This window comes from Rhinolophus sinicus, chromosome 14 (assembly GCF_057876585.1).
Source record: "Rhinolophus sinicus isolate RSI-liver-muscle chromosome 14, RSI-T2T, whole genome shotgun sequence".
NCBI classification, from domain to species: domain Eukaryota; kingdom Metazoa; phylum Chordata; class Mammalia; order Chiroptera; family Rhinolophidae; genus Rhinolophus; species Rhinolophus sinicus.
Window position 1 is genome coordinate 16,864,849 of NC_142514.1, and position 144,179 is coordinate 17,009,027.

The 144,179-nt window shown below is 44.4% G+C and overlaps 2 protein-coding genes across 2 annotated transcripts in view; one reads left to right on the plus strand and one right to left on the minus strand.

Annotated features, from left to right (window-relative positions):
* The first annotated feature begins 559 nt into the window (after window positions 1–559).
* Window positions 560–62,097, plus strand: CLIC4 (CLIC family member 4). Its single transcript, XM_088790555.1, has 6 exons — window positions 560–822; window positions 33,491–33,600; window positions 43,522–43,647; window positions 49,963–50,069; window positions 60,953–61,134; window positions 61,917–62,097. The coding sequence occupies exons 1-6, from the start codon at window positions 751–753 to the stop codon at window positions 62,079–62,081; spliced, it is 762 nt and encodes a 253-aa protein (XP_088646681.1). The 5' UTR covers window positions 560–750; the 3' UTR covers window positions 62,082–62,097.
* Window positions 62,098–97,443: 35,346 nt separating this feature from the next.
* The window catches only part of RUNX3 (RUNX family transcription factor 3), a 60,821-nt gene continuing 14,085 nt past the window's right edge, over window positions 97,444–144,179 (minus strand). The window contains exons 2-6 of the mRNA XM_088790556.1: window positions 124,370–124,647; window positions 122,360–122,516; window positions 114,831–114,935; window positions 105,446–105,604; window positions 97,444–100,399 (exon numbers count right to left, since the gene is read on the minus strand). Coding sequence (XP_088646682.1) covers window positions 99,855–100,399; window positions 105,446–105,604; window positions 114,831–114,935; window positions 122,360–122,516; window positions 124,370–124,647 — 1,244 coding nt within the window. The 3' untranslated portion in view covers window positions 97,444–99,854. The remainder of the gene's footprint in view (window positions 100,400–105,445; window positions 105,605–114,830; window positions 114,936–122,359; window positions 122,517–124,369; window positions 124,648–144,179) is intronic.

Consider the following 144,179-nt stretch of genomic DNA (forward strand, 5'->3'; position numbering starts at 1 on the left):
GAGATAGAAGTGACAGGAGAGTTAAGGGAAAAACGAAGATGTCAGAGGAGGGAAAAAAATGCTTTTTTAAGGGGATGAAAACTTTCCAAAAAGTTGTCCTGGAAAAGGAAGCTTAGTCTACCAGAGGGAGTAGGGAAAGTGGCCACTTCGGAAAGGGCGATAAATCCTGGGAGCTGACGCTGGGACGAGGGCCGAAAGCACCTTCCCGCCTCCCCAGGACGGCTGACCGTGTGAGGTCACCTGGCACAACGCCAGTAGCAGCTGCGTGGCCTAGCCAGCGCTGTGGCGGGAGGCGGTGTCAGGCTCGGGTTCCGGGGGGATTTTCCCTTCCGCCCCTCGGGAGGCGAGGCTCAGAGTCCCGCAGGGTGCCCGAGCCAAGGCCACGCCCCCGAACCTGGGCCACGCCCTATTAGCTGCTTCCAGACGGTCTGTCTTCCTCCCCCGCCCTAGGCCACGCCCCCGAGGTTCGGTCGTCCTATTTCATCCCGAGAGTTCGGAGACGCCGGGGCTTGGCCCCGCCCGCAATGAGGCCCCGCCCCGGGCCCCGCCCCGTGGTTTGAAGCGGCTCGGGCTGCGGCCGCCTCAGAATCGCGCGCGAGGCGTGGGGTGGTGCTGAAGAGTCTAGGCAGAGGTGAGGTCGATTCCCGGACTGTCCAGGGAAGCGCAGCGCGGCGGGAGCCCACACCAGAGCAGCTCCGGAGCAGACGCTGCCTCCGCTACTACCGTCTGTGTAGCCCAGCCGCGCTGGCCATGGCGTTGTCGATGCCGCTGAACGGGCTGAAGGAGGAGGACAAAGAGCCCATCATCGAGCTCTTCGTTAAGGTGAGCGCTCGCCTGCCGTCCCGCCCCGCTGAGCACCCGGCGCTCGCGGGCCGCTGGGAGCGGCGTCCCTGGGCGCGGGGCGCTCCTTAGCCCCGGCGCCCCCGCGCGGCGCCCGGCACCTGGGACTGAGGGAAGAGCTGCTCCCGCGCCCCCGGCCCATTGTCTCGGGCCCGCCTGCGCCCTCCCGTCGCCGAGGCCTGTCGAGGGAGCCGGGGTGGGACCGGGACCCCCGAAAGCCAGCACTCGGGGCGGCGGTCACCGCCTCTAGCCTCGCAGGCTCCGGCGGACGCCAGACTGTGGTCCCGCGTCGGGTTGGGAAGAGCTGCCCCCGCCTCGGGCCCCGGAGTTTCCCAAGACCAGGGTGGGGGTGGGCCTGTCACCCACCCCCGCCCTGGCGCCCAACCCCCGGCCCCCCATCCTACCCTTTAGCCCTTCAAGTCCACCCTCAGCCAGGGAGCTGCAGTCTCGAGCCAGTGGTGAAATGATGAGCTGAACTTCTTTGAACGCTTTTTGAAAGAACATTTCTGTCCCTGCTGCTATGAAAGTGTAACTTTAATTTTCGATGCAATCTTAAATTTTTTTTTTTTTTTTTTGAAAAGAGCAGACATTCCTCGGCTTCCGGAAAAGCCCGAGATTCCCAACTTGGGTTTTCCTGTCTTAGGTATTTTACCACCATCTGGTTTTCTTGTTTCTCAAGCGCGGAGTGTTTTGTATGATGCAACATTTTGGCTGCTCCCCTCGGTGTTGCTGCCTTGGGAAAGATTGTGTGTGCCCTTTTGTTTAAAAAGAAAGAACGAAGGAAAGAATTCATAACTTGCTTGTGCCTTAAAGGGTTGATTTCCCCCTCTGGCCTCCCCAGTTTTTATATCCTGGAACTACCTTATTTACCAATACTACCCCTGTTCCTTTCCTTTTTTCTTTAATATTTTTCATTTTAGCAAAGGACAGAGAGTAGAAGCTACGAACATCTGGATACAACTGCCTCCTTCAAAACTTTTTAAAAATCCTCGAGATTCTCTTAGTCACTGACTTAAGCAGGCTCATTCAAAACTAGGCTCTGAATTGGAAAGTTAACAGAAATCCAGAACAATTTTGTTCTGTTTTCCCTGGGTTTTTATTTTAAAGAAGGGAAAACATTGAAGAGTGTGTTTGAGACATGGATAGCTGATCTGCAAGTGATATAACCAGTGCCTGTTTTAGGATTTTCTTTCCGTTATCAGTTTTAGAGACATTGTGGTCTACGGAACTGAAATAAGAGACTGGTAGAACCCCCAGAATATCTTCAAAGAGTCTCAGTTACTTTTGGCGGCAGATATAGTAACTCTGAGGTACAGGGAATAGAGGAAGGAAGCTGGAATAAGAGAAAGGAAGAGGAGAGGAAGGCAGCATTGAGACGGGCAAAGGGTGGATCAGAGATTAGTAGTCAAAATATTTTACTGAGGTAGGAATAGGAAGGAATTTCCATAAACTCAAAAACAGTACATCTACTAAAACTCTAAAAAACCAACAACATGATACTTAATGGTGAAACTTTAGAAGTAGCATTAAATTTAGAATCTGATAAGGATACTATCAGTAATGGTTTCTTTTCAGTATTGTACTGGAGGTCCTAGCCAATACAATAAGAGAAGAAAAAATGAAGTATGTGAATTAGGGAGGAAGAGATCTATGCTTAATGCTCTGATTACTATTAATTTAACCCTCAAATTAGGAGAGGGGCGTGGTGCCTTGTTTCCCAAATTTGAATCACTTGCATACCCCCTCCTAGTTTTACATATTTGTGTTAGATCGATATTTTTATTTACTAAATACAGCTCGCTTTTTTTTAAACATAGTTTAACTTAAGCAATAATATCTGTGAAACTATGGATTAGATGTAGTGATTATACTTCTTATAATTATAACAATAAGCAAATGTTTGTGAGCTAGCTAAAAACATCCTGCTTACCACTAGTTGTAAGGTTTTCTAATGGGCTTTGGTGACAGAGAACCAGGGTTCAAGTCACAGTTGTTTACTCACTGGCTGGCTTACCCTGGGCAAGTTGTTTTTCCTCTCTGAGACTTTATTTCCTAGTTTGTGAAGTAAGAGGTGAAATGTTTTCTGCTGCCCTGTGATTCAGCATAGGCAAAACTTTGTTCTGATACAAACCAGGATAGTTGTTTCAAAGGGAGAAAAAAAGGGCCAGGTACATTGTGGTAAAGAGTATTTTTCATTTCTTCTCAAAGCCTATGTGTGGGAAATGCAAATGGGGGAAAATACCCTTGTAAATATAGTTGTTTTGAAAGCAGTGAGGGGGCAGAGACAGGTTGTCCAGTGTGGTGTTCATTATTCTGTCAAAAGCTTTCTGTAGCAGAAAACTATTATCTGCACTTAAAGCACATGAGTGTAAAAAGATACTGCGTTTAGGTATCTTTAAATTTAAGAGAAACCGGCTAGGACCTTTCCAACTTGTGTAACTGGACTCAAAGCTACATTTCCTTCCTTGTGAGTATTGTTTTTGGAATTATTTGCCCGGGAGTCCAGTGACTCCCCATCACCTGTATAACAGTGGTTGTCCATTTTTGTATGTTTGTTTACCCCAACACTGAGAGGTTAGGACACCCTCCCGATAGTAAAAGAGGCTTACAAAGGCAGTTGTCCTCAACAGTGGGGATGCCCACTTCCCCCACACTGAGAGACCTGGTAGGTGTATATATTTTGATAATACCAGCCCCGCTTGAGAACCACCAAGCAATAGGGTGAAGTTCAAATCCTTTAGCAAGGGCATGAGGTTTTGCCCTTGACCACTGCCTGGGCTTCTAATCCAATTTGTCCACTTATTAATTGTGTGTTCCAAGACACATTATTTAAACCTTTCTGTGTCTCATCTGCATAGTTGGGATATTAATAGACCATCCTCATGGGATTAAGTTAGTTAATATATGTGGACTATAATAAGCTTAGAACAGTGTCTAGTACACAGTAGACAAATAAATGCTAATTGTGTGTCATTTTGTATGTACATATTTATATGCAGCTCCCCCTACTAGATAGTAAGTTCCTTGAGGGTGAGGGCTGTATTCTGAGTGCCTGGAGTATAAAAGAGTATCAGATGATTGAAATGAGATTGTTTCCTCCTCCTTTCTGAGCATTTTGCTGCCAACATACGTGTCTGCCATGTTTTGGAATTGGGAACTACTGTACTTAGATCCTGATGGTCTGAGTCTCAAACCTTGGTCCTTTGTTTAACTTTGCCTAGCTTCCAAAATTCCATGTGGTTTTGTCTACCCACCCTTTCCCCACTCTCCATTATTTAGTACTTCTAGACTTTTCATATGTCTTTCATAATTTCCACCAACATTTCTTCTTGGTTATGTTCAGAATTTGGAAACCAAGATTTCTGTATTGGGTAAAAGTAAATATTAACTGCTGAACCACAAAATGGGAGAAGTTAAGAAGAGACTGAATTTTTGGATTTTTTCTTTTGCTTGTATAAGCCCAACTCCTAGGGACACTACTGTGTCCCCCACCCCCCACTAGTAGCTTTGGTATGATGTGATGCTATTTCTGATCTTTTTTAGGAAGAGTCTTTTTACTTTTATTGGCTGGAATGTAATCTTGTTGGTGTGCCATTTTGAGTTGAGACAATCCCTGTTGGTAACAGTCACTAAACTGCTGGGATTGGGTTGTTGGTTGTAAAAAAAAAAAATCTTGTCCAGAGTGGCTTAACACATAAGAATGGCAGTTTTATTTTACTGTAATATAAGATGGGGTATAATATAATGTAATATAATATAATATCGGGTCTTACATTAATTTTTGCTCCAAAAGACGCATTAGAGCTGATTGTCGGCTAGGTCTTATTTTCAGGGAAACAGGATAGGAGGAGGCACATCTCTCTAAAGGGCCCCAGCTTTGAAGTTTACCTGTCACTTCCTTTCATACTCCACTGGGGAGAACTTAAATCACATGGTTTCATCAAACTGCAAGGAATACTGGGAAATGTGATCTAGCCATATACCACCCTATGTAAATCATTGGAAATGGTGCTTGGTAATGGCTGTGTGTGATGTCAGAGGGACAGTGGATGGGGGAGGGGGGTTGACACAGTGTGAGGGATATAAATGATAAACGTCTAACTATTACTTTGTTTTGTGCACCTAAAATTAATTTAAAAAAAAAGAAATAGTTCTTGGCACACAGTATTTGTTGTTGATAATAGTATATTATTCTTAAATGTGGGCATCAGTAAGCGGATTCAGGGGATTCTGTAAATCCTTGAAATTACATAAAATATTCTATGTGAGTCTTTTTTTCTGCACAATCCTAATCCAAGGGTTAAGAACCGCTGTTCTAACAAAGTAAATGGTGGCATTCTGATTGTCAAGCATAGTTCGTATAAGCAAGGTGTAGCAGAAATATTTGGGCTAGATGATCGTTAGAGTCACTTCCATCTGTTATTTGTGACTTAAAGCGTTTACTGGCATGAACTAAGTGCCTAGTACTCAGTTAAGTACTATGGACAGTATAGAAATTACTAAACATTTCCTATCTTTAAATTTGTAAATTTTATGGGAAAGAAAACAATACAAGATGATGCTTAAAGAGCATCAACAGTACGACACATGCTTAAGGAGTCAACGTGTGGGTCACATTAAGTTGGGCTGTGAGTTATGGGGAAAGATGGAAGTAGGCTTGAACTTGATTTTGAAAAAGTGGGTGAAATAAGTGGATTGGGAATAGCCGAGAATGAGAATGTTAGTTGTGACATCATTTATAAGCTCCTTATACAAGAAACAATAGGTGGATTGAACTTTTGAATGAAGAGGAAACCAGGAATGATTCAAATCCATAGTGCCAGGGAGACAAGTTATTTAAAAGTAAAGCCTGAGACTTTTAAAACCTAACTTAGGTTTTTGCTAATACATACTTTTCCCAGCTTTGTTTGTTCTCCCAACACTTCCCTGTTTTTGGGATTGCTGTCTATTCAACAACTTCCCAGTGGCATTTGGGAGGGTGCAAATGGATCATACAGATGAGCAAACTCTTAGCTGTTTTGTCAGTATAAAGTGTTTCCTTTCAAGGGCAGGTTCAACCTTCTCTTTTTAAAAAAACACATGCTAATGACATGAATTTTCTATAGGAAATGATGCTGAGAACTTTGTTCTAAATTGAACAAAAACTAACTCAATATCCAAACCGTGTTACGTTGGATATAATTGGTTTGCCGTTCATTTGAGGTTTCCAGAGGGGAAAATGCAGGAGATAGAAATGAATGTAAATGTGGAGTTAATGGGAACTCTGTTCTTGCTGTTTTGAGCTGTTCCTCGAGATCTAACAGTGCTATTCTTGGCAAAGGCCTAGGTGATAATTTTGGTGAAATGTAAAAATCTGAGAGAAAGGGACCCAAAATGGCGAAGAAACAGACTTCTGAGCCGAGAGGACTGAACACAGGAGAAGCCTAACACAGTATGAATAAGAGTAGAAGAGAGGCAATGCGGGGACGTACGTGCCTGTCACTAAAAGTCAAGTTTGGTTTGGAAGGATGTTTACAGCGATGCCTAGAATCCAGTTAAAGGATGATGAGCAGGGCTTTCCCATTTCCTGTTTCATTAGCGCTGTGGGGCCTCAGTGTTCTGGTGTCTCCTGAATAGGAAATTAGTGAGTCCATAAAAGGGAAATGTGTTAGGCAGGATGGGAAGTGTGATTAAGACAAGAATTAAGATTTCAATCAAGTAAGGGAGTAAGTTAGGATGGGTTTGCCCACTTTAGAGGCTGTTACAGAGAATGGAAAGGGTGTTTCTGAAGGAAAATAACATTTAGGTCATGATTACAAACCATCCCAAATATAATTTAACAGAAATCTAAATTTAATTCTGGGCATCAGTTTGTGAATTCTCTTGGAACTTTTAATCCTGTTGTCTTTGAGACTTGGCTTTTATCCTTCAGTGGTCAATACCAAGTATTGGTACAAGGAATATTAATCAGCCTTGTTTGGTTTCTGTTATTTTCCTTTATTTAAAATATAAAACCAGGAGACTGTATTAATCTAAATTTATGAAAATAACAATTTAATGTAGATAAGTGAGACTATATTTGACAGTTTTGCCAAAGATGGGTTAGGAGTATCTTAAATTTTAATGTTAATATTTTGAAGATGTAACAATATTAGAACCAGGGTCAGGTTCATCATGTATATATTTTCCTTGAAATTACATAAAATATGGCTGTGTGTGATGTCAGAGGGACATAGTTTTTTTGTTTTTGTTTTTTTTTGCTTTTCTTGAAGCTGAATACAGTGTGATTGTAAGCAAGGAGTAGAAGAGGTTTTCTTCCTTTTTTCTGTAATAAAATGATTACTTCCAACTTTACATGTGAAATAATTCATTCCTATTTGAAAAGGATTTAGTTTTCATTGTAATAGAGTTGTGAAAATGTCAATCATCTGTAATAATTTAAGTATTGAAAATTTCTACCATGCCGCATAACTACATATTGGTATGTGTAAGAGAATAAAACGGGAGTCTGAGCAAACATTCGAGAATACAATATCAAACAATTAGGTGAAAGCTAAGCTAATTAAGAACTTCTAAGGATAGGTAAGTTCTATGAATGTTTTCCTCTTTTATCAGCCAGTTATTTTGGATGTGGAAACCAGGAGGTAGATTACTAGGGTGAAAGTTCATTAAAAACTAAAGACAACCAAATTAGTCTGTTGTGCTACGTAGGTAAATGGATAGACTAATCAAGAGAAAAAGAAGGTGGTTAGACTTAACTGAAGTTTTGGCCTTGAATGTACATATGTCCAAGACTCAATTGAAAATTTTTCAAAGACATAGACTTATGAAGAGGTGAAATTTTATATTACTTGATGTTCTAGGTTATAGCATATTTTAGTTAACCCAGGAATCTAAAATTTGGTTTAAAAAATGTTTAGGGCTTGTTCATTCTTCATTAAATCATGTCACAACTGTTGTTAGCCATCAATAACAGACTTCATTTATATTTTGCAATTGTCAGCAGGACCCTTGATTGCAAATATACTTTAAAAAAAAATGACTTAGCATAAGAAGTAGCTAACCTTAGTCTGTTTTAGTTTAAATATTGGTCCTGAATTTGAAAAGTAATTTCAGTTCCTTTCTGCTTCCTAGTATATTCATTTGTATATGTTATGCTCTTTTAAAAATGTTTTTTCAATTATAAAAGCTGTACATGTTTACTATAGACAACTTAAAAAACAGAAAAGCACAAATAAAATAAAAATCACATATAACCCTTCCTTCTAAATAGCTGCTGTTACTATTTTGTTATATGTCCTTTTATAAACTTGCATGAATTATTAATGGGAATTTATGTGTAATAGTTAATATTCTTTATGACAGCAGAATACGTGGATGAATGAAAAATGAAGCCCAATCTAATATGTAACATGTATTAAGTGAATTGGTTTAAAGAAAATTTATTTAGTTTTTATCAAAGAAACTCATATGGTACCTGGATATATCTTCTTAAACGGCACTAAAAGAGCATTTACCGTGTTTGATCTTTGCTGGAAGAAAGCAAACTTTTATGTTGTGAAATATACCAACACCTGGAATTGCTCAGAGCATAGATATTGATTAAATGGTTTGAAGGTAAACCCTCCCTTTGTGCTCAGAAAAATCTGTTCTGAAAATCCAAATTATTTTTTGGTGTTAATTTTACCCTGGAATATCTATGTAGTAGGTAAACTATGCCCATTTTATAGTTGGAGGATAGAAGATACAATCTTTGCCTGGAACACTTGAGTGCAGTATAGGGATCATAATAGAAGCAAACATTAATTGAATACTTCCTGTGCCCTGAGTGCTGGAGAGAGAAAGAAATAAGAACAGGTCCCTTGTCTTCAAGGAGCTCAAAATAGCCTAATGGACAGTCAGAGGTTGAGTAGATGAGCCATGGTGTATGATGGCTTTTATACAGTGACTTTTTGTCTCGTGTACTTTTTAAAATCCAGTTGAATTAAGACCTTAAGAAATGATTTATGGGACAATCTAAATGAAATAATTGACTTAGAAATCAGTGAAATGTTTACATTGTATGCTAACAGATGAGGGGTAGTTTGTATTACTGAATTTACTACTAAGTGTTTAAAGAAACTTTTATCTTTTCCCTCAATAATTAGTTTTGCTTTATTCTATAATTTTAATTTATCTAAAGTAAAACTGATACTTCTTGCCTCAAATTTTAAGTGGATCCTCCTTTCTCTACTTGTTTATTGAATTTTCAAGGTACGAACTCCTTGATCTGGCATTCAGATCATGATCCCAGTTTGTGTTTCCAGTCATTTTTGCTTTTTTAAATTAAAGTTTTTTTGGGTGACAATTGTTAGTAAAGTTACATAGATTTCAGGTGTACAATTCTGTAATACATCATCTATATATCACATTGTGTGCTCACCACCCAGAGTCAGTTCTCCTTCCATCACCATATATTGGATCCCCCTTACCCTCTGGTAACCACTAAACTATTGTCTGTGTCTATGAGTTTTTGTTTCTTCATTTGTTTGTTCTTTTGTTGTTTTCAGTTTTGTATACCACATATCAGTAAAATCATGCGGTTCTTGACTTTTTCTATCAGAACTTATTTTGCTCAGCATAATAATCTCAAGATCCATCCATGTTGTTGCAAATAGTGTTTCCAGTCTTATCCCCTACTGCAGCTGCAAATTTACCTCAGGTTCTAGCTAGATTGGTCCTGAACATGCCCTGTACTTCTCTGAATTCATGGAAGATTTTTGCCGGTATTTCCTTCATTTGACATATTTTTGGCTTCTTTAACCTCTCCCCCTACCTCCAATTTCTGCCTGCCAGAATAATATTTGTTCTTCTTTCATGCAATCATTTAACAGACCTTGAGGCACTGGTCTAGTGGCTGGGATACGTCAGTGAACATTATGGCGTTCATCTTCAGGTGGGGGAGGCAAACAGTAAGTGTATGCCTACTCCTCATAAGTGCTATGGAGAAAAATGAAGTAAGGTAAGAAGCGGAGAGAATGATAGGGGTGGTAGTTTCTATTTAACGGCATTCCGGTAGCTTTATAGAGAACAGCATGTAGGAAGTCAGTGGCAGAAGCAGGGAGACTAAGGTTATTTAGTAATTCAGGCAAGAGATAGATGGTGGCTTGGACTAAGGTGAGAAGTAGTCTGATTCTGGATATATTTCTGAGGTGGAGATAACATGATTTCCTGATGGGTTGACGTGGAATGTGAGAGAAAGGAATCAAAGGTGATTCCAAGATTTTTGTGCTAAACAACTAGAATGGTGGAATTGTCATTAACTGAGATGGGAAGGTGGGGAAGAACCAGTTTTGATGGGGAGGAGATCAGAAGTTTTATTTTTACCATGTTAAATTTGAATGTGTAGGTAATACCTCCTGGAACCTATTGTTTAGCGGGAGAGGCTTATGTTAAAGAAATACACAAAGACAATATATAATTATATTAAGGACAAGAACAGGGCGTCTTGAGAAAGAATGACAGGAAACTCAATTTAGATGGAAGCTCTGGGGGCTTCCCTGAGAAATGGCATGTAGGATGACGTGTAATTACTAGCATGAGGAGGTGGAGCATTCCAGGCTGGAGTCATCAGCACATATAAAGGCTGGGCATAAATTCAAATTGAGAGTGTGACTGGAATAGAGAGAACAAAAATGAGGTGTAGAGTGAGGAACAGATGGGCTACAAGGAGGACCTACAAAGAGGTCCTTGTATGTCATGTGAATTTTACCCTTAGTACGAAGAGTAGTTCTCAACAGGGTTTAAGCAAGTTAGTGTCTGGTTCGGTTTGCATTTTAAGGTGAGTAGTCTGGCCACTCTGGAAAATGAGTTGAAGAGAGGTTAAGAGTGGAAGCAAGGAAAACTAATTGGAGGCCATTGCAATTAAGAAAGATGATGGTGGCTTGGATTAGGGTGATGATGGAGAGAAGAGAATGGATTTGAGATAAATTTTGGAGGTGGAGACCTTAGGAAGATATTGAAGAAGCAGTTGTGTAAGAGAGAGGTGTGAGAAATGACTTGGGTTTCTAATTAGAATCGTTCGTTGATAAAGGTGCCTTTTATTGATGTGGAGGGGGAGCAGACAATGTTCAGTTTTTGACGATTGTCCTGTCAAGTGGAGATGCTTATTAGAAAATTAGATATACAGATCCGATGCTCCGAAAGAAGTCTAGATGGGGTAGAGAAATTTGGGACTCGATCGACCGATCTTGATATTTAAAGTGTGTGAGATTATAAGGTGGAGGAGCGCAGAGTAGGGAAAATGCCCAGGACCAAATTCTGAGGAACTTTCAACAGTTAGGGGTTGGGTAATGGCAGAGAAGCTGGAAAAGGAGAACAGGGAGTAATTATAATAGAGCAGTAGTGGGAAGAGGAAAACTACAAGAATGAGGTACCAACGAAGCTAGGAGAGGGTTTTAAGAAGAGTGATCATTTGTGTAAAGTAAGATGAGTATCTATTTGATTTATCAGCCTGGAAGATAGTGGTAACCTTACTAGTAACAGCTTTGGTGGAGTGGTGTTGGGGAAGCAATAAAAGAGTGGGTGGAGGAGTGAATAGGAAGTCAGAGTAGAGTCAACGTTTAAAGCCAACTCTTAACACGTTGCGTACGGCGGGGTTTAAATCCCTCGTGAAGATTCTCGTGATCCGTACGCAACGTGTTAACAGGAAACGTGGCTAGTTAGAAGAGACAGGTTGGTAGCTGGATGGGGATACATGTCAAGGGAAGGCATTTTAAAAAAACGTCTGAGGCATAAGAGCTATAATGTTGGGAGGAACACTACACCATCATGTTAGAGGGGAAAATACTTCCCACAAGTCACCATAATTCACTGACTGGAGGCCTTTTTCACTGCTAAGAAGGTCTGGTTTGTGTGTATTTAGAATTGACGCTTATTCCTGCTGACTTATTTTTTTGTTGTATTTCCCAAATGCAGGAGATAAAGAAATACATAGAAGAGTATTTCATACTTCATTGAAATAATATAAACGTTTATGGGCGCTTGGTATGTGCCAGGCACTGTGTTATAAAACTAAACTGCATTACTTGTATTAACTCATTTGATTGTTTAATAAAATGTTTGCTGAAGGAGTATACAGAAGCTTTTTTTTTTCTTGTACAGGGTTGATTCCAGAGGAGGCTGGTGGGAAAGAAGAAATAAAATACATACTTGGGAAAAACAAATGCTTATTAAATTCACAGAAATGTTTATACAAGAAGCTAGAGAAATAGGCTGAGAGTGTGATGCAAATCACTGGGCTCAGTTCACATTTACTGTGTTGACTTAGTGCCTCAAAATGACTCTTATTTGAGGTTAAAATGAATCGATTTACTTTTTGTTCCCTTGCAAAATAAAAAAGATTGAAGGGAGAGTCCACGACTGTGTTCTGGTGCTGAGTATGTGTCTTGACAGCCAGTGGGATGAAGAGTTGCAGCCCTTGTCCTGATGACTCAGCAAGGACCCCTGTACTAGATTGTAGTGTTGCCTGAGTATTGCTTGTAAAGGTTCCTTCTGTCCTTTGTAATATCTGAGATCCAAGATTCCACAGTCAGAGCAGGGGAGGATTGTTGACTTGAAGTATCATTTGTATTTCCTATGTAAGGCACTGAATAGTCTATTTCAGAGTTGAAGCTAGTTAGAATTAATATTCCAAATAGGCAGTTGAGCTGTCCTTTGGAAGAGTGGATCTTAGTGTTATGTTGTTGCCATAGTGTAGTGGTTCCGAAGAGCGCGCATGGTCTCTGGAGCCATGTAGACAGTGTTTCAATCCTGGTTCTGCCTTTCACTAGCTATCTTAGTGTCTCCACTGGGGTAATACTATCTCCCTCTTGGGCTTTTGTAAAGATTAAAGGAGTTAATAAATGAAAAGCACTTAGTGTTTGACACATAGTAAGCATTTTCTTATTGTTCCATGGGCCTTTTGGGATGTTGTTAAGACTGTATTGGCCCATGGTTGGTTTATATTCAATATACCATGTTTCCCTGAAAATAAGACCTAGCCAGACAATCAGCTCTAATGCGTTCTTTGGAGCAAAAATTTATATAAAACCCGGTTTTATATTATATAAGACCCGGTATATATTATTATTATATTATATTATATTATATTATATTATATTATATTATATTATATTATATTATACCGGGTCTTATAGTAAAAGAAGACTGGGTCTTATATTAATTTTTGCTCCAAAAGATGCATTAGAGCTGATTGCCCAGCTAGGTCTTATTTTCGGGGAAACATGGTATGTGGTTTCAATCTCCAGGATGTTACGGAGAGAAATGTCAGCCGGGCTGCCACTGCAGATAGATGGGGAACTTTCCATTCTTTATCAGAAGAGCAGGTTTAGTGCAAAAAAGTCCAAGATTAGACTTGAATTTATTCCTGAATTAACTTCAATGAACCATGGTCCAGTTAAGACACCAGGTAACTAAAGGACAGTCAGATTGGACTCTGCCATCTTAGCCCATCTGCCTTAGCAGCTCTTTCTGGACTTGTAGTTAAAGCTGAGAGTCCATTATTAAGAATGTTTTTCTTTCCCCTCCTCCTCCTCTTTTGTGACAGCACAAAAGAAGTAAAGAATAAATCTATGACATATCTAGTGGTTCTGCAGAAGCTCTTTTGAATTATGGATTTTGGCATATATATATTGCACTTAGCTCCCTCTGCTATTGCATTTCACTATTCCTTGATTTTTGTGGTCTTCCCTATAAAGTTGAACTGGTCATATATTAACTGGCATTTATCTGATGTTCTCTTTAGGGGAAATGCAGAGGAAGTGCAGCAGAGAGTAGGTTACTTCTATTTAATTTGTAACAAGAAATCGAATTAGCGTAATTATACAGGTTTTATGCTTAGTAATTAAGGGGTAAGGGCAGAAAGAGTTGAAGTCTCCTAATTCGTAATTTATTTGTAGACCCTAAGATTTTTTTTTAATTTTAATTTTATCCCACAATGAGATGATGATAAAACTAGAAATTTAGCATGGCTGTAATTGATAGGTGATACAAGAATCATAAAGTATTTTAAAATCCTTCGTTTTATAATGTTATAAATTTCTTGAAACTGCTTAATTCTCCTGTAAGATAGAGTACACTGATACATAAAAATGAACAGCAAGTTTTTGTTTTTCTGTTTAATGTCAGAATGAATAGTCATAAGATAATAGGGAGCATTGAGTGCTCACTATGTTTGGGCACAGTGTGCCAAGCCCTTTACATATGTTAGCCAAGTTAATCCTCACATAAACTCTGAAATAGGTGCTGTCAATGCTATTTTCCACATGAGGCTTAGTTAGAGAGGTCATGGCTTGTGTGTGGTGGCAGGCGTGCTAAGCAGCAGTACTGGGATTTGTACCACGGTCTTTTGATCCATAGCCTAACTCTTAACTACTCAGAGCTTATTTTATATATTTAGATTCTCTATTTGAAACTTGAATTTTTATCTATCAGAGTTTTATTTTCACTATTTGCTGTGTTCAGTCACCCTGAAAAATAAAAAAATTATGAGAATGTTTAAGGATATTTCTAAAACATACTAACAACCAGTGATTCTACTAGATGATTTGTTAAATGTGTTTGGTTGCTTTCAGTTCTCTTGGTTAAATTTGAAAGGAAACTGAAATTTCCATTACCTCACCTCTGTGCATTTTGGAGCCTGGTTAATTAATATTTTGTAAAGTACTTTAAAGAGGTTATTTATAAACTTGTTAAGGTACTTGAACATCACGTGTTTGATTTTAGGATTATTTTCCAATTTAGAAGCATCAAAGCAGCCCAAGCTTAACACAAATAACATGCTAAATTGTTGATACCATGTTTCCTCGAAAATAAGACCTAGCCAGACGATCAACTCTAATGCGTTTTGGAACAAAACTTAATATTAATTTATATTAATTTTTGCTCCAAAAGACGCATTAGAGCTGATTTGTCCGGCTAGGTCTTATTTTTGGGGAAACACACGGTATTTTTCTGTGGTTTTTCTTTTCTTTTTTTTTTAAATCTCTCTCTTCAGAGGAGCCTACACTAATCTTTGCATTGTTGATAGAAAAAAAGCAAGGAAGTTTCTTTTTGTGGAGAGAGGAAGTGGCTGTTAGTTCGGGACTTTATCCATATTAGGTATAAACTAAATATAGCCGGGTAATCCAGGACTGAAGTCACATCTATAAAGTTTCTTAAGCAGCGCTAATGAGATCAGCCAGTGCTTTGGGATCTGGGTTTTTTTGTTTCTTTTCCTTTTTTTTTTTTTCTTTCGGCTCACTTAAACAGTTACCAAACTGTTTAGTCTTATGGTCTGCTTTCCTTTGTCCCTCAAAAAAAAACCAAACCATTTACAAGGAATCTTTCTTTAAAACAAACACTTAAGTAAAAAAATTCTGCTTTGTGTATAAAGAATAGTTGCTTATGCCTCTTTTTGCAGGAGGTTGTGAATATGTTTATTTCTTCCTTTTTTTTTTTTTTAATTTTTTATTAGGGAACAGTGTTTCTCCAGGGCCCATCAGTTCCAAGTCATTGTCCTTCAATCTAGTTGTGGAGGGCGCAGCTCAGCTCCAAGTCCAGTCGCCATTTTCAGTCTTTAGTTGCAGGGGGCACAGCCCACCATCCCATGTGGGAATTGAACTAGCAACCTTGTTGAGAGCTCACGCTCTAACCAACTGAGCCATCTGGCCCCCCCAGGGTTATTTCTTTAGTTTCTTGACCCAATTGTCATTTTCCTACTACCAATTTTTAGTTTTATGCCTGTCTTTTTCATACATATTTTTACTGTGAGGTTAGACTTACTGTCTTTTGTAAGACACATACGTTTTAGTATTTTCTTGGTTTATTCAGTTTTTAACCATTAAGTTAGATCTCAGCGTGGCCAAGTAAGTGGTTATAGGATTCTTGGGATTGGTTGGTTATAGATATTGTAGAACAAAATGAAGGAATGAATCTCCTGTTAATGACCAAAGCACAACTTATTCTCAAATAAGGACTTTTATTTTTTTAATTTTTCATAAAATTTTTTAACATTTTATTTATTTTAAGTGTTTTTTTCCAGGAACCTGTTTTTTTCCAGGACCCATCAGTTCCAAGTCAAGTAGTTGTTTCAATCTAGTTGTGGAGGGCACAGCTCTCAGTAGCCCATATGGGGATCAAACCGGCAACCTTGTTTAGGAGCACCGCGCTCTAACCAACTGAGCTAACCAACCACCTCTCAAATAAGGACTTTTAAAAGCTAACATATCATTTCAGGGTTTTAATTCATGAAATCAAATGCCCTCCTGAGTTTAGGTAACTTTAGAATCCTTCCCTGACCTTGTTGCACCCTCAGCAGAGCTAATCTTTTCTACTGTCTGGAGCACTTTATGCATTTGCGTGTTCTGCCACTCATCTGAATCCTTATTTTTCATCATATCTTTGTTCCAGGCTAGGATGTGAATTCCAGGAAATCAGGAATCGGACTATTTTCTTCATCTTTTATATCTCAATCTTGTTATATGGGAGATAACTCAGTAATTCTGTAAATATCTCTTAATGTTTGTTTTTGGGCAAATTGGTATGCGTAATCTGGTGATGGAAGCATGTAAAGAGCGTATTGTCTGTTTCTGGTGTTGTGGTCTATATTACCTCATTGTAAAATACCAGCGATAAAAATAGTATTCAGTTATTGATCTTGAGATGTGTAATTTGGGTTTTTTGAGTAGCTGCTCACTAGATAGCCACTGATCTAAATTTAACAGATTGGTGTAGAGGTCTAGAATCTTCAGATGGAAAACCAGGTTCTAGTTCTCATCTGTAAAGTGGGTGTGTTTCTTAGAAGTGATGTCCAGTCTCGTCCAGATTTATTTTATATACCAAAGTGGCCTTAGTCTTGGGTGTTTAGGCCCAGACAGAAAGTTGAGAACAGGTTTCACAGTCAGATCCAGATAATTAAATTTAATAATTAGAAACAGTTTATTAGAAAATAAAAACAAATGGAGCTAATAAAAATTCTCTGATAATGGGGGCAATTTGCCAGAGAAATGAAAAATATTTCAAGAGTGAATTCATTGACTAGAAAGAATAATAGTGCAGTTTCCAAATGAACTACCTGAAAGATAAAGGGAAGATTTTGTTTGTAGTGTCTAAAATCAAACCAATACAGAACTATTCTAAGTTACAATTTGCCTTTATCATATTTAAGGCACCTGTGCATTGAAATTGTAAGTAAAAATTTCAATAAAAAACAAGCTGTCTTGTACTGTTCAGATATTTGAAATTTATTTTAGGCCAGCCAAGACGCTAGACAAGAATTCTGAATGTTAACTTTTTACAGCTCTGCAATATGTTGTTGAGTACATAATTTTAAAAGAAACTTCTTTTGCAATATATTTTAATGAAAATTTTAAACATGGATAATTCAAAATGAAGTACCAGAGAAAGATTCTTTCATGTGTTTATTGAGTGCAAATATTTTATATTAAAATATTCTATAGCATTTTTACGACTGCAGTTTTTCATTGTTTATTGTTATCATTATTAATCCACTGTTCGTAGTCATTTAGAGGTCCAAAATTTAGCAGCTACCTAACTTGTGGGTAAGAGCTATTTCTCTTTAGCAATTCCACCAAGAATTCAATAGTAGTCAAAAATCCAATTTCTCCCTTAGTAAAAAATGTAAATTCTCCAGAAAGTTTTATTTTAAGAGATTACACTTTAGGTAAACAAAAGGAAAATAAAGAATTCAGAGGATAAATGAGATATGTGAGGAACTTTGAGAACAGTTACATGATATGGTTATGCACAGAAAATTGGCTGTGAAGAGACACATCACAGTATTGTTTAGTAGCTGCCATAACAGAGGGGGAAGAGGAGTAAATTTTGAACTTGTTTTCTTTCACTACCAGGATTCTTTGAGCCTAGTTTATACTACTGCATGTATATTTTAAAACTACCCTTAGGGAAAGTGGGCTGCTGGATTTTGACTTGCATAAGAATTTCAACCCCTCCCCGAATGTATTTGGCTTCAGCTGATAAACAAGGGAAGACTCTGGCAGTTAGTGAATTTATCTTTGGTTAGAAGATGTTGAAAGAATGAGGCTTAGACAGTGAAAACATTTGAGGTAACATTTTTTGTATGTAACCAAAGTGAGAATAACTAATTGGAAAGGACACATGTTTATTTTTTTTAGTAATATAATCATGCCTTAATATGTAAACACATCCTAGTTTTCTATATTCCTGAAATTAACTCTTTTAAATGTCAAACATTTAAGTTCTACAGAATTTTATATAAAAATGTCTTGATTTCGATTCCATTCTTTAAAGATATTTTTGCTGGATATAAGATTTTGGGGTGATTTTTGTTGTTTTATTTCAGTACTTTAAAAATGTTCCATTTTTCTGGCCTCCTTTATTTATGAGAATTCAACTGTCATTCAATGCATTATTCCTTTATGTAGTATGTTGTTTTTTCTAAGCTACTTTAAAATTTTTCTTTTTCTTTGCTTTTTATTATAGCATTTTAATTATGATATACCTAGGTGTGACTTTTATAGTACTCCATGGAACTTCTTGAATCTGTAAATTCTTTTTTATTTGGGAAAAGTTTGGCCATTATTTCTTTAAAAAAATTTTTTTTTTTTGCCTCATTGTCTCCTCTCCTGAGATTGTAGTTAAAAATAGAGACCTTTTGATATTTTCCAATTATCTCTGGGGCTCTATTGAATTTTTTTTATTCTTCAGATTGAGTAATTTCTTGAATCTGTCTTCACATTCATGGATCTCTTTATCTCTCTTTTCTTAAGACCATCTAGTGAATTTCAGAAGTTTCAGGTTGTCTCTTTTAGTTCTAGAATTCACATTTTGTTCTTTTGTGGTCTCTTTCTCTCTACTGAGATTTCATATATTCCTTTATCATGAGCATATTTTCCTTTATGTCATTGAGTATAGTTATAACTACCTTAAAAATTCTTGTCTGCAAGTTGTAGCGTCTGGGTCAGTTTAGGGTGTGTCTCTGATTATTTTTTCTCTTGAGAATGGGTCATATTTTCCTGTTTCTTCCTATGGGGAATAATTTTGGATTGTATTTTGCATATTGCGAATGACAAATTGTAAAAACTTTGGATTTTGTTGTGTTCCTCTGAAGAGTGTTGATTTTGTTTCTTTTTTAAAGTAGGTAGTTAACTTAGCTGAACTCAAACTGCAAAACTGTCTCCCTTGATGTGGGTGGCAGCTTAAATTTCAGTTCAGTTCTTTTAGCTGGCCTACTTGGAGTCCACCCTGTGCATGTGTGTATCAGGGGTCAGCCAGAGAGTTGGACAGTTTTATGCAGATCTTAGGGCTTCCCCACCCTGGCTCTCTTTCTTATAGTGTTGTGCCTTATTTTCCAGCGGTGATGATGGTTCTGCACTCTGTCTTTTGGTTCTTTAAGCCAGCAGGACTGTGAATTTTCCCTGGAGTTTTAGCTACCCTGCACGGCACAAGGTTAAAAGATAAAAATTGAGGAAACTTGTTCATTGTATTTCCCTTCTTCCAAGTGTCCACTCCCCTTTAACATCTGTCTCATTTGTTCACTCTCCAGTGCCATCAAATGATTGTTTTTGTCTTGAAATTATCGTTGTTATGTGGGCAGAGGGGATCTACTTGGTCATACTAGAAACCTCAAATTGATTTTTAAAACTTAGCTGTATAATTTCAGAATAGTTTTAGATTTATAGAAAAATTGCAAAAATAGTACAGAGCGCTCTCAAATTAATTTTAAAAGAAAATATTTCCAAACCATTAATGCTTCTCTGACTTCTTACAATGCTGAATTTAACTGCTGATTAATGTCCGTTTTCTGAGTACAGATTCAGTAATGCAGCAATGGCCTTGGGAACTATTGAGCTGTATAAGATTATTTTTGCCTTTCTGCTAAATGGCCTCAGCTATTATGTTTTTTGAACCTAGATCTCCTTTGTGTGTATGCATGCATGGATGCGTGTGTGTTTATGTGTGTGTGTTTTCTATTTCTCCCCTTGCCAACTTAGCTCTATTGATGCAGTCCATTTTCTTTACTTTTCTATTGTAATCTGTTGTGGTTTGCTAAGCCAGATAAACAGACTTGTAAAAATTTGTTTGAAATAAGTGTGAATAATTTCTGAGAGCTTAAAAGCTGACTTGATGCGTCAGGTATGTGACCTTTATTTAGTACATGGTCTTGGTGATATTGATGTTGGTTATTCACATGCTTTTTCTCTAGACATATGCTATTCAGTATGATAGCCACTAGCCATATGTGGCTATTGAGTGATTGAAATGTGTCCAGTTTGAATTGAGATGTATTGTAAGTATAGAATATACACCAGATTGCAAAGATTTATACAAAGAAAAGAATGTAACAACTTTTTTGTTGATTACATGTTGAAATGATAATATTGTAGATATATTGAATTAAATAAAATATTATTTAAATTAATTTCACCTGTTTCTCTTTATGTTTTTAAAAATAAGTTCACTAGAAATTTAAAATAACATTTTTTGGATCACATTATAATGGTTGTAGTTCAGATAATTTCTCTTACTTGATAGGTAATGTCCATATGAGTGAGGTGGTGGTTGTACCATACGAATCATTAGACCAAGTAGGTGATATTCCAGCATTTCTTTCTGACCTTGGCAAAAGTGGTTAATACCACGGACCTCAGAGTTCAGACTTCACTTCTGCTGCTCCTCAGTTGGATGACCTATGGCAAGTTAGTTTCTCTAAATCTCACTTTCCTCATCTGAAATGTGAGGAAAACAATAACCTAACTTCATATAGTTATTGTGAGGCTTAATATATAAAAATCACTTTCATATAGCATATATCGAGTGAGAAATAAACTGCTAAATTAAACAGTAGCTATTAACTTGTTTCTGGGCAATTTTGGTGACATTTCCATTTATTGTAGTTGATTCTTCTTATAGGGCATAGACTCAAGGTTGATCCAGACAGGAAAAGAGTTATACCTTTGGCCATCTTTTTTTTTTTTTAATTTCTTGTCATTCAGTATTTTTAATTAAATGGCTTATAATTAGTTCTGAAGATATAATAAACTACCTCCTATTTTAGGCTTCTGATGAGTTGAATGTAAACATTCCAGCAGAATTTGTTTTCGTTATGGTTCTTTTGTGCTTAGATGGAAAGTCTGGTCATTGTATATATGACACTTTGTTTTAACAAACGATTCTGGCTGAGACATTTCAGATTTGATTTTAGTACAGATGAGAGCCTTTGTTTTCATTTTCAGCAAATGCTTTGAATATGTAGCAGAACAAAAGTACTCAGAATTTTTCTCAACTGTCATTATTTGGTTAGTAGTTTTTGAGTGACTAGTTTGCATTTAGCATTTTTTCAAGCAATATGAAGGATTCAAAAGCAGTTCTGTCATATTTAAGCAGTTTAATATTTCGGCAGTGATTGGGGACGGGAATAAGATTATCATGTGTAAATATTTGGAACACTTTCTTTAAAAATTTTCTTAAATCTGCAAAGAAGAAAAACAAAATAGTACAGAGGTGGATGCAGTTAATAACCCTGTCCCTTCCTCTCCCTAAGTCTGTCCTGAGGTGTAAACAGCATTAATTTTGGTTTGTAGCCTTCCACACCTGAGAAATATTTTCAAGCCAAGTCTACAGCTCTATGGTTGTTATCTCTTGAAAGGATTTCCCTTTCTATTCTCCAACCAAGTATAGGCACACTTACCCTCGTCCTAAGGCTTTCCTCTACCCAGTTGCTCAAACCAGAAATCTAAGAGTTAGTTGATTTCTTCCTTTCCCTCACTTTCCACATCCAAACCATCCACAAGTCTTTAGGACTGTACCTTCCCAATTCAGTGTAATTCGTGCATTTATTTCCGTCTCCATTGCCTCTACCTGATGTCCAAGCCATACCCATCGGAACCACTGCAGTAGGTCTCCAACATCCGTTCTTCATAAGCCCCCACCCACCAGAACCCTTCAGTGGTATCCCATTACCCATTACCCTATTCTCTGCACCTCGGCCCCCCCCCCCCCCCCCCGCAAGATCTGTGAAGTCAGGAATATGTTCTCTACTTGGCACGTACTTTCTTGCTGAGCACTTACCACATGCTGGGCAATATTTTAAGAGATTTTCATATATTAACTCAATCTCGTAATAACTATGATGTAGATTATTCCCCATTTTACATGTAAGGAAACGGAGTCCCCCGATTGGTTAAGTAACATGCTCAATATATCACACAGGTGGTTAAGTAGAAGAACCCATATATCAAACCAGGCGCTCAGCTTCCAGAGTCCTTGCCATTAACCATCGTATTAAATGATTTCTTTCTACTCAGGTAGGTACTTGATAAACATTTATTAAATGAATGAATAAATCGTTCCCTCTGTAAGCACAAAATTCAAACTCCTTAATTTGATCTAGAAAGTCTTTTGTGATCTGGCCCCTGCCAATCCCACTTTTCTCTCATATAGCAGTCTAGTCACACTGGCTGTTGGCATGGCTGCCTCCTCCTCCTTCTTTAGGTCTAAGAAATTTTTTATGACCATCTTATCTAAAGCAGGTGCTCTATCTTTCTTAGTACTTTGTTTCCCTTTAGGTACTTATTGCAGTTAACAGTTTTTAACTAGATATATTTATTATCTATTTCTCACCCAAAAATCTTTTCATGAGGTCAGGTCTGTCTGTCTCATTCACAGTTGTTTCCCCAGTGCCAGCACCTAGTGCTTGGGAGACAGTAGGTCGTCAGTAAATATGTGCTGCATGTTGAATAGGTATCTGTGGGTCCCACGCAAGGAAGTGAATGAGGAGAGAGCCCATAGCTTAAACTTCAGTGGCTAATGCTGCTCAGATCACTGAAATCCTAGAGCAAAGTCTTAATGGCAGCCTATGGTAAATGGCTGTTATATCTCCTTTAACTTATCTTTCTTTTTTTTTTTAACTTTTATTTATTTAAAGTGTGCTTTTCCAGCTGCAAGTCAAGTAGTTGTTTCAATCTAGTTGTGGAGGGTGCAGCTCACAGTGGCCCGCGTGGGGATCGAACCGGCAACCTTGTTGTTAAGAGCATCGTGCTCTAACCAAAGGAGCTAACCAGCCATTCCCACCTTTAACTTATCTTGAGGTTTTCTTTTTTCATTTCTTACCACACTTAAGTGTTTCATTCTTTCTGCTGGTCTTAATTGAAGATAAATGGTGATGTTGGTTTGGATGCTTATGATTGTGATTAATAGAAAACTCCACCTCAAATTGTCTTTAACCACTAAGGAAATATATCTAATGAAGGAAGTCTAGTAGAAGGATTATTCCATGTATAGGATGTCGGGGTCTGGCTCCCTTTTTTGTGATTCTCTCGGCTCTGTCATCTTTTGGTGTTGGTTGCAGCTGTAGGCTACTATCAAGTTGGCCACAGCAGCCATAGCTTTCACATCTGAGGTTTCCTTTTCTGGTGTCTTTGTCTTAAGAACAAGAAACTTTTCTCAGGAGACTGTCTTGTCAATGAACTGGATCCCCTGATTAAAGCCAAGTCACTGGCGAGAGAAATGGAACTATCATGACTGGCTTAGAATTAATCAGGATTTACCCCTAAAATTGGGGATTGGGTAATCATCTCCTGTGTCTCTTGGGGGAGGGAGGAATGGATGCCTGACCAAAAATAGGAGTTATGTCAGAAAAAAAAAAGAAAAAAAAAAAAGTGGGAGAATGGATGTTGGGCAGGCAATTATTAGAATTTGCTGTAGTGGCTTCTGTGGTTTGTTAGTTCTGTCCCAAGCTGATTTGGAGACCTCATTTAAATTTTTGAGAAAAATTATTAGGAAGATTTGACTTAAATAAGTTCCTTTCTATACTGATAACTTGGAGCACATTCTTTGTAATTCAAAGGCTTTCATTGTTAGCAATTAATAGAAAGCTAATAGTAAAGCAACTGCAGCAGAAATCGTCCTATGGAAAGATTTCAAAAAAAGTGTGACATCTCATTGAGTTTAAAGTCTAGCACAGGAGATAGTATGAATAGTCAAGTAATAATACACACTAACAAAAAAATCACAAGGCAAGTCGTGATTAGTTAAATAAGTGGCATAAGCTTACTATATTTCCTGGGAGTTTGTAAGGAATGCAGAATCTTGGGCCTCACCCCAAACTACTGGATCAATCAGCATTCTAACAAGATCCTCTGATAATTTTTGTTGATATCAGAATTTGAGAAGCTGGAATAGAAGTTGAGAGGACAGGTAATTGCTTTGGGCTAGAGTGATCTAGAAAGATTTCTCTGAGGTAAGGCTTTCTTGAACTTGACCTGAATGATAGGTATGACAATGGGCATTTCAGGTGGAGGATAATGTGATTTTAGTCACATAAGTGTCCGGATTTATGTGGCCTTACTGTACAGAATGAATGGAGAGGGGATAACGGGTCCTCAGGAACATTGGTGAAGGAGTCATCCTAGGAAAGGAGGAGACAGAACTTTTGCAAGACCTCATTTGTAAAGACTATTGTACATGTTTACAGGCTTTTAAAAAATATTAAACTGTGCTCGCTTCGGCAGCACATACACTAAAAAAATATTAAACTATTGGCTACATTAGGTAATTTCATCATAATTTAGTCATTTATTAAAGGAAACAGAAACAACTTTTGAAACTACTGGCAGATGAGTTCTCCTATGGATAGGTGGGTAGAAGAACATGCTTTAGAAAGGGTTATTTTACTAAGCCGTGACATTTAGCTAAAACAATTGGCTACACTGTGTATTTTAGCGATTACCTTCAACATTGTCCAAGTAACTTTGAATCTTGATGACTTTAGTAATAAGTATAGATTTTAGTAGGTTATTTCAGGTAGGTAAGCGTGGTAAATGTTGGCTGTTTTAGTCGCTCCCTCCTTTTTAAAAAATTTATAAACAAAATAAAGCAAAACCCATTTTTGTATAGTTTTGAGTGATTTCTCAATTTACGGTGAATTAGACTAATGCCAGAGAACGTCAAGTCTCCTGTGATAAGCTACATCACCAACTCAGGAGGAGTGGTGGCAAGACCATAAAACTGAAACTCATAAAATCATGAAACTCATGAAAGTGTGACACTTTTGAGGAAATGTTTAACAGGTATTATTTCAATTGTGATAAGGTTCACGGTGTATATTTTGAATTTCATTGTATCCTATATTGAAATTGTCACTTTTACTGTGTTCTCAAAGTATTCAGATTAAACTTTGTAGACCATAGGAAACACAAAGGCAGAAGCCATGTCTTTTCTTGTTCATCGCTGGATCTCCAGTATTTAATGTAGGTTCTCACATGGCTGATGAATGATTAAAAAAGAATTTTTTTAAAAAATTTTAAAAGATTGATTTTTATCTGCCCTGAGAGGTAATACATGAATGGTATAATAAAGTGAGTTATAATATAATTAGAAATTATTAGGGTGGAAGTGGAAACTAGATTAATAATTTTAAAGATTTATTTGGAAATAATTTCAAATTAACAGACAAGTTGCAAGAGGAAGAACAGAACAAAGAACACCCTTTATACAGGTTTACCTGTTGTTAACATTTTACCCCATGTGCTTTATTAGTTCTCTTTTTCTAGTATGTTGCATGCAAAGTAGCCCTTTATCTCTAAACACTTAAGTGTGTATTCCCAAACAGTAGTGATGTGTCTTGCATAATAACATTACAGTTATCAACTTCTGTAAATCAGTCTCCATGCTTCCCCCAAACCTCCCCTTTCCAGAATAGGAAATGAAGACCCAAAGAGGTTAAGAGACTTACCCATGGTCCTATAGCTTCTAAGTAGAAAATCCAGCTTATTTTGCAAGTCAAGTATTGGTTCTTGGTCCCTAATATCACAGCAGAATCTTTTTTTCTTTTTTTCTCCTGACAAGTCAGTTCATTTAGTAGTATAATATAGCAATTAAAATTTGTAATTGTTCTAAACCACATATAACCACCCTAACGTAAAGGACTTGATCTTTAAAGGATTGTAGGTCACCATAACTGTCCTTGGCATTATATTTGGTCTTAAGACAAGCTCTTGGAAACATTAATGTTGTACTGTTTTGCGCTAAAAGGTACTTGCCTCTGCCTCTTAGTTTGTGTGAAATAATAATGTTCTTGAATTTGCGAATCCGGATTTGAAGGGGCTTTAGGCTGGCTTGGTTTAAGTCTAGATAGGCCTGACTTTGAAGCAGAATAGTATGGCATTCCTTTAAAGTGGGGGAGGAGGCTGTTATTTACCAAATCTGACCCTAACAAATGGTGAGCAGGTTGCTGGCCTACAAAGAGCAGACTCCAAAAGGCATCATGAGGAATTCAAAGTTTAACTGTGGAGTCAACTTGTTTCCAGTCCTTACTTTCATTTTTTGGCATGTTTTCCTCTATGTCAGTGTTTACCAAAATAGGGTCTGCTCACCAAATAAATGCATCAGAGTTAGAATTGCTTTGAAGTGCTTGTTAAAAAGTGCAGATTCCTGGACCCCACCACAGACATACTGAATCAGAGTGTTTGGAGGTGAGACCTGGTAATCTGTGTTTTAAATGCTCTTCTGTGTGGATTTTTACATGTCCTGAGATTTGAGAATCCTGTTCCCGTATATGTCTTTCATCTTCAGAACTTTTTTTACATTCATTCTATAACTTGTGTTTTACTTCATTTTCACCTTTTTAGGGTGGGAAGGTTTTTGATTGCTTGCCTTTTTTTAAAATGAAAGATTTATGTGCATAATACAAATATGAAAAAGTATGAAAAGGCATACAATGAACAATCCCTCTTCATGCCCTGGTTTTTAGAGCATTGTGGTGGTCTAAGCCCTTCAATGTATTAACTCATTGATTTCCCCCCAACATTCCAATGAAGCAGGTCATATTATTGTCCCCATTTTGTAGAAGAGAAAAAACAGTCACGGAGAGGTAAAATCACTTTTTCAAAGACTCATAGCTAGGAAGTGGTGGAGGCCGTCTGGGAGGCTGGCTCTTAACCACCATCCTCTGCTGAGTGAGAAGATGTAAAAATTAACTAGATTAATACATGTGAAGAGCTTGTTTGGGGAGAGTTCACCTTCAATAAGGTAAATATTTCATGTGAACTTTAACAGCCTGGCGTGGAGTTTCATCTATCGCTGGTATTTGGTATCTTCATGAAATTTCAGACTAATCAGTTCCTCTCTAAATTGTACAGGCCCATATCTGGAGAGTAGACTTCATGAGTCAGTGATACTGAACAAGAAAATGTTAGCACCTGAGGTCTTTCCAGTGTCCTGCCGTTGGCTACGTTTTATTTATATAGGGAGAGAGCTTGGGATATAGTAGTTCTTCCCTTACATATAGCCTTTGACTTTATGGAATTAGTGCTATGATGTTATGGCCAGGAAACAACGATGTATTCTTTGGATGGCCAGAGATTTTTGACATCTTGAATAAATGACATCTTTGCTTTACTCCATTTAGCGGACTATTAAAGTTTATATAGAATATATTTCTTAAATATAGGGCTATAATATATGTCATTTGGAAGAACTTAATGTGGAAGATAGAGTCTTTCCCTTCTCGTTTTCTGAAAAAAAGTCACCTAGGGATTCTAATGACTTACGTGCTTCAACTGAAGACCAGATTGTTAGGCCTGAGTTCTGTGCAGAGTATCTTTCAAGGTCGGTAACGTTTATTAAACTCTTACATGTGCCAGGAACCGTGTGTGTACCCTAACTGATTCGATCCCCCTAATAAAAAGGTGTAGGAAGTCAAGTTTCACAGCTGTTAAATAACTGACTGAAGATCACACAGCTAATAAATAGTAAAGTCACGATTCAAATCCAGGTATGTCTGATTCTAAGCCTTGTTATTTCCCGCAGACTTTGCAGACCCTACAGAAAGATAACAGTTTGTTAAACCTTTAGACTCTAGACCTTGGTTCCAGCATGTGTGTAGCAAAAACAAGAAATAGATAGATAGCTAGGTGACTGCCCATTTATCATGTTTTGTGACTTTCAAGTTAATCTAAATTAAAGCAAGCCATTTTATGTATTCAGACAGCTAATTTAGGTAGAATCCACACTAAAAGTAAATGAGGTCTTAACGTTTTTGAGTTCATTCTTTTGGCAACACATTGTTCTATGCATTGCCTAGAAAATGTGTCAAAGGAAATGATTTCATGGTCAGGAGCCCATTCTTACTTACAGGGGAAGCTTCTCTTTCCCCTAGTCATCATCACCCCCCAATCCTCCCCACCCCCCAGTCCCATAAACACAAAGAAATAGAGAGGAAAGAAGCTCTTCTTTGGTGTTTTAAGATCTGACTTTCTATAAACTGATTAAACTAGGTTTTCTAAGTGAGCAGTTCCTTAACCTCCGACTAGTAAAACATTAAAATATTCATGGCATCTACCACTGACCCCTGTTCTGCAATGCAGGAGTTAATCCAGCAGTTGCTGATTAAATATACTGGTATTAGGCAATTCAAGAATTACAACAGAGATCCGGAGGGAGGAGGGTGAGGAATAGTTGAGTGTATGAGAGGAACCCCAGATAGCAAGTTAAACAGAAATACACCTTTTATAAGAACAAAACAAATACTAACTCATCCTTTATCTGGAAATTGGTGGTTATGTCTGTGTCAGTGGAACTATCCAAGTTTTTGCTTTGATTACTTGGGGTTCTGATTTTTAAGAAAATGTTATAGACATGTTTTTATATGAAATCATAATTTTAAAACTATATATTTCAAATTAAAATCATATATCGTATGTGTATATTTATACTTGTAATCTGTGTCTATATATTTTTGAATCAGCTTTATTGAGATATAATTTATATACTATACAATGAATCCATTTAAAGCGTACAGTTTGGTGGTTTTTAGTCTATTCATGAAGTTGCACAACCATCATCACCACAGTCTAATTTTAGAACATTTTTACCATTCCAGAAAGAAACTGTACTCATAAGCTGTGAGTCCCTAACCCTGTTTCCCTCTCCCCCCACCCCACAAGCCCTAGGTAACCATTAATCTCCTTTCTGTCTCTATGAATTTGTCTGTTTTAGACATTTCATATATGGAATCATATACTGTATTTTTTTTTTTATAATTGGCTTCTTTCATTTACTGTAATTTTTCACAGTTCATCCAAGTGATAGCATTCATCAATACTTCATTGCTTTTTGTTGTAAACTAATATTCCATTGTATGTATATGCCACATTTTATACTTTTTTTTATTGCTTTTTAAATTTAATGCTTCTGAGAGACTTCTGTTTCTGGGAAGGGTGAGTTTCCTTTTTTTTTTTTTTTTTTTTTCCCCCTGAGGTTTTTTGCCTCATACATCACAGACTTGGAGCTATCAAAGCCGACAACCTGGAAACATGAACAAGCACAGACAAAAAAAAAGTTACAACCAAAGTCTGCTCTCTTTAGCCAAAGAACCAGGAAAGGGGAAGCTTAAGTAAGACAAGACTTTTAGACAATAGCTGCTCTACTCCAAACACCACAGAAAACAACCGTGACCCTATCCCCACCCATGCCAGCAAAGGCCAAATGGCTAGCTCCAACTTCCACTCTCTGGAGGTGGTCTCTAACTTAGGTTCTTTACTGACAGGCATTGGGTGGTCTCCAATGTTCTGCTGTTAACAAACAAGGCTTCAGTGTCCCTCCCTCTTATCTTTGGGCATCTGTATAAGTGTTTTTCTACAGAATAAATTTCTAGATGTGAAGTTAGTGGATTACTAGCATACGAAGCCTTCAAAAATCACTGTTGGATGACATCAAAATATGGAAATATATAGGAAATCTTACATTTTCAGTATACTTTTTCTCTATTGTTCAGATTGGGTAATTACTATTGTTCTATCTTCCAGTTCAGTGATTCTTTCCTCTGTCACCTCCATTTGGCTTGTTGAGCCTGTCTTCTGAACTTTTAATTTTAATTATTGTGTTTTACTAAAATTTCCATCTGGTTCTTGTTTACATCTTCTATTTCTTTGCTGAGTCTTTCCATTTTTTCATTTGTTTGAAGCTGTTTGTAATTGCTCATTGAAGCATTTTTATCATGGCTGCTTTAAAATTTTGTCAGATAATTCTAACACCTCTGTCATCGTGATGTTGACATCTGTTGAATGCCTTTTTGCATTCAGTTTGGTATGGTTTTTGGTATGACAAGTGATTTTCAATAGAAACCTGGACATTTTCATATGATGTTATGAGACTTGATCTTGTTTAAATCTTCTGTTCAAACTTCTCGACACTGAAATAAGACTTCTCTGACACTGCTTTGGAGGAGCTTGAGAGGGAAGGGCAGTGGTACTGCCTTGTTACAGCCAAGGGGAGATAGAAGTCTAGACGCCCCACATGGCGGGCATTGATACCCAAGGTGGGGAGGCTCCTCATTACTGCTGGGATGTCAGTTCCAGCTTCCTGTGTGGTCCCCATTGACACCCAGGTTGAGGTGGTCTCATTACCTCTGGTTATGGTGACAGGCCTGACTCCTCTCTATTAGATCTCTTCTGACCCCCACCCTAGCCGTGAGGCGGAGGGGTTCCTTGTTACTGGCTGGCAGGCTGGGAAGCCCTGGCTTCCTCTTGGCCTTCCCTGACACCGTGCTGATGGGGAGCATTACAGCCTCCAGAGGGCTGATTACATCACATTGGGAATCAAATATAAATTGTATAGATGTGTGGTGTGATCATATGTTCAAAAGAAAAAAGTAGTGTGTACATAGAAAAGCACGAGACAAATAAGTAACAAACCAGTTGAATGGTTCAAGGGTAGGGGGACTGACTTTTTGTAGTGTTGGAGTTTTTATTTATTTTGGAAATAATGTGTTTATATTGCTGTTAGAAGCAGTAAAAATCAAAGGGATACTTTTTTAAAGGAATACTTTTCTTAGATGCTATTGTTAGATATACCTATGAGTTAATTTTTATTAGTTATTAATAAAAAACTGGGTATAGAATAAAGGTATCCTGATTTCCAGTGGGCAGTGTTTTATATCGTAATAGCCTCCTCAGTCAATGGTGCCAATAGGTTGTGTTCAATGTAGTTCATACTGAAGGGAGTGATTTTGATCCTTTAACTTGAAAGGAATTTTACTGAAATGTTCAAATGGAATTTATTAGTTAACAAACATGGGTTAAAGGAGGAAGTTTTTGACTTGTGACTTCTGGAAATCCAAAATTTTCCCCAGTTCCGTTGTACTTTACAAAAACATCGTCTGGCTAGGAGATCCCAATTTTCTAATGCCATTAAAACTTTGGAAAGAGTTGTACGTCCAAAATTTATTTGAATTGTTTTGAGTTTGGGGAGTGGTTAACAAAAAGGCAGTTTTTCAGTTTTGTCTTGAAGAGTATGCATGCTTTTATTTTTGTTTGCATAAGGGAAAGTAATTTTATAAGGAATGTGGGATTTGTAACAGCTTGTGATACACCCGAAAGAGAAGTAAATTGGTAAAATTTGCTAGAAATTTATAGACAAAGGAGGTGAATGCAAAGGAGCAGTCGTATCCTGACCCGGTACATGAATCAGTCCGTGTACCAAGATTCCTCTGTCGTTCTCTAGGACTTGCTCTGTAGACCATTGTAGGCAATTACCGCGTTTTTCATCTGTGGCCAGTCCCTTTTATCTCCAGCTTGCCTTTAGTTTAATGTGTTTCCAAAAGTGCCTACATGTAACATCTTTATTACATCTTTTTACCAATTTAATTATTTTAACACTAGCATAACAGGCAGCATGGGAAGTTATAGTTAATTTTACAGATTAAATACATGGAGTAGAATGAAGACCTTGAGTCAGACTTACTCTTTGTCAACCAAACTTTATTGCTTTTTCAATAAGTCTCAAATTTGGTATACTTTTTTTTGTATTTATACTTGTGCTGCTAAGCATGTTAAAACCAAGAAGGGGCGGGGGGGAAGGAAAACAACAGTGATGATAAAATTTGGGTATCTAAAGCAACAAGCGTGTGTGAAAATATTAATTATCAAGCTATATAGAAAGGTAATAAGTTAACTTATCTGTAACAAATTGTATGTTCCCAGTGTTTCCTACTTGTTTGGATGATGAGCATCTTCAAAAAAACAACTTTGTGCACCGGTTTGTTAGTAGTAAGATGATTAGTCCTAAACACTGACTTGTGCTCTGAAAGAAGGACTATTGTCCTAACCTCACACCAGTGTTTCTCAGTGTCCAGCAAATGCCTGACTTTGTGATCTCCTTGGGTGCCTATAACGAATGAAATCAGGATTCCTGGGCCCCACCCCAGGAATTCTTCTGAATCAGAATCTGCATGTAAGACACACAAATCTTCACTTTAAATGTTTTCTTTAGGTTATTCTCAATCACTCTAAAGTTTAAGAACTAGACCTTCTTTAGGAAGGAAGTGTTTGAGCAAGTTTTACAGTATTAGAAATTAATGTGATTCATTCTTGCTACAATTCTGGGTATGTTTTCTCACTGATAAAGAATGATCAAATCCCCCCGCCCCCTCAGTTATAACTGTCCCATGCCATCTGATTAGGGTAGGGTTCTGGGATGCTCCTTATATGTCCATTTGTTTTGTTGGTTACGTTATGTCTAATCCGGTAACTGCTTTTATTTTTTTTACCACTCCGCTGCTCCCGTCCCCTTCACCATTACTTGGAAATTAATGACTTAACTAATACAGCATTTTACAGAAATGGCTCCTGAGTTTTTTGAGTTACTTTAAGATAATAAACATTACTTTTACCAGCATTTTTGAATGACTTGTTGAAAGTTATTTCTGGCTTTCTCCGTAGACTTCATGGTGAAGAGAGCTGGGTTGGTCCCTAACAAGTGTTGGAATGTTCTCGTCTAGCATGTTGGCTCTGCCTCTCCCAGCCTCCCATTTCCTGCTCCCCCCCCCCTTTTTAAACTTGGGGCATACATGATGGAATTAAAGATTTGTTCCACTCTGATTTTTAGGAAAATCCTACCTCATTGTTGAACTCAGGGAAGTCAATTGCTACATTCATTAAGTGGATTACAAGTAGCTTATTATAAAGATATATTTTGTTATATTTTTAGAATATATTTTCTATTCTTCCTGAAGGAATGTGTAAAACAGGATATGTAATTTTTATAATGAATATTTTTTGGAATGGGAGGGGCTTGGCAATTATTTAACTCTTCGGAGACAGGCACACCTACAAGTTTCCCTTTTTATGCTGCCCTATAAAGAATGTTGTCTCGTAGAACAAGAAATGACTTATATTTCATAAACTGCACCAGAGACTTTGTCTTTGCCCTGAGCCAAGGATGTCTGTATCCCCTAGGGATTGATTAGATTTTTGCTGTCCTATATGGTAGCCATTAGCCATGTATGACTATTGAAATTTAGGTTAATTAAAAGTAAATAAAATAAAAATTCAGTTCAGTTGAACTAGCTACATTTTAAGTACTCATTAGGCATATGTTACAAATGATTACCATATTGAACAGTGGTAATACAGATAATTTCTGTCATTGCAGAAAGTTCTCATGGACAGTGCTATGCTAGCCTGACCATTTTTAAGAAGAGAAAGAAGCAAACGAATGAGCAAAATAATAAAGACCTGAATTTCCACCCTTCCTTCCACAATGCAACTTTTCCTGTGTTCTTGTATCCTCCATTAAAATATAGAAAAAGGTCTATCGTTTTGAGTGTCATCACTTTGACCTTGTTTTTTTAATGTTTCTTTCTGTTTCCCAGGCTGGCAGTGATGGTGAAAGCATAGGAAACTGCCCCTTTTCCCAGAGGCTCTTCATGATTCTTTGGCTCAAAGGAGTTGTATTTAGTGTCACAACTGTTGACCTGAAAAGGTAAGACTTGATTGCAGTTTGGGATCAACCTAAGTTGAATATACACCTGACTGTTCAATTTGATCCACTCCCTAACCCTCGTTTTGCTTGTATATGTTTTCTAAAGAAAATATATCGTATTAGAAAGTTCAGCTGATTTATAGACAAATTTAACTTGTATAATAAATATTAGGGTAACTCACAATGTCAGCAAATTGCATGTGGCAACACAGTCTTTTCAGGAACTTATCGTATGTTTGCCTTAAATTTCCAGAACAGCACCAGGATCTAAGTTTTAGTGTGGATGCAGTGACGTTTTTGACTTTTTCCTGCGTAAACATGCAGCTATGAAGAACTTTCTAAGCAGACAATTTATTGATCTCAAGTGTGCCAAACACGTGGCCTAGGTAATCTGGATCCTTAAAGACAAGAATGGGATTTTAGGAGGATAAGTACTGCTGTGGTCTATTTCGCTTAATCAATTTTTCAGGGAATAATAGGGATTTTTAATAATACGATTTTAACCATTTTTAGCTAAATATAATTGTAAAATAAGAACAGTTATCCATGACCCTCTGATTGTTTTTGCTGGTTGAAGAATTGTTTCTAACTTTCTCTCCACAGTGGAGAGGGCTGGGAAGAGCCCTGATAAGTAGTAAGCTTTTCTCACTCAGGAAGTTCTAGTCTTCCTTAGCAAACAGGTCCAGAAGTGAAGAACATTCATGCTTTTTTTTTTTAATTTATTGGGGTGACAATTGTTAGTAAAATTACATAGATTTCAGGTGTACAATTCTGTATTACATCATCTATAAATTCCATTGTGTGTTCACCTCCCAGAGTCAGTTTCTCCTTCCATCACCATATATCTGAAGAACATTCATACTTTTAAAAAAAACCACACACACAAAAACACCATTAAATGAAGGGTTAAGAACAGTTATACCAACAGAAAATCTAGGATTCTGCAGTGGAAATACATTCCTCTTGACGCAAATGCCAAAATATGGCTTGCTGCTTATTTTTTAAGCATATTAGTCGTGAACAGTGTTCAAGAAAAAAAACCTCGACAGGCTGTCACTTGATGGGTGGTAGAATTCATTTATGTTATCCCTCTGGGCATCACAAAGTAAGAGTTGCCTGAGAGCTATAATCCCATTCCTAGTTCTAGGTTAGCATTCCCTGGGGCCTCTGTCAGTTCCTTAAAATGTATTCTTACTTACTACTAGTACACTTACGTGAGATTTTGCAGACCTAAAATTTATTTATTGAAAATAAGCCATGAAGTCTTACAGGAACTTTTAAGTTATGTATGTGAATGTAGAGATCAGCCTTTAGGGATAATAAGAGTTAGAAGTACAGGTTCTTTCAAAGACACACCTGGCTCATATTAGACAGAGCAGTTGTAAGAATGAAATAACTCATGTAGTTATCCTTCTATTACTGTGTTTTTCCTACATGCTTTCACAAAGGAAATTTCCCAATGTAACTCCTAAAAATAGACCATGCCACCAGGCACACACCCTGACTGTGTCTTAAAATACATGGATTTCTCCTATTCCATTTTTGGGTTGGAGCAAGTGAGTTGACTGCCATGCTTCCAAAAATCCTTTGAACAGCTCAGTACAGTGCTTGATTGTGGAACATACCAGAAATGGTGCCATAAACGAGGATCTGATTCAGAAAAGGAAGTGAACACATAATGGCGATTTCAAAGTTATCGGTTTCACTTTTCACTTACAACTTTTTAAGGCATTATTCCTGTAAGTTGGTTGATATTTGAGGATTTGTATTATGTTTAAGAGTAATGTACTCTGCATGTCAAAAGTGACACATGGGAAGTACAATGTAAGGTTCAGGGCCTATTAGAAAACATTACCGCTCAAAGAAAATGTACATTTATTTCCTAGCGCTTTGTGTAAAATCAGCAGAGAGCACTTAAAATGGGAGCCTATATTTTTTAGTTTTCTTTAGAAATCTTAGGTCTACAGTGCATTTAAAAGATGCTTCTTCAGGGCAATTAGAAATATACAAGCAGCACATGGTAATGAGTCCCCTCCACCTGAGTCCCTAGTCATCCACCTCCTCTTCTCAGATATCATTGCATTTGGTTCTCATTCTTCCAGTCCTTTCCTCTGAGTTTGCACTCTTACAGTCTTGAGTTCGATTTCAAAGAGAAGGTACCTCAAGAAAGTGAACCTTTGTTCAAAAAGCCAGTGTAAAATAAAGTTGTCACAGAGGAATAAAACATTTTGTGGTAAAAAGTACCTTTCATAATATGTTCTTAACTTTAAAACTTTAAATGTCACTGTTTTTAGAAAGCTGTGGGGGAGGAAATGCCCATAATGCTTATTTTCCTGCTTTCCTGATAATTGCCCAATTCCTCCGTGAAAAGTACTGATTCCAGAACTAACCTGGGGAGCAATAGAACTCCATTGAGAGCAATAGAACTCTCTCCTGAGAGCTATTTAGAAGCCCTCTCTGTGCTCTGAAAAAATTACTGTTACATGACATTTCATCCTTAAAAACAAGCCAGTTTCTAGTTCAGGCACTGTGTGACACGTTCTCTTTGAATCTCAGTTGGTGTTAATGATACGCTGGTAGTATTCGTGTGCCCCTTTGAAACCAGGAACAATCCCCCATTGCGTGCCTGCCAGCGCTGCCTAATGCTTCAGTGGGAGTCATTTCTAAAGCTAATCTTCTGTTCATGCTGCAATTGTATTACAGAACTTTTAGATTAAAAAAGTGCGCAGGCTGCGGGAGGAATTTAGGTTTACATCAAGCACCATTTGAACAAAAGCTTCAGATAAATGTAAGTGAAAATATTAAAATTTTGGGACGTATATTTAAAGATGTTATCACATGTCACTGAAGGGGAGCAGCTGTGGCGTGGCAGAAAGAATCAGGGGTAGAGACCTGATTCTGTGTGGGGAGAGCCCTGGGACCGGCTTCCCTGGGACCTTACCCAAGCTGCCTCACCTTGGAGGTCAGTTACCTCATTTTTAAATTCTGGAGAAAGAAAAGGAAAAATAAATGAACATTTCTGCAGTGTTTACTATGTGCTAAACACTGTTCAGGGTACTGTTATACTACTCTTAACAAACCATTTCAGACCCAGTAATGAATAGAATTCATTGTTTTATCACACTGGTATTATAAGTCCTTTTTGGCTGCGATCAAAACCTTTATTTGAAGACTTCCACTATCTTCATTATGCCCAGAAGTTCCTAAATCAGAGCTCAGCATCTGTAGGGCACAGATAGGCCTGAGAGGTAGGCAAGTAAGAAAAAGAACAAAGAATGAGAACAGAGAAGGGGCGAGGGAGAAATGGAGACTGACTTGGATCTAGCTGAGTGTGGCCGTATTTGGTCACGCTTGCTGGGATCAACTTTTCTGGTTTTAAGAAATGAGAGTAGAAATGATAACTTTAAGAAATTAACTTTTTATTGTAAAAGCTGCTATTTTACCAGTGAACTAAAATCCCTTCTCCATGGCATTCTCTAGGAAAAAATAAATTGGAGAAGACCCCTTTTTAAAAGTCTGGGAAATGTGTGTTTCCATTTTCCCATTCCCACTGTAAACACTGAAACTATGTCCTTCTTTGCACTGCCACTCCTGATTTTCTCCTTGAAATGTGAACATACCCATACCATTTGTAACATTCTGTGTGAGGCAGCCCTACATGTAAATTGGCATAATAATAGATTATTCTGATAGTTTAAATTTGAACAATTTTGTAATAGTTTCAAATGTTACAGTGAAACACTAAAATGGATAGTTATGCATATCTTAAAAGGCAGTTATAAACAGAGTATAATCTGATTTCCAAATAGATTCTTGAGATGGCTTGCTTTCATTATCATGTCTCTGTGGTTCCACGCTTCTGCAAACAGCCTTCAGCAAGTTGAGAGATCAGTTTGATTTCCAGGTGGGGCTTCAGTAACAGCAGCGTGAGACACGCAGAGAGACTAAATGGAACGGAACAGGCTTGCCTTGTAGAGAAATCATTTGCGGCTACTGGCCAGTTAGGAAAGTACAGACTCGATTCTTCCCTTTGCAAATGTGACTTGAGCTGCATGAAACCCTGTTAGAACAATCCTGCAATTCAAGATACGTGTCTCCTGAATGCATCTGAATCACATGTACGCTGTGCGCGCGTGCGGAAGAGAAATACAATGTGTGTGTGTGTGTCTGTGTGTAAGAGAAATACATAGAGACACACAGACGGAGAACTTTGCTGCCATGTCTTTGTGTTCTTTTTCAAGATGATTTCAAAGATGATAAATCCTGTTGAGGCCACTAAGAGCTGAATTAGAAATATGTTAATGAATATTTGTCTAAACCTGCTATCAGTATTAACTACTTGTAAACTGTTAATAATAAAATTTATTAAGAATTCTAGAGACTGTATTTGAAACCTTTTCATGGATGCTGTTTTGTTTTAAAATGATTGCTTCACGGATTGACATTAAAGTAGACAAAGATTAGCATCTACCACATTTAATAAAATAAAATCCTTTAACTGGTTAAACTGGTACAAATAGATGCTTAGTGACTGGGATTTTGTGTGTGTTTTGGTGAGGCCATGATTTACTGATGATTCAATTAGTGACTTTAGCATTAATCAGAATGTAGCAAATCTAGTGAAGAATAATTAATAGGAGTAAATTGAAATAAAAGATTTGTGGTGTTAACTTTTTTTTTCTTATTTGCTGTATAGGGTCCAATATCTTTTTGATTTGTGTAAATTAATGTTATGCTTTGAAAAATCAGCATCTTTAGAAGGGAAGTTCTACCTACTTAGTATTTTTTTCTCCATTTAGTGAGTCAGCTGGTTACAACCAGGTCATCGTTAGGGACCAGCTTCAGTGTCCCATGGCTGTGCTGTTCTCATTTTATGCCAAGCAACTGGAACTGAGCCTCCAGCCCCATGTCCTCCAATTGTTGCAAGTGTACCACATTAAATTTTAATTGAAGTTAAGCCGCTTAAGTTGCTTAAAGTATTAGCTCCTTTATGGTTCCTCCTTCTCATTTCTTTCTCCTCCCCCCAAATTTATTAATTATTTTTTGTTTCTGCATTTTTTTTTTGCATTTCTTTCTTTTCCTCTCTATTTTCTTGTTTTAGTTTGTTTCTCTTTATTTCCTTTCCTTTCCTTTTTTAAAACTTTTATTTATTTAAGTATGTTTTTCCAGGACCCATGAGCTCTAAGTCAAGTAGTTGTTTCAATCTAGTTGGGGGTGGGGGGGATGCAGCTCACAGTGGCCCATGTGGGGATCGAACCGGCAACCTTGTTGTTAAGAGCACCGCGCTCTAACCAACTGAGCTAACCGGCCACCCCTATTTCCTTTTCTTCATCTGTAAACAGAAAGGGAGAGAGTAGAATATTTTTTTTCATCTCAAAGACCACTACATATATAAAAAAAGGATTACTTTGATAAATAACATTAAAAATAAAAATCCCCAAACCTTGAAGAGTATCTGTACTGTTATCTCAAGGCATGAATTCTGTGCCCTTTGCATTTTCTAGCTGTCACTCAAGGGAAACATTTGAATGAGTTTGAATGAACCGTTGAATATTTTTGAAGGCTTCTGAAGAGATAAACCAAAGATATCCTGAAATTTTCAGCCATTGTCTATTGGTTCAGTTTCGTTTATCTTACACTGCAGTTCCTGAAATGTTTGTTAAGTTTCTGTGAAGCGTCTGTAAAATGAGCCTTTGTGGGTCAAACAAAACACCTGCGGCCTCAGTGCCAGGTGGACTAGAAGTTAAAGAATCCTAGATTCTGTTTGATGACTTGATACAGCTTCTAAGTGAGTTACCTTAAGCTTAACAACTTGTCCATTTATTTGAAGTCTACAAATTCATTTAGAGGCATTAAAATTTCTTTTCAAGACTACTTTCACTTGGAGTAAGGACCTAACATGGTTGTCCTTCATCTCAACAGTTAATCCTAGAAAAGTTTCATCACCTTTGTTTTTTAAAAATCTGTATAGCCTTTCAGCAGAAACAAGTTGGACTATTCACCAGTCACAAATATTAATGAAAAATTGGTGATCATATGCCTGGTTTCACTTCACTTACACACCTCTGTATTAATAAGATTTCTTATTACCAATCTGTTAATGCCAGATAACCAGTTTTGAACCATCAGACACTTCAAACAGTTTAAAACTGCCAGTCTCATCTCCTGCATGATGCTTTGGTAATGAGACACTGAGAGCAATAATGGCTTTCATTTGCATACTTTGGTTTAGTTCACTTTCACATGCATTATTTGGTTGGATCATTACAGGCAAAGCAGGCCTTCTATCCATAGTACAGAGAGGAAATCCAGAGCCAAAGAGATTGTGATGGACCCAGTCACATAGCTTGTGAATGGCAGAACTATTCAGTTTGGGATTTTAACCAGGTCTTTTTTATTCAGTCTTTTTTGGGATTTTAACCAGGTCTTTTTTATTCAGTCTTTTTTGGGATTTTAACCAGGTCTTTTTTATTCAGTTTTTGGTTCTTTCTTCTCTATCATGCTAACTCTTATTTGTCCTCTAATAAATATTTTTATTTGGAGAGCTTAAAAGCTGTCATAATTTATTATAGAAGTAATAGCTGTTATTTATTTTGCCGTCGTCCCCCCAGGGGTTATTTAAAATCGTTGATCCCTTTCTTCTTCTTTACCCTACTCCACTCTGTTCGTGAAAAAATTATTTAAAAAAACATACATGTATGTTATCATTTTATACTTAGGCATTTAGTGGACTGTTGATTAGTTATAATATGTTGATGGATATGTTTTTTATAACTTTGAATAAGAAAAGTATTTTCTGGGTGGTCACAATTTGTATGACAAGAGTAAAGAACATTCTTACTCATCACTGGCATCATTCATGGGAGGTGTGTGTGTTCTCTTTCTCCTGTGTATTTTGTACAAATTTTATTAGCCCTGCTTGCTTTCATGAGATACGGTTCTTTTTCTTATCTTTGTGCTGCCTTTTTTTTTTTAACTTTAAAATGTTAAGATTTGAAAATAAATATATAAACCCTAACCTATTAGGGTTTCTGGACTCTTGATTATATACAAGGTCTTCCTGAGTTGAGGAGGAAGTAAATTATGAGTGGGGACAAATGGGCATCTATGAGCGAGGATGAGTGGGTGACTTGAAGACTGAAGGTGACCACGACCTTGGACAGTGATCAAGGGACAGGTGGTCGGGATGATGAGTGAAAAGGAGTAACCAAAGGAAACCAATGAAATGAAAAATAGAAAAGGATTAGTTCTGATTTGGAATGGAGTACTTATAAAAGTTACTGGAATCTTATAGGCACAGACCTATTTACATTCATTCATTTAAGAAGACTTACTCAAATTTCATGTGTCCCAATCATTTTGTACTGACTTTACCTTGTCAGACTAAAGAATGCCCAGTGACAGAATGAGAGTAGAAAATCAAATCAGATTTTGACTTTTAAAAGTCCTCTTTTAGAGCTTAGGTTCTTATAGAAGTTGAGAGAAAACATGTCTTATTTTCTTTTGCCTTGGATAGGCTCTAGCACTTCGAAGAGGGAGGCTCTGAGTTAGAAAATTTGGACTAATTGGATAATTTATAAGTCTTAGTATCTTTGATTAGAATGTAGTCATAGAAAGATGAGGCTTCTCCAAACCTAAATTGAGAAATGGGTGGAGGCGGGGAGTGGAGAGGGAGAGAAAGTAAAGGAAAGAATGAAATAAGACCAGGGGAAATTGATAAGCTGGGCTGAGTATAGATTTTAGGGTGCCCTCTATTTTAAAAATTCTCTTTAGTGACGAAGTATTTCACCTTCCCAATACACTAAAGATAGCCTTTATTTTAGTCAGATTCTGTGCATTTATAGTAAGGAGGGCAAAAGGGAGGGAGGGTTTCGTAGGAGTGAGAAAAGTTCTTTGAAGCAATATGTCATATTGCTTTTTTAAAATTAATCTTTGTAATTATGAAAGTTTTCAAACACACAGAATAGAATAAACTTCCCCATAACTTCAATTCAGTTATCAAGATTTTGCTTATTTGCTTTGTCCCTTTTCTCCTCTTTCCGAAATGTGTTAAAGCAAATCCTGGGAATCCTGTCATTCCACCCCTACTTCAGTGTATTATCTCCAAACAATGTGGACATTTTCTTACCTAACCACAATGCCACTATCATGTCTAGGTCCCAGAGTATAACTTGATTTATTTAGTTATCTCCAAAATATCTTTTTATATTTGGCTGGTTTGTTCAAGTAAGGATCCAAACAAATTCTACTCATTATGTTTGGTTGTTATGTCTCTTCAACTTTTCTTAATCTATAGCAGTCCTTCCCAACCCCCATTTGAGCCCCTCCCCCTTTAGAAATCCAGTCAGTTGAAATGTAGATTATCTCAAATTCTGGATGTGTCTGATTTCTTCCTTGTGGTATCATTTAACTTTGTCCTCTAACCCCTCATGTTTCCTGTAAATGAACTTTTTGATCCCAGGACCCTTTTATTTTCTTAAATTATCGAAGACCTCAAAGAGCTTTCAGTTATGTGGTTTTAGCTATCGATTTTACTATATTAGAAATTAAAGCTGGTAAGTTAAAAAAAGTACTTATTTACTAATTCATTTAAATAGAGCAATCATGAGCCCATTATCTGTTATTGCAAAACATAATTTTAATTTAAAATAACTGTATTTTGTGAAACAAAATTAGAGAGTGGCATTGTTTTACATTTTGCACGTCTCTAATGTCTGTCTTAATAGAAGACATTCTCATATCTGCTTCTGTATACCTTGTGTATCCACACCAAGTAGCCTATAGAAAACGCCACTATATAGGCGAGAGAATGAGAGTGAAAAAGGTAAATCATGTCTTAGTGTTATGAGAATGGTTTTGACCTTATGGACCACCAGGTGAAGGGGTCCCCTAGATCACACTTGGAGAGACACCTGCCCTAAGAGGCTTGATTCTAGATGCAAGTTCAACTTTTTGGGTAAGAATACATCTAGGCGGTGATGTATGTTTCATATTTTATCATGAGGATGCACACCATATCTGGTCATACTGATTTCAGGATTCACTGGTGGGCTTAGGTGAGCCATTTTGCTGTTTAGTAGGGTAATATCAGCATTTGTTGCTATTACTAGTAGTGGTAAGCATACCTGTTTCACCATCTGTATCAGTGTCCTGTATATTTTCAATTTTTCCTCAGTAATAGGAAGAAAATGAATAGATTGTTTAGTTTTCAATTTGATAATTGAGTTTTTTGACATTTTCCCATGTGTTCACTTATTTTTATAGCTTATCAATTTCTTCTGACCCATACCTATTGATTTTTTATGACTTTTTAAATGAATTTGGACAATTTATTTAATATATATTTTATTTAATATATATTTTAAGCCTTGTTCACTATAATATTCTTTCCGTTCTATGTTGCCTCTTACCTTTGGTTATGCTGTCTTTTACATATTGAAGTAATTTTGATTGTAGATAGTCAAATCTGGTGATCTTTTTCCTAATTAATTCTAGACTTCTGGGAAAATGGAAAAGAGGTAGTATCTGAATTTAGAATCTTATAGTTGAAAAGGACTGTAGGAATTAGTTGCTCTTCTCCCTAATTTTACCCAAAAAAAGGTGGGGGGACAGCCTAGGTAAATTACGTTTTACCCATCTTTACACAATGAGTTGGTGCCAGAGGTGAGAGTAGAGACTGACTTTCCCAACTCCCAAGTCTTTTTTCTCCTCATTCTACCATCATTTCTAATATGTACCTCGGTTAAACTTGGAATGCTTACCAGAGTACTGTTGCAGCTGTTACTATACCTAGTAGAAAAAATACTATTATTCATTTTCACATACTTTAAAATGTAGAACAATTCTGAGAATTGAAAGTATTGTTACCTTCTCAGTTAGAGTAAAAAATGATCCAATTTTGACCACTATTTTGCCTAACAGGAAGCCTGTAGATCTGCAGAACTTGGCTCCCGGGACCCACCCACCATTTATAACTTTCAACAATGAAGTCAAAACGGATGTAAATAAAATTGAAGAATTTCTTGAAGAAGTCTTATGCCCTCCCAAGTGAGTATCAAAGAAAATATACATGGAAGTATTGCTATCTCTTTAAAGCTTTGTCTTATCTGGCCCTTAGAGACTGTTCTCCTGATGGTACTTGAGTTAAATTCTCAGTGTTAAGTTGGAGTGACTAGGACTTCTCTTCATTCAGTATAATTAATGCCACCCAGATTTCAGAGTTGGTCATATATCAGCAGCCATCCTGAGAAAGGTAGGAATCTGATTAAGCTGTAGAGTACGTGGTGAAAGTAGGTTTGGGACCTGTGAGATACGTCAGGAAAGACTGGTTGTCTGAGGGCTATAGGTTCCAAATTGAGAGAGAAGTTTAGGGAGAAGAGATGGGGAGAGACAGGTTCAAACTGAACACAGCCAGAATGTCTAAGCAGGTGTGTGGTTTAGGTTGCTGAGGGATTTCCAATCAGGCCATTTTAAAGGTAGCTTTCTGAAGCTACTACCAAGGGAATTGACTTTTTAGACTGTCCGTGGGGTTCAGTTTCTATTTATGTATTTCTTTGAGATACTCTATATCCCCAGGTCTGACCTGGCTAACGATTTAAAAGTACTATTTCCTATAATGTGCAGTACAGTTGAGGAAGAGATGAACTCTAATGACAGTTACCTAACGTGCAAATAATGCAGTTTTGCATTATACTGTAATATTGGCATAGATAGGTTCAAAGCGTTATTGATTTCTTTTAGACTTTTCCAGTTTCATTATCTTGAAAACTGAGCGATTTCTTTTCTTCTGGCCCAAGCCTTTCTTGCTAGTTAACTTATCTTCCATATCCAGAAAAAATTTCCCAGGATTGGGTCAGAGGGTTCAAAATTATTAATTGCTCAACATGCATTCATTCATTTCATTCATTCTTCAAACAGTTATTGGGCAGCAAAGCCTTGTGGACACAATACACAATAAGATACAGTTTCCACAGCACAGTCAAATGTATATGATAGTGGCGATGGCGGTGGTGGTGGTACGGAAAAGTGAATGGAATCACGCAAGGCTTTAGAGAAGAGATGACACTTGAATTAAACTTTAATTTTTAAAAAGTGACATTCGGCAGGTGAGTGAAGGAGTTCCAGGCAGAGAAGTAATTTTGAATCAGTACTGTTTCTTTTGGGAACCTGAAGGTTTGGCTGGAGTGTAGCACGCAGGGTTGGGGATGGTAGGCAGGAGGGCTGCTAGGAGAAGAGTGAACAAGGATACTTCTGTCTACAACTAGCCCACCTTCTGTTGTGAACAGAATTGCCCTTTGTTTAGCAATCTTGTTCTAAGCTTAAAATTTCATTTTCTTAATCCTGTGTGTATAAAAGCTTGTCCTCTGCCCACCTTCCTGTCTTTCTAAGGGCCTCAATCTTCTTTTATTCCTATTTACCAGGAGTCTGAACTTTCCTTCCATCCTCAGTAAAGTTTCTCCAGACCAATGTTAATGAAATTATATCTTGACTTTTCCTCCAGGCCTTATATAGATAGAATACCAATAAATCAATAGTGGGATCTTTGTAAAATATAAATTCAAACTTTATAAACACCAGTAAGGAACTGTTAGGAACATGTATTCAACTTAGTGGAAATAATTTTTGAAAGTGTGTTGCATTATAGAACCTAATAGATCCCTTTTTATTCTTAAAAGTCTGTCAGCTCTGAGGAAACTTCCATATTTTCCAACCTGTCCTCATACGCTAAGATCTTCCTCTCCTGTAACTACAGATCATTATATCAGCATTAAATTATAAACAGTTGGAATGACTTGTCGTTCTCTATGAAGAAAACTGCTTTTTTTTTTTTTAAAGCATTGTCTGAAGTGTGTAATGTGTCAATTCTTCCAAAGATATTTGAATTTTTGAAATCAGTATGCTGGTAACATTATATACCATTTCAATAAAATGAGCATTTTCTCATATTCTCTTGTAGCTTTCTTCAACAACAGCAACAACAATAACAAAAATAATTTTCATTATTCCTTGTTATTTTTCTCAGAGGGAATAGACATTAAGAGAAATAGTAGAGCTAATATCAAAATATTCTGGTTTCTTGATGTCTAATCCTGTAAGACATCAAAGCTTTTTGAATTGGACTTTGAAAAGAAACATTGTCACTTTGCTTTTTATATATAGAAATTTCAGCCCCATTTTGTTTGGGCATATTCATAGAGATACTCAAACCAGAGATGGTCTCTTCTTTCAGTTTAAATAATTTAACTTAAAACTTGGAGATCTTTCTGTTACAAAGAGTTCACAGTGTGCTGAATTCTCTCTAAGGGTAATTTCCTTATTTTTATGATGTAGTTTTTATTCTGAAGACAGTTTCTAAGTAGTTTTGTAATTCACATTGTTGAGAAGGGAGTATTTTTGATGTTGCTAATGCCTCTGCTGTTAATTATGTGCCATGCACCGTGAATTGTGGATGATTTTGTGGATTATCTCAGCCCTCCCAAAGATTTTATGAAGAAACTGAAGATGAGTAATCCAAATAATTTGTCTAAGGTTAATGGTGGCAGAGCTGACATACTTACTTTCAAAGCCAGGTCTGTATGACTTCACAAACCTATGTTTCCCCGGTTCTCTTCTTTCTGTTTCTCATTTCGTTGAGTTTGACTCTTATAAAAGAGGTAAAACCTAAGTCTTTAATTGAAGGATTGTGCTTTATTGAGTACCAAATTGAAGGCTAGCTCAAGCTTAGAGGAAGGGTAGGAGAGAAATCCAAGAGACTTTATTGTTTCTGGCATTTGATGAGCAAGTTGGACTGAAGGTGGTTGTCAAACTGAATTCAATGGCTCCTCTTTAAATAGGAAGTAAGGTTTCAGTTCTGATGGGTTTTTACTGATAAGCTTTGGAACAGCAGGCTTAGCTTGGGAGTGCCTTCCCCTTAGTGGGCTCTGCAGCCCATAATGTGAAATGCTTACCAAACGGCATCATTTGTATCCTGCAGAATTGTTTCTAGAGGAGGAGGGGGAAGAAGAAGTGTTTCTGGAACATCTATCCCGTCCTTTATTGTTCTAGAGCATTCAGGGACCATCCTGGCTCTCGTTGTCTTTTCCATCTCGGACAGGGAGGTCTTCCATCCTTAATTAACTATTGCTGATCTCCTCACACTCAGATTGTAAGCCTCCTTGTTTCCAGATAGGGTGAGGAGAAAAGGCAGGAGAGTTGTATGAGCTGGTAGACTGTAACCTAGCATTTCTAATAACATGTTTCTGGCATTTGATGATACTGAGAACAGAGTGTTTATGTGAGCACTGCTGATTCATTCACGAGAAATAAATACAGGCAACCATCTAGCCCTAGAATTGTTTCGAATTCAGAGACAAATGAAAAATTTAAATCAAGCAACTTTTGCTGGTCTATGTAATTATAAGTTTTAAAGAAGAAACTTTCTCTCTGGGGAAAGTGTTTATGTATTTTTTTTAGTTCCCCTTGCTTGAATGAAGGAACTACTCTGCTTCCTCCACTTTCCCCACTGTCCCCCACCCCATTTCAAAAAAGCCTTGAAACTTGGATTTTTAACTGAGGTGGGCCTGTATACTTGGCTAACTTACTGAGAAAAGGATAGAAAGATAAAGCCAGCTAATTTTGGAGAAGAGTTCTATAAAGTGTTATTAAGCCTTTTTTTTTTTAAAGAAGTATGACAATGAAAGTTGAATTTACAGTGATAAAAACTATAACCAGACTTTATTCTTATATTGACACGCGAAAGGAGAAAATGTCTGAGATCTTTTCTAAAAGGATGGAAATATTCTTAGTCTACCATAAATGGTCAGTGATGTAATGCAAAACAAAGGACTATCTGAAAGTCTAAATACCCTGCGTGCTATGCTATGTCCATTCTGTTGTTGACACATAGCCTTTTATTAATTGCCTTCCTTTTGTTACATGTTGAATGCTCACAATAATTGAAAATTACTGCTTCATCAAGCTATTTGCTAAAACTAATAATTGATGAATTATTAAAATCCAGTGTTTGGGGGGATGCAAAAAGAATTGGCAACTGATTTTGGACTTATTGGTGTTTAGAATGTGATTTATATTTTAGAACCTGATGTATAATAAAACAACACCACCTAGGGACAAGAAATCTGCATTTTAGTTTGGTGATACTTTTAAGTAATCCAATGACTTTGGAGCCAAGTATGTAAACTTTCTGGAAGATAATTTCCTTTTAGGCAAAATGAGAGATTGAGGTGAGTGGTCTCTTATAGCTATAGTATTGCATTACATTAATAGTACAAATTTAATGGTTTGGAAGGGAAGATGAGGGCATGTTTAACCTGCTTTAGAGAACAGTGTTTTTTAACAATTTTAATAGCAACTATTTCCATATCAGTAAGGATGTGCTGTTTGAAAGTCCTTCATTCTTACCTCTTCATTAAACCTAGGTCTCGAGTAATATGCTCATCATTAGTAATATGCTCATCATTATATCCCCAACACTTAGTACAATGCCTGACACACAGTAGATACTTAATTAGAATAAATGAATATATGTATGAATAATGAATATATAAATGATCTGTAATTCAAGCCTGCCTTCCTGTAAATTATCATGAGAATTATGAAGTTTACTTCATTAGAAAAAGTTGGTACAGCTAAATATTGGTTGGGGAAGAGAGGACTAATTTTGGAAACTTGGATAGAAGAAGACATGCCAGTATGTATTGAAGAGACACTTACATTCCTTGCACTATTTTTTGTTTGGAACGAGTCAATGAAGGTACTGTATTACCAGCGGTGAAAACATTTAAATGAGGTTGGTTGTTTTTATAGCCAAAGGAAACCCAGGGATCTTGAAGGAGGAATTTACTGTTACAGCTCAGGCAGGAAAAGTAAACTTAGGTGAAATTCATTTACTATAATCATTCACTGAAAACCTCGTTATGTAAATAATTTCATTTATAAGAGAAATCTTTAAGCTTAAAAATTGAGAGAGATTAAAAAGAAAGAAAACTTGAACATATAGGTAAACAGATAGTTTATATTCTTCTTACCAATATTGTACTATGTCCAGTTTTTAGAAGATATATCTCTTCTTGAATTCAAAATAGTAAACGTAAAAAATAGGAATATGAAAACTAACCTGAAACTGCACCTTGCAATTGAATTAAATTTCTATAGAAAAATACCTCATCTTCATTTTTAATTTAAAGAAAAGTGGCAAGACAACACCTTAAAACATATGAATAAATCTAAATCACTAGTTTAATGTAAGATTTTTTCCAAAGTCTTAACTGCCCCCAAGCCCATTTTTCAGTGAAATTTTGCAGGGCCTTTTAGCTGAGGAATCTTCCCTAAAATGGTTCTAAGAGTCTGAATTCCTCTAGCCCGACTGCCTGGAGCTGATGCCAGCTCTGCTGAAGGAAAGAGTGAGGTGTTGAGTTTTTTCACATGTATTTTCCAACTTGAGGAAGAAATATATGGATATGTGTGTTTGAAATTTAAATATGTAAAATACACATCTGTGTGGTTTTAAAGAAAAGGCTGTTGTGTCACAAATGGTTCTTCTCAAAGTAGAAAAACTTTTTAACAACACAACAGAGCACTTGTTAGCAACATTCCCAACATCTTATTTTTCTGTTGCCCAGGGCCACTCTTACAAAATGTAATATACCAGAGGTTTTTGAAAATCCCGAGTGTAGGGTGATCTGAAGTGAGCGATCTGACTCTTGCTGTTTTGGTCCTAACCTCCTGCAGATGAGCAAGGGGCTCCAGCAGCCCAGACTCTTCCCGTTGTCAGGGTTGCCTGAGGCTGCTGCACACGGTTGGTTCAGTGCAGGGCCAGCCCAGGATCTGGTTAGCATTCCTGTTTGAGAAAGCTCTCCCTCCTGTCGAAACGTGCTTAGTGCAACTGAGAAAGCAAATTTTAAACTTTATTTAATTGTGATTAATTTAAAATCCTATTCAGATAGCTACATGTCACTAATGGGCTACTGTATTGGACACAACAGAACAGAGAATATTTCCACCATCACAGAAAGATCTCTTAGCGCTGCCCTAGAGTTCTCTTTCTAAGACCCCCTTTGGCTTGGCACAAGTCTCTGACCAAGCAGACCGTTTCCCCAGCATTTTAGTTTATAAAATGGAGGTGGAGTGCGGATGCCTTTTGGTTGCCAAGAATATTAATATGTGAACAAAAACACTTTGCAGAGCTTTGCTTCCTAAGGAAAAAGACATCTTAAAAATATAGAAAATGGATGATGGCACTTCTTAGAATAATAACTGTTAAAAGATGTCTGGTAACTGCTAGCACATGGTTTGTTGATTGAGAGAATTTATGCTAATGTATTTTTGGAAGATCTATAACCCATTATCACCTTTTCCATTTAGGTACTTAAAGCTTTCACCAAAACACCCAGAATCAAATACTGCTGGGATGGACATCTTTGCCAAATTCTCTGCATATATTAAGAATTCAAGGCCAGAGGCTAATGAAGGTAAAAAAGAAATGATTGAATTACCACTGAAAACAACAACAAAAAACCCACCAGAAACCCTATTATGACAGTGATTATAAATGCATACTTTGGAGTCCAGACATTCCCATAAGTATTAAAAACTAGCTTTCAGAGTTGATGAGAGATGTGATGATCAACCGGGATAAGTCCTGTCTTTTTTTAATGTTTCTAGCTCATGGGACAATGTCTAGCAATATAGTAGGTGTGTGTTAAAATGTTTATTGAATGAATTTGTTACTCTTCTGAGAAGTTACTGTGAAGGGAGCTATGCAAAGAATTAACCGTGCATCAAAAACAGTGGATTGGATGGTTCAGCTATAGATTGATACAGCTTCACTTAAACCATTGCTGAATCTTTTGTTTATTGTTGGACGCCAGCTTTTTAAAGTCAACCTCTGTAGATTTTTGTGCTAATTACCCTTAAAGAACAATTTTTGGAGTTGCTCTAAGACAGCCTTTAGACTTACCAGCCTTCCAAATGTCTTTGCCTCCTAAAACTAGGATTTTAGTTTCAAGTCATATTTTCATGGTGAGAATTGTTTAGGAGTACGGGTGCGATTTTCTTTTTTTATTTATTAAAAGACACTTTCCTATTATTTCATTTACCAAACTTATATTTGGTATATTGAAGGCAACTTTCTTTGAAAGAGGTCCCATTTAATGAACCTTGTCTTAACCACACCTTTCAGTAATTTCCGTTTTTCTTCCCTTCGGGATGTTAAGCATTGTTCTCTCTGGAGAAAACTGTATAGCGAGAGCATTAGTATTTAATTAAAAGTAACAACAATAACCACAACAGCTCCTAAAGATGCTTTAGTCCATCATCGTTTTAGACAGTGGAGTTTTTCACATGTATTTTCCAATTTGAGGAAGAAATACGTATATGGGTTTGTGTGTTTGAAATTTAAATATATAAAATACACATTTGTGTGGTTTCTAAAAAAAAAAGCTGTTGTGTTACTAATAGCTCTTCTCAAAGTAGAAAACTTTGTAACAACACAACAGAGCACTTGTTAGCAAAATTCCTGACATCTTATTTTTCTGTTGCTTAGTGCCTCCCTTGCAAAATTCAATATATGGGAGGTCTTAGAAAATCCTGAGTGTAGGGTAGTCTGAAGTGAGTGATCTGTCTCTTGCTGTTTTTGTCCCTAACTGGCTGTGGATGAGCAAGGTGCTTGACCAGCCTAGTGGGGTTCTTTTGTGTAGAAGTTTATGGCAGCAAATGAACAAGAATACCGAAGTGGGGAAAATATCAATGAAATGAAAACACTTGCTAATTTCCTTGTTATTTCAGTAGGCAGATTTCCAAGCTCTTCAGGCTGTTATTTTTTTGATTATTAAAATTTAAAACTGCAGCATTTTATAATTTAGTATTGAATTTCAATGGGTCCTGGAATAATCTTCACTGCATGAAATGTTTTTCTGCAGTGAAGGGAGAAAAGGGAAAAACGTTAGTGCTCAGGCCTGGCTTACATCTATCTATTAAATGTGTTCCAGTAGCTGCCTTGGTTTGGGAGCAATTTTTCTTAGTAATTGGCTTTTTTCCTGACTAATGTTTCTGTGTAAGCATTTTATACACTAAGTAAACAGGTACAGTGGACCCTCTCCTATCCACAGACAGTATCTTTTCTCTTCTGCCTTTTCCTTCATGCAGGTGACTGTTCTTTTCATAAAACTATCTTTTGCACCCAGATGCTCTTGCTACATAGTTCTTTGAACTCTTAAAAGTCATAATGTTTTTATTTCTTGAGGTTTTTGGAAGCTGGAGGGTGGTTGAATTTTTTATTTTTATTTTTTTTGACACTTGGTGGGAAGAGAGGAGAATAAAATGTGCTTGCTTTTTAAAAAAACAACAATTGCTTTGGCGGATGGGTTTGAGGGGGGAGACTAAGGGAGAAAGTGAGTCATTTAACTATAAGTTTGTATTCTGTTTTTTCCTATCTATTTGTTATACTGTTTTAAGTAGCCACCAACGCTTATTGTCCTTTGAATTCTGTAACCAAATAGGAACAAACAACATAGTGGATTACACAGTGCATAACTTAGAAGGCCTTATATTAAATTACCTGTTGGTAAATAAGAATTCCAGTTGCCAAGCAACTTCCCCCAACAGGGGCCTGTCACTGCCATGAGACTTTTCTAAAGAAAACAGTGTTTGAAATCTCCCTTATGTATATTTGTTGCAGGTCTCTTATCTGTCTGTTTCATGTAATTAAATGCCTTAAATAAGTCTAGGAAATTAATGATCCATTCCCTTATTCCCCCAAACAATAAACAATTTACATAGAGATGGATTTGTCGTTTTACATGGTAAATCAGAATAGGCAGGTTTTTAATTACGAAATAATATTTCATATTCAGCCTATGAAATATTTTACAAAATCGAATAGGTTTGGACACTTTTTAAAACCTAGTTCTAAACAATGGATTAAATAGTTGCTACAGTATTGGTCTAGTGAAAGTGAAACAGAAGGGCCAATACTTAGGTTGGGGTACAAAGTAAACAAATAAGATTTAAAGAATAAAACAAAGGGAGACACTGATGATAGCTAGCTAGATAGACAGATAAAATATATAATTTTTGTGGTAACAGGTCCAAGTTGGTTGGGAATAAGAGTTTGTGAAATCTTTTGAAGCATTACAAGAGAAATTAATGAGTAATTCCTTTTATGGGGATAGGTTAGGTATGACCTGTCCCAGATCTCCTAGGTTTTTTTCAGTTCTGTGATTTCATTAATTTATATAACTTATTAAGCTCCCAAATGTAACTCATAATTTATTTGTCTTTTTGGTATTTATAATATTCTTAAGCAACCCATCCATGAATTTAGCAGTGATGAACTCTGCCATTATATGCTCTGAGGCATATTCCATAATGTCCAAATTCCTGTTTTTAAAGGGAGGCAAGGAGTCTATAGGTTCTGATCAGTTCGTTTTTATTCAGGATTCATTCTCCTCAATCACTGCCTCCCTCTTTCTCTCTGGAAAAGTGTTTGGAATCAGAGGATGATTGTTCATCATTGTAGCTATGAAACTACATTTAATCATCTTTAAATACTCATTACCTCTCCCTGTTTTCTTCTTATGTGTTAAAAATTGTTTGTGTAAGATTACCCTTTATTAAAACTAGCAGTAGCTTTAAAATACAGCATTATCCATGTAAATGCTCATAATTTTTATTTTCTTCATTGTGAATTGTATTATTTTTCTACAACAGATATGGACTTGTTACATTTAATGTTTTCTGCTTTGTGTTTACTCATTTGAATTATACAGGTAATAGAGTAATACATACTGATTGAAAAAGTTAAAATAGTATAGAAATAAATTTAATAAAATTTCAGCACTCCTTAATCATATCATATCACCTCTTCCCCAACAGTTAGCATGGATCCTTTTTTCTATGTAATTTTGCAAACATTGTACACACACACACACACATTATGCAGTTGTCTTTTTCACATATTATGCGATGGAAATCCTTCAAAATATAGATCTACCTCATTTTTTTAGAAATACTGCTTAATATTCTGTAATACGGATTTTTATTTAACCATTTCCCTGTTGGTAGACATTTAGATTGTCTCAAGTTTTTTTATTATGACAAACAGTGCTGCCAGTGAATATCTTTGTGAAACAGGTCAAAAGGTTTTGTTCTCCAAAAGTCTACACCAGTTAATATTCCTACTAACGTAAAAGTATTCATTTCCCCACGTTCCTGACCCTGGTGTGTGTGTATATGTGTGTTAATCTTTTAAATTCTGGTATATCCTCATAGGCAAAAAAGGGTATTTTGATTTTCATAATTAATTTAAAACTGACTGTATGTCCTCTATTCCATTACTAATTTTTTTGAGAGCTTTTTGAAAGACCTTCTTAGTGATAGCAGTATTACTACAGCAGGGGTATTAGAGAATAATAGTGCTGCTTATTAATTGCAGGACGAGTTACTTTCTGATGGCCTGCTACTGCCTTCTAGTGGTTAATCCTGACATTTTCTTTGTTTTAACCAACTTCAAATTCCTTTGTGATGGTTTGTCTTCAGAACTTTATTATGTTTATTGAATGATGCTCTTTAGTATTTTTTTTTAAAAGATTTTATTGGGGAAGGGGAACAGGACTTTAATGGGGAACAGTGTGTACTTTCAGGACTTTTTTCCAAGTCAAGTTGTTGTCCTTTCAATTTTAGTTGTGGAGGGTGCCATTCAGCTTCAAGTTGTTGTCCTTTCAGTCTTAGTTGTGGAGGGTGCAGCTCAGCTCCAGGTCCAGTTGCCGTTGCTAGTTGCAGGGGGCGCAGCCCACCATCCCTTGCGGGAGTCGAACTGGCAACCTTGTGGTTGAGAGGATGCACTCCAACCAACTGAGCCATCCGGGAGCTCAGTGGCATCTCAGCTCAAGGCGCCGTGTTCAATCTTAGTTGCAGGGGGCAGAGCCCACCATCCCTTGTGGGACTTGAGGAATTGAACTGACAACCTTGTGGTTGAGAGCCCACTGGCCCATGTGGGAATCGAACCAGCAGCCTTCGGAGTTAGGAGCATGGAGCTCTAACCGCCTGAGCCACCGGGCTGGCCCCTCTTTAGTATTTTTTGGTACTTCTATTTTTCTTGTTTTGTTGGCCATTCCTAATATTGATACGTGAAAATTGTGTCAAACTAATTCAGCATTCTTTGTTTTCACTAATATACCCTTTATTCTGACATTCTTAACTATGAAAAATCACCTAGTATTCTCGCCAGGTACAGCAGTTCACCTTCATTGCAAGTGCTATGCTAAGTCCAAAATTATAGAAAGAACAATAACTGTAATGTTTTGTTAGCTTAATTTTAGTCCGTGCCTTACATATAGGATTACAAATACTATATGCTATCAACCTCGTAAATTTAGGGTATTTTATTTTCCTATTGGATACATTTGAGAATTAATTCAGGAAAAGGGTTAATTTAGAGCAGGTCGAAGATTATAAACTTGCCATACCACTGAAGTGCCATTTGAGACATTTCAGTGTTTGAATTCAGGCAATATTATCTTCCTTAGAGGCTCTGATTCTGTTCATTATAATCAGATCAAAGAACAAGTCCTCTTATCTACCATGTTTTTCCGAAGATAAGACAGCTGAACAATCAGCTCTAATGCATCTTTTGGAGCAAAAATTAATATAAAAATAAGACCTGGTCTTATTTTACTATAATGTAAGACTGGGTCTAATATAATATAATATAATAAAATATAATATAATACCGGGTCTTATATTAATTTTGGCTCCAAAAGACGCATTAGAGCTGATTGTCCAGCTAGGTCTTATTTTCAGGGAAACAGGGTAATATGTATTTATTCTGTATGCACTGTTTTTGACAGGAAACACATTGAATGTTTAATTTTTTTCTTCAACAGTCCTGAGATTCTCCTGTCTGTTTACATTTCAGTGACTGTATGCATTATCAATAGCTAGTACGTAATTAATGAAAGGTTATATTTATTGCCTTTGTATTTTATTTTTAGATAGTTTGATTTCCTGTCACTTTTCTAGTTGCAGTTGAACTTCTTAATTCCTCAATTTCATTGTACTGGGTTCTAGTGCCCTGCTGCTGAACTATTTTCTCTAAGGAATAAACTAGCTTGATCCTGGCTGTGGCTAGAGTGACCTTTTATGAATAAAACAGGTAGTTCTTTAATCTTGATATTGTCTGTCACTTAACATAACACATTCCAATTTGATATTTACCTAAATAAAAATATTACCAGTTTTTCTTTACATTTTAAGAATGGCTATTATTTTCTATAGCAGTATTTAGTGTCTACCTCATTCTCAGCTTCCCACAAAGATATAATAGTCAAGTAGAAATATCTTCACTCATCTGAATTTAAAAGTGTCTGTTCTACATTTTTACCTAATCTCTTTCTTAACCTTCTTCATACATTTAAGAAACTCAAAACTTTTCTACTTAATTTTTGTTTTATCTTAGTCTGGGCTAGATGTTAACCAAGTGTCCAAATGCATCTGGGTGGAGTGCTGTGAATTTTAGAGGATATACTGAGGAAGCACAAGACACCGACTTTACCTTCAAAGACCATACGGTTTGGTAGAGGGAATGAGATTACCCATGAACTTAAGAACAAGAAGGAGAAGGAAGAAGTTCATGATTTAGTGGACTATTCGTTTAATGTAAACCAGACCCAAGTTTTAAAATTTTATAACTTTAAAAATCTAATAGTAATAGAAAGTGCCCATATCAAGGACTGAACATAACTAATAAATTTTTAAAAAGCATATTAAAAACTAAAAGGTGGGGCTGGCCCGGTGGCTCAGATGGTTAGAGCTCCATGCTCCTAACTCCGAAGGCTGCCGGTTCGATTCCCACATGGGCCAGTGGGCTCTCAACCACAAGGTTGCCAGTTCAAGTCCTCGAGTCCCGCAAGGGATGGTGGGCAGCGCCCCCTGCAACTAAAATTGAACACGGCACCTTGAGCTGAGCTGCCGCTGAGCTCACGGATGGCTCAGTTGGTTGGAGCGAGCGCGTCCTCTCAACCACAAGGTTGCTGGTTCGACTCCCGCAAGGGATGCTGGGCTGCGCCCCCTGCAACTAGCAATGGCAACTGGACCTAGGGCTGAGCTGTGCCCTCCACAACTAAGAGTGAAAGGACAACAACTTGACTTGGAAAAAAGACCTGGAAGTACACACTGTTCCCCAATAAAGTCCTGTTCCCCTTCTCCAATAAAACCTTTAAAAAAAAAAAAAAGAAAAGAAACTAAAAGGTATTGAGTTATCAGAAACTGGCTTTTTTGTTTTTAAATTTTATGCAATCTTTATTTTTAGCCATCATGGCAATTTAGACGATTATAATCATTATCCCACTTTTTTTTACTTGTGGTAAAATTGATATATAACATTACATTAGTTTCAGGTGTATAACATAATTTGATCTTTGTATACACTGTAAAGTAAACACCACAATAAGTCTAGTTCTGTCACCATACAATTGATCCCCTTCATCCATTTTGCCCACCCCACAAACCTGTTTCCCTTCCGATAACCACCAATCTATTCTCCCTATCTATGAGTTTTGTTTGTTTTGTTTTTTAGATCCGTGTATAACAAGTTAATACAGTAAGGCATACCTCGGACATATTGCGGGTTCTGTTCCAGATCACCGCAGTAAAGTGAATATCTCAGTAAAGGGAGTCACATGAATTTTTTGGTTTCCTAGTACGTACAAAAGTTATGTTTGTACTGTAGTCTATTAAGGGTGCAAATCTATTATGAGTCGTAATCTTTTTGCTGGTGGAAAATCTTGCTTCGATGTTGACGGCAGCTGCCTGATCAGGGTGGTGGTTGCTGAAGGTTGGGGGTGGCTGTGGTGATTTAAAATAAGACAACAATGAAGTTTGCCACATTGATTGACTCTTCCTTTCATGAATGATTTCTCTGTAGCATGTGATGCTGTTTGATAGCATTTTACCCATAGTAGAACTTCTTTCAGACTTGGAGTCAATGCTCTCAAACCCTACTGTTGTTTTATCAACTAAGTTTATGTAATATTCTAAATCCTTTGTTGTCATTTCTACAGTCTTCACAGCATCTTCACCAGGAGTCGATTCCATCTCAAGAAACCACGTTGCTCTTTTATTAGAAGCAACAACTCATCCATTTAAGTTTTATCCTGAGATTGCAGTGATTCAGTCACAGCTTAAGGCTCCACTTCTAATTCTAGTTCTCTTACTATTTCTACCACATCTGCAGTTACTTCCTCCTCTGAAGTCTTGAACCCTCAGTCATCCATGAGGGCTGAAGCAACATCTTCCAAACTCCTATTAATGTTGCTATTTTGACCTCTTCCCATGAATCATGAATGTTCTTAATGGCACCTAGAAAGGTGAATCCAGAGGTTTTTAATTCATTTTGCCCAGATCCATCAGAGGAATCACAATTTATGGCAGCTATAGCCTTATAAAATGCATTTCTTAAATAATAAGACTTGAAAGTCGAAATTACTCCTTGATCCATGGGCTGTAGAACTTGAAGAAATTTTCCTTTGCATTCACAACTTGGCTAATTGTTTGGTGCCAGAGGCCTAGCTTTTGGCCTACCTTGGCTTTCAGCATGCCTTCCTCACTAACCTTAGTCATTTCTAGCTTTTGATTTAAAGTAAGAGATGTGCAACTCTTCCTTTCACTTGAACACTTAGAAGCTGTTTTAGGGTTTTTATTTGGCCTAATTTCAATATTGTTGTGTCTCCGGGAATAGGGAGGGCCAAGGAGAGAGACAGATCGGGTAATGGCCCATCAGTGGGGCAGTCAGAACACACACATTTATTGACTAAATTCACTGTTTGATAGGGGTGCTGTTTGTGGCTCCCCTAAGCAATTACAATAGTAACATCAAAGATCACTGGTTACAGATCGCAAATATAATAATAATGAAAAAGTTTGAAATACGGCAAGAATTACCAAAACGTGACACAGAAACGAAGTGAGCAAGTGCTGTTGGAAAAATGGCGCCGATAGCATGATCAACACAGGGTTGCCACAAACCTTCCATTTGTAAAGAACACATTATCTGCAAAGCACAGGGAAGCGAAGTGCTATAAATGAAATGTGCCAGTATTTGTCTTTCTCTGACTTACTTCACAGCAAAATCAAGGTTCATCCATGTTGTCACACATGGCAATATTTCATTCCTTCTTATGGCTGGATAATGTGTTTGTGTGGGTATGTGTATCACATTTTCTTTATCTGTTGATAGACACTTAGGTTGTTTCAGTATCTTGGCTATTGTAAATAATACTGCAATGAACCTGAGGGTGCACATCTTTTTGAGTTAGTGTTTTCATTTTCTTTGGATAAACACCCAGAAGTGGAATTGCTGGATTATATGTTAGTTTTTAATTTTTTGAGGAAGCACTGTACCGTTTTCTGTAGTGGCTGTACCATTTTACATTCCCACCTACAGTGCACAAGGGTTCCGATTTCTCCACATTCTTGCCAAAACTTTTTAATTCTTGTGTTTTTGATAATAGCTATTCTAACAGGTGTGAGGTAATATCTCATCCATATTCCATTTTTGAGTGTAACGTGAACAGATATGCATCAAAAGATTTGTATAAGAATGTTTGTTACACAATTAGTCATAAGCCCATAATTGGAACCACCACCAACTCCATTAACAGTAGAATGGATAAATAACTTACGATGGAATCATATGACGGAGTGCTATGTGACAGTGAAAATGTATTATCTGCCTCCCACAACGTCACCAGTGAGGTTTCCTAGGGCTCTGCTTCAGGCTCTCTGCCTCTCCTTCACTTCCATGGCTTCAACATTCATTTCTGTTCTCAAGACTTCCAAATATATTGCTCTGGGCCAAGCTGTTCCAGACACTGAAACTCAGCTGTCTATTGCACACCTCTACTCAGGTGTCATGGTGACACCTTGAAGTCAGCATGTACTAAACTCATCTCCACATCCCCCCGAATCTACTCTAGGAAGGTAAAGGTCTCAGCAAGTGGCACCAGCATTCACCGTGGAGACCGTTTGTTTGTGGACCAGCTTCTCTGTACTACTTCCACTCCCCAAAATGTGAACTCTGGGAATAGGCAACTTTTATGTTTCATTCAGTAGTGAATTTAACAATGTTTAGAACAAGATTTGGCATGTAGTAGGGGCTCAATTTATATTTTGTTGAGTATATCTAGCCTCCTTTTTCCATATTCAGTTTGGTTTCTGAGCTCTGTTGGTTTTTATCTCCTAAGTACCTCTCAAGTCCATTCATTTCTTTTGATGCCTACAGTCCCTTACCCAACTAAGAGCATCACGTATTGTCTGGATGCTGTGAAGGTACCAAGGGATGAGTGGGTGGAGTTAGACTATATTTATGTTACTGGTGATATAACTAATGGGCAGCATGTAAAACTCTGCCTTTTTCTGTAATGGATCCAACTTTATTCAAACTTACAACTAGTACATTGATTGTCACCTCATGCTATTTAACTTTCTTTTATGGCCAAGTACTGTAATTAACTGTGTGTGAGCTCATATATTCTGGGAGTGGGAGGTGAAAGGTGGATTGGGAAGGTAAAGGGTAAGAAAGGGTAATAGAAGATACGTCTGTTATTATTCCATATTTCTTTCTAATGACGTTCTCACTCCCTCTCTGCTAAGGGTCACTAACTTGACTTCCCAGACAGACAGGGGTGCTTCTGTCGCACCTCTCTCTGAATCGTAACAATTACAGCATATTAATTTATTTGGCTCCGGGGCCTCTCAATTCAGTGTTGTAAACTGAGCTCCCTAATCTGACCTGTGTGTTTCATATTATTACACAATAGTGCTATTCTTGGCTCTTGTGTAATATAAGACAATGCAAAAACTCTCCAGGGTTTCTATTTGGATTATTTGTACTGAGGTTTCTTAACACATATTGTGGTGAAAAAAATCGAAATATTCTCATGGGAGCAGGACTTCAAATTGGGGGCAAATATCTCTGTCTTGGCAGGATTTTCTTCCCTAGTTTGAAATAATAGGTTTGTTTTTTCTTACCCATTTTTCCAGTTTAAATATCAACTGTGCTGGCCCATAGTGTGTTCGTATGTGGGGTATTTAGTTATTAACAAGTTTATACTGATACCATCTGAAACTGTCATGCTTGTTTTTATATTTATCTGAATACATTTATTTGTCTCATAACCCGCCCCATGTAAGTCATCTCCAGGAGAGCAGGAACCTGGTCTGTTTTGTTCCTGGAGTGCTTAGTGTCAGATGCTTGCTGTTACTAGCATGTGACAATCAGTTATTGACTGCAAGAGTGATGGAGTACTTTGGGGCTCGGGTGGTTGTCCTTCTTACAGTATTCCCGTCTTTCTTTCAGCATTGGAGAGGGGTCTCTTGAAAACACTGCAGAAACTGGATGAGTATCTGAATTCTCCTCTCCCTGATGAAATTGATGAGAACAGTATGGAGGACATTAAGTTTTCCACACGTAAATTTCTGGATGGCAATGAAATGACATTGGCTGATTGCAACCTGCTGCCCAAACTGCACATTGTCAAGGTAGGCCCATCGGATGTGCTGGCACATTGCCCTTGGACCCAGTATTCTGTGTACTAAGACAGCATTTCCCTCGTGCGTAAAGCTGTTTGATCTTCTGGCAATATGACTAGGACTCCCCCCGCCCCCAAATAGTGTAGTTTATTGCTGTTTAGGCAATCGTTGAAACACCCTAGAGTTAATAAAATGGAAAATTATGTCTTAAAATTGAGGCATGTGAGAAGGAGGAATATTATTTATTTATTTTTCTGTGATTGCATAACAATTCAAAGATGTAACAGGTACCTTTGAACTAGAGTTTGCTACACTGACTTACATCATCAAATTCTGTTCTGTGATCACCCGGCTTTTTCTATTAAGGCAAAAAAATATTTGAGCATTTATTGTGTGAGACAAGGTGTTGAACAGAATAGTGATGAACACTAGTTGAGCAATCACACTCGAGAAAAACCGAGATCTAAAATAGTGTGTGTGTTTTAAAGTATTTATCCAGTGATTACACTTGGCTGTCTCTGGATGGTCAGGACAGTTATATGCAGTCGCTTACACTCCTGAAGCGCTGGTGTAGTTCACAATCCTTATCATTGTTGAAATTTCTAGTTGGAACGGAGGTGACTTCTAACTTCATTCGCCCCCTCTGATGAAATTGATGAGAATAGTACGGAGGACACCAAGCTTTTTTTTCTCAGAGATTCACAGAATTCACTTGCCTTAAAATCAGAGGTATGTCTGGTTTACAGGACTTGGAAAATCAAATGTTAACTATTGATCTCTTTGCATTTCAGGTGGTGGCCAAAAAATACCGCAACTTTGATATTCCAAAAGGAATGACTGGGATCTGGAGATACTTAACTAATGCTTACAGCAGGGACGAGTTCACCAATACCTGCCCCAGTGACAAGGAGGTCGAAATAGCATATAGTGATGTAGCCAAAAGACTTACTAAGTAAAATAACATTTATGAGAGAGATGTCTTCGCATCTTTCCTTGACTAAGAATATGCTTTTCCTAACAGACTGCTCCTCTTCCTATAAAGTAGAAATTTTATTTTGCATGAACATGGCAGTTATTCAAGATTAGGATAAGGACAGACAAGGTATAGTAGCTATCTTTAAACATACACTCCTAAGCAGTATTATTTTAAAATTTTATCCTGCCTACCTCCCCTACCCCGTATCCTCCTCTCCTCTAATTTGGAGACATTTCGCCAGAAACTTTCACTGTAGAGGTAGTTTGTCATCTCTCTAGGGCCGTCATCATTGTGTCCATTCACTGTGGCAGGACTTTTGAGGTGCAGTGTTTGTTTGACAGTTAAAATAGTAACCAGGACCTCATCAGTCAGCTCCAAACTGGTGCCTAATGCATGGTACAAGGAGTATTTATGTATTTTTTGGAATTTTATAATATTTAGTAAGAGTATATGAAAGGATTGCTACTGTATCAAAATACTGTTCCAACTTAGTCTGTCCTGGATATGTACCAAGGGAGTTACCACCAGAGAAGAGAGCCTTCCTTCTACAGAAAGTCACTACAGATTTTGCTCTTTGACTTTGTACATGGATTTTTACTTTTCCTAAAAGCATTTATTCTTTATACCAGTTATAACATCTGACACTATGTAGAAGCTAAAAGTTTAGAGGGAGGGATGATATTCTCACGATCTTCCTCGAGCATTTTATCCATAGAAGAGAATCCATTGGGCACCTGATACGCTGACTAAATGTGTTTGTTTGTATGTATTTTGCCCAGTGCCATTCGTTTGGAACATGATTGCTTTCTTCCTTTATTTTAAAAAGCTCCTCTTTAGGTAAGCATAGACCTTACTGTTTGTAGATATTTTGAGCAACACTACGTAAACTGATATTTAGTTGATTTAGCTTTAACACAGTACAAAGATTAGTAAGGTAAAAATTAATGCTTTACAGAAATTAACCTAAGGAATGTAGGGTAGGGTGGGTTTGTCAAAATATCAAGTAGAATTTTGTCTCTAAAGCATATTTAATGTGGGTAATCTAAAGGGTGCATTATCCATCCTATATTAAAAACAAGATAAAACACACACATTACCAGCTTTCCCCGTCCCACCCCCCTTTACTGTTACACTTTGGGTGGAGGCTGGGTCACTCCTTTTGGACTAAATTATAGTTGTTGTGGTGAGTACGTTATTACCACAGTTTTGCCTAATCTCATCATTGTGTTTCCTTCGATTAAATGTTTCTGCAGCCACATTGAGGAATAGCACTCTGCATGTTTGTTTGTTTCTTTGAAATTGAAGTCCTAAACCAGGGATTGATTATTTGTACTCTAACAAGGGAGGGTGAACTTGGTGAAAATAAAACAAAAGTTTGCTATATATTTATTAATTTTTTTTAAAATTAGACATTTTAAGTACGACTCCAGAGCTGGGGTTATAACTATTAATTTTTGGTAATTTTTGATACCTGACTTGTTTTAAGAAGTGCTATTTCTCATAGGCTGTTTTTGGAAATTTTGAATATATTTCTTTAAAATGGCAACGATTTTCCCCCTTGATAGGCTAACATTAAGAAGCACTGGCTTTATGGAAGCAGTCTGGTTTTTATAAGCATACTGCGTTTTTTTAACCTATCAGTAATTAGCTCAGTATAGAAAGATAAGAAAAGCTCCATATTGTATCCATTTGGCTCAGGGAGATTTTTTTTTTTTGCTTTACCTTTCTTAGAGCTCCTTATAGCTGATCAAAAAGTTTGGGCACCCACCTTTTTGTAATTAAATACTGGATGGTGATTTATCTGTTTCCAGGAAGAAGCACTGTCAGGTAATCTATTGAGAAATTCTATAGCAGTAGCTTCAATGAGTGAAAAATGTCACATTTGGACCAGTACACAGACAGCCATCATCACTTTTCACCTATTTTTTAAATAGTGGTAACTTGGCATTCAGGTGATATTGAACCTTTCCTCAAAGCTTAAAGTATGAAAAAGATTCAAAAGAAGGGGTGTCTATTCTTTCAAGTGAGTGGTTGGACTAAGTAGTGCATGGTGTAGGGCAAGTGAGGAAAGAGCAGCATTTCTTAGAGTGATGAAAAACACACTCTGAAACTCACCTGTGGAGTATTTTCATCTTGGCTATTGTCTTTGTTTTTTTAAAAAGTTTACCCCAGGATTACACTTGGCTGTCTCGATGTGCAAGAAAGGCAGGTCTACCTGTTACGATTTTGATGAAGGCAGAATTCTTTTTCTCTGTAGAAAAACAGATCTTATTTATTACTTTATCAGGGAAGTTAATCAGATAGAGTTGAAATTGGCAAATTGACAAAAGCCAGTAAAAAGGATGATCCTAGAACATGCTCTTTACCCCATCTTATATTTGTGGAAAGATCACAGCTTAAAATTGGTGGAGATTTGGGACATAAAAGTTTTCATGGCAATTCATGTAGTGTATACATTGACATGATGGAATCATGTGATATTATTTTATGCAACTACTGAATCATTTCCCCCTTCATTTAAACCGATGAGGAGATGAGAGTCTAAATGGAAGCTATCACTATTTCCCAAGGGATTCTGAAAAAATTTTGTATTCAATAGTTGGAAAGCTTTCTACCATTTAAGTTGATACGACTTCCTTTTTTAAAAAATGTAAATGCAGATTTTTCTATACATTAGGCATTTTTACTTCCATTGAATTTTGACTCTCCAGAGTTGCATGTAGATAGCTTTTATTTCTGTGCATTTAAAATATCCATTTAGAAAATATCTACAAGGTAAAAATGATAAGAAATAGAAATGTATTTTTTCATGAACATTTTGATACACATTTCACCAAGTTTATTGATTAACCAATTTCTTACACTGGTTATAATATTTGATTCAAAGAGAGGGGAGCATTCATTATTGATATACTATATGGGCTTTTTTATTCCAGTCTTTACAATTATCAAGGTTGGGGCTGTCAAAATTATATTTTTATCATGGAAAATAATTTCAACTCCCCAAGTCATAATGTTGAACAGAATTGGAGTATTTTCTTTAGAATTACTTGAAAAGGCAAATGAAAGCTTATTATAGAATGCTTGTATTTTCTTTTGTCTCTCTGGAACCAGTATATTGCTGGCAGCTATTGTATTAAAATAAAGTATATTTTCACTATCATAAAAGGTTCTTTTTTCTCCCTCTCACGAAAATAAATAGCAATTTGGGGTAAAAGTTTTATTTGAGACTACCTTTTTTTTTTCAAAAATGGGTGATTCAGCATAATTAATAGATTAAAAGGGAAAAACCATATCATTTCAATAGGTGCATAAAAGAACTTTATAAAAGCTTTATGAGGGTGGCAGGATGGCTCAGTGGGTTAGAGCGTGAGCTCTAATAGCAGGTTTGATGGTTCAATTCCCACATGGGCCAGTGAGCTGCGCCCTCCACAACTAAACTGAAGATAATGAGCTGCCACTGAGCTTCTGGAGGGGTGGCTGGAGGGCTCAGTTGGTTACAGCGCGAGTTCTCAACAAGGTTGCCGGTTCAATTCCCGCATGGGATGGTGAGCTGCGCCCCACCCTGCAACTAAAGATTGAAAACAGCAACTGGACTTGGAGCTGAGCTGCGCCCTCCACAACTAGATTGAAGGACAACGACTTGGAGTTGATGGGCCCTAGAGAAACACACTGTTCCCCAATATTTCCCAATTAAAAAAAAAAAAAAAAAAAAGACATACTCATTCTTAGCAAAATAGGACCAGAAGTAAAAAAAAAAATTTTTTTCACATGATAAACACATCTGCCAAGAACTTATTTCAAGAGCAAATTTCATATATAAATATGAAACAGAAGTCCTCATTAAAGTCAGGAATAAGACAGGATGGCCCACTATCACAGCTGTTATCTAGCCATTTTCCATAGCTACTGTAGTAGAGGCATTAAAGGCCATAAAAAGAATAAGGAATGGAAAAGAACAAATGGTTGTTGCACTTTGCAGATGAATGCATATACATAAAAGATCCAAAAATAACCTATTAGAAATAAGAAAATTCAGCCAGGTTACTAGATACAAGATTGAGGAACAAAGATCAATATAACTACTATATACTAATATTCAGCATATGAAAAGTTACTAGATTAAACTAGTAACATTGGTTTCTTCTGGAGGAAAACTGGGTGACTGAGGAAAATGGGTGGGGAAATTGTCATAATGTATTGAGCTTTTAAAATGTGTAACCCATATATTACCTATTCTTTGAAAAAGTGCTTTAAAAGATAATCCTAAAATATTTAGGATCAAATCTAATAAAGAATGTATAATTCCTTTATGAAGAAAAGTACAAACTATCAAAGGACCTAATATAAATATTCAGTGGATAGGTATACCATGTTCATGGTATAAGCATAAGAATTTCAATTCTGTATTTATATTGAATATATATATATATATTCAATATATTTTCCAACAAAATCCCAACAGATTTTTTGTGGGGGGAACTAGATAAATAGATTTTCAAAAAGTCATGGAGGAATTATGTCCCCCAAATAGCCAACATATATCTGGAGGGAGCAAGGAAAGAAAGGGAACATGCCTGAAGATACAAAGACTTAAAAGCTTACAGTAATTAATGGGTAGGATATAGTAGGTCACAGCAACATGATACTGCTGCAACTACCAGGGAAAAAAGTGATTTATAGTATTTTAAAATATTTTTAAACATCAGAAAACTGGAAGCAATAAAGACTAAATGAATTGGAATTTCAGAAGAAGAAGTCTTTCTGAGGTGAACTGATGGTCTGGCCATTTTCTCCCCTGGGGGCATTTGTTGATTCTGGGTCTGGAACAGGTTTGGGTTTGGTCCATGCAGAAGGGCTCTACTGGAGGAAAGAAAATCACAAGGTTCTTAGTTATTGGGCGCATTGAAAATCTGAGACACCCCAAATACAAGACTGGTTTTCTCACAGGCCAGTTGCTGAATTCCAGAGCTGTACATGGCTTGCTAGAAGCTAAGCCCAGGGCTTCCAAAAGGCAGAGTGAAATCTCCCACAATCTTAACATTTAGGAGACAAAATTTTATTAGAGATTTGTGTTTCCCAAAACACAAATCAGCCTTGTGGTTGCCTGGCACCATGGTGGGAGTGGGAATTTACTGCAAACACGCATGAGGGATCTTTTTAGGGTGATGAAACTGTTCTAAATATGGGTTGTAGATAACGGTCTAGTATCCAGTTATACAAAGAATTCTTACGATTCAATAATAAAAAGACCTCCCAAGTTAAATAAAGGGCAAAGGGGGTCGGTGGATTAGCTCAGTTGGTTAGAGCACGATGCTCAACACCAAGGTTGCCGGTTTGATCCCCACATGGGCCACTGTGAGCTGCGCCCTCCACAACTAGATTGAAACAACTCCTTGACTGGGAGCTGATGAGTCCTGGAAAAACACACACACAAAAAAAAAGCAAAGGGTTTGAATAGATGTTTCTCCAAAGGAGATATACAACGGGCTAATAAACACATAAAAGAAAGTTAACATTATTAGTCATCAGGGGACTGTAAAAGAACCACAAAAAACACCCGTTAGGATTGCTATAATGAAGAAGATGGACAATTGTAAGTTGACAATGATGTGGAGAAATTGGAACTCGCACACATGGCTGGTGGCAATGTGAAGTGGTGTAGTTGATCTGGAAAACAGGTTGGCAGTTCCTCAAAAAGTTACTCAGCAATTCCTCTCCTAGGTTTATAATTAGGAGAGTTGAAAACGTACGTCCATATATCTTATACATGGATGCTCATGGCATCATTATTCATAATAGCCAACAATTATCCATTAACTGATGAATGGATAAACAAAATATATTCATAAAATGGAGTAGTATTTAGCCATAAAAAAGTAGATACAAGCTACAATGTGAATGGACCTTGAAAACATTATGCTCCGTAAAAAGAAGCCAGACACAAAAGACCACTTATTGTATGATTCCATTTATGTGAAATGTCCAGACTAGGCAAGTGTAGAGATAGTAAATAAATGGTTGCCAAGAGCTGGGGGAGGAGAGAATGGGGAGTGCCTGCTAATGGGTATGGGGTTTCTTTTTGGAGAAAATGTTCTGGAATTAGATAATGGTGATGATTGCACAACTTTATGAATATACTGAAAACCACTGAATTGTATACTTTGAAAGAGTGAACTTTACGGTATAGAAATTATATCTCAAAAAGGGGGCAATTCTGCCTTGCTAAAGTTTTGGATAATCTGTATTGACATGTTGATTGGCAAAGTTAGTGATGTGCTTGAATTTCACTTAAATGTCATCCAAAATATATTCTTAAGAGGGAAAAAGGAAAAAAAGAATTGTGCTAATGGTTGCTCAACTCTTTAAATTTACTAAGAATCATTTAGTTTTGTTCACCTAAAATGGGTGAATTCTGTAGTTTGTAAATTATACCTCGACAAAGCTTTCTTTTTAGAAAGAGTTAGACAGCACAAATCTAAAATTAAGAATTCATTGTTTGGATTTAACAGCAGAATGGACACAGCGGTAGGCAGGATTAGTGCTTGAAGATAGATTGATAGAAAAAAAATCCAAACTGAAGCAATGATAGTAAAAAATGCAAAAACCGAAGAACAAATACAAGAATAGAACATAAGAGACATGGTGCACAATCTAAAGATAGGTATAATTGATGTCCCATGCAGAAAGGGTGTAGGGCAGAAGCAATAGTTGATGAAATAATGGCTGAGAACTTTTCAAAATTGTTGGCAGATATCAACGCACAGATTCACAAAACTCAGCAAACTCCATATGGAATAAAAACAAATCAAACCTAAGCAAAGTCAAATTGCTGAAAACCAGGGAAAATCCTACAGACAATCAGAGAGAAAGGACATCGACTTGAAAGGAGTAACAATAAAACCAATGGCTGACTTTTCAGCAGAAGCTTTGGAAGATGGGGGAATCTTTAAAGTGCTATTATTTGGCAAGTGGCACAAGTACCAATTTACGAAAACTATAATAAATCACAGATAAATATTGTCATTTTTAGGGTAACTACAAAGAATTATGAGAATAAATAAAATCTAAGATTCAAGGGGAAAATGGAATTAAAAAAAATAATGAATCCAAAAGAAAGCAGGGAGCAAGTACTAAAGGAATAAAGGCTAGGACAAATTTGAAAAATAACAAAAGGTTAGCTATCAACCCTACACTATTAGTAATTATGTTAAATGTAAGTGGGCTAAACAATTGGATTAAAAGTCAGAGAATGTCAAACTGGATAAAAAAGAAAAATCAAAACCCAACATGTTACATACACAAGAAACAAACTAGGACACAGAAGTGTTGAAATTAAAGGGTAGAATAGTCACTCCACTGACAGGAAAAAGAAAGCAGATGTAACCATTTATCATACAAAGCAGGCTTTGAGGCAGGTATTAGTAGAGATGAAGGACATTATATAGGACATTTATAAGTCCTTTTATAACGATGAAAGTTTTATTCACTAGGAAGATACAACAGCCCTAACTTTATATGCATCTAATAACAGCCTTGACTACGTACAGCAAAAGCTTATTAAGCTAAAAGGAGAATTAGACAAACACATCATCATAATTGGAGATTTTTAACATAGCTCTCTCAGTAACTGACAGAACAAGCAGGAATCCCCCCGCTACACCCTCCCTCCCACCCCCAATAAGGAATAGCAGATTTGAATGACCAATTTGACCTAATGGACATTGGAAAACTATATCCAACCACTGCAGAAGGCATATACTTTGCAAGTGCACGTGGAACTTTCAGCAAGCAGAACATATGCTGGCCCAGAAAGCAAGCGTCAACAATTTTCAAAGGAATGAAATCATACAAAGTATGTTCTCTGACCACAGAGGAATTAAACTTAGAAATACATGATTGAAAGACAGCAAGAAAACCCCAGAATAAGGAACCAGTTATAGCAAATGCAACAAGCCTACAACCTAAACTGAAATTTAAAAAATTTAATTTAACAAACGTGTGCAAAAGCCAGAAACTATTCTAAACACTTTACATATATTAACTCAGTCTCCCGAACAATCCTGAGGTAGCGACTATCTCTGTGGATGAGGGAACTGAGGCATAGGAGGTTAAGAACCTTGCTCAAGGTCACACAGCTAGTAAGTGACAGGGCCAAAATTAGAGCCCAAGGAATGGAGCAATATGCCGATGGTGCTCTGCAATCTTTAGAAGTGCTTCTGCTTTTCTCATTAGGGTGGACTTGGTTCCCCGACCCGACAGCCAAGGTATTTGGGTTGTCAGGTAAACAGAGCTCTAGCTGGAGCAAACCTATCCTTGTGTTTGTTCTCTTACAAGGAACAGAAGGTAGAAGGCCCAGGCTCTCCCAAACCCTGAGTCCCCCCAGGCCGGCTTACCACCTTCTGCCGCAGGAGTTAGTGGGCCCTTGTCCCTAGAGCTCCCTGCTCGCTTTCGTTTTAACACATGGGTGTGGTTCTACAATGACCAGCAGGGGGCGCAGGTTCCCCTCATTTCGGCCTCGCGGCTGCAAACCCGACGGTGACAGCTGCACGGCCTCGTCAGTTTGGGGAGCTGTCAGCTCGGTTCCGCGGCGTCGCGGGCTTCCTTCCTCTTTATCAGATCGCTCAGGGCTGCTGCGCGTTGTGAAGGCAGCTCCGGCCTCCTTCCCTCCTTCCGGTGTCGAACGGACGCTCTCCGGCGCAGCCACTAATCGACACCTCCGCGCCTGCCGCCGGCCAGAGGCGGGGCCAGGGCCCACGCTCGCACCCTTTTTGGGTGCGGGACCCTGTTTTGAGGTCAGGATGCCCGTGGGCTTTGGCTTCTATCAGCACCAAAGCCGGCGTGCTCCGATTCGTGCAGACCTTTAGCACTTCTGCACACCCGTAGTTCTCGCCGGCAAACAAAGCAGCTGGGGGAAGCAAAACTAACAGGTCTGGGTGGCAGTTGGGTCGAGGGCGAGTAAGGGCTTGTGCTGCGGTTAGTCCCGGGGGCTCCTCCCCGCTCCTTCGCTGCCCAGCGGGCGCAGAGGCCCCTTTGCGACTGAAGGCTTTGTGCCAAAGGCCTGCTGTGTGCCTTCACACCGCGCCAGGTGCTGGGACGCGGAGCCGCTGCAGGTAGACCACGCGGATGCCCAGCAGGTCACCGCAGAGCGAGCTGACAGCCACCTGGAAATGAGACAGGCAGGGAAAGCCTCTCAGAAGAGGGGCTCTGCGCCGAGACTGAATGGTGACACTGTCTCTAGGCAAAGGGTCGTCCTTTGCAGACTTCCCTGGAGAGAGAGGAGTGCATTGAGTGAGGCGAGCTCGCGTTGGGGTTCCTTTGGGGGAAAAAGTGACAGCCAGTGACACATTTCTGATCGCTTTTCTTACGAAACAAGAAAAGAATATACATCAGTTTCTTCCAATGTTCCCTCTTTCTCGGATTTCCTCAATCAAATAAGAATACACCATTTTCATTAAACACTATTTGCCAGTTACTGTCTTGTTTATATACTTATGTTATAAATATATTTAAAAATAAATAAATGTTTCAAGTCTTTTAATCTGGTCAACAATCTGTTGAAGTTGGGATGACTACAAACTCCCCCTTTTTTTTTTTTAGATAAGGTAACATAAGCCTAGAGAGGTTCAATAATTTGCCCAAGGTCGCACAGCATAGCCAGGATCTGAGAGAGGCCCTCTGGCTCCAGAGCTTAGCTACCACTGCACTGGATTCTAGGCTGTCACCTCCCCTGTGTTGGGAGGGGTTCCAGTGGGGATGCAGGAAGGCTGATTTCTTGGCCCAGCAGTGGAGCAGCCCGGAGCTCCCCAAGTGGACTTTTCTAATGGAAACTTCAGGAGGTTCGTGGCTGTACCAGCTCCAGCCTCTGAAGCACCGGCAACAGTCAAGTGGGGGCAACGCAAGCAGAGCTAGATAGTTTCACCACTGTGCGCCAAGTGCACCGGCGTCCATTTTCTGTGTAAAAGCGGGGGATCCTTGTTGGTGAGAGGGGCTTTGGGAGGCCGGGATAGCGGAAGGGTCTCTTCACATCCTTGGTTCAGAGATAGCGGTGCAACTCCCTGCTGTCTGCAGAGGTCACTGTAAGCCAGCGAAACCGTGTGGATCAACGGGAGGATTCAGGATCAAGGAAGCGGCAGGAGAAGTGCCCAGGTCTCTCTCCATTCCCTTCATTGGAAACAATTATTTCAACGACGTCATCTCATTCTCTTAGTTTATTGCAGAGGAATTGTTCCTAATCTCTCCCAGTGCTCCAAGAATTCTATGGTGCTTGCCAGAATCTTAAGGTTGCCTATTTTAATTATTTTTAAACTTGGAGATAAAAGATAAAAATGTAAATAAAGTGAAATGGAGCCCAACTCACTGGTGCACAATATTGATTTGATTATCAATCGAGGTTTTTTTGTTGTTGTTGTTTTTTTTACGGAAAAAATCTGCAGTGTTCTAAAGATACCTTTCAACTTGATATTCTAAACCAACTTTCAGGAGCAGATGCTTTTTAGAAATCCTGGTGACAGCTAGCTGGAAATACTCCAGCACCTTTGGCTTATCAGTAAAGGCACAAACGCCCTGTGGGTAGGTAGGTGCAGAATGGGGTCTCCTAAGAGTGTTCTCAGCACCAGCCAGCAGATTTGGCCTAAACATGTGAGACCATCAGGTAGGAGCGGAGTTGCCACTTGATCTACATCTTTTTTTTTTTTTTAATTAAAGTTTATTGGGGTGACTATTGTTAGTAAAGCTACATAGGTTTCAGGTGTACAATTCTGTAATACATCATCTATATCTCACGTTATGTGCTCTACACCCATATCTTGATCTCTTCTCTTTGGCTTTCTGGGAGCTCCCTGACTTCATAAAGAATGGGTTTAACAAATAATCTTTGGCACCGAGAATCTTTATCTCATGTTAAATCACACTTAACTATACGAGATGCTCAATTCATTAAAGAGAAAACAAAAAACACTGTTGAGCCCCCGTTGGATGCAAGGCACTGGCTGGATGTGGATAAATGAAGATGCATGATTTCTGCCTTCTAAGAGCTTCCAGGATCTCAAGGGAGAAAAGACATAAACACCAGTCACCAGGCAATACAATCAGAAGGTCAGAAACAACTCACAAAAGACTTAAAAGCGCTGTGCATTCATTCACTCACAAGTATTTTTTGAGCCTACCTTGTGTTGATTCGTAAAGGGAACGTCGGCTTTTGCTTATCACTAAGAAAACCAACAGCGTATCAAGGAGGGTGATTTCTTTTACAGTTTTTAAAACTGTTTATCAAAGTAATTCTGCTCAGTGGAGAAATTTTGGAAAGTACGGAAAAGGGTAAAGAAGCACATACACAAATTCCCCCCAAATTCACCACCCAGACTCAACTCATTTGTGGTGAGTTTTCCAGTCTATTGGCTAGGATTTTTTTTTTTTACTTTAAGAATCTTAGAGCTTACTTTCCGTTACAAATCTATTATATCATAAGCTATTATATCATCATCTAGAATTCTTGATTATTATAAGGCTATGATGTCAGCCACGTGGACGTATCATAACTGACTCACCCATTCTCCGACCATAGGATGCTTAGGTTGTTTCCAACTTTTCACTATTACACATTTACGTGGCAGTGGACACCTCTGTACATACACCCAAGTCATAGTTCAGCTTCTAGGTTTCAGAGGAAATAATCAGAAATGTCAGACAAAAAGTATGGACGTCTTAAGAAAATTGATAAGTATCACCACGTTCTTTGCCAGAAAGTTTCCAAAGAAAAAAATGGTTTTAAAAATCGGTGGACAAAAAGTAGGAACATTTTTCAGGCTTTTGGTAAATGTCACCAAGTGGCTTGTCAGAAATAGTTCACCAGTACCCCCCACCTTCAGCGCCTGTGTGGATGCCATGTCTCTGTTCTTCAGCAAACACCAAGCAGTACGTCTGCTAACATAATGTTACCTTATTGCTGTTTGCATTGCTTTGGCCCTTAGAGAGACTGAGCACGCTTTTCTTTCCCCCAAATGTTTATTGGCCACTTATGTTTGCTTTTTATTATGTCCTTTGCCCTTTTATCCATGGACATCTTTTTAAAAACTGATTTATGTGAGTTCGTGATAAATTAAGGGTTCTGACCATCTGTCTGTGCTATTTGCTGCAAATATTTTTCCCAGTTGTTTGTCTTTTAACTTTGCTTGTATTTTTTAATCACACCGGAATTTTTTGTTTTTCTGTAGCACGGATCTGTCAGACATTTCCTTTGTGGTTTCTTCCACAGCTCTGAAGCTTAGAAAGCCCTTTGCCATGTAAAGATCAGTTGGTGAAGGGAGTTCCCAGGTGAGGGGTGCAATGGCCAGAAGTGTCCCAATCTTGGGTGTGTGGATTGGACTTGTAGTTTGGGGCCAGTTCAGGGACATTTTCTAAGGCTGTGCTGTGGGGTGGCAGGTGGGGGAGCCACTGGCGGATTTTGAGTTGGGAGATGGCATCTGGGAGGGGCTGCAATCAGATTCTGTCTTCAGAACAGTGACTGAATATTAGAATGTTTGATTTCTACGAGAACAATGTGGAATCTGTTCTGGTAAGCTTCATGGGAAATCCGAAGTTCACAGCTCAGTGAAACTTGAGGATTCTCTCTCCGCGCTCTTTTGAGTCTGCAGCCATTTTGGGGATTTGAGGGTGATATTTCTGCTCTGATTCTGTTACTATCAGCACCGCAAATTTCCTTCTTCCTTCACAGTCAATTGATACTCACTGCTCTGTTTGCCCACCATGTCGCCGACACCTTCTCTCTCTGCTTGGCATGGCTTCCCTCCAGCCCAGCCGGACCGTGTACCTTGAGACTAGGCCTCCACTTTTCTGCCTTAATGAAAACGGTAGTTTCAATAACCGATTCTACTAGAGAAGCCATGCTAAAACAATCTGTAAAATCTCTGGGAAGGAGTTATTCTGGGTGGCCAAATTTTTGGTGAATAAAAAGCTTACTCCTTAGAGGACTGTATTTTCATTTCTGGTTAGGCGCCCTGTGGAAATGTATCATACCTCTCCACCTTTTTCTCCCCCGTTCTTCTTGACAAGACAGCCTCCTACATTCTTAAATGAAATACTTCAAGATTTTAAAATGACCTATAATCCCTGCCTCCCAACACAAAGATTTCATGTTTTCCCCCATCCTGCCTTGTACGTGCCTGTGCATTTTACAGGCCTGCAAATCATAGTACAGGCTCTCCTGAGGTTCTGCCCTTGTCACGGGCCACAGCCTGATCACAGGTGTCTAGATTTTCTACAGTGCCTATAAAACGATCATTTAAAAACATGTTGTATTGAAATACAGTGAACATATAGATTAGCACAAGTCATAAATGTGTAGCTGGATGAATTTTTGCCAACTAAACATACCCACGATGTAAACGAAGCAGCTCCCAGATCACGGAGTAGAACGTTATGAGCTCCTGGAGCCCCTCCCGACATCTCCCAGTCACCAACCTCCTCTCCCCTGCCCTCCCCTGACAGCGTAAATTAATTTTGAGTGTGTTTTGACCTTTGTATCAAAAAGTCACAACGAGTTTCCTTTTTGGTGTCTGGCTTCTTTTGCATATCATTGTGTTTGTGAAATTCACCCGAATCGTTGCGTGTAGCAGTAGTTCATTCACTTTCATCACTGTATGGTATCTGTTGTATGGGGCATTGGTTATCTATGGCTGTGGAACAAATTACCCCAAAACCTAGGGACCGAACGCAGTAACATTTATTCTGTCTCATATTTTCTATGGGTTAAGAATTTCAGGAGCAGCTTAGCTGGGCAGTCAGGGCTCAGGGTCTCTCATGAGATTGCAGTTGAAATGTCAGGCAGGGCTGCTGTCATCTGAAAGTTTCACGAGGGCTGGAGGATATCCATTCTCAAGATGGTGCACTGGTATGGCTGCCAGCAGCAGGCCTCATTGCCTCTCCACGTGGGCCTCTCCACAGTGTGGCCTAGGTTTCTTCATGACACGATGGCTGGCTTCCCCCAGAATGAGTGATCAAGGTAGAAGCTGCAACATCTGTCATGACCTTTCCTTGGAAGTCACACATGGTCATGTCACGTCAGTGTCCTATGGATTACTGAGTCAGCCCTATTCAGTGCTGAAAGGGGACTTTACAAGGGTTTGACTATCAGGAGGGAAAAACCATGGGGGGCCTCTTGGAGATAAGCTATCCATTGTAAAAGATCACTGTTTATAGCATCTCCCATCACATCGCTGGATTATAGATTATTTGCTATTGTAGTTAATTCTGACAAGAACATCTTCGGGCATGTAGCTTTCTATTTCTGCTGAAGTACTTCTTAGGACTACATCCCCTGGAATGGAATTCTTGAGTCGAAAGCTCTCAACCTGTTGCTAGTTCTTGCTCCTCTGTAACCTACTGATGCCAACAGGATTGTACCAGTTTTCAGTGTTATGAGTCCACTTCGGCTTTACCTACATTAGACATTAATGCTGCCAAGACAATATATTGTACACGGAACATGAGACAGTCCTCTGTCATCAAGAAAATGGCAAACAATAGACACCAGTCACTGGTCTGGGCTACAGCACAGTGATGCCTGGAGTGGCATCTGTATCGTGAGGAATTGGTGACTCTCCTCTAAGAGGCCTGCATAATAGGTAGGTATTCTGGATGTTTTTAAAAACTTTTTTATTAGTTTCAGGTGTACGAAAAACAATGTAATAGTTAGACATTTATACCCCTCACACAGTGATAATCTCCCTCCCCTAATCTGCTACCCCTCTGACATCACACACAGCCATTACATTTCCACTGTCTCTATTCCTTATGCTGTACTCCGCTTCTTGTGAATAGATATATATATATAATTATAGTTGACATTCATTATTATTCAGCTTGTTTTTATTTTTAAAAAAGTACTGAAAAAGCAGTTTATTAGAAGAAAAAGTGCACTTCAAAGAAATAGAAGCAGGCCCGAGCAGAAAGCAGTGGCTCAAGGGCCATTATTAGAAGAGAAAGTACACTCCGAAGAGTTTGGAGCGGGCCCCCAAAGGCAAGGCTCAAGAGGCCCTCTGGATGTTTTTAAACAAAACTGGTTTAGAAATTGCATTTTCTGCCACCTCATGGAAAGGCAGCATGATGAGGAGAAAGAGCAAGGCATTGTCCCTTTGTATGCCTCAGTATCCCCATCTATAAAATGGGGGATCATAGCACCAAACTCCCTGGGTAGTTGTCACAAACAAAGAGATCATAGATGTAGTATTCCTAGTACCACACTTGCATGTAAGTAGGCACCCAACAAATGTTGGTTTCCCTCTCTCTTCCTCTCCCATTTCCTCTTCTTGGTTTAACAAGGGTCATACATTTTATGCTCATTGGATGAAATACTTCCTGTGATATGTCCTTGTTTTCTCCTGGAGGATAAAAAAGTACATTTTTTTTCTAATTATAACAGTGATGCACATTCACCAAATAAAAATTTGGAAACTGTGGGAAAGTACAAAGAAGGAAATAAAAATTACCCGCAATTTCACGCCCCAGATCTGTCACTGCTACTATTTGGGTGTATCTCTTGGGCCACTTCTTATTCTCAGAATTCTAAGGTGTGGCTCTGGGGCAGGGTGACACCTCTGTCTAGGCCCCATCGATGCTGGGGATGGGGTGAGCACTGGAGCCATTGGGTCCCCGCTATAACTGGGGTCCTTGAGCTGGCCCCACATGTGAAGGAGATAGGATTTCAGGATTTAGTCCTCACCACCTGCAGAAAGCAGGACCAAGAACCCCATGGTGGACAAAACTGGCCTTTATTCTTCCTCTTTCCCCAGCAAGGTGCTCGCCAACCTCGTCCCGACTTTGGGCATTTCCTGTCTCTGGGCCTCAATGTGATATAATAGAGTTGTTATGGCACCATCAGTAGAGAGGGACTGCCCAGGTTCAAATCCCAGCTCTGCCACTTACCGGCCCTGTGACCCTGGGCAAGTTACTTAACTATTCTGTGCCTCACTCATGTCTAACCTGGGAAAGATGATAATAATAATATGTGAATTAAATTATGTTAATCAAATTAGTTAATATTAGTATGAAGTCTTTAGAACAGTTCTTGGCACATAGTAGGTGCTATGTGAGTATTATTATACTGTCTGAAATGTAGTGGGTGCTCTAAGGTGTGTGCCATTTAGAACTGTAAACAGATTCCAAAAGTGCAGATGTATTTCACATGAAAAGTAAAAGTTTCTCATCCTCCATCTACTCTCACTTTCTAGAAGTAACCACTGGGAACCGTTCGGTGGACCTCCTTCCAGATCTTTCTGTAGAAATACACAGTGATCATATATATACCTAGTGTTTTCTTTTAAAACCACCATATTCTGCATATTGCTCCGCAATTGTCTTTTTCACTCAGAATCTCATTGACATATCTTCACGTCAGAATGTGCAGATAGACAGCTGTGAAATTTATGCCTCGAATCCCCTCCTAATGGACAGTTAGGCTATTTCCAGTTTTTTGATTATGTAAAATACATCAAGAAAGAACCTTCTCTAGAGTTTTTCATTCCAAAAGGAGTAACTCAAAGGTGAGGGGGTAAGGAGACACGCGCTGCATTGTCACTGCTCTGGGAGGGCCGAGTCAGACGGTCCACACTTCTTAGGGCACTGAGACGTCTCTAGGTGGCTCTCATGTGTCACCCTGGGAGACTCTCCCACATACACCCCCAAAGGAGGCAGGGGTCTGCCCAGGAGATTTCCTTTTGGAGATGGAGACAGCAATGCAGGGTGGGGAGAGGACAAAGAGGACTCAGATGACCTTGGAGCCCCTTTCTCACCATTTCTTTTTAAAAATTATTATTTAAGTGTTTTTATTATGAACATTTTTAAACATACAAAAGGATGCAAGAATAGTCCAGCATGTATCTGTATACCAACCACCAAGATGTAATAGCTATTGACACTTGGCTGTATTTGTTTTGCTTATCTATATTATATCTCTATCTCTATATGTTGGCTGAAACATTTCAAAGAAAGTTGTAAACATCATGACCCATCTCCCTAAATAATTCATCTTCTAAGAATATGAACATTCTCCTGTATAACCCAATGCCTAAGAAAATTAGCAATCATTTCCTAATATCATTTAATAATAATAGATTTTCAAATTTCCCAAGGTGTCTTCCAAACACACATCTAGTTTTACAAACCAGGCTTTCGTGGGCCACCGTTCTCTTCTCTTCCTACTGAGCCTGTACCTGCAACCCCCCATCACATGACAGTGGCCGTGTCAGGTAGAGACATGAAACTATCTGCAGCCTGCGTGCACTATGGAGGTGGAGGCGTAAGGTGGGGTTGGGGACAGGCATTTCCTGTTAGGGAGGGACCAGGTGCCAGACGTTGGCCACTACATTCTCAGGGTGGCTGAGCTGGGGCTGGAGGGCAGAAGTGGGCTCCGTGACTGGCAGTGGCTGGGGCAAGCTCGGCCAGGGCTCTGAAACACCAGCCGTTCCCCGTCTGGTGGTTTTGGGCAGATTAGAAAACGTGCTCCTCATTGACATGGGTCATATACCCACGTGCCTGGCTTAGCAGTGGGGTCAGGTTGGATTTCAGCCCCAGTTCCAGCGACAGCACTTTATACAGTGCACAAGCTATGCAGCCATGTGTGGCAATGCTGACTGGTGGGGGTGCGGAAGTAATGTGGCCAATAAGGCAGGGCAGAGAGAGAGTCCAGCCTGACAGTGGGCAAAGTAGTGGTTAACAGCGGGCTCTCAGCCACGCAGCAACAGGAATGATGATTCTGGCGTTTATTGGGCGTGTACTCTGTGCCCAGCCCCGCACTGAGAGCTGTACCAAATTCTCTTATATTTTCTTCATGTGTCCTGTGGGATGGGTGCCAGCGTTACCCTTACTGTAGGGTCGAGAACACAGGCTCAGAGAGGTTCAATTATTTGTTCAAGGCTGCACAGCTCATAAAGGGCTGAATCAGGGCTTCGTCCTGGGTCATTTGGCTCCTGGGACTGTGCCTGAAGACCTATGCTCCACATGGCAATTGCCAGGGGCCCAGGAGCCCAGTTCAGGGCCAGGGCATTGGAGATTCCAGTTTTGTAGGTCTGGGGTGGGAGCTGAGCAGTCAGCTTCAAACAGGTGCACCCCAGGTGATCCTAGTATGCCCCCCTCCATCCTGATTGGCAAGAGCACATGGAAATCCAGGGCTCCTGCCCTATCTCAGCCACTTTCATTATCGGGGGCTGTTTGTGGACCTTTATATCCCCAAGGAAGACGTCGAGTCACCTGGATGTGAAGGGGGGTAAGAAAGGTATTGAGAGTTCTGTTACTTGGGTCACTCCCCTTCCCTTCGGCATCAGACAAGGTAGGGTTGACAGGAGGGAGGCAAAGTTGGGTGCACCCCAGGTGGGCACCCAGCCATGCTGGCTACGCTGGCCAGCCGAGTGACCCTGGACAGCTGGGGAACTAGACTTGCCTTGGGCTCCCTCAGAAAATGGGGTGATGTTGCTGGCTCCCTCTACCATGGTGGTAGCCATCAGCTTGGGCCACAGGGCTGTGGGGGTTGCAGGCCGAACATTGGGAGTGGGGAGAGGGTGTTCCTGAAGCTTCCAGCTCATAGTCCCGAAAGGAGCAGGGAACATGGACTGGGGGCAGATTCTGAGGAGCCCCTCCCTCCCCCCATCATTTAGACAATGGACAGTTTACCTCACCCCTACCCACATGGCTCATGGGGCTGAGGGGCTGTGGGCTCGAACCTGAGCTCTTTTCTGGCGGAAGCTGTTGTTCAGTTTGACAGATTCACTAGCGGCCCTGCCCAGTTTGGACAGACGCTTGGGAGGGCTGGGGTGCTCCTGGAGCCATTTCAAATCTGCACGCACCAGTTTAGGATCTGCTGGGTCCCCTGTTCTCCAGAACAGACGTCTCGTCTCACTGTGGCGGAATCAGAATTCTGCGCTTTCTCAACTGTCAGATAAGGTCACATTGCATCTATCTGGGCCTAAAAGAAACGAGGCAGAGCTTAGGGATGAGCCGGCAGCCGACCAAAAAGACACTTCGATTGTGTCTCCTTCTGGCTTGTTTGTTTTGGAGGGAGAGGCAATTAGTAGAAACTCTTGGCTGTTGCCCCAGCTAAGGAGGCTCTGAGGAGAGGAGGGGGCAGCTGAGGGTGAAGGTAGGGACAGCGGGTAGTGTCAGATTGAGCCATAGTCCTGTGGGGAGGTGGGACTCCCAGACTCTCACAGAGGAAACTGAGGCTCAGAGTGGTCAGTGGTGAGCCCAGAGTCACACAGTTCAAGGCAAAGCTTCTACGCACGACTGAGTGGACACCGGGCATCTCTCCAGGCCACACCTGATCTCTTCCTGGTGACAGAACCAGTGTTTTCCCTCCCCCAGTCTCCTTGCTCTCATCCACATCCAACTTTCCTTTCTGACCATCAGTCTGGGTGACCTGTAGTGACTTCAGGCCCCTTACCAGCTCCCTCAATTGCACGAGGCCCTCACTATAGTAGACCCTCACTCTCAGCACTTTGGGGCGGCCTGCGTCTCTACTGGGACCCTGTTCTGCTCTCCCTCCCTAAGCAATCAGGCTTCCTCTGCCCTTCTTCCCCCGCCCCCCCATGCCCTTAACAGGCCCTCCCAAGGTCCCTGCTATGATAATAACATGACATGAAAAATAATACCGCCCATTTATCAAGACTCTGTACCAGACACGGTGCTAAGTGCTTACAAGCATCATGGGGCCTCCAACAACCCTGCGTGTGGGGGACACTGTCTTCTACCTCAGCCCACAGGGGGGCGGGGGGGGGGAGGGACTTGCAATGTTGGAAAACATGGAGGACCTTTTGATGGTTTTCATGATTGGTCAAGACGCTCCCCGCAGAGGAAAAGAAATTAAAGTGGTATGTGTGGGTGTCCAGGTCTTGCACAAGGCCCTGCTCCCAGGCCCTGTGGGAGGGGAGAGTGGGGGACAAGGATGTGAGACCCCAATGCACCCCACAGTTGATCATCACCTTTGGGAGTTTTCTGGAGCTAAGCCAAGCATCTGACTGTGGAGGCTTCTCCCTCACTGCCCATGACCTTGACCGTGGAAGGTTCTATACAAAGGGACTCTTCTTGGGATGATTTCAGAGTTCTAACCTTGAAGGTTATGTTTTTCTCCGCTGACCCCTCTTTTCTCAGCACAGTTTCTCTCTCTCTCTCTCTCTCTCTCTCTCTCTCTCTCTCTCTCTCTCTCTCTGTCCCTCTCTCTCTCCCCTCTCCCTCCCCCTCCCCCTCCCCCTCCCCCTGTCCCTCTCTCTCTTTCTCTTTCTCTCTCTGTGTGTGCAGGCACACGTGCATTTTTATCCACCTTTATCCGATTTCCTGCAGCTCCCCTGACACGGTTCCCTAGACTTTCCGGAGTCTTCCTCGTTAGCGGCCGTGTGATTCATTGTGTGAGGGGATTTAGTGCCGCTCGTAAAACACCACTTCACGTTGTTTTCTTTTTTCCCCTTTCTTTCTTGGCCCCACCGCTTCATAGCCTGGGCTTCTCCCCTGCGTTTGGCCAGATATATAAAATAATACATCCCCTGTGCAGGAGGAAATGACCTTTGGGTTTGGGGGGCCTTTTTAATGGGGCCTGAGCTGCTGACAGTTCCACACTTCCCGTTTTACCGTTTCACAACCTGAGACTTTGCCTGGGAGCCGGCGTCTTAGATCCCAGGGCGTTTGGGGGCCGCCTCGAAAAGCCCTCAGTCACCCAGTTTCTCATTTGGCTTTACCCCACCACTGTCTATGGACTTCTGCAGGTTTTGTGTTTCCATTTCTTTTTAGCAACAAAAGAAATGTGTGCTTGTCTCTAAAACTATAAACAGTACAGACGTGAATCTCTCTCCCAACAGGAAGAAGGTAAACTGCACTGTCCTGGGAGCAGCTATAGCGTTGTCATCCCTCTTCCAGGATATAAATTACTTCAGGCCACTTTTGGAATCTCTCCCAAAAGGAGGCCCACCTTATGGGAAGCCCTGGGTAAAGATGGAAGGAAAGAAGGAAGGAAGGAAGGAAGGAAGGAAGGAAGGAAGGAAGGAAGGAAGGAAGGAAGGAAGGGAGTGCCTAGCAGTCTGTCCCAGAGTGGGCAGTTCATTCCAGAAGAGACACCTTCAGCCATTCCCAAGTCAGAAGATCCTGGTTTGGGATGCGGCCCTACCTCTTCCTCCTGTGTGACTTTGGGCAGGTGTCATTTACTTTTTGGAACTTCAGTTTTTCCATCTGCAAAATGGGGATGTTGCCTGCCAGCTCCCATCACAGACTGCTGAAGGTCAGAGTAGAAGGCAGGAGGGAAAACACTTCCGTGGAAGACAACGCACAGGGACTTCTTTGAGACAGGGCAAATCTAATTAGGACTGAGCGACACAAGATGGTGATGTCTACAGATAAGGAGGAAAAGGATAAGGAGGTTTGGAAATTACTCACCAAACCCACAGCAGTTGCCAGGAACACTTTAGCTTAAAACACTTGCAATGTTTTAATTTTTTTATAACAAGAATGTGTCAAATATATGGTGATGGAAGGAGAACTGACTCTGGGTGGGGAACACACACTGTGATATATAGATGATGTATTACAGAACTGTACGCTTTAAATCTATGTAATTTTACTAACCATTGTCACCCCAATAAACTTTAATAAAAGCAAAACAAAACAAAACAAACAAACAAAAAACCCAGGAGTGTGCTGAGGTTCTACTTTTGTGTTGGAAATACTTTAATGTATATGTATATAAGCAAAATAACATTAATAGTAGTCTCCATTTATTAAACTCTGACTCAGTAGCAGGCAGTGAGGATTATTATGATCCCCATTTTATAGATGAATAAACTGAGGCTCAGAGAGGTGAGTGAGTGGTCCAGGCTCATGCAGCCAGGCTGACACAGAGTCTGAACGCAAGTACAGCTGACTCCTGTGGGTAATTGTTAGTCTCTAAAAGGACATTGACGACAGCAGCCACTGGGCAACTGGCACCACTGAGCAGGGATTCAGAACAGCCTCCTCATACAAAGGGTAGAATAGCCCCAATAATGTGTTGCTGGCAACAGAATTTATGACACCGTGTAGAAGAACAAAGGATTTGGCATTAGAAAGACATGGGCTCAAGTCCCAGCCCTGCCATTCCTGGCTTTGTGACCTCAGGCAAGTCCCTTCACCTCTTTGGTCTTCAGTTTGCTCATCTTTGAAGGGGGCGAGAAACTACCCACCTTAAGGGCTTGTGGATTGAGCTTGTTGTGGACATGAAAACACCATGTAAACTGTGAAGTGCCACTTATTAGTTCTTGAAATGGGCATTTATAATGCACCTGCTTTCATGCCAGGCCCTTCTCTAGGATCTGGGGATACGACAGCAAGCACTACAGACCAGGTCTTGGCCCCCAGAGGTGACTTTCCAGTGGTCAGAGCCAGAAGATCAACCCAGAAACCAGTGAGACAGTTCAGGGGGTGGGGATGAGGGTGAGGCAATGGAGGACCGATATGGGCCAGTGAGATGGAGCTGTGAGGAAAGGCAGAGCTGGTGGGGTTGAGGGACAAAGGAAGGCCATGGGGAGCCTGGGAAACACAGCCTGCAGACACAGAGAAGAATGTATTTGACGTTGGAGGCCTGGGACTGGCCCAGTGATAGGGCTTGAATGCTTCAGGTGCTAGGGAGCTCACTCTAGAGCTCTAGAGGTAGCAGCAACAGCTCATTTCAACTGCCAGCTGAGTATGAGCGCTGGCTCAGAATAAGGAAGAAATGCTGGTTTCCCTGTGATTCCCAACCTAAAGACGAGGGCTTTGTCTTTGGAGCACGAGCCCTTTGCGTAGGCCAGTAATGCCTCCTGACTTTGTCTCTCTGTCAGACCTGCCAGGAATGCCCTTCCCACCCCTCCACTGCTTGGCTAACTTTTACCCGTCTGATGAGATTCAGCTCTTCCAGGAAACCTTCGGCCACCCCCACATGGGGAAACAGTATCCCTGTGCCCTTCCACAGCACCTTATGCTTCTTTCTCTATTTAGCATGAAGGGTACGGAGCTTGCTTGGTTGGCTTGACTTTGCCTCCCCAGGGCTAGTACCACGTTACAGAGACATTCTCTGAGTCACCTACAACATGCCAGACCTACTAAGTGCTTTATATACATTACCTAATGTATCTACAGATAGAAAGTATTATTAGCTTCTGTCTCAGCAAGAGAATCTGAGGTTCAGAGAGGAGAGTGCTCAAGGCCACTCAGCTCATGAGGGGCAGAGCCAGGATTGGAACCCAGCTTCTTCTGGCTATGAAGGCTATGACCTTAACCATGGGGCCATATGGTCTTGCCACAGTACAGCTGGTCAGTGGGTGGGACTATAGGAGGTGCCTTTCTGGGAACGTTTTCAGTTCAACTTCTGGCATCTCCCTCCCACCCTCTGTCCAAGCCCTTACGTCAGTCCTTTACAGATGAGGCTGCTGTTCCCATGGCCACTTCTCCATTCTGAGATGACCAAGAGGCCAGGCTGGGGCGGCGGGTCTAACCACAGACTGACAGATAGTTCCACGTGTGGAAGTGGAGTTTGAGCCTTGATGCATGTTTTCACGGTTCCCTTTTCACTCTTTTCCTTGGGTGATGGGTCCAGTCATGGTCTCGTTGCCCTGATGTGGTTCATGTCTATTGTCGCCATCTGTAGACTGTTGTTAACAATCCTTTTCATTAGCAGAGCACTTTCCAGTTTGCATAGCACTTTTATACGCATCAGCTCAGTGACTCTTCCCAGCAAACCCGGGACTTGGGCCCGTTTGATAGATGGAGGTTCTATAAACATTAGAGTCTGATGACAGCCATGACGTTTAGCTGCCCTCTGTTGAGCTCTTAGCGTGTCTTCTGTTAGCCCAGTGCTAAACCTACACACTATATCTCCTTCAATCTTCCCAGCAGCCATGTGCGGTAGATAGTATTATTATCTGTTTTAAAGGTAGGGAAACTGATTCTCAGAGAGGACAACTGACTTGCCCAAGGTCACACAGCAGCAAATACAGACCTAGAACCCATCTCTTAATTCATAATCTAGTGTCCTCACCAACTCTTAAGAACAGGCATAAAACGGAAAAACAACAACAACAAACAAACAATTATGATATTTCAAGAAATCTACAACATCCTTGAATACAGGTATACCACAATTGTACATACTGTAGGAAATAAAAATGCTGTCAATTAAACTAAGACATAATACTTTATCACTTAGAATGTGTAGTAATAAAAACTCTTTTAGACTTAAATGTTTATCATATACGTATCTATATGTATGTACTCCTGTGCATGCATAATAAGAACATTTATGTGAAAATAAATGTACATGAAAATAAACTTATTCACATTCAAAATCTGATTCTGCCTCAGACAGCCCGTGATGTTCACACAATACTGTCCTCTGTGCCAGCAAGTATTAGTGACACAGATTTCTCTCTCTCTCTCTCTCTTTCTCTCTCTCTCTGTTTTAAAAACATTTTATTGAACTAAAACTGACATACAATAAAATACACAAATCCTAAGTATATCTTACGAATTTTTAATCTATGTGCATACACATCTGTGAGCAGTGGTGGGCGAATTGTTAAATACTCAGGAATTTTACAAACCAGTTTTCAAACTGTTAGTTGCCTAAAATCAGCCACGGTGGGAATATTTACACCATGGAAATTGGCAAATGCTACAATTCAGGGCTTTTTATCCCCTTCAATGGCACATCACTGAGCGTAACCACCTCTGGATCCGGAGAGAGATTTCTGGCATCCCTAGAAGGCTCCTTTGTGCCTTCTCCAACCACTCTCCACCCAGGGGACCACTCTGAAGCCGCATTTCTTTAAAAAGTCCAGAGCTGGACAGGGAGCCATGGCACTGGGCCCTGATACTGGCTCTGCCATTGTGCAGCGCTCCCCACTTTGACACCCATGTGAGGAATGTTGCTAAACACGTCTGCTTTACCACCTCCCCCACCCTATAGCCACAGCCATTTGTCCCCTAGAGGGTAAAAGAATACTCCTCTATTGTCTCCAGGATTTTCTTCCAAGCCACAGAAACCGTACCAGAGCGATGTTTGGTCTGAGCAGGCAATGAGAACTCCATCCAGAGGGCCAACAGCTATTCTAAGACACACCTCAATTTCAGAGGTAATAAAGTGAAAAAATGGTGCCTCTTAGAATCACTGACATACAGTGTATTATTACCTTTTTGAACATCTTCTGGTACCGAAGCAGTTTCCTTTGTGACGCAACTTGTCTTGATGATTGAGCCCTATGAAGCAGATGTGACCCCGTTTCTTCACTGGCTGCCAGCAGTCTCACTGGTCAGCCCGTCCCCTGACAAGTGGCCTCTGCCCACTTCGCTGGGGTCTGACAGTTGTTACCCCTCTGGCCCTGACCTGGAAAGAGAGAGCCGAGACACTGTGGGAACCCCCTGGACCACAGGCTGCTTCGGGACAGGCTTTCTGGGTACGGACGAAGCTGCTGGCCTTGTGCCTTCTGGGGATTGATTGTTCAAGGTGTTCTTTATGGGGTCCCACACCCCTATGAGGACTGTTTCAGTTGTGGTCCAGGGTTCCAGTAGCGTCCTCATTCCTTAGAAACTTGTTAGAAATGCAACTTCTTGGGCTCCTGCTGAATCCGAAACCCTGGGGAGAAGGCCAGCCATTTGTGTTTTAATAAGCTCTCTAGGAGATTCTGCTGAAACCTAACATTTGAGGATCATGGCTTTAGCTTATTAGTCTGCCCATATGTCCTCTCAGGTAGGTACTGTTTTTTGTTTTTGTTGTAAGCAGTTTATTGGAGAAGGGGAACAGGACTTTATTGGGGAACAGTGTGTATTTCCAAGGCTTTTCCAAGTCAAGTTGTTGCCCTTTCAATCGTAGCTGTGGAAGGTGCAGCTCAGCTCCAGGTCCAGTTGCTGTTGTTAGTCGCAGGGGGCGCAGCCCACCATCCTTTGGGGAGCCGAAGAATCGAACCAGCAACCTGGTTCCAACTGAGCCATCCAGGAGCTCAGCGGCAGCTCAGCTCAAGGTGCCGTGTTCAATCTTAGTTGCCAGGGGGTGCTGCCCACCATCCCTTGCGGGACTTGAGGAATCAAACTGGCAACCTTGTGGTTGAGAGCCCACTGGCCCATGTGGGAATCGAACCGGCAGCCTTCAGAGTTAGGAGCATGGAGCTCTAACCGCCTGAGCCACCGGGCCGGCCCTCATGCTGACTTTTTAACTTGCCCTGTTCTGCTCCCCCAACCCTGTTGACGGCTTGTCCTGCGAGCAGTTCCTTAAGAAATTCACTTTCACATGAACCCTGTTCTCAAAGTCTTCCTTGGGCAGCCCAACCTGAGACAGGTCCCCATACTTAGAGCCTGCTGTGGCCAGGACTGATGCAGGAACCCAGCCCAGGGGAGCCACGAAGGGACTCACTTCGCAGGGTCCCAAAGTTCAGTGATTGATGGGTGGTGGTGCTTCGTAAATGGAAAAACCCTCTGTGAGCATTGAGGTCTCTCCCACACATTCCGCTCCATTGTCCCGTCTCAGGCAGGCCTTCCGCAACCAAGCCATCGAAGATGTCTAATCTTGTCCCTTCACATTGCTGAGCAACCAGCCTGGGGGTTAGTGCTGACGCATAGCCCTTCTTCCTCCATATGAAGGGATGACCAAATCTATTGCTCCCTGTCCTGTATGCCAGCCCAGGAACCAGACCTGAGTCCTTTACCCCTCTGACAGCTGACCATAAGGAAGTGTGACCACGAGGCCACAGGCATGTGTTGAGGAATAGGTGTGGCTGCAACAGAAGTAAGTGATGTGGGGACCTGGTACCTCTTCATGGAACTTCCTTGGATTCTCTGGACTTGCCCAGTCCCAATTCAGGAAGGAAATATATCACTTCCATTCTAGAATGGATTTCTGCTGTGCCCTCCTAATATGATGACTTGCTGAATCTGATAATACCCAGCTCACGATGGAAGCTCAGGTAGTCTACTTGTTTGGTGTCTCACGGGCAGGTGCTGAGTCTCTATTAGGAGCCAGTTGTATGTCAGAAGTTGTTGTTCAAAAGGAGAATAGTTCTCTGCCACAGAAAGCCCTAGGAGTTCACACTAGCATTCTTCTACTGGGGTTTGCCAAAGACTCTGCCCAATGTGTGTGTATATATATATATATATATATATATATATATATATATATATATATATATATATATATATATATATGTAGCTGTGTAGAATCTTCTTAGTCATGTGCAGGGCAGCTTGCACTACAGCTTGGCTCTCCGCAGTTATCTCTTTCTGTGTCTCAAAACTGATAGCGTTCTGTAACAAATGTTGGTGAAGGTGTGGAGAAATTGGAACCCTTGTGCACTGTGGGTGCGAATGTCAAATGGTATAGCCACTGTGGAAAACAGTATGGTGGTTCCTCAAAAAATTAAAAATAGAATTAGCGTATAATCCAGCAATTCCACGTCTGGGTATATACCCCAAAAGAATCGAAAATGAGGTTCTGAAGAGATATTTTTACACCGGTGTTCATAGCAATGTTATTCAAAATAGCTAAAACATGGAAGCAACCAAACTATCCATCTTTGGATGAATGGATAAATAAAATGTAGTCTGTCCATACAATGGACTATTACTCGACCTTAAAAGAGAAGGCAATCCTGTCATATGCTATAACATGCATGAACCTTGAGGACATTATGCTAAGTGAAATCAGCCAGTCACAAAACGACAAACACTGTATATGATTCCACTTATATGAGATACTGAGAGTAATCAACATCACAGAGACAGAAAGTAGAATGATGGTTGCCAGGGGCAAAGGGGAGGGGGACATGGTGGGTTGTTGTTTAATGAATATAGAATTTCAGTTTTACAAGATGAAAAGAGTTCTGGAGATGGATGGTGGTGATGGTTGCACGACAATGTGAATGTATTTAATACCACTGAACTGTACACTCGAATGATTAAGATGGTAAATTTTAAGTCATGTGCATTTTAACACAATAAAAAAAACACCTGGTAGCTTTTTGACCACCTATGAATAGGTCAGAGTAGTATTTCTGAGTGTGGCATATCCTGCTTCAAAATTCAGCGGCCAAAAAAGATGGCTTAAAACAGTAGGAATTTATTCTCTCAGAATTCTGGAGTCAGAAGTCTGAAATCAAGGTGCTGGCAGGGCTGGGCTCCCTTTGAAAGCTCTAGGGGACAATTCGTTCTTTGCCTCCTCCAGTTTCTGGTGGCTCTAGACATTCCTTGGTCTATGGCTTCATTACTCCACTCTCTGCCTCTGTGGTCACATTGCTTCCTCCTTTTCTCTGGGTATCTCTTATGAGGACATTTGTCATTGGATTTAGGACCCGCTCGGATTACCCAAGGTTATAGCCCCATCTTGAGATCCTTAACTTAATTATATTTGCAAATACCTGTTTTCCAAATAAGGTAATATTCACAGGTTTCAGGGATTAGGACATAGACATATCTTTTAGGTGGAGGTTTTTTTTTGTTTTGTTTTGTTTGTGGGGTTTTTTTTTTTGCCTACTGCATGGTAGAAGGTACAGCAACTTGTCTTTTATCTTAGGGGTGATGGTTTGGCATACTTCAGCACCCTGGCTCCTTAATATCTTCATCAACGTGGTGGACCCCTGATTCTTCATGGGCTTTATCTTCCTTCCTCTGGCACACATGTTCTTGCTACTTTCTCCTCCTCAGATTCACAGCCACAGGGGAATGGGGCACTGGCCCAGCAAAGGAGGTGTGGGTAACTTTCCAGCAGCTCCCACTACAATGCCCTTGATCATCTTGACATTCCACAGACATCACCCAGGTCCATCATGATGACATCCCAGGAGTGCTGGCTGCTAACAGCTCGTATCTGTCCCCTTTTCTAGAGAACTGCTCTATGCCCAGTAGTAGGGATCTTACCAGGGAGGTTATATCCGTCCAGGGGCTCAGCCAACCAGAATGTCTGGATGACTGACATGGGAATGCAAAAGGCCAGCAACCTGGGGGGCAACTCAGTGGTGCGATTCATGCTCCAGAGGCCCCTGTGAGACCAGAAGGAGGCCAGTCTTCAGCCCAAAGATACCATGAATCAGCCACTTCCGAAAGTCCACCCCACAAAACCCCCATCTCTGTGCAGCTTCAGGGGAACCTGGCAATGATATTATGATGGGGGCAGAGTTAACACAGACCCTTGGGCAGGGCAGTGAATGTGTTCTGCTACCCCTGCCACGTAAAAGCAAAATGCTTTGGCTCTTCTCTGCTGTCAGACACTATGAAGAAAGTCTTTGCCAAGTCATAGCTGCATACCAGATTCCAGACACTCTGCTGACCTGCCCCAGCAAACATACCGCACCTACCGTAGTAGCTGAGACTGGGCTGTACCTGGCTAAGCTTATGGGAGTCTGCAGTCACCTCTCAGAGGGATCTTCCCTGAGCACCTTATCTAATGTCGCCGTGCAACTCCCAGTCTTCCTTCCTCCATCATATCCTCCCATTTTATTTTTTTATAGCACTTATTACTATCTGAAATCTTGTAATATAGTTATTTGTTTATGGCCTTTTCCCAACGAGGATTTGGACTTATTCACAGCTGCGTCCCAAGCACCAACACTGTAGGAGGTACTTAGCCAACATGCGTCGAATGAATAAAAGCACAGGCTGATATTCTTTCACTTGGAGTAGACAGAAAGGAATAAAGAGGGTTTTCTGTGGAGATTCTAAAGGAGAGGCCATTTCTGAGGGTCATTGGGGTGGGAGAAAGCAGGTCAAGGTGGGCTGTCTTCCAGGTAGTGAAAATCCCGTTGGCCCGTACCAGCCCCTCACTGGCCGGTCTTCTTGTTGGGTCTGGCGCATACCTCAAGGAAACATAACGTTTTTAATAAAACCTCAGAGTCAATAAAGCCGAATGGTCTCGGGTGACCCTCCTGCCGGCCCCAGCTGTTGACTTTAGAAGTCAAGAGGTTGGGGTGTTGCCCAATTCCTGTGTAGTTCAGGGAGATATAAGCTAGAAGGGCCTGGCCCATTTTATATGAAAAAAAACAAAACAAAACAAAACTCACTGGGTCCTGGAAAGATTCCACCGCCAGCCAGAATCAAAGGTCCATTCAGAGCGACAGAACCCCTCACATTCGCCGCTAATGAAAACCAAATTTCTCGTCCCTCTGAGCATTTCCAGCGGCTGCAACTGGACGGGGCTGCTGTGGAGCTTTTGGCCACCCCTCCTGCCACCGAGAGGGCCCCACTGTGTTAAAATAGTTTTATGATAATATGGGCCTCGTATTTTTCTAATTTCAGGCGTCAGTGATTTAGGACTGAGTTGTTTTCATGGAAAAAGAAATGGAACTTGTGTGAGACAGGGAAAGACTACCACCTCTGCAGATATTCCCACTGTGTGCATATCCAGAGTGAGAGAGCCCCGCCATAAAGAGGCCCGAGACCTCATTCAAAGGGCGTCCCCTTGAGGGGGGCAGGATGGGCTCGAGGTCCATGGAGGGTACAGAGACAGTGATCTCTGTCTTTTGATTTCATAATTTGTGAAACGTCAGAAAGGCAGACACATCACTCTCAGAAGCAGAGAAAGGGCCATAAAACCTCGTGTCCCTTCTGCTTTTTGAAAAAAGACATTTTCTCATTTCTCTTTCCTTTCTTTCCGTTTCCCCCTTGAGGATCAGTCTTTATAGTAAGTATGAGTCATGGGGCACAACTCATGTGTGCAAGAAATATCACTTTTTTTCTTAAAGTCGACTCAGGTATTGGAGAATACCTTTAGCTGATGGGAAACTTAAACTCAACCTTTTCAGGTATTGCTCTGCCCTTGTTAGAATTATGAGAGGATTCTGTCCTTATTCCTCAGCTTTTCTCATCTGTAAAATGGGGATAATGGTAGTATATATCTTAATGGGCTGAATTAAAAATGGCAAAATATTCATAATAGTGTCTGGCATGCAGTATTATTATTATTATTATTTTATTATTATTCCAAAGATAAATGCACAGAAGAGGCACCAAATCCAGCATGGGGTTATCAGGGAAGGCTACTTGGAAGAATTGACATGTCAGCTAATGTCAAATGAGTTGGTCTAATCATGCTCTTAAACTCCTCTGCTTGGATATGTATCAGGTCTAAAAGTTTAATATACTATGCTTTTAACCAATTTGATCATTTTAAAATACTTGAAAACACCAAAAAATATGAAGAAGAAAACACCTATAATCTCATCTGTCCAGTGATTTCATTCTAGATTACTTTTATTTCTATTTTTAAATTGCATTAATTGATATAAAGTACATAAATGTGTACCTGGCTAGAAAAATGTTTATTTCTAGGAAAGTATTTATATATTTATAGAAAATAAATAATTAGATGGGGGGAAAAAAAACCCAGAAAAGATTAACAATGGTTATCTTTGGAGGGGTGGGATTATGGGTAATCTTTCTTGTGTTCTTACTGGTAATCGGTATTATCTACTTTTTCTCCCATGCTTATGTAGAGTTTAGTATAATTTTAAGATGTGATTTTAAAATTTAATACATAGAACTTGGGAACCTCAGACACAGGGTCTTACAACCATTAACTCTTCGGGTCATGGAGGAGAGAGGGGTGTCTGAACCAGACTCTGAGCCCTGAAACTTTTAGTTAGAGAGGCTGCATGTGGCCTCTGGTGTGGTCAGGGGATTGTCATGAAGCAGGACTAAGGCTTCACTAAAAACCTGTGGGGTGCGGGGCTCAGGGAGAGAGCGGAGCTGTTGTTACTGTACAGCTGGCAGTAATGAAAACTACTATCAAGACGTTGTCCCCAGTGGCTCCATCAAATGCTGTGAACCCCAGAAAACCTAGACACTTAAACCTGAGGTTTGGAGCACGGGGTCCTTCCTGTAACTTCACTGATAAAGGAACACTTACCTCTTCTTCACACCATTTGGCACAAGCTTCACCCTCTGCCTGGACTATTGCAGTAGCCTGTGAACAGAGCTCAGCACCCCCATGCAGCTCACGCTCTAGATTGCCACGGCAATCCCCTCCAACACACACCTGACGGAACATGCCACCATACCTCAGCGGGGCTCCCCAGTGCCCAAAGGGCCTTCCGCCCCCATGACCTGGGCCTGGTCGCCTCCCCTATCCCATTGCCATTACTCCACCTTCCCCACCGTCCTCTCCTGCTCAGCCACATTCCTGTTCTCCAGACCTTTGCACATGCAGTTTCCTCTGCTGAGAAGGCCGTCCTGTCGGCTCTCTGCCTGGTGACTTTCTACACGCCTCTCCATCGTGCCTCACCCACCCCATGTACTCCATGGGTTAGCATTGTTTTCCTGTCTGTCTGCCCTATGAGCTCCTCAGGGGCATGGCTGTGACTTATGTGCCTTTTCTTCCTGCTGTCTGACACTTGGGCATGGCGTGTGGCTTGGGTCTGTGTTTGGTGAATGAGTGAATGAGCACTGGCCAAGTCTGAGCAGACACCAGGCCCAAAGAGCAGAGAGGGGTGGTGTGGCCCAGGTAGCTGCCACCCACTAGAACACCCACGAGGCCACACCGTTTCCAGTAGTCGGCATGAGCACAAAGGAAAGGCAGCTCCAGAAAGTTGGCTCTAGGGCTGCTCCACTCCCCTCTGCCTGGGGGCTTCCTCCTAGCCAGGCTCAGGGCAGGCTCTCTCTGTGGGTGAATATAAATATATAAAACAAACAGCACGCGTTTAGCTGCAAAACTAAAAATAGGAAGCTTGGAATCCGGCTCCCTGGGCTCCTCGAGCTGCTGGACCACACAGGTGTGGGTGCGAATGTTCGGGGGATATAGCCCCTCACGCCCTCCCAGCTCCTCAGCCCTCGTGGGGAGGATTGGGGGGCACTGTGGGTTTCCAAAAGGAACAGTTCATTCTTTCATTCTGGCTCCCCCTACCTCCATCCGTTTGACAGCTCATTTCATTTATGACCCCAAAATGAACCGACCCACTGAGGTACATTCGCTGCTCACATGGCCAAGTTGGGTGTCTGGTGGGGCTGAGAGCAGCCCCCTGGGCCATGCTGGTGGGGGGGCGGGGGGGTTGTGTTTATGGGGTGCAGTCTGGGGCAAGGGAGGAGTGAGGCAGGTCTGAGCCTGCGTCCAGCCCGGCCCTTCGCCACAACCTGGTGCTGGCCTCCCACTGGGACAACCCTCACAGCGGCTCCTCAGACCCTCACAATACTCCCTTGGGCACATGCCATTATCTCAGGCCTGTAAAACCCTGCCAGGAAGCCCTAAAAGCCAAAGCCATCCCATGGCCAGAAGTCCAGAAGCCGCAGGCAAGTCTGTCTGGGGACCACTTCACCTAGTGCCAAGCATAGCCCAGTGCCCAAGAGGCCACCTCTGGGAGCCCCAAGGCCTGTACCGCTTCTCTCAGCCTATTTGCCGCCAGCCACCCACTGTGGGGGCTGGAGAAACGGCAGGCACTGCCCAAATGGGAGCGACTCCTAGACCCTTTGAAATAGAATTCTGGGGTCCAAGGGTTCCCACACTCTGGAACAAGATGGCCTCCTCACCCTGGACTGGCTGCTTCATATCCTAAGCTCCTGCTGTGGCTCAGCATGGTGGTGGTGGTGTGGGGGTGGGGGTGGGCAGGGCCAGGGCCAGGGCTCCAGGAGGCTGGGGTTGCTGGACTAGGGATGTCAACCTTCCCTTCAAGCTGAGTAAACCCCTGTTCCAAAGCAGGGCCTTTGGGGATCTTGGGACCTTCTGATTCTGCTACACACCTGGCACACCGTAGGTGGCCATGTGTTTGAATAAAAAAGGAGGCTCAGAGAGGGATAGGGACATCCCCCAGCCACATAGCTAAAGGAGGAAAGAAAAGCCTTCTTCCACATCAAGACATTTCCGTAGCCCTTCCAGGATGAACCTCCTGAAATTAGGAAGCTTTTTCTAATACTTAACCTGAATTCTGACAGCAATTGAGGCAGCCCCTTCCGGTCCTTCTCTGGAGGGGAAAGTCCACTCGTCTCACCTGCTGCCACCTGCAGGCTGCTGTGGTTACTGCAGTGCTTCCCCCCATAGCCCTCACACTGTGTGCGACCTCCAGGAAGTCCTGCACTTCTCTGGGCCTCAGTGTTCCTCTGGGGAAGCTGGGTGCGCTGGTCTATGTCTGGTGGGGTGAAGGTGATGGAGTTTTGAGTCAGGGGCTCTGGAGGTCACAGCTCCTCTCCCATCAGCTGTGACACCAAAGACGGGCTTGAACTGTGGCCTCCTCATACGCTCCATCATTCCTACCAAGTGACCCCACATAAGCACAGCTATAGAAGTCGTGTTGGCCTGTAGATGCTGCTTCAGGACCAGCCCTGCTCCCTAGGCAGATGCCACTCAGAGCACACCCAAAAAGAAATTCTGCAGCTATGGCTGGAATCCTGCTCAGAGAAGAATCCTGTTGCCCCTTTGGGCAGAGGGGATGCTGGGGGTGGGGTGGGGTGAGATTAGCCTGGGGAAATGGAACTTCCTGTTGGGTGTTGGGTTTCAGGCAGACCAACCTAACTGAACAGGGCAAAGTCTTGGGATTAGCTTTTGAAGTGGGTACTCTCACTTGAAAATAAGGTCTGTTTTATGAAAATTCCCCATCCACAAGTCCCAACCAGACAAGCATGGTGGGCCAGGCCTCCTTGCTGGCAGGGTGGGGAGCAGGGACTGCTAAGACAGGTCCCCACACCATCACACCCACAGCTCCCATCTCCAGAGAGATGTGAAGCCAGATGACACCTTCTCTTTGCATCTCAGATGCCTCATCTGCAAAGCAGGGGAGCTGACATCGCTGCTGGCTTTGCAGTTCTGATCGCTGCTCACTTGCCATTGTTCCGGCAGACACAGGTCCTAGAGGGGACTCTCACCGAGGCTGTTTTATGCTCCACTTGCCTCTGTCTGCCATCTCCCCAACTCTGAGCCTGGGAACGCAGTGGAGGAGGTACACATCTACTGTTTACTCGTGGAAAATCACAGGCTACTTGAGAGGGGAGGAGGGGTGGTGGTGCTTTGAGGACCTGACATTCTTTTGGGGTCCCAGCTGTATCAGGAGGAGGCCGCACAGGTTCCACTTGCCCAGGGTGGTTTCTGCGGCCATTCCTGACGGAGCCGATGCAGAGAGGCCAAGGCACTGGGGTCTTAATGCAGTGGGTTTAGCCCTGTTCCTGCCCCCAGGCACTGCCCCGTCCCTCCTCGGCCACGGTGGGAGGTCTCCATCGTTCCCCACCTCCCATGCACACAGCCCTAGAAGCCTGGAGTTGGGATCCTTCAACACATCTCAGTTATAACAAATCAGTCAACATTCCATTTTACAGTTAAATAGAGTTTACTGTACAAGCAAGTTGTGCATTAAAAACAAACACACCAAGCAAATTATAGTGCAAAGCAGTTCCCACCCCTCCCCACCCTCTTCCCAGCTCTGGGATGGTTTTATGGAAGATGTGAGTGTAGCGGGTATTAACACCTCAGCATGACAATATGTCACAAAGGATCTGTACCCACCACCAAGGCTTACAGTAATATCATTATCAAAAACACTTTTGTTTCTTTGTGCTTTCTAGATCAGTGTGTTTGCCCATTACAACTTAAAAGTAGCCTTGTAAATAAGGACCCATTTGTCCAAGCCCGGGTTGTCTGTACCCACTATGGGACTTCAAAACAGACTCAGCATGACTGCTGTCACTTTTAGCCAGGGGGTGTGGGTAGCATCGATTTCCTGTCTCTACCCCTACCAGGGCTTGGCTATCAGGAAAGGGTAGTACTCTGCAGCGGGGCTACAAAGTGCTGGGCACTGGGAACCTGAGGGTGCTTTCCACACAGGCCTGGGCCAGTCTACAACCACAGAGAACAGGAGTGAAGAAGATACAAGGATAATGGGTTTGTAGCTGCTTCTTGAAAAGGGGTGTGGAGCCCCCTGGGTGCAGGGAGGCAGCAGGATACTCCCAGCAGCTATTTTGAAGAGATGGAGACTGCTTTCTCTAGTGAGGGCAGGACAAGAGAAACTGCAGCAGGAAGGGTTTGAGTAGGATCACCAGAAGGACTTCCAAACCTGCCAGAGAGTGTATCTGGCTGTTATTACAGGTCAGGGGTGGTACGGCGCTGAGAGACAACCACTGAGGAGCATTTTGCAGGGAGATTTCCACATCCAGAGGATGTGGCTGAACCAATTGCTAAAACCACATGTCGTCTACCCATCCTAAGAGTTTTTCTTGCCTATTTCCACTTAAGACTTTCTAGAATTAAAGAATTCAGACAGAGAATCCACGCAGCCTGAACCCCTTGGGCCAGGCTTGCTTTTCCATTTGCAAACGGAAGGGGCAGTACTTCCCCTCTGAGCACAGGGCGGGCTGCGCTGAGGCTGGTGAGCCCTTCACAGCTCTTCTGTTCAGCATCATGCAGCCACTGCTCTCCACCTCTCACACCCCACCCACCAGTACCAGAACACCCACACATCCTCTTGGTCAAATGTCAAAGAGCCACAGATGTGAGATTCCAGCATCTCATCAGTGTTCCCTTGGTCCCCACCAGGGCCAGCCTTTCGGGGATGTTGGTGGGATGCTGCTGAAGGAATATGACCTCTTGAGTTAGTATTGAGGTCCCAACAATTCCATACTCGGAAAGGGGAAGGGATATTGTGCACTATCATGGAGCTTTACCTGAAAGAGACCATGTGTTTCAAAATGTTTCACTGAAGCTTCTTTTTCTAAAATCGGCTTTAAAAACTAGTTTCTGTTCAAGATGGCTTTTGGAGCACAGATTGGTTCAAGATGGAGAGGTGTGTGTCAGCGGTTGGAAGATTTGGCTGGGCATTCCCACCAAGCCGGGGCTTGGGTGCATGCACAACTTGGCTGGACCTCGGTGGGATGGGGATGCTGACATCTGACCCCATGACCCCTCACCCCTGCTTTCTGCTAGGACCTCTCGGGTCCTTGTGCTCACTCCAAAAATGGCAATTCTGAGACCAGCCTTGGGTGAAGGGGGAATCCCCAGGCCTCCACCCCGAGAATAGCAGGTGAATGCCTTGGGCTGGTAAAGTGCATGGAGGGCCTGGATGCAGGTGCCTTCCCTGGTTTTAGGGACCTGCTGCCATAGGCTAGTCTATTCTGAGGCCTGGGACCCACAGACAGCTGGGACTGGGATGGGGGCTTCTTAGCTCTTAGGAATTATGGGGAAGCAGAGCTGTGGGGATTGGTTTGGGGGGTGTTCTCATCCCATCTCTGCCAGTGATTTCCTGAGTCCTCTGGATGGGTCCCTTTCCTGTCTATACAATGAGGGGAACCCCTCTCAGGGGTGGGGGTACCTTCCAGTTTTGACTCAATTTGTGTAAATGCGGAGGAAGGGCTGGGCCCACGGGGAACAGGGTCTCTGAAGAAGGTGGGATGAGGAGGTCTTTCTAGGGCCCCGTGGATAAGAGGCCAAATGGTGTGGGCAAATGCCGCCTCTCTCTCGATAAGAAACGGTTTCTATCCCAGGAGACCCAGGCCCCGTGACAACACTGGGCATAGCTGGGGACAACCAGGTCACCAGGGGATGTGGCAGTAGGATACTTTTCTCACAGGAAAGTGGGGTGAGATGACCAGGAGCTGCGCTGGGGGTGGTGTCCCCTCTGTACAAAGATGTGGCTGGACTAGATGCTTTCAGAGCTACCCACCAGCTCTGGGCCCTGGGACCCGTGGACCCTGGGCCCATGGTTGCCATGGAGCATGGGTCCCGTTCCTGCCCTCAGCCTCGGAGCTGGGACTGCCACTTGTTGGGAAGGTTCTTAGGGTCCCTGCCTCCATCAGGAGCAGTCCACTGTGACCCAGGTGGTCAGTAGGGCCGCCACACAGCCTCGTCCATGCGGCCCGGCGTGCTCAGGGTGGTGGGCGAGTTGCTGTGACTGCCATCAGCTTCCACGCCATCGCTCTGGCCGCCCAGGCTGGGGTTCATGAGGTTGCCGGCGGCCACAGAGGCAGCGCTGCTGGTGCAGGAGGCCAGCATGCGGGTGGGTGAGCGGTCACCTCCACCGCTGCTGCCGGCCACCATGGAGAACTGGTAGGAGCCGGAGGATGCACCGTAGTAGAGGTGGTAGGGGGACGGGTTGGCCTGGAAGGGCCCGCTCTGGTTCTGCGGGGCCCCAGGGTAGGGCGGCGGGAGGTAGGTGTGATGGAAGCGGCTGGTGGCCGGCATGCTGGCCACGCTGAGGCTGCTGATGCTCGTGCCTGAGGGCGTGGCGCTGTAGGGGAAGGCGGCCGACATGGCCCCCGGGTAATGCATCCTGGGGTCGGGGAAGCGGCTCTCCGTGAGGGTCTGCAGCGCTGGGAAGGAGCGGTCAAACTGGCGGGGGTCGGAGAAAGGGTTCAGGTCCGAGGTGCCTGGGGGACAGCAAGGAGGAGGGTCAGTGGCAGCCCAACATCACCCCAGAGGCCTTCTTTAAGAATAATCTCAGGAAAGGGGGTCAAATACATGTTGACGGAAGGAGACTAGGCTTCTAGTGGTGAGCACACCACCAGAGTATACAGATGTGGTATTATCAAGTTGTACACCTGAAATTTATATCTTATTACCAATGTTAACCCAATAAATACAATAAAAAAAAAAAAGAACAGGGCAGCCCGATGGCTCAGTTGGTTAGAGCATGAGCTCTGAACACCGGGTTGCCGGTTCGATTCCCACATGGGCCAGTGAGCTGTTCCCTCCACAACTAGATTGAAGACAATGAGCTGCCGGCAGGGCAGCCAGAGGGGTGGCCGGATGGCTCAGTTGGTTAGAGCGCGAGCTCTCAACAGCAAGGCTACCGGTTCAATTCCCACATGGGATGGTGGGCTGCACCCCCTGCAACTAAAGATTGAAAACGGCGACTGAACTTGGAGCTGAGCTGCGCCCTCCACAACTAGATTGAAGGACAACTACTTAGAGATGATGGGCCCTGGAGAAACATACTGTCCCCCAATATTCCCCAATAAAAATTATAAAATAAAATAAAATGACCTCGGGGCTCCCTCAGTGCTCTGGTGCACAGGCCTATGTATGGGGGGGTTCTGGTTCTGCTCCCTAGTTCTACATTGGGCTCTTCTCTTACTGGCCTGGCTTCCTGGGGGTGGAAGCCTTCCTAACTCTGAATATGGTTCCTCCTGGGATGCAGGCAGAGCAGGGACTTGGGCTGCAAGTGGTCATGGGGGCCTCCTTGGGCAAGTGTTGGGGGAGGTTCTTCTAGTAGAGCAGAGCCTAGTAGTGTGGAGGCCTGTGGAGGGGATGAAGGTGGGCCCCCCCCTGGGCTGTTAGGGGTGTAGGGGGCTGACAGGGACAGTTCAGGCCTCCCAGCAGGCCTGGCCTGGCAGCTTCTGCCTCCCTCCCAGTTAAGAGTTGGAAAGACCATGGGTGTGGAGAGGGTCTGCAATGGCCCTGTGAGTTGAGATTTGGAGCCTGCTTTTGCAGGTAAGGAAACTGAGGTAAAAAGATTTTCCTGATGTTGCAAAAAGGACGCAAACTCCTCATGAGGCTTCTGCTTTCTGCTCTCTGCTAGGGTGTTGTGCATGCCTGCAACTGTCCTGCCCACGTGGGTTGGGCTGGGTTAGGGTATGAGAGCTTACACCTGTGTGGTGGGGGCTAGGTCCACAGCAGCTCTGTCCACCCCCACACACCTTGCCCTGGGCCTGTGTCTCCAGGGCTGTCCTGAACATGAGAGGCCACCTTCACTTGCTTCAGGAGCAAAGAGGGGCTTGGTGGCCTGGGCCCTGCCCTTGTCAAAGAGAGACCCAGCATCCAGCCCGGGCCCTGTCCCAGCTCCCCCAGTTTGGCTCCACACTGGACTCCAAGACAAGGGCATCTGAGCCTCTGCCCCCTACCTTTGTAGTCACAGACACCCCCCCCCCCCAAACCTCAGCATCAAAGGGACTTTGGGATTGAGTCTAACACTCTCGGTAGGAAAACTGAGGCCCAGAGAGGGTGAGGCACTTGCCTAAGGGTCACACAGCACACTGGCCCTGGCACAAGATCCTAGGGTTCCAGTCCTGAGCCCCGATACAGGTCTGATAGGCAGCTGTCCCATCTCTGAGGCAGCACAGAATAGAGATTAATTGTGCAGTCTCTGCAGCTGGATACTTATCCTGGTTCTGACACTTATTAGCTGTGTGTCCTTGGGAAAGTCACTTAACCTCTCTGTGCATCAGCCTTCCCACATGAAAAATGGAGACAATTATAGTTCTTAGGGATTAAATTAGTTAATACATGTAAAATGCTTAGATTGGGCACAGAGTAGAGGCCTGATGAGGTTTTGCACTACTGTGGCAGCTATGACACCTCTTGCTCTGGGCATACAGGAGAACAGGGCCATTCAGAGCCCTGCAAAGATGATCCCCTGACTCTGGGCCTTTCTTATACCCTGGTCAAAGCAGATGATTCTGGGCAGCTATGGGGAGGTGGATGAGCCCCAAGCAGTGGTCCTGAGGGGAAATGTGTCTGGCCCCAGTCCCTCTGTGGCATCCCACTAAAGAGGACTCGGGGAGACCAGCCTCTGCCCCACGGGCAGCTCCAGGTGGGCACTGCCTGCTGTAACTGAGGCTTGGCTGAGGACAGAGAGCTGCGGGTGCCCTCAGGCCTCTTGCTTCCCCAGATCTGCCTGAGGTACTGTGTGACCTCTGGTGAGACTTGTAACTTCTCTGGGCTTTGGGGCCTTCCCAACTCAGCTGGGGTGTTTCTTCAGCAGTGGGCTCTGGTCCTTGTTGTGAATCAGAATGGAGCAATGCTCCGGGCTCAAGGTGGGGGCAAGCGTCCTCCTGGAACGTTTGGTATCCTCCCTAACAGGTCCCTTGGCTGGTCAGCGCTGACTTGAAGCCTAGGGGTCAGAGGTGCCTGGCTCCCAGCCTTCATCTGGGAACCCCAGGGGAGAAGGCCTATTGGCAGTGCCTGGCACCACAAGCATAGCCAGGCACAGGACTGACGCCTCTGCTCTGAGCCCAGGAAGTGAGTGTTGCCCACTGACAGGAACCCCATTCTCAAAGCAAAGGAAACCCAAACAGGGACCCCAGGATGAGAGTGACAGCTGGGCTGCGGCCCAGCAAACACAAGGCTGTGCAAGGTGGGCTTGGGCCTGGTGTGAACCCTTGGAGTTCACATGGGCTGCCAGCTCTGAGCTGGGCCTGCCCAGACTGCCACTGTCCCCTCCTGCCTCCTTCCCAGGGTAGTGGGGAACTGTCTGCCCTCAGCACCCCTGAGGCTCCTGCTCCCCCCCCAACCCAGTAGCCCCAGGAAACCAGAGCTGGCCGGCTGTCGAGCAGCCAATCCCAACACTGGAAGGAAATGTTTATTTTCTTCTCCAAATTGCCCCAGCTGCTGCATGGTGGCTGAATGAGCCCTTTGAGCTGTTAGAAGCCCCCACTGTGGGCGGCCGCAGCCGGGGGGCCAGGGGCTGGGGTATGGAGAGGTTGGGGCCTCCGCACTGCTTGACAGTGACCAAAGCGGGGGTCAAAGCTATTAACAGGCACCAAGAGAAGTGGTGGTGATGTGTCCTGAGTGGATCCCCAGGATGGAGTCTGAAGGCAGACGCTCATCCCAAAAGAAGGGGAGGGCCAATGAGAGAGAACTAAACCCAGCCCTGCCAACACCCCTGTGTGGCAGGTACCTCTTTCTTCCCACTTCATAGATGAGAAAACTGAGACTCAGAGAGGTAAAGTGACGATTTGCCTAAGATCACACAGCCAGTGCCTGGCAGACCGAGAATTCCAAGCCCAGTCCACCTGACTGCAAAGTCCATGCTCCTTTCCTGGTCCTGGTTGTCAAGAGCCCTTCCTCTCACTCCAAAGGGGATAGGCCTGGGGCGGGGGGAGCCTGGCTGGGTCAAAGGGTCATAGAGGCAGCCTGAGGCCAGTGCTGTGGGTGGTGAGGGAAGGGCTGGGGGCCCTGCCTCGGATGCAGCCAAAGGGGAAGGCCTGCGTTAGCCATGCCCCACACAGGCCCCATCTCTCCTCCTAGTCCCAGAGTGGAGACAGGGGCTCTGCCTGCTGCTGGGCCAGACCCGGCCCTTTGGGGCTGGACAGAGGGTGTGTAGCCTGCCTCAGGCTCCCTCAGGCACTGATCCCCCAGCCTTGCCCACACAACCATGGGAGGGCAGAGATGGGCTCTCCTTCCAAGCTGGATTCGGGGGTTCCCTGGCTGGGCCCCAATACCTCACTGTGCCCCAGCTCTGCCCATGGCAGGGTAAAGCCTGCAGTGTTAGGCACTGTATCTTGACAAATGCTGGCTTGTGCAGATAGTTTTTGGGCAGGGGTGGGCATGAATCCAGAATGCTGAGTACCTCTCACTGCCTCTTGAGGTCAGACCCCTGCCCTGCAGCCCCCAGGCTCAAGAACTGCTGAGTATCTCAAACTCGCTAGTCCATGGGCTCAGAGTGGCTGGACCTGGGGTCTCTTCCCACCTTATCATGACCAAGGCCCAGCTTCCCAGGCCAGAACGGAAGGAAACTTCTCTTCACACTGAGGGACGGCATCAAGTCTGCCACCATCACTCATCTGCCAGATGAGTTCTAATCAGGCTTGCGAGGACCGAGAATGACATCCACAGTGCATGATGGCAGCCAGCACTCTGCCTGTGTCCAGTACTGCTGACGAGCACTCTCTGCCCCAGCCTGGCCCAAGGGTCAGCTGTGCACATAGCCTCTTGTGCCTAAACCCTCTGTCACTGGCTGACAGAGCCTGGAAAAGAGTAAATATTCATCCTCCCACCATTTACTGAGCATCTGCTATGTGCCAGGCATCTGTCTAGATGGGAAGGCCTGCCTGAGACCTAGCTTTGATTGTGCCTGCTATACCCATCCAGGCAACAGGGATACAGACCCCCGTCTTGGGCTTCCCTCCTGTTTGGGAGGAGTCTCCGGGAGAGTGCGGCCTTTCCCGGGCAATGCTGTGTCTCTCTCCAAGGGCTGAAACCACTTTACAGTTTACAAAGATTTGCTTGAGGGCAGTAATGGCATCTGAATGTCACCGCAGCCCCGGGTAGAGGCACCCACCACCATCCCACTTTCAGATGAGAAAGCTGAGGCTTGTCCCTACTTGTCTTCAGTAGGGACGTGTCTGTCACAGCCTCCTTGGACAAGTCATGCCCCAGTTTTAATGGGTGCACCATGGGATTAACGCCCATTTCCCCAGGGGACAGTGAGGTCCTGGAGGGCAGGGAGCATGTCTGTTCCTGCTGATCCCTGGGGCCAGGCGCCATGCATGGCACATAGTGGGTGCCAATAAATGTTTGCTGAGTGAATGAATGAAGGGCCTGGCCCAGACCTGGGCACAGAGCATCCCTCAGGAAATACCTGTAGGAGCGAATGTGCACAGCTGCCTCCTTTATAACACAAGGGCGGCACAGTGCATGACACACATCCAGGTCCCCGTCCACCGCCCCCCGCCGCAGCCCCCACTCTGCTGTACCTTGGATGGGGGTCTGGGCTTGGCTGCTGAAGTGGCTTGTGGTGCTGAGCGAGCCTCGAGGGCTGGGCGTGCTCGGTGTCACTCGCATGCGCAGCCGGTCCAGGTCCCCGAAGCGATCAGGGAACGCCTTGGTTTGGTCCTCCAGCTTCTGCCGGTGTCCTGCAGAGCACGGGGAGCCCGTCAGCAGCTGGTTCCCAAGAGTTTCAGAGGACAGAAATGCCTCGCTCCACAGGGAAGTTCTCCCTGGGGTCTAACCTTAGGCCTCTGTAGGGAGAACCCTTAGGTCACTACCAACCTCTTTCCTGAGCTTCTCCAAGGACTTTCTGAACAGTGAACGGTCACATGGGCCACCCTGGGGCTGCCGTGATGATCTCACCCCTACCTTTTTGGGCAGGAATACCCATTCTCACACCTGAACATCTACAACATACTATTTGGCAGAAGGGGAAACTGAGACACCAGGCATGGGCAAGCGGGCTCCCGGAGGGGCCAGGGAGAGAACCCAGGAGCGCTGCCACCCTCTGCCTCCCAGACCTCACCGCCCACATCTGCAAGAATGATGGGAGGTGGTCCTGAAATGGGACTGCTGCCCCCTCCAGCCCCGAGTCATCTGTAACCCCAGCACCTGCCTTCTCCTCTCCGAGCCTCAGACAGAAGGAAAAATTCACCTGGATGCTGAGAAGAGGCATGGGGCACCTCACTGAGGGGTTGACTCCCTTCTCTGACTGGAAGCTGGGGACAGGGACCCGTGCACCGGGCGTGGGGCATTGTACCTGGAGAAACTGCCAGCATTTCCCATTACCCTTCTGCCATGGCCCATACAGAAAAGACCCCAGGCCTGGAGGTGCTGGCAGGGTCAAGGTAGTCATGCGCCTGCCTTTGTGCAGCCCGCAGAGGCCACGCCAGGGCTTCCTGAATGCACACACACACACACACACACACACACACACACACACAGCACTTTTCAATGACTTGTTTTACACTTCACAAGCAACACATGAGTATCTACAAAAATAAAAGCATTACAGATAAGGCTATGGCTCCTTGAGGCCATCTTAACTCCCTCCCCAGAAGTGCCTATGTGATCAGTTTGGAGGCCTTTCCTTCCAGCCTCTTTTTGGTTTCACATGCTTGGAAAACACAGAGCAAGATTCTCATGGAACTTTCCTGAATGGTCTCAGCCCGGCTGTCTCATTCCGTAACTTGTTTTTTCAGTAGCATACCCTGGAGCACTGCCTCAGGTTTTTGATCTGTAAAACGGGGAGGCTAAGCCAGTCCCCGCAAAAGCTCCGGAGTCTGAGGAGGACAGCAGCGCTATGCCCAGGGATGCCCCTCGCTTCTGCTGATCACATCCACTGGAGTTCACTCAGCCGCGCCTCTCAGATGTGCTCTTAGGCTGTTTCCGAACTTCCTCCATTATTCCCTCACATGAATGTCCCTGTTTGCAGCTCTGTGTTTCTGGGGATGTCTCCAGGGCAGACACTAAAATGGACGGCTCACGCAGAAGGCTGAGCATTCCTGGGTTCTGCTGCACAGCCCACAGCGAGGCTGGCCCATTCCACTCCACCTGAGCTGAGGGAGGAAGCCAGGAAGGCAGGCTGGCCTCGTCCTTTGTTTTACAGGCAAGAGAACTGGGGCTCAGAGAGGTGAAGAGCCTTGCCTGAGGTCACACAGCGAGGAAGGGGGAAGGATTTCCTGAGCCTGGCATCCCTTGGAAAAGAAGTGTGGAGAGGGGCCAAGGGAGAGGGGAAGGCTTGGCTGAGTCCTTGGCTCTGCAGTGACATGAGGAGTTTTCTAGACTGACAGGGAGAGAAGAGAGAAGTAGGTGGGAGCTAAAATAGAACTCCTCACCATCCTTCCCCAGGCCTGGGAAATGGCACCCTGGGGGCCTGGAAAAGTGTGAAATAACTGTTGACCGCCACTGGGAGTGCAGGGACAGAGGGGACAGAGGTGAAGGCCTCGGAATGGGCCTCATTTCTGGTTCTCAAAATTGGAATGCTATGGATTCCAGGTCCCCCACAGGCCCTCAGCCTCCTTACACACCCCTGCCATAGGCTCAAGCGGGCATCTGAGAGCCCTTAGAAATGGAACAGGTCGTCTTGGGAGCCACAGTGAACTTAGCAAATCCCCAAGAACCAGGGAACCCACTTTCTCTTCTGAGGAGGCCCCAGGCCTAGAGCCCAGGGGACACTTGGCAGCTAGAATGAGACGGCAGCTAGAATGAGACCACGGGTCCTCCAGCCAGGCTCCCTGCTGCTGCCTCACAAGACCTTGGCAACAAAGGGGAAGATGTGGGTTGGAGGTGGGGCTGCAAACTCGGATGCCTATGGGGGTGGGCAAGTCATGTAAATGAGGCACCTGGGATGGGTAGGGCCTGGGGCAGAGTGGAGAGGGTGCGCCTTGTAGAAGGGACAGTTGCCATCCAGTCCAGCTGACTGGTGCCCCGATGGGGGTGGGCCCAGTGGTGCCAGAGCTTCCAACTGACCAGGAGCTTCCAATTGACCCCGAGAAGCCATAAACCTGTTTTTATATAAAATCTCCTATATTTTATATGTTGGCAATTAATTCAAATACCGAAAAAAAGGCCAAACTGACCACTTTGTAGGTCGTGTCTTGCTCAAGGATTGCCAGTTTGTAACCTCCAAGTTCAAGACTTAATTTTCTGGCTGGTTGTGTAACCTTAGCCACCAAGGACTGGTTAACAATACCCCTCAAGAGGTCGCCTCTAGGGGAGTGCCACAAAGCTCGGCCTCAGCCCTGACAGGCCTTGAGGGAACTCTTGCCCTCGCCGCTGAGGCCACCAAAAATGGCAGGGCAAAGTGGATGAGCTGGGGTACGAATGAATTCAGAACAATCTCAACAGGTAGGAAGCCGACTGGAAGGACCTGGAGACCGCAGACTGACCTGACAGCAGCTTAGGTGCAAAGGACCTGGGTGTCTTAGTCAACCACAAGCCTGAAGTGAGCCAATGAGGCTACACAAAAGCTGGTGTAAAACCTCAGGCCTTGGTATTATCGTCATAGGCGAATGAAGTCCCGTTTCTGAGTCACACTGTGTACAACGTGTTTACAGTTAATCTTGTGGCCCGGCGGAAGGAGGGCGGGGTTCACAGCTGGCCTGGGTTCGAGGATGGGCCCTGCTGCTTGCAGCCTGGTGGTCTCACTAAAGTCACACGCCCCTTCCCCCATCCTAAGCCACAGTGCCCCATCATGGCGCCAATCATGGCGCCCAAAAAGGTTTGTGAACGCGCTCCATCCACTTGGGTCACTATCTTCTGGACCGTGCTGAGACAGGCAGGATGATCATCCCCATATTAGAGACCAGAACACTGAGGACAGGATGGTTAAGTCGTGTCTGGAAAACAGACCTGGATAGCAGAGTCAGCATTGGCCCCTGACTTCAAGTCCAGTACTCTTTCTCTCGACATTTTCTTTTTTGCTCCCATTGCACAGATGGGGCCACTGAGGCTTCAAGTTGAGACCTATGCTAAGTGGTTGGTCTGGGATATAAATCAGGTAATCTGGACCCAGAGCACATGTTCCGACCATGTGCTGTTCTGCTTTCGCATAGGGCAGACTTTCTGGAGGAGGGGAGTTTTAACAGCACTTTAGGAATTGCTTCCTTGTTGCTGTGGAAAGCTGGAGCTACTGCCAAGGAGGGGCAAAGGGAAGCCAAGGCGGCTCCACGTGGCTAGGGTGCCAGAGAGTCTTAGTGCCACGGGGCCCAGACCTTCACATTGGGAACAGAGAGGAACTTCCTGTGCCTGAGGAAAGACGGGCCTGCAGAATAAAGCGCTTTCATTCAGCTACCCACAGTTGAAGCTGAGTGGGTATCTCTGGCCTGGCTCCCTTGGTCACCTGGGCCCAGCCCTTTCATGCTGAGCCTCAGTTTCCCCTCTGTACAGGCTGCTCACTGAGGTCCCTCTAACTTTGAAAGTTCCTGACTTAAGGTTGTAAGGATCAACCACTGGCCAAACTAGGGCCCCAGAAGAAGACAGGGTTGCTTGTTTCAGGGCCCCATCCATCACCACTTCCATATGCTGTTGCTGTTCCCAGGGTTTCTCGAGTATTCTCTGCCTCCCACATTTTAGAGCCACAGCTCAGGCACAGCCCCGGCCAGGAATGCTTTCCTGTCCTTTGCGGCTCAGCCCAGGAGCCTCTCCTCCAGGAAGCCTCCTTCTCCCAGCACTGAGCCCCCCCACAGCAACACTGCAGACTGAGGGCAGTAGCCAGCGGGAGCAGAAATGAAACAGCAGCCGATGCTAACTGCTTCCTCCACTCCCGAGTCTGAGCAGTTGCCATGCACCGCCCTGTTTCACACTGCGTCAGCCCACAAGGGAGGTCTACCAATGTCCCTATTTTACAAGTGAGAAAACTGAGGCTTGAAGATGGTCAGGGACATGCTTAAGGTCACACAGAGGGCCGTTGGCCACCTTCCCTTCCGGAAGCCCATCATGCAGGAAAGGAGCCTGGGTTTTTAAAATCAGAGGCTCTAGACAATGGACCCAGAACAGCTCTCTGCGGGTTGGGAGGATGGGCCTGGGGAGAGGAAGATGACAGGGTCTCAGTAGACTCTACCGGGAGCCCTGTCCTGCTCTGAAGCTCAGTACTGAGAGGCCAGCTCTCTAATCACGCCCTGCTCTAACACACTAAGTCCCTCTCCTCCTCTGGGCCTCAGTTTCCGCACCTGTAAAATGGTTATCATACTGTCTACCCCTGAAGGTGAGGAGGAGCTGAGGACAAACCCCAAATGTTTAAAAGCAGAACACCTTGGTCCACAGGACCTGGCTTAGGGTGCCTGTCAGCTTCCGGCAGCTGGGCTCCAATCACTGACAGCCCCTCCAGCACTGCCAAGCACTGTGCCAGGTGGGCCATGCATATTGTCTCCAAAGGCCACAACCCTCTGAGAGGCTGCTACTGTCATCCCCATTTTACAGAAGGGAAAGTGAATGTACGTGGTCAAGCCCACAATGGTCAGCATATTGCATGGGGTTTGGCAGCTACGGTCTTGGTTTCCCAAGACCTCCAGGAGAGGAGAGCCGAGTTGCCTGGCAGTGAGGTCTGAGTGGCAAGAGGCCGGCTCAGTGTCCTGCCTCAGCTGGATGGAGGGGGACAGGAGGCCAACAGGGGCAGGGAGAAGCAGAGCTGCGCAGGGCCAAGGAAAAGGGTCATCTGTGGGGAACAATGTAGGCCCCAGTGATGGAGCCCTTCACCCATCTGAAGCCACTCGGCTGCCTCCTCGGCTGCCAGGCCCGGCTCTGGTGCAGCCACAACCCAGACACAGCAGCCACTGTCTGCCCAGCTGTGGGGTGGGGCACCCGGGCCCAAGGCCCGCTCTGCGGCCTGTCAGGAGATTTACACCCGACTCTTAACAACCGCGTGGAATCACAGGCGGGTGCTGGGCCCCGGGTGGTCTGCTGTGAATCGGCCCCCTGTGAGCAGATGAAAGCCGGTCGGTGGCTGGCCAGGGGCCAGCGGGCAGGGAGGCAAGCGGCTCCCTCCAAGGGCCGCAACTGGGGCTCCCATGGGCCTGGGGTTGATTAGGGGAACCCAGGAGGTCTGAGGTTAACCCCTTCCCTCCTGCTGGGTGCACTCCCCTGGGAACCGTGGGGGTCCTGGGAGCCAGGGCCAGGAGCAGTCAGCTTTCCTTCACTGGTGAATCCCCCTCACCTGGAGCTGACAATGAAACTGTGGCAACTTCAGGAGCCTCAAAGGCCCAGGTGCAGGCTTAGGGTCACTTTTCTTGTCCACGCTGTCTGGAGGCCCCAGCAGCCATAATGGTGGTTTGCTCACTTCCTTCAGCTCAAATGTCACCTCTTCAGGAGGTCTCCCCTGTCGCCCATCCCTGCTGTGTCCCATCCCCCACTTTCCTCCTGGCTCCCAGCTTTGTTTTTCTTTATAGGACTTCACATGACCTGAAATTAAATAAGCTAATCATTTGTTTACTTTGTTTATTCCACAAATATTTACCGAGCACCTACTAAGTGCTCAGGTGTGTATTCCAGGGTCTTTACCAGTGCCTGGCAAAGCAGAGGGAAGAACCTCTGTTCTGTGGAGTGCATACAATAGTGGGGGGAGGTGAAAAAGAAATGAAATAAATGAGTGAACTGTATAGCATCTTAGAAGGCGATCAGGGCCTGAGGTAAAACTAAAGCTAGGAAGTGTAAGGGTTGGTGGGGGGATTGCTGTGTGTGTGATTTCAAACAGGGTGGTCAGGAGAGGGCTCACTGCAAACTTTGAGGAAAGAATTCAGGGTGGGAAGGAGTGAGCCAAAAATCTGGGGGTGTCTGGGGAGAACTGTTGCAGGAGAGGGTACAGCAATGCAAAGGGTCTGAGGCAAGAGTATGGCTACCCAGTTCGAACTAGGGTTTCCAGGCGGGAATTCCCGCCCGTTCTCAGGAATTTTTTTCACTTTCCCGTTCCCGAATCCTGAGATATAAACTGTTTTCTGTACTCCACGATGAATCGTTTCCACAAAGTGACAGCCGATACTACCAACCACCTGGGTTTAAGGAGCCGATTTTCCCGATTTCCCGACCAACTTTTCTCGGGATTCAGGAACGGGAAAGCGAAAAACTATTCACAACAACAGGGCAGGAGCCATCTGTTGGCTTCACTACAGGGTCCCCAGCTTCTAGAACAGTGCCTGACACATGGGAGCTGCCCAGGAAAATGTTTGTTGAAATCATTCCATGTACATTTTTGCGAAGGGCCCACAGGCAAGATGCCAGAGCAGCCCGCCGCCTACCGCAGGCAGGATGAAGAACCTGGGTCCTACCCTTTCAGGTACCAACACCTGCTAAGCCTGGAAGGTGAAGGGTGAGCAGTTCGCAAACCGTGGTCCACGACCAAATCACCAGGCCCTGTACTGTACTGAATCCATACCTTGGATCCCTCTCGGCCACCTGCTTGTTAACCAGCCCCCAGTGACTGTGAGGGACACCAGCATTGAGAACCTCAGAAACCGAGGCCACACAGGCAGGAAGCCACCAAGCCAGCCTTCAAACCCAGCCGGCCACCTGGCTGTACATGGGGCATGCTCTGCAGGGCACCAGAGGGGAACGACCCAGCCACAGAACCCACAGCTGCCTCAGGGAGCTGCAGGCTCCACTCCTTGGCTCCCGGGACCAACCCCTACTCCCACCTCACCCTACAGAAGGTTTAGCCTCACATGGGGTTGGGTCACAAAGCAGGAGAAAGGCCCAGAAAGGAAATCCTCATCCAGGGGTCTCAGTAGGGGTTGGTGGGTAGCCCTGGGCTGGGTGGGCTGAACCTGGAGGGCTCTGAGGGATTCCAGGTACTGCCAGGCCCCTGGAAACCTCCCAACAGGCTCTAAATGGCCCCCCCACCCGGGCCTTGCATGCCTCTTTGGACTAGGGGCTCACTGCTTTGTTAGTGTTGCAACACCACATTGAGCCCAACTGCGGCTCCTGTCCACCCTGATTCTGTCCCTGGATTCTTAGAGTGGGATAGCATCTTCTTCAACAGAAACTTATTCCTTTATTACCATGGGCTGCGGTTCTCAGCAGCCACCCTAATGGTGGTGGTGGTGGGAGGGCAGGGGGGTGGCCAGGTATCAGGGACAAACAGATCATCACTCACAGTGACTCACGAGGACCTTCCCTCGACTACAGCCAGATGCTGTCCACCTGTCAGCATCGAGCTCCAGGCCTGCAGGGTGGGTGGTATCATCCCACTTCCAGGAGGAGGCAGCTGAGGCCCAGAGAGGTCAGCAACTTGCCCAAGGACCCCCAGCCAGGCAAGCTGCTTCAGAATCGGCTCTCTATACAACGTCCTATGGCTCACAAGGGCTTTCCAGCCATCACCACCTTGAGACTTTTGGGACCACTGACCCAGTTCACAGCTGACAAAATTGAGGCCAAAAATCAAGACACGGTTTGCCTAGGGCCATGAAGCCCAAGGCCAGGGGTGTGTCCAATCGCAGCAGGAATGTGGGCCAGAGCAGTTGCCTGCTGGGAGCTGAATGCCTTTGTACCTGCTGACCATGTACAGGAGCTCAGGTGGCCCTGAGAGGCCTGGAGGGAACTCTTCCAGAATCACCTGGCCCAGCTCTGAGCCTTTCCCAAGTCGCTAGATGCCTGAGTGGACCCAGGATTGGACAGATGGGGAACCAGGCCTGCCTGATGCCCAAGAAGGGAGGAGCTGGCCCAGGGCCAGGCTGGGTGGCCCTCGCTGACCACACCCTGGCCTAGTCACACTCCCACTGTGAGCCTCCTGGGCACTGAGGAGAGACCAGGCGCTTGTCCTCCTGCCCCGGGCCTACTCCACGCGGAATCCGGATCAAAGGCTGTCTTTGGGACACTGAGCGCCTCTCTGAAGCTAAGAGAGTGTGAGGCCCTGGCCGGGATCCTCATGTCTCCAGGCCTGAATTCTCTCCTCACTGGAACCCAGTGACCCTTTGGCTCTGCTGTCACGAGGATCCCATGAGACAATGAATGTGAAAGGGTTTTCTAAACTGCAAAGGGCCACAATTACAAAGAAAGAGAAGGATAGGGCAGCGTTCAAATACACCAGGTGAGCGTGCCACCAGTGACAGACAGTCCAGACAAGAGCTCTGGTCAGACCTCTGGAAGCAGCCAGTCCAGAGATAGTCAGCCGGTTCTTAGTTTCATGCATTGATTCATTCACTCACTCATTCATCCAATGAACACAGGCCGCTGGTCCACTATGTGGCAGCTGCCCTTCCAGTTTCCCCAATCTGAACCTGCAAACGCCAGGTCCTTCAGCAGGCAGAAGCAATCAAACACAGATTCTCTTTGATGCTAAAATGCATGGACCAGGGCTCCCTGCACATAGTAGGTGCTCAATAAATAACTGCAGAATCAGATTTGCATTCCTGATCTCGAGAGTGTGGGTCCTCGGGTCAGAGCGCCTGGGCTCTGTGCGATTTGAGTAAATCACATAATGTGAGGAGGGGCTATGTCCTCACATCCAGACTAGCTCCTGTTTTGAATGGCTCCCTCCCTCAGCCACTGGCAGAGGAAGCTGGGGTGGAGTAGGGCACACCTGGCCCAACCTCCAGCCCCCCACCACACACCCACATTCACCCTATCTGAAGCCTTTTCCTTAATGAATGCAATCCGTACTCTCCAGCTGGCCCCCAGTGGGAAATCATCCCATGGGGGAGGGGTCAGCTGATCTTCCCCCTCCCAGCCTCCTCACTGGCCTCCAAAAGTCCAGGCTAAGCACAGCGAGTTTGGGGCTTTGCTGGCAGGCACACAGTGTGTGGGGGTATAGACCAGAGGGCCACAACCCCCATGGGAGTGCTTCTGAGACCCAGTGTCATCTTTCTGACCTCAGCTGCAGCCCTTCCCCCACTGGACCCTCCTCCCCGACCCAGGGGGCTCAGTGGCTCTGGCACTTACGTCTGGGCTCCCGGGGTCCATCCACAGTCACCTTGATGGCTCGGTGGTAGGTGGCCACTTGGGTGGGATTGGTGAACACGGTGATGGTCAGTGTGAAACTCTTCCCTGGGGGGAATGGGGAATAAAGGCAGGAGGTTGGCATGTGGAGCCATTCACAACACGCCTTGTGTGCCTCTCCAGGAAACCTCTAACTTTCCAGCAAGGGCAGGTCTCTCCCCTTTGAACCTGACAGAAGGTGGGGCTCTAGGTGAAGTTCAAGCTGCTGGAGTTGGCATTCAAGGCTCCGAGAGGTCTGGCACCAACTTGATCACACACATCCCCCCACCCCATCCTCTGGCCACCCTGGATTATTTCCTGCTTCTTAGCCTGTGTTTGTGTTGCTCCCTCTATCCAGAGACCCTTGCGATTTGGGGATGGGGTGCAAGGTTGGGTATATACTTTTTCCTTAAAGTGATTCAGTCTTCTTTATAGAAAACTTTGAGAATACAGAAAACATAAAAAAGAAAACCACCAGCCAAAGATAAACACTGTTACCATTTGGGTGTTTTCTCCTCCAGTCCTTTTTGGGTGGGTATATGTATTTACATAGTTGCAGTGATACTAAAATATATGTTTGTGTACTCTGTTTTCACTTAACATCACATCTAAGCACTTTCTTATGTCATTAAAAATTCTTCGTCAACTTCATTTTTAATGGCTGCAAAATAGTTCAACTCATGGGAGGCTCATCTTTTATTTATCCATCTCCTTACTCTCGGGTAGTTATGTTGCTGCTAATTTCTTATTGGTGTGTGCAGCTGGGGCTGGAAAAGGGCTGATTTGGGAGCTGCAGACATTTCATTTATAGACACAACTGTTATTTCCAGAACTCTGTTCTATTTTTAGATAGACATTTGGCTCCAAAGTCTCCATTCAAAATTCCTGAGAGGGGGGGAAGAAAACCTTTTAAAATAATAATTTGTTTTTTTACCGTTTAACATAAAACGAAAATGACCTTCTGTTTCTAAAAATCTTTGTCTACATCTCTGCTTATTTCCTTAGCATTGATTCCAAGAAGTGGTGAGTGATTTCATCGCATCGCAGAGTTGGGACGTATTTAGGGGCACTGATCCCTCGAGTGAGATGACTCTCCAGAGTCATCGTGATTGGTGTGAGGCCACGTGTCACCCTGGTGCCACCAGTATCGTGACGTCTATCAAACTGGAAGATCTCTTACACGCTCCAGACTTCACTTGCCTTTCTTCTATTACTACTGAGATTGAAACTTTTTAATGTTTACTAGCTGCTCTAATCCAACACAAATTATGGCTTCATGTTCTTTTATACTTTCCGATTAAGGTTTTAGTGCCTTTAAAAAGTCATTCTATATTAAGCTTGTTAACACTTTCCATGTCCTATTTGTGGCAATCAGTTTCCCAGTTCACTGGCCTTTACATTTCGCTTTCTGACTCCGAACTGTTTTGCATTTTCAGTTCTATCTCTGGTTTGTGATTTCTCCTATCATTTTCGTGTTTAGGCAGGTTTCCCCAGGTAACAAGCAGATAAAAGGTTTACCTCTGATAAACAGCGTTCTACTTTCTGCATTTACGTCTTTGATTCTTCTGGGGGTTTACGGGTTGGTGTGGTATAAGACAAGGATTTTTCCTCAAAGGGCAACCCAGTTTTCCCAGCACCTTCCCTGAAGTGTGAGGCCCTCCACCCCCACCCCCACCCCGTCTGTTCTCCGTTATCAAAGCCTCCACACAAATGATATTGGGAGGGTGTGGGGAAACAAGTCAAACTTGGCGTCCCTCTCTGAACACCCCTATCTCTGGACCCCAGTTCTAGCACTGGGGACCCCCTGAGGGCAGGGGCCAATGACTTGGGGCGCCTGTGTCTCCCAGGGCTGGCCCAGGGTGGGCACTGCGGGAGGCGGCCTAAGTGGACCCCTCTGCTGCCCTTGTGCTCCCAACAACTCTTCAAGGTAGGGAGGTGGGTTTTGATATTCCCACTTCAAGGTGGGAAACGAAAATTCAGGATAGGTCCGACCCTTTACAGTCCCCTTTGCATGGTTCTCTTTGGGTATTTGTTGGTTTAGTGATCAAGTGAAAACTATAGCCCCAGAAACAGGAGACTCCAGAACCAAAGTAAAGCAGCAAGGCTGCCAGGGCGACACGGAGGAACTCAAGGGCTTCTGAGATATCAGAGGTGGGGGGTTAAATTGAGGTGTGACTGGAACTGAAAGAGTGGGCCTCTCTGGAAGAATTTTCTTGAGCCAGTGGGCTGGAGGTAGGGATGAAAATGCAAATTGCACCTGCCTCTGAAGTCCTGAGTCAGAGGGACAAATCTGGCCCCTCGTTTCAGCCCATGGGGGCACTTTCCATGGTTTCTGAAAATAGGATGTGCAGAAGACTAGGAAAATGCTAGGTAGTGGGCTCAGGCTCCCTGTCCACCCCCCAGCGGGCCCTCCTTCCCTACTGCTTTCCCCACTCTGAGGTCATTTCCCTCCTGGACTCCCCCACTCCCAACCAGTCAGGCACTTTCCAACAATCCCTGGGCCTCTCCTGTTACTTCCTCGGTGCTGCAGGGCAGCAAGCCGATGGGGAGTTTAGGTGACAGCCCAGAGCCAGAGCAGCTGGTTCTGAACACCCTGACTGGATGGGCCCCAATCCCCCCAAGTGCTCCTGTTTCGCACCTCACCTCCCTCAGGTCTCCACTGAAAAGTCACCTTCTGGGTGAGGCCCTCCCTGCTCACGTTATCGGAAGTGGGCGTTTTTAACTTGGCCTCCACGGCCTCCCCTTAGCACTGAGTGGGCCTGTGAACTAGGATGGGAAAAGACATGGCACTTGTATCATCCCTAACCTCTAAATAAAATCTAGCATCCTTCTCGAGTATGAACATAGGCAACAAACCACAGAGACATTACAGCAATTCCTGTGACCTTGTCACAACAGATGTCACAGATTTTTACATATCACATTACAGACATTGCAGATTTCTCTAAATATCTTTTATGCTCGTCACAACTTCAAAATCATGGTCGTCATCAGACCCACTACTAGGTCGTCTTATTTAATACGCTAACAAAGCAGCACATTTATCACACTTTTAAAAGACGTCTTTCTAACTACATTTTAATAGAATTAGTTTCCATTGTAATCCTTTGTGCTTCAGTTTATTCTTTAAAAAACATTCTGAGACTGTCAAAGGGGTCTGTGGGAGGAAAAAAGGTTAAGAAGCTCTGTCGGAAGCATCATAGACCCTCCTACTCCCACTCTCCCTACTTCAATTCCCCAAAATGCTTATTACTTCTAATAATCCATCTACTTATTTATTTTATTTTGTCTCCCTCTACTAGGCTGTACGTTCCCTGGGGCCAGCATTTTTGTCTTGTTCATTGCTGTGTCCCCAACCCCTAGGATAGCATCTGGAACATAGGAGATGCTCAACAAATGTTTGTTAAAATAATTAATGGCAGAGATTACTGCTCCCATTTTACAGATGAGGAAACTGAGACTCACAGAGGGGTAATGAGTTGGCCAGGTCACACAGTATCCCGGCAGGGCCCAGAAAGGTTAGAATGTGCTGAGGCCTGCCCCTCTGCATAGATACTAAGGACCTGCTCCTGGGGAGTGAAAAGTCCCCATCCCCACCAGGCAGCAAACCACAGGCCACCCCTGATGTCACTAGCCCTCCACAACAGTTGCCTCCCGGTTTCAGGGCCTAGCATCACCCCTCCCAGGTACCTGCAGAGAGGACGGAGGAAGGCAGAGGCTGGGACCCGGGAGCAGGAGTGGGAGGGAGGGCCAGGTCTCAGGTACCACAGGGATCAGGGACCCCGTGAACCAGGGGTGGTGAGGACCCCGGGCCTCTCCCTTTGCCTGGCAGCAAACCCATACATCCATCTCTGTCCCCCTCTTGGAGGAGGAAGCTGAGAAGACAAAGGAAGTGGACAACTTTGTGCAGGAACCCCGGGCAAACCTGCAATCAGTCAGGAGTGCAGGAATTGCAAATCAAGGCACTCCAAGGGTTGCCTGGTTGGAGGCGAAGTCTTGGTCAGGAAATAAAAAGCTATCCCTTGGGTCTCAGGGGTCCTCTGGGTTTTCTCAACATCAGCCAAGAAGCCATCTCTCTCCTCCCCTATCAGTGGTTCCCCTAACCTTGCACCCACACATCTCATCCCAAACCGCTCTCCACATACACGAGTTTCTTTTTAACCAGTTAACAACAGTTCAGGAATTCAAGCTGTTTTCTCTTTCACCTAGGCCGTGGCTGCCTCCCAGAGAGCATTTTGGGGATTTGTGGTGTCTGGTCCTCAAGAGGTGGGATGTAGGGGACAGAGGATGCAAAGGTCCAGCACTGCACAGGGCAGTGAAGTATTCCTTCTTCCTGTGTGTGAAAAACTTGCTTATAAAGACCCTCGGAGCCATGAAACTAACTCAATTTTGCATAAAACAAAGCACATTTTTTTTTTGCATACTTTTAGTATCTATTGAATTTTCCAGGAGGAAAGACAATTTTTTAAAAAAAAATTTGTTCAGAACATTGTTAAGAATTGTTCACAACTTCAGAAAATCATGTCATTGGCGGCAATGCCGTGTTCACATTGAGCCACGTGTACCTCGCCTGTCTGGCCTGCTGTACTGCTCACAGGGCTTCTGCCGGAAGGGCAAGCCTCTGTCCATCAGTCAGCGTGGTTCTCTTCCAACATTTATATATTCAAATAGGTATTTTATTATAAATTACCGTCCCCTTCTTTCGCATGATAGTTAAGGAATTTGAAACTGCTCATAAGTAGGTAGGCTACATTATCTATGCATTTCATGGTGGGTGGTAAAGGGTGTGTTACAAAACACTTGTAAGAAGGGGGTGTTTTGTCCAGCAGGGCAGGGGCCTCGGCCCTAATCACTGCAGGAGACACCAATGACTTGGTTTCTTTCCCTTCCTTCCTCAGTTCACACCTTCAGACTTATCATGGAGCCCTGTGGCGGTAGTGTGTGTATGTCTCATGGAAAGCTATCTTCTTGGAATTAAGACAGAATCACGGAATAAAAAGCAAGGAAACAGGTGGAAATTTCCATCTGGCTTCTTAGTCCTGGCAGAAGTCAGAAAGCCAGGGAAAGGCTTTGGATCCCAAACCCTAACCTCTCCCAATTCCTGAAGTGGTCCGAACTGTGTCAATCTGATTTGTTCTCTCCAAGGGAATTTCCCGATGGCAGGATGGCAGATGCACTGCTGCTCGCCACAGGACCTCTGCACACTCCTTCTCCACTGCCACCCGCCTCCACTTCTCCCACTCAACAATTCACATCTTCTGGGCTTCCCCCACCCCCGCTCTAACCGCACCAGAATCAGAGAATCAGTGACTGTCACCACTCAAAGGGACTTCAAAGATCTCCTCCAGTCCCAGGCATTTGAAGTAACAAGATCTCTGACATGTATCCAGCTCTCAGTACATGGCAACCAAGATATTTGTACCAAGTTCCTTAACCCTCACAAAATCCCATGAGGTAGGTACCATTATTACCCCCCCCCCATTTTACAGATGAGGAAACTGAGGCACAGAGAGGTTAAGCCATTTGCCCAGTATCATCCAGCAAGTCACTGGTGGAGCTGGACCTGAAATCCAGGTTAGCTGGTTTTAGAGCCCAGGTTGTTTAATACCACTAGCCTCTGAGGTCTAAAGTTTTGACGAGTTCCACGGGCATCGGAACTCCCACTCAGGCCTCTTCTTGCCTCCCAGGACCACTGAGACTGGTGAGAGAATGGCTGTGAGAATGGTTTATAAAGTCAGCCTCCTGCATCTCCCAGAGCCACAGTCCAGCCTCATCCGTGCCTGTTCTAAGAGTATGATGCTCACCAGTGCTTTGGAAACGCATCCCTCTCCCCGCAGGCCTTGCCAGGTGGGCGCAGGTCTGTGGGCACAAATGCCATGAGGAAATCATTTTCAGCAGAATGGCCAGACAAGGTCTTGTAACTCAGAATCATCATCCCTTCCCTTTCTGTATCTCACTTCCCTGGAGAGGGGGTACGGTACCATATTCCTATATCATGGTGGACTTCCGAGACTGACCTCTACCTGCCTTCCAAGAGGCTGCAGCTATAGTGGGCCTCCTTCACAGTCACTGCCACCTGGGCTGACAGACCAGGCCACCGTTCCAGCATCCAAGTCAGCCACCTCGGACCAGTGGCAACTTTCCACTAAGGGTTGGGGCTGGGATTAAGTTGCAAAAGGCTTGAGAGATTGGGGATGACAAAAGGGGCTTGGAGACTAATTAGGAGCAGCAATGAAAGCTTAATTCATAAAAGCAAACATTTTCCATCCATCAACCTGCAACCAGTTAAGGACAACGTTTGAAAGAAATCTGTGCATGGGGAAGGGAGCCAACAGGAACAGGAAATGTTTGAAAGAATGTAAACTATTTCAGTTTCATAAAAAGTAACAAGTAAACAGTTATTACATGCAAATAATGCCCTGGTTTTAATTAATGCTGAAAAGTCAAAATATGTTTGACATTTGTATGTATACATTGAACCAAGGTTGGAGAGGGGAAAAAATGGTGCCCAGATGCCCATTTCCGAGCAGGGCTGGCGGCTCAGAGGGAACTAAAATCTTGAAAAGCTCTTGTTTATTGGTGATGAAAAGTACAATTCTACCTCGGCCTCTGTCGAGACTGGGAGCAGAGGGAACCTAGCTTACTTTCTTAACAAAGCTGGAGGGGCAGGCCGGTGCTTGGGAAGGGCACTCCCCAGTTTTCAGCCGGCTCGCCTTAAAGGGCTAGTGAGCCCTCATTTCTCCGGGGCAGGGTTTCTAGGACTTCTCCACCCAGAAGTGATGATGGGTTTCAGGTCCCAACAGTCCCTCCTACTCAATAGCCCCTGGCGGCACCAAGTCGGTGTCTGGTCCTGCTTTCCTTCATACTGCCCGAGATAGATCAGACAGGCAGGGTGGCAAACAAGCCTTGATTCTGGAGTGGGCGATGGCAGCCTTCAAACCTCACTTTCCAATATTCAGCATCCTGTACTGCATTTGTTTCTTTTCTAAACCACCTTAAGGGCTGGGGAAACTGTGGCTTTGGGAGACCACAGCTGCGGAGAGGCAGCCTCAAAGTGTGGGGGAGATTCTGCCCCAGTGGGGAGAGTGGCTGGGGTGCTTGGGCCCCACAGACCAAGGATTTGTCCTCTAAACCGCCTGCCCAAAGGCCCATTTTTGAGCTTGTTAATCTCCCCCCTGCATCTTTTGTGAGACCAGGGCACTTCATCGGGAAAAGGAGACATGGCAGGCTTCAGGAATTAGTAAACCCCAGAAACTGGGAGAAAATTGTGGGGTTTTTTCTGGCTAGAGACCCTAATTTTCCTCACATCTTTAAAGGGGTCTGTAGCATACTAGGGGTCCCAACCGCCGTTTCAGACAGAGCTGGGCCCCGAGACCTATTTCTGGGGCTCCTATTGGGACCCCAAGGCCTGCCTCTTAACTTCCTTTCCCCCCAACCTTTGCCATTGCCAATGTCGGGCTGGCGCGGTCTCCCGCGGTCTCCCTTCAGCTCACCTCGCCCACTGCGGCCCACGAAGCGAAGGTCGTTGAACCTGGCCACCTGGTTCTTCATGACGGCAGAGGCGTTGCGCAGTTCAGCAGAGTAGTTCTCATCGTTGCCAGCCATCACAGTCACCACCGTTCCATCTGGCACATCCCCCAGCGCCACCACCTGAGGGCATGGGGTCGGGGACAGCTTAGAAAGGTAGGGGGAGGCAAGGCGAAGGAGGGAGGGGCCGGGGCTGGCGGCTCCCCTAGGTCTCAGGCGCACTGCGGATTTCTCAAATGCTGGGTGGAGGAGAGGCCTAAAAACAATAGACACCTTCCCCCAAATATAACAAAAACAAGATCCCTACCTTCTATACCCAAAGCCTAGTTCAGCTGGTTAAGCTGTGTCTTGTGAAATTCTTATTTCAATTGAATTAAATCGAAGCGAGAGCTGAGAATAAGCTCAGTCACTATGATGTAGAGAGCAGTTCCCCTCTCCCCTTTGCTTGAGCAAAAGTTATCAACATGCTCCCAGCAACCAAGTCTCTAAGTAAAAATAATATCAACACCAATAATAATGGGACTGCTCCCCACACTCAATTAATGCAAGAGCCGTTTGGGGTATGAAATTTGGTCCTAAAATGTGGCCCAGGCCCAGTTTATGAGCCTTTGCAGAGCTTGAATTCGTTATGCAGAGAAAATGCAAAATGCAAAACAAAGTGGTGTTTTGAGAAGATGTGTACAGAAAACCCCTTTAAAGTGAAAGAAGGGTTTTGATAGCAGGAGGGTGCACCTGCTGGGAATTGCAGAATGGGGGTGGAGATGCACCCTTAATATAGTCTCCCCCACCCCCCACCCCAAGGAGCACTGAGAGGCAGATGCCTTTTGAAAAGGAATCAGACTGCAAACGCAGTCACAGCCATTTAAACGTGGCCACCGCGTGCAGGGACTAGGGATCCAGATGGTAAAAATTTCAAGGAGAAAATGTTTGGGGTCTGATTAAAAAGGCCAGATTTCCTGTCAACATCCTGTCTTCTTTTAATTTCAAAGATTCCTTTTAAGCTCCAAGTGACAGTAAAACCTCCGTTTTGAGGATTAAAGTCACACGGGCCTCCCCATCCCCCTCCTCCTCGGGAGATTTTCCCCACTGGTATTTTAAGATGTCACCCGGGAGACCTCAAAGAGCCACTCATCCTTTTTTCCAATTTGGAGTCGCCTTAATGGGAGCAAGGACGGCCTCAGCTGCCAGGAACCGCTGTTTCCAGCCACCTCGGGCACTGCCACCCCCAGCCGCTGGCCCTTCCTGCCCTGCCCTTTCTCACGGCAGCTGTGAGAGGTTTAGGGGAAAACCAAGGCGTTTTCGTTTCATCTCGCTGCCCCCTTAAAAATAATGAAAATGAAACAATCGCCTACTCCCTGGCAAAGAGAAAAAGGTCCTCAGAATGACTGGGGGCTGCTGGGGGTGGGAGCGCCCCCAGTCTCTGCCTGACATTTGGGATCCCGGCCATACCATTTAGGGTACATTGACCCCATCCCGGCCCTGAGTTGCCCGGTATAAAATTTCAGAAGCCAGAGGTTGAGGGTGTGAGCAGGAAGTGTTTGTGAAGCGGTGCATGAGGGGTGCAGGCAGTGGAGGGTAGGCCCCATCCACCCTCTGCACCCACCTCCGGTGTCTTCGCCCTGGTCCCGGGGCTCCTCTTCCCCCCTGCCCTGAGGGTTTTGTCCGAAGGTTCAGGTTAGAGGGAAGCGAAGCCCCATCCGCCCGTTTCCGCATCAACGTTTTCCTGCAGGGCTCCCCGAGGTGGAGGGGGGAAACCTCCTAAAAGTCACCCGTGCGGGGTGCATCGAAGAGGGAACTCCGAAGTCTCCGGGCGGAGCGCGGAGCGAGACCCAAAGGGCTCATGGCCCAGTTGCCTGGCTCTCGCTGCAGCGTTGCGGGCACGTCCCCTCCCCTCTGTTCCCTCGGCCCTGGCTCCTGCAGCTGAGGGGCCCGGAGCCCCAGGGCCAGTGTCCTCCCACCCCGGGCCCCTCACTCACCTTGAAGGCGACGGGCAGCGTCTTGTTGCAGCGCCAGTGCGAGGGCAGCACAGAGCAGAGGAAGTTGGGGCTGTCGGTGCGCACCAGCTCGCCCGCGTGGTCCGCCAGCACATCCACCATCGAGCGCACCTCGGGCCGGGTGCGCCCGCCGGGTCCCACCGCCGCCTGCGCGCTCAGCGCGCCGCTGTTCTCGCCCATCTTGCCACCGCCGCCGCCGCCGCCGCCGCCGCAGGGGAAGGCCGTGGAGGGAGGTGTGAAGCGGCGGCTGGTGCTGGGGTCTACAGGAATACGCATAACAGCGGCCGTCAGGGCGCCGGGCGGGCGGCGGCGGCGGCGCGGCTCCCCCGGGGGTGGCCGGCGCGGGCGCCTCCTCGGCCGCCGCTGCCGCGAGAAGCGGGAAAGCAGAAGCGGCCGGGTCGGGGCTTCAGGGCGCAGGGGGCGGCGCCGGGAGACGCTCCGCCGGGGCCTGCCCGAAGGGAGGACTCGCTGCCCCGACGACCGCGAGCAGCCTGCACGCTATTCCCGCATCCTGGGCAAGAGGCCCTCGTGCGGCCGCCCCTCGCGGCGGTCTGGGCTGCTTCGGCCCCCGCGGGGCCCGCGCGGACTGTGCCACCTCCGCCTCCCGCCCCTGCAGCCCGCTCGCGGCCGCTGCACCGACTACGCGGCCGCAGCCTCAGAACAAACCCTCGAGAATCAAGTGGCGGCGCCGTGGCCGCCCGCGCGGGGTTAGTACCCCGGGACCCGCGAGGGCGGGGCCGGCCCGAGCGACGCGTCGCACAGCCAATCCGCGCCCCCATCTCGGGCACCTCGGCAGCGCTAGCGGGGGGAGGACCGGAGACCGCCGAAGGCCTCCCCACCCGGAGGGGCGGAAGGCCCCGCCTCGCGGAGGACGCCCGCAGTCGGGCGTCCTCGCAACAGCCCAGGGCTCCTCGAGAGTTCTGAGGAGCTGGGGCTGAGGCTAAAAATGTGTCGAAAACGTCCGAGCCCTACAGAAGTCTCAGTTGCCGCCGTCTCGGTGGCAGCGCCTCCCCTTTTCTCCCCCTTCCCCGCTGCCTGCGGTCGGGCCTCCCCAGCAGCTTCAGCTGCTTTGGGCCTGTGCTGCCTGCACCCTCAGCTGCGGGCGGCGGGGGCCACAGGCGGGTGACATCGCGCGGGTAGCTGCCCCAAAGAGGCTTTTCACCGCCCCGCCCTTCCCGCAAATTATTTTGACCCAAGAGCCTCCATCGCATGAGATTACGCGCGCACCAGCGGCCTCTGCAGCTCCCAGCCCTGCGCGGCTTTGGTCCCGGCCTCGGCGGCCCCGGGGACAGAGAGAAAAGTGTTCCCTACCGGCCCGCATCCAGCTTAGGGGCGACTAACCCGGTTCCCTCCATTTTCCCCTCAAAACAACTGTCAGGGTCGCGCAGGCCTTCCTGCGTTGTTCTTCGTTGTGGCAGCCTGTGGCTCTTTGAAAAACACGGTGGGGCCTGAAAAACGCTAGTGTTTTCCTCTGATTTCCCTTCCCGCGCTTGTAACCACAGTCCTGCATCGTGGAAGAGAAGAAAACCGTGGAGAACGCGGGAATGGCTGCAAAGCTAAGGGCCCTGACTTCCAAAAGAGGGAGTTTTCTTTCTCCACGTGGATGCAAACCGGCCCCGGCGGGTCCAAGCCCACGTCTTCCCCGTCGGTGCGCTCCGGCCGCGCCGCAGGGACTTAGGCAGTTCTGCGGAGGCACTGCTTGCTCGCTAGCCCTGGGTCCTCGATCCCACTCCCAGCAGCGCGGCCCAACCACTCGCGGGGTTTCACGGCAAACAATCCCTGTTTCTCCCGCCTCCTAAACCAGGAGAGCGGGCCTAGGGACACGCTACAGCGGGGAGAACTGGAAAGATCAAGCCCCATTCACTCTGGATTATGACCCCAGAAGCGCTCCCTGGAATCTGGGAGAACGAATGAGTGCCGAGTCTCCCGGCCGTTTTGGAGATTGGACTGGATATTCGTTGTTGCGGGTCCTCGACAGGTGCAAAACGACGAATTCCATGCCTCGGGAGCAAAGAAGCATAGGATCCGATGGTGGCCGCAAGATCCCGCCCTGGATCTGACCCTGGCCCAGAGCGCGCCATTTCTTCGTCGCCAAACGAAATCAAGCCCCGCGTGCGCTGCAGAGCAGACGGACTCAGGCCCACCCTCGACCATCTGGAAAGCTGGTCCCTACCCCTCTCGGAGCCTCGGGTCAGCTCCTCAGGCTATTTCAAAAGCCCGGACGGCGAAGGCCCCTTACCGGACCTTTTTATAGAGCCTACATCTCGGAGTTGCAGGTCTCAGGGGCCAAGGCCCGCGCGCTCTTGGGAGCGCTGGCACTGGCTGCAGAACCAGAAGAAAGCGTGGGACCCGGGCCTTGGTGCGTCCGACCTCTGGGAGCTTCCCGACGAAAGGCCCACCGCGTCGTAGCCAGGTAGGACCCGGGGCCAGGGAAGACGAGGGACGCGTGCAGCCCTGGGGCGGCTGTGGGGCCAGAACCTACTGCATGTGGGGTTTGTAAATTCGATTCCTCTAGTGGTTTCGGTTTGCACCCTTACTTGTCCCTCTGCCTGATTTCTCCCTCTCAACCGACGGCAGGTTGGCAAACGGGTTTCCTGAGAATTGGGCTTCTGTGGGTCTCAGCACTTGGCACAGGTCCCAGTGCAGCTCCAGCTCCCGGGAGGGCACTCGCTGAAGGAGGGCGCCGGAACCAGGGCACTCTGGTTGTTGGCGTTTGGGTCTCCAGCCGGAGGTCGCGGAGGCCGCGGGGGCCGGAGCAGTTCTGGGAGCCACCGCTAGTTGGCGCCTGCACTCTGCCAACCGCGGAGTTGCCCCGCCAGGCCCAACGTACACTCGTGCACCAGCCGCCGTCCCCGCGTTCAGGCGCGGCGGGTCACCTCCTAAGAACTGCCCTTTCTGGACAGATTTCCCTTCCTATTCCTCACCATTTGTGCAGCCACGTCTTGAACAAACCAATGGCTTTGTGTCCGACCGAAGGCTGCCCACCGCCCCCGATGGACACTGACGCTTTGACACTTAAGCCTTCTGCATTCGCATTTCCGGCACTCGAGGGTCCCTGTGCCCTTCTGCCCGCTGAACGTTCTCCCTGACAGAAATGCACAGTCCTTTCCTGTCCTGTTCTGGGAGACTAGGGATGAGGAGGATGCACAGAAAAACAGACCATCTCCGTCCCAATTTCGACCTACTCCGTCCCAATTTCGACCGACATATTTTCCCATCCCGGACCAAAAGTTCTAGGGTCATTTTTTTCCCCCGTTTGGAAAGACAGTTCGACAGTTCCCATTACCCTACCTGGGACACGCGGATACCCCCTTCCTTCCCCATCTGGTATAGTTAGCCATCTCCTCTCCCTCTTCCACTAGACCGATGGACAAACACCCCGCTTTCTCTTAAATGGCTCCTGCCTAAGAGCACCCCAATTTGTCTGCAGCAGGGTGGGCCTGCCTTGGCCCAGAGCTGGGTAAACAGAGACCCAGCCTGGGGTCTGCAGAGCCCGAGTTCTGGGGAGCCAGTCCTTCCACAAGTGTCCTTAGCCGCTGAGAGAGGATCCATGGGGTGAGTGAGCATGACCCTGTGTCTGGATGACCTCCTCCTGCCACCAGAGGTTGTCTAGGAGTTTGCTATACATGCTTTTCTGGTAATTAGGTGCTGGCCAGAGAGCTTCCAAGGGCAGGTCTGATTCCTGGAGAGTCCCAGTATCAGAGACCGGTGAGGATCCCCCAAGTGTGCCAGATAATGGACATATATGTCCTGGAAAGCCTTCTAAGAGGTCCACTGGGTGTGGAAGGAGCTTGAGTATGCAGTTCTACTGCCTGAATTTTTTTCTTCTACCACCTACTGTGATCTAGGGCAAATCACTTAAAACTTTTTTTTTTTGTAATTGGGGAACAAGTCAAGTCGTTGTTTTTAACCTAGTTGTGGAGGGCGCAGCTCACTGGCCCATGTGGGAATCAAACCAGTGACGTTGGTGTTATGAGCACTGTGCTCTAACCAACTGAGCCAACCGGCCTCCCCGCTTAAAACTTTTTTGAGCCTCATCTGTGTCATCTGAAAGTGGGGGTAATAATAGTGGCCTCTTTACAGAATCATGTGTAAAGTGCTGAGCGTGTCGCAGGCCTGGCACATAGGACGTGCTCAATCCGTGTGAGCTGTCACTGTTGTTATACTGTAAAAATAAGGCTTGATCAGTCCTTGTCAGGTGGTCTTCGGCAAGTCCCCTCCCCTCTCTGGGCCACACACATTTCCCACTGTGAAGTATCCAATTCTCATGTTCAAAGCTTGCCAGGACTCAGAGCCTAGTCCATGGTGGTCCTGTCCCCCTTGATTTACCTAGGGGCTGCCTGGGGGAAGTAAGGACTGTCTGTGTCCTGGATCCAGGTGGAGGCAGCTTGCAGGATGGTTTCCAGCAACCACCATAGAGCTGCCTGTGGATCTTGACAACTCACCTTCCTTAGGTTCTCAGACCCTCACTTTGGAAACCCACTGGCCCCCATACCTTCCCCCCTGTCCCTACAGGCAGAGGCTTTCCTAAGTAGGAACTGGCCTCAACTGATACTGTCAGCCACGTTCTCCTTACCACCTCCGCAGGAGGTGTTGTTCCCTTTATCCCAAGTCTCATGGGAACCCCAGTCTAGTGACTAGCACAGAGGACTGTCTTCTAGAAGCTAATGATTTTGTCTAGTCTGACCTCCACATCCCCGCTCTGGAGGGATACATGTCACCATGTCACCCTCCTGCCTGGTGCCCTTGAACTCAAGGTGGGACATTGTTGTCCTTCACTGAGCCTCAGTTTCCTCTTCTGTGAATAGGGGGTCATTCTAATAGCTCCATTTTACAATTTGGAGGATTAAAGACTCCAACAAGGAGTGGAGGGGCATTGTGTTTCACCAGATCTAAAATGCCATCAATTGTTCTACGTGAAAAAAAACCCCAAGGAAAATACTGCTAATTAAACCAAGACTTACCTGCATCCTAGTCTCAGATACATATATAATTATAAATTATATATTACATAATATATATCTATATCTATCTATCTATCTATCTATATCTATCTATATCAAGTTAGTGATAAAGGGTCATGAAAACAGTATTATACTCGAGGGGTTGTTGCCTGCAGGATTGGGGGCCCTCATCCCAGAGAATCCAGCTCTGGGCCATCCTTCCTGGGCAGCCTCTGGAAGGTTCCAGGATATGCAAGCAGATAAGTGTGCTTCTCAGATTACAGAGGCTTTTATTTTTTTGGAAAGGGCTGGATTCCTAAGAAAGGGAGCGGGAGCTGGGGAGAGCACTGTGGTTAGGACACAGCTATCAGCTCTGCCATTGACTGGCTGTGCAACTTTTGCACCTCTCTGAGCCTTGGTCCCCTGACTGGCAGAATGGGAAGAATGGTGACAGTCATGTCTGCTGAGGTGTGACCGTGTCCAGGCACTGTGATTGGGCTTTCAGTGTATCATCCCATCCTCACAGATATCATATGTGGTAGGTGTTACGCCCATTTAAATGAAAAGGAATGTTGCCAAGGTTTTCTGGGATAGGGAGAACCAGAGCAAGCTAAAAAGCTTAAAGTTTGGGGAGCTAAGGCACCACCTGGTTACACACATCCCCCTACCCCTTGATTGAATAAAGGAATGGGAAGAGCCAGGAATATAGATATTGAATTTGTTCAATGAACGTTTGCTGTTATGATGGTGGTAGACCTAGAGGCAATAAGGTCTGTTAAATAGCCATGGACTTGGAAATCAGCAGACCCTAAAAGCTGGGTTGGGAGGCTGCAGAGGTCATCTGGTGAGGCCCTCCCACCTTATACTCTCCTTTAGCCTTGGGGCCACCTGCAAGGAGGTAGTTTCAGCTGTAGTCCCCAATTTACAGATGGTAACACTGAGGCCCAAGAAGGGGGAGAGATGTGACCTGAGTCACCAAGGAAGAAGCAAGATTTAGACTGAATTTGGAAAGGCCAGGGGACAGCGTAGCATGGCCCAAAGAGGGGTGTCCTGACTTCTGCCTGCACGAACTCCCACCCGCCCTGCTGGACTCTGCAGGTGTGCAGCCCCAGCCAGGACCCACACGATGGTCCCGAGGGTGCCACCTCATGGCCAGATGTGACCCCTGAGTGCCCATCTCTTGAGGCGGAAGTGCCAGTTAGCTAGGTCTCCCTGTGGCTTTCTACCCCACTGAAGGTTCAGGTTTCTTGTGAGAGGGTGCCCAGCTTGGGAGAAAGAGAGAGAGGGAGTGAAGGAGGGGAGAGAGGTGGTTTCAGTGGGAGCCTGGTGCAGGGAGGGGAGGCAAGCCCCATCCATAGCCAGGGAAGTGGGTTCTGGTTTCGGCTCCCACCACTGGGTCTATTATTCCTGCCACCTTCCCTGCTTCTCATTTTGGTCATGTATAAAATAGGGAAATAATTCTGGTAGAGCCCTTTGGTCTATGACCAATAATTGCCCTAATTTATTGGCTCCATCTCTGCTCTGCTGGCTGGTCACAGTGCCTTAGACTCTCCATCCACAGCAGTGTGTGTCGAGGGGTGTGTGGGGGTGTGTGTGTGTGTGTGTATGTGCAGAACTACCTGTTGGCAGTCATCAAATCAGAGGATTCTTTTATGGGGGAGGTGGTGAGTCGTGAGACGGATCTGGGCAGCTTGGAGCCAGAGGGCTCTGGGAATGGTATGCCCTTTCCCCAGCTTCAGGATGGGCTTCCGCTCTGGCAGCCAGGGAGAGAAAGGGTGCCTCTAAATGGCTGTCATCTTTCGCATTCCCTACAGTGGAGGGAAGACAGGAGGATATCAAGGTCCCAAACATCTCCAAACCTTAATCAGGTAACAAGAATAGGAGCCAGTCAGAAACCAATTTTTGGAACAGGATTGGAACTAGGGGATTAGAATCTGGATATCTATTAATCTTTATTGACACCAGGTAAGCTCTTATGGCATGCCAGGCCTCATCCCACACTTAGACTCATTTCTGCTTCACGTATTCTTATGGGGGAGGTACAGTTCTCACCCCCATTTTACAAGTGAGAAAATTGAAGACAGAAAAGTTAAGTAATTTGTCCAAGGTCACACAGCTGGGAAAGTGCAGAGCTAGGATTCCAACCAGGCAGCCTGGCCCCAGAACCCACGTTCCTGACCACCATGCTCTGTTCTCATGGACCAGAATCAGATGCTTGAAATTACAGTCATGGAATAGAATCAGCATCCTGGCAGGAGAATAGTGGGCAGGATTCAGAATTGTATAATGTCAGAGACAGCATAAAAGACCTGAGATATCGTATCCAAATCTCCCATTTATCAGGTTGAGGATCCAAGGCCCAAGGAGGGGAAAGGTCACACTGGAGGTCGCAGCCTAGGCCAGGGGCAGAGTCTGGAACGCTCTCCTGCGACCTCCCACTGACTCTGGTCCAGGGTGCCTTCCTCTTCATGGCAGGCCCTGCTAGTCCTACCGCCCACCCAGTGGCTCCCTCCCGGGCCCAGCCAGTCCCATTAGGGATTTTCCACCTCCCCAGAAAGGTCTTAATGACTGTCAGTCCTTGTGAAGCCGTAATTAATCTCAGAGGCTGATGGCTTGGAGGAGACCAGGGGCTTTGGCCTTACGCAGATGAAGATTACGGCTCCATTTCATGTGGTGATGCAGGAACGCCTCAGACATTCCTGCCAGCAATAAAAGCCACATGGATTTCCAGCATCGCCCTTGGAAAAGAAAAAAAGCACAGGCCTTTGCGGAAAGAAATCAACTATGTGCTGTATGCATGGCATGAGATAAAAACGGGGCAGAACGAGGTGGAGAACAGTTGGTCTTTTATGCTGCCTCTGACGGGCCACCGAGAGTGGCAGGGCTCAGCGGTCACGATCCCAGCTGCAGTCCTGGGGAGAGGGGGATAGCCCTCAGCGCAGTAGTGGAAGTTACAGTGGAAGGGCCTCAACCTCTTCACCGGAACTGGGTTTGAGCCACCCCAGATGTCCCTTGGGCAGGGCCAGCTTCCTGGCCTGGGACCCATGTAGTTGCACAGGGCCCTGCTCTCAGAAGGATCCTTGGTTAAATGCCCTGCTGTCACTGCCTTGCATTTCTTCACACGTTTTGAACAAGGGGCCTGCATTTTCATTTTGCATTGGGTCCCCCAAATTATGTAACCGGTTTGCCCACAGGTTCTCCCATCAGCCAATTGCCACATGTCTCCTGGTCCCTACCACGTGCCCAAGCCTGTGGAGTAGTGTTTTTTGAGCACTTGCTTTGCTTACAGTTATCTGAGATGAACTTCAAAACTACGTTGTGAATTGGGCAACTATGGAAACTGAGGCTCAGAGAGGATTCCATGTGGCAAGGAAGCCTAGATTTGGAATGAGGTCTCTCTGACTGTAAAGTAAATGTCTTAACCACTCTACATTCTGCAATATCTCATCTTCGCCATTCCCTGGGGCATAGTGATGCATGTGGTCAGGCTTTTTTATTCCCAAATAACAGAAGGGATAACTGAGGCCAGAGAAGTGAAGGCGCTCACGGTCACAGATACTCACTGACAAATTGAGCACATAGTACCAGGCTGTACAACAGTGGGTCTGGGCCTGGATCCATAGGGCTGCGGGGTGGGGTTGGGTGTCCCAATTTTATAGTTTTTGTTCCACTTGTAAATTTATTAGCTCTCGCTATGTGGGTCACTGCCTTCAGTCTGGCCCGGGATGCAGGAGTCCTGCCCACGCCCCACCCCCTGCTCTCCATTCTAAACATCTGGAAGTCCTTCTTTGTGACTTCCTCCACCATTCACGCTCCAGTTTTCCTCTGCCATTGGGCAAGCAGTTGTGCCTTGCACCGTGGGAAGCTCCAACGAGTCCCAATCGCCCATGAATCCTAGAGAATTGGGGCTGAATGGAACCTAAAGATGACCTATAGCCTGGTCATGGCCTGAGGGCCCATGGACCTGGCTGCTGGCTTTGGGGCAGCACTCCCCTTATTCCTTGCTAGGTGACCCTGGGAAAGTCCCTTTCCTCTCTGGGCCTCAGACACCCCATCAGGGAGATAAGTTCATTGGTCTCCAGGAGGACTTGATCTCCAGGAGGACTGTCCATCTTCAATATTCTAGAATTCCATGTTAAACCATGAAAGGTCTGGGGAAACTGAGGCCCAGGAAAGGTGAGGGACTTGCTCAAGGTCACACAGGCTAGGATGCTCCCAGGCAGTTGGGCCCGACTCTGAGGGACTGGCTGCCAGCCCAGCTCTTCTCTGCAAAAGCCTTTAGAGGGCCCAGCCTTGCTCTCCTCCTCCCATGCCCCAGCCCACCTTGGCCTGTCAGGTACCCTAAATGTCCAGGTCTGGAAGCCAAAGCTAAGGGTTCTTGGTAGGAACTAAAGACCATCTTTAGAAAAAGTGCCTGCTGACGGCAACTTCTTTTTCTCACACTCACATTTAGGCCTTTCTAAGCCTCGGTGTCCTGTGTCATTGTTTCCATAACAAGGGCCCCTTTTCCACGGGTTATCATTTGGCTAGAAAATGGGAAGAGTCAGCGCTAAGATCTGAGGGGCAGGTGAGGAATAGAGTGCTGGGAAGCCAGGACGGGAAAGACTCCCCTGGACCCTGGGCACACAGGGTGTGCACGCATGTGTGAGCGCGCACACACACGCACACGTCTTCTCATGGGCACACTCACAAACAGCACACATGGTCATGGCACACTCTGTCACACATACACTCACTGGCAACTCACACACACATCTATGTGGACAAGTCTTCATGGAGGCCAACACTGTTACGATGCAGCCACACATGTAAATGGTTAAGTGTATGTGTGTGCAAAGATACTCATAAGGGAACACATCTACCTGTGTCAGTACACACAGACTCATTAGTGTAGATGCAGCTAGGACTCCATATGGGGTTGTGTAGACACACACACACAGGCACACGCCAAGGTTGTGTAGACACAGACCATCCTGTGGACGGATCAATGCACAAACTTTGAGGCAGGTGTGGAATCAGGGCTCAGAGCTTGGATCTGTAAACCAGGTCAGTCCTGGGAAGAATGGAACCCTGGCCATGGAAGTTTTCGCTTCTCCTTAATTCAGGGCCATTGACTTTCTAGGTGGTTTGCTGGCCTCAGGTTTCCAGACACTTCCCCAGCATCTGACTTTTAACCTTTCTCCCCACCACCAAATGTTCCATGATGGTGAGGAGAGCCTGTCCTCCTGGCCCAGAGAGCTGTGTCTGTAACAGAAGGGTTGCACATAGGGTTCCCAGAGGCATCTGGGGCTAGAGGGCAGAGCATCAGCCTGCGGAACCAAAGCTCTAGGGTCACGGTCAGTCTGAGAGGCTCTGGGCACGACATGTGGCCTCCCTGAACCTCAGCTGCCTCACCTGTAAAATGGGGGTACTCACTGCTGCTCAAAAAGGGTGTGAGGGGGGTGCTGGCAGCAGCCGCCACAGCTCGACCACCCCTGGAAGGTGAGTCAGCCTGAACCCCTCTGTTAGGACCTGTGTGACACCCTCAGGGACCTCAGCATGGGGGATAGTATTGAAACCGTGTCACGTGATGAAACAACTGGGGACTGTCCTGGAGAAGAGCAGTTCAGGGGGCTGAGAGCTTGCTTTCAGATCTGTGAAGAGCTTCTGGGTGGCAGGGGACCATAGGGAAGCTGAGGATGGAACTAGGGTCAGGGGGTATTGGGCTGCATACAAGGAAAAGAAGCCTTGAGAGCAGCTAGAGAGAGGAGACACATCCCTGTAGAGGCGGAGAAGTATTCAGGTATTCCCTGTCATGGGAAGTATTCAAGTAGTGATCAGGATACTGCAGACGGAGTTCAAAGTGTTTGATGGGGCTGGCGGCTGGATCAGATACTGGTGTCCAGCCCAGGGTTTGTGCACAGTAAACATTTAGTGAACAAATGAGTGAAACCAAAGCTCCACATATGACCTGACAGCCTGCAAGGCAGTTCATACCTGCTCTGAGTTCCCACCCTGACATCTTCACCTTCTGGCTATGTAACCCTGGGCTTCCAAGCCTGGGTTTCCTCATCTGTAAAATGGGGAGAGTTGACCATCTCCCATGCTCTTCCCCCCAGGTTAAACTCCTTCAGTAGCTTAATAGCTCACATGCCCTATTGCCGCCTTTCAGTTTAACGCCAAATTTCTGCTCTCATAAATAGAAAATGGTATTGAAAGCAAAAAGCATACAGACAAGCAAGAGAATGGTTCATACAAAGACCAGAAGAGTGGTTCTCCTGTCCCTCCATGGCAGGGGGAGGGAGAAGGAGGGATGTGATTGGCGAGGGGACGCTGGTCGGAGCCCTAAGGTCCAATCAATGGGGATTTTAAAGCCAAGTGGTGGCTATATGAATATCTGTATTATTTCTCTCTAAATAATATTTATATTTATGTATTCTCTGATACTATATTTTACAATAAAATATTTTAAAAGTAAAACAAAAGATAAAAAATGGAAAAAGCCCCTGCCCCCCAAACCTCTGAAAAAATGCTTCCATTTGCATAGAGTTGCAGAACTGCCTGAGATGCATCAAAGTTGGGGAGTGCTTGTTCTTGGCCAAATCACTGTTTCAACCAGGTTGTCCTGTCCAGCAGCTCACTCTCAGCTGAATCATCTGGTGGCCCCCGAAGCCATCCTCATCATGGCAACCCCCCCATATGAAGCGTTTCTGGGTACCCAGCCCCTGCTCGCTCCCTACCGAGCTTCTTAAATCTTACCAAAGCCTCCCAGGTTCATGTCGTTGGGCTTACTTTATAGGCGAGGAGCTGAAGTTCACTGAGTAAGTCTCCTGGGCCCAGCTGGGAAGGGGCAGAGCTGGGATTTGAACCAAGACCTATTGATGCTGAAATTGTGCCCTGCTATCTGCAGCAGCTTCACCCCAGGGGCCACCCCATCAATTATAATAACTGATGCTCTCTACACTTTACACATATTATTTCATTTAATCCTCGCAGCCACCTTCTGTGTTAGGTACCCTTATTATCACCCCCGTTATAACACTAGGAAAACTGAGGCACAGAAAGTTCGGTATCTTGCCTCAGTCCACACCGCAGAGGAATGTGAGAGTTGAGCTTTGAACCTAGGTAGGACTGTGCGACCTGGCCTCCCCCACGGGGAGCATAGGTACCGTTGAAGCAAGACAGAGCTGTGGGCCAAGGACCACAGATGACTCACAGGGACCAAAGGCCAGCAAGGGCACACGGCTGGGGTCGGGGGAGGCCGCTAGGGAGATCTACTCCCAGAGTGACGCCAGCTCTATGCAATGAGCTGTGTCCCCTCCTCGCCTACCAGGCCTGTGGCCCTTGGGGAGGTGCTGAGGATGTGGGCAGAGCCGAATAGACGCTAGAGCAGGCTCATAAATCCCTGCCTGGCTTGTCTAGGCCACAGGCTCAGACACTGAGCACTCTTTGTCATTTGCTGTTGGCATGACTTTGTCACCAGTAAGAATGTAACGTTCACCACATGTGCGTCTCTGGCTGCCCCTGAGCAGGCTTCCAGGACGGCATTATAGAATGTGCTCTGACCCACCTCTGAGTCTCAGTCAAATCAACGGGGGGCTCTTGATGATCCAAAGGTCCTTCGCTCACGGAGGCCTGACCCCACCCCAAGAGCACAGGGGCAAACAATCCCAGTCCTGTCCTCAGGGAGCCCTGCACTTGAAGGGGGAGGAGCTGGCATGGAATGGAAAAGGCGAAACAAGAAACAGGTGGGGAAGGAGTCACTAGATTCATTCAGTCATTTACCACTCATTGAGCACCTACTATGTGCCAGGGGTTATTTTAGGTGCTGGAGTTACAGCAGTAGACAAGACAGCCAGGATGTTCTGTGAAGCTTTGATTTCAGTAGGGAAGGCAAAAGATAGATAAGGAGGCAAATAAATAAACACGCCAATATTTGGTAGTGTTTTTGGATGGTGAAGAAAACAGACTGGTCCAAAGGATAGAGTGACTGGTGTGTGGGTGGGTGGGTGGGTGGGTGGGTGGATGGGGCGAGGGGGTGGTCACTAATACTTTAAGATAGGGTGGTCAGTGAAGGTCTCTCGGAGGAGGTGTCGTCTGAGCCAAGCCCTGAAGATTGAGAAGGATCTGGATAGAGGACGGGAGAGGAGCTGGCGGGAGAGCATGACAATGGGAACCGCTTCTCCCACCTGCTTTCTGCCCACTCCTCTGCACCAGGCATGGCCACCATTTCTAAAACCTTTTCTCCCTTTGATTTCTTCTGCTTCTTCCATAACAGCCCCTAGAACCAAATGGGGAGAATTTAAGTAGCTCACTGGCAGCTGAAGAAACTGAGGCTAGAGATGGGTGGTGCTCATATAGCATTACGTGGTGCCCAGGACCAGACCCGACCCCCACCCCTGACCTTGTGCTACTTGGGTCACCCCATCGTCCAGCATGTTCTTCAACTGCCCAAGTCCAGGCAGGCTGAAGCCAAAGTGGAGTCCGGCCATGGGCACCGTTCCTCAGGGGTCACGGGGCTGGAAGCTTGGGCTGCTGGGCAGGGCCTGGGAGGGGCTGGGAGGGGTCTGTAGCGGAAGGCGCCCAGCCCTGATTGGAACAAGGTGGCAGCGCTAGGAGCCCAGCCGGGCTTCATTGATCTTGCCCGGTGTTCCAGCCACTGGGCGGGGCCAGTGCTGGGCAGGCTGCCGGTTTTCCCAGGTGTGGGGACACCCTGGGGGAATGGCTTTTCATGTGGTTGTGGGGTAGGCCTGCCACCCAGCATGTGGGGGAGGCCAGGGTGTTGGGGGCATGCTAGCAGTGGGGAGGGTGGTCTGGAGACTTGGAATCCCACAGCCGGCAAATGTCCGGCTCCTGGAAACAGGGTCATGGACTCCAGGCTCTGAGAATGTTAGGATCTCTGACGTCAGAGTTCACGTTTATTGAGCACACACTGTGCGCCAGGCACAGCTCTGAGCACTTGCTGCAGCTTAACTCCTTTCAGTCTCACGCCACTCTAGGTGGTGGGTTCTATGATCATCCCTACTTACAGGTGGGGACATTGAAACTCAGAGAGGTTTTTGTCTCGGATATAAGACCCCTAGATCAGAGAGTTTTAGGGTGTGGGAAGCACAGCTGGTCAATGCTGGGAGGACCTTGAAGATTCTTGAAGATCCTTGAAGCCAACTCCCTTTGTGCTGGAGAAACAGGTCTGGGGAGGGAATATGGCTTCCTGAGGTCACAGGATGGCCAGTGGCTAAGGGGAGTCCAAGGTTAGGACCCACCACTCCAGGTCATCTCAGGAGCTTGGCTGGTCCCTGAATGCAAGGTCCCTGAGGCGCTGGCCCCTTTGACACTCAATCAAGACCTACAAGACCTCATTTCCCATGTGTTACCGATCTTTCTGGTGGGTAACCAAGTTTCCTGTTAGCACACAGGAAGTTCTTTTAAACATCTAACCTAAATCCCTCATGTTGCAGGGACACCCTCTGCTTTGCAAATATCTTGCAATACTTCTGAGAGGAATTTGGCCTTTGATGTGAACACTCTTGGAGTGGGTGTCAGTTAGCAGAACAGGCTGGTACTGGGGGTGGGGTTTGGGGACAGGAGAGGGCCAGGAGTTGGGAGGGCCATCACCGATTTTCCCCTTCCTATCAGCCCTACGGGGTTCTGCATGACCAGCTTCCCCTCCATCTCTCGGTCCTCATCTCCTTCTACTCTCCCCTTCCCTCATCCCATTCCAGCCACACTGGCCTCCTCGCTGGGCCTCGGCACACCAGTCATACCCCCCATGGCAGGGCCTTTGCACACCTTGCTCCCTGTGCCTGGAGAGCCCTTCACAATCTGTCTGCATTGCTCATTCAGGACCCTGACCCTGTACCCCCTGTGAGACACCTGGTGGGCAGAATAATGCCCCCCAAAGATACTCACACCCCAACCCCTGAAACCTGTGACTATGTCACCTGACACGGTAAAAGAGACTTTGCAGATATGATGAAGGTTAAGGACTTTGAGATGGGGAGATTATCCTGGATTATCTGGGTGGGCCCATATATCATGAAGGTCCTTACAAGTGGAAGAGGAGGCAGAGGACAGTCAGAGGGAGCTGTGATGTGGAGAAGCGATGGGAGAACCAGAGACGTAGCATGAGAAGCTCTTGGCCCAATATGCTGGCTGTGAAGACAGAGGAAGAGGTCACCAACCAAAGAAAGTGGGTGGCTTTTAGGGGCTGGATCCCGTGGGGAAACGGATTCTCCTTGAGCCCCCAGAAAGAAACAGCCCGATCAACACCTGGGTCTTAGCCCAGAGAGACTCACTTAGGACTTCTGATGCCCAGAACTATAGGATCATAAATTGTGCTGTTGTAGGCGTGGTGATTAGTTACAGCAGCAATAGGAAACGAACACACCCCGCTTCTCTGATTTATATTTCTTCAGCACGTTTATCACCGCCTGATAAATTATACCTTTACTTATGAATCGTCTCTTTCCCCCCACAGAATGTCAACCCCAGGAGAGCAGGTTTGGTTTTGGTTTTTCATTTGGTGTTGCGTTCTCAGTTAGAGTTGCCAGATTTAGCAAAAAATAATACAGAATACCCAGTTAAAATGAATTTCAGATAAATAGCAAACACTTTTTTAATGTAGTCTTGTCCCAAATGTTGCAATTACTCATGATTTGTCTCAAATTCAAACAATTTGGGTGTCCTGCATTTTGTCTGGCAGCTCTATCCTCAGTGCCTAAAAAAGTATTTGCGTTCATTTCTAGGATCTCAATAAATATTTGTTGAAAAAATGGAATAAATACATGAATTAATTAATATTAATTTCTAACTTAAAAATCATTTTGGCTTTTAGAATGCCTATAGGTAAAAGTGTAAATAATAGCAAATAATGGAAGCCAACTACTTCATAGCCCTTCTTGTATACCAGACACTATTCTGAGTGTATTACAATTATTCACTCACTCAGTCTTGCAGGAACCCAGTGAGGTCATTAGCCCATTTTCCAGATGAGGAAACTCAGTCCCTGGAGGTTTAGTAACTTGCTCAGAGTCACACAACCATTGAATGACAGAGCCAGGCAATTCAAGGCCCTTGAAGAACTTGGCTTACAGAACATTCTAGCTTTACCTCCTGACCTACCCATCAGGTTCTTCCTTTTTCATAGCCCATGGTGCCCTTGCAAGGGGTGTCTTCCCCCATTCTCTGACTACAGAACTCCTGCTTGTACACCAAAGCCCTGTCCTAATTTCCCTTCGTTGTGAGACCATCTCTGACCCTCCCAGGAGGATTTGGCCCCTCTCTCTTCACTGTTCCCATGGCCCACTGCCAGAACGCCTTTTAAGGACTTGCTGTTGTGTCCTTTATTCTCCCAGACAATGACCTTCCTATGGACAGAGATAGGTCACTTTCAGCTCTTTGGCCATGGAACTTAGAACTGAGTCTGGCTCCAGGGGGGGTTCCAGAAGCATTTGAGGATGAATAAATGAATGAATGAGCGAGTGAGTGAATGAACATCTTTCCCACTCTGGGCCTTAGTTTTAGAGTCTACGAAAGGGGAAAAACAATCTCTAACTCCCCCCTCCCATCTCTTAAAACGAAACACATTTTTTTCTGATTATAAGAGTAATACACATTCATTAAAGAAAAATTATAAAATAATAACATTATGAAGGAGAAAATTAAAACCACCCATAATCCTGCCACCCAGAACAATTGGTAACATTTTGGTTTTTAGCCTTTTAGTATTCTTACTATATGTATAGATTTAATTTCTTGTCTCCTTTCCCCTTTCCCTCCCTTCCTGCTTTCTTTTATAACATTGGGAACATATAGTACATGTTGTTTTGAACCTGCTTTTGAAACTCACCAATATATAGTGTGCATTTCCCCATGTCATTAATTCTCTTCCCGATGGCAGGGGTCCGAAACACTGGTTGGACCCCTGTGGTGTTCTCTTTTGGTTGGCCCTTTAGAATGTTCTGGATTTCAATTATGAAGACACTGCCAGGAACACCCTGGTATGGACATCTTAGCCACGACCCTGATTCCTCTCTTAGGACGAATTCAGGATGGGGTGCCCCCTGTGGACACTGCTGGGCTCTCGACACTGCCTGCCCGTTGTTCTCCAGCCTCACTCCCACCAGCCCCCTCGGCCTTCTGGGCTTGGCAGGAAACCAGGGAAATTATTCGACCTCCTCCAAAGAAAAGCCCTGTCTACAAGGTCTCACTGGTTCCATCTCAGCTAAAAATACCGACGTATTCAGCCGTTTGTCCACAGTCTAAGGCTCATGGTTTCCGTCTTAGACACTCAGTTTCAACCAAAACATCCTCAGAGGTGACCACGATCTTAGGGTGCTCATGGCCTCAGGCCTGTGTAGACATGCTTTCAATAATTCATTGACTGAGCTCACTTCATAGAAAGCCCTACGTATCTCAGTGTGTCCTCACAATATCCCTCAGAGATAGAGATGGCTGTCTCCCAACTTACAGATGGGAACACTGAGAGTCTGAGAACTAAATGGCTTAGCTAAGGTCCTAGAGCAGGGCATTTGGAATTCACCCCAGGCTGGCCTGACTGGTTGTGAGGCTGACTTTCCCACCCTCCAAGGGCCACATCTGTGTAGACCACTGATTCTGCGCTGGGGAGCTATGGGCTTTGTAATCTGGGGGTACAAAGACCCTGCCTCACTACACCTGCTGCCTGCTACCTGAGGGGAACACAGTCCTAGCATCACTAGGAGGCAAGAACTGAGCTTTGGCCTAAAAGCTAGGCAGCAGATCCTGTCCCCTGTCCTGACTCCACATGGCTCCTGGGACGTCACTGTGCCTCACCTTTTCCATCTCTAAAATGGGAGAGCAGGGACTCAAGTGAAAGCCTTCTGGGCTTGCAGCTGCTTGAGCAGAGCAATGGTGATATGCAGCACTGAGTCAAAGAGAGAAAGAACTCTGTCAGACAGCCCACCTCACCGCAGGCAGCCAAGTCTGGTCTTTGGGGATTGGTGTGCGTCGGCCTCGGTTCCAGGCTGGACTGGGAGGACCTGACAGCCCCAGATGGAGCCCTGCCCCCCATAGCCCCTGCAGATGGGAGGCTATTTTTTAACCGACCCCACAGGAAGAGGAGGCCAGAAATGAGTTCAGGGGGTTAACCCAAGTCCCTAAGGACTCTTCATATTTGCATCCTCTTTTCCTCACCAGCCAGGGAGCTGTGTGGCCTTCACCTGGAGCTCCCCAGAGCCTTCCAGAGCTCCCAGAAGTTTGGACTGTTGGAGCTGGAAGATCCCTGAATGGCCCCGTGTGATGGGTGAGGAAACTGAAGCCCAGAGAAGTATGAACAGGCCTGCCCTCCTCATTACTATCTCTGTTGTGTGCGTTTTCAGGGCTAGGCCATCTCCTCTGCCTCTTCCTTCCTGGGGTGACCCTGGGCAGGCCCCTGCCCCTCCCAGCTTATCAGATGATGTGTCCCCTGTAGTCATCAGTGAAGCCTTTTGCAGATAGGAAACCTCTTCTGAGCCAGGGCCTCCACTTTATCCCATCAGTCCTGGGTTTCCTCCAGAAGTATCCGCCCAGTAGACAGGGGCCAGTGGCAAGTGTCTGGTAACCCCCAGGAAGAGGAAGGACTTCCTGATCAGAGAAGTGGGGGCCAGTCTGGGTAGGGGCAAAGCAGCTTTCCCCTGCGGCCTCCCTCAGACCACATCACCAGGTGTCCCTTGGTCCCACAGGCAGGAGTTCCTGAAAAGTTGGGTGTCTGTCACAGTGGGTGCAGCCTCTGATGTGTATTTGCCTGTGTGAGTATGTGTGTGTTCACACGAGAGGTGGAGGTGGGGCAAACATGGGTGGTCTGTGGGCACACGGCCTGGGGGCCTAAGGTGGCCATGGGACCAGACTTTGGTTGCTGAGCTGGGACAGCTTGTGACAGAGGCCCTACCATATCCACAGATCCTGCCTAGAACCTCTCAGCTGGTGCTGGTCAACCTGAAGGCGGATGCACAGGGGTGAGGGTGAGGGGCACATGTGCGTGCAGGACAGGGGCGCATGTCTGGAGGGCATAGGGTCCAAATACCATCAGGGGTTCTAGAGAGCTGGGACCCCAGTGAATGCTTGAGGGGAACTGACTCTGACTTGTCTCCTTTTGTTTATTGTCTATTTAAATCCATTCTGTTAATAAATAACATTAAATGAATCATACACACACGCCCATGTGATACAAGTAAGATGTGCGCAGTGAGAAACACTTGGAAAATACAGGAAAACACTTTTAAAATGTTGGAGCCTGAAATTTTAGAGCCAGAGTGAGACTCTTTGAGGGGTAGGGGTCTTCAGGGTCTTAATATAATAATCATATCAATTCTCACATACTGAGCATTTCACATGGGCGGCTCGCGGAGCTGAGCACTTTAAATATTGTCCTAATAACTCTCTGTGCTGTTATTCTCCCCATTGTACAGATGAGGAAACTGAATGAAAGGGAGGTGAAATATCTCCCTCAGGGAGTAAGTGGCAGAGCCAAGATTTGAACCCAGGTCTGGCTAATTTGACGGTACAGATGCTCTCAGGTCCAGGGCTCAGCTCCCACAGGGCAAAATGTGTTCACTTATTCCTTCTTCCTGCAGTAGTTACCTCCAATGAGTCACATCTAGCTCAGCCCTGGGTACTCTGCCATGAACAAGACAGACAGGGCCCCAGTCTCAGCCCCCAAATGTCACAAACCAGCCCCAACCTCGACCACAACTCAATCCCAAGTCCAGATTGTAGCTGAATGAGCTCTGATCCCACCTTCCCCGCTCAGCAGGAGCCTCTACGAGCTTCTCATCTGCTACGTTGTGTCCAAAAGCCAAGGCCAGGTGTCTGCCTCACCAGGTCCATTGTCCATGTGGGCAGGGAGGCCATCA

Bases quoted from the DNA above. Each gene is read 5' to 3' on its own strand.
- CLIC4 (XM_088790555.1), top strand. From the start codon at position 751: ATGGCGTTGTCGATGCCGCTGAACGGGCTGAAGGAGGAGGACAAAGAG. The intron at 823-33,490 runs GTGAGCGCTCGC...TCTGTTTCCCAG, and splicing joins TCATCGAGCTCTTCGTTAAG to GCTGGCAGTGATGGTGAAAG. The intron at 50,070-60,952 runs GTAAAAAAGAAA...TCTTTCTTTCAG, and splicing joins AAGGCCAGAGGCTAATGAAG to CATTGGAGAGGGGTCTCTTG.